Raw genomic sequence first — 144,179 nt, 5'->3', positions numbered from 1 at the left:
TTTTTTGGGTTCATGTGTTCTTGATCAGATGCTTTCACGGACTATGAAATCCGGTTACTTGAGTGATTTGTATGTAGGAAGTGCTTTGGTTAGTGCATTTGCAAGATTTGGGTTGCTTGATAATGCTAGGGAAATTTTCGAACAGATGAGCGAGAGAAACGTGGTTTCGGTGAATGGATTGATGGTGGGGTTGGTGAAGCAGAGACGTGGAGAAGAAGCAGTGGAGGTTTTTAGAGAAACAAGAGATTTAATTGGGAGAAATTGTGATTCTTATGTGGTATTGCTTAGTGCTTGTGCTGATTTTGTGGTTCCAAAAGAAGGGAGGAAAAAGGGTAGGGAGATTCATGGGTTTGTAGTCAAGGTTGGTTTGATTGACTACAGGCTAGCAATAAAAAATGGGCTGATTAACATGTATGCAAAGTGTGGTGCTATTGATGATGCTTATAGGGTGTTTAAGCTGATGGGTGTTAAAGATTTGGTTTCTTGGAACTCCATTATATCTGGCCTCGACCAGAATGGGTGTTTTGATGGAGCATTGTCAAGTTATCGTGGAATGAGAAGAAGTGGATTGGTTCCTTCAAATTTTACATTAATTAGTACTTTGAGTTCATGTGCGAGCTTAGGTTTTATTACTCTAGGAAGACTGGCACACTGCGAAGGGATCAAATCGGGTCTTGATTCAGACATTTCGGTTTCCAATTCACTTCTCGCGTTTTATGCAGTGTCAGGGTCTATCACTGATTGCCATAAAGTTTTCAGTTTGATGGATGAGTATGATCGAGTTTCTTGGAATACAATGATTGGGGCTTTAGCTGGTTCAGAGGTGGCAATCATTGAAGCGATAGAGGCTTTCATGGACATGTTGCGAGCTGGGTGGGGCCCGAACAGAGTAACATTCATAAACATTCTTGCCGCATTGTCATCACTTTCATTTCTTGAGTTAGGCCGGCAAGTTCACGCTCTAGTACTAAAATACTGTGTTTCAAGTGATAATGCTGTTGAGAATGCTCTTCTTTCTTGTTATGCAAAGTGTGGAGAGATGGATGAATGTGAGCGTGTCTTTCTTAAGATGTCTGATAGAAGGGACGAAGTATCTTGGAACTCAATGATTTCCGGATATATCCATAACGGATTTTTACCGAAGGCCATGGATTTTCTCTGGTTTATGATGCAAAAGGGACAGAAAATGGATTGCTTCACCTATGCCTCAGTTCTCAGTGCATGTGCCTCCATTGCAGCATTGCAGCGTGGGATGGAACTACATGCCCGTGGAATAAGAGCTTGTTTGGGTTCTGATGTTGTAGTTGAGAGTGCACTTGTTGACATGTATTCCAAATGTGGAAGGATAGACTATGCCTCAACTATTTTTGGGTTGATGCCTTTGAGAAATGAATTTTCATGGAACTCAATGATATCGGGCTATGCTCGACATGGTCATGGTGAATTGGCACTAGAACTGTTTAAAGAGATGGAGCACTTGGATCAAAAACCGGATCATGTAACTTTTGTTGGTGTATTATCAGCTTGTAGCCATGTTGGATTGCTTGACCAAGGTTTCAAGTATTTTGAATCTATGGCCAAGAACTATGGTATAATTCCTAGGATGGAACATTATTCGTGCATGGTTGACCTTCTTGCCCGGGCTGGTGAGCTTGATAAGGTAGAGGAATTCGTTAAAAGAATGCCGATAAAGCCTAATGCTCTTGTATGGAGAACAGTGTTAGGTGCTTGCTCTCGAGCAAATGTTGGTAACATGGAGTTCGGGAAACAAGCTGCGGAGTTGCTTTTGGAATTGGAGCCTCAGAATCCTGTGAATTATGTCCTTATTTCCAACATGTACGCCTCTAAAGGAGGGTGGGAAGATGTGTCAAAAGCTCGGGCTGCAATGAGGGGCGTTTCGGTAAAAAAGGAAGCTGGGTGTAGTTGGGTCACCATGAAGGATGGTGTTCATGTTTTTGTAGCAGGTGACAGATCACACCCAGAGACAGATGAGATATATGCGGAGCTACAAGTGTTGAATCAAAAGATGAGGGATGCCGGCTATGTCCCTCAAACGAAATTTGCACTTTATGATCTGGAAGTGGAGAGCAAGGAAGAACTGCTAAGCTATCACAGTGAGAAACTTGCAGTGGCATTTGTTCTCACTCGTACATCAGGGTTACCTATCCGGATCATGAAGAATCTTCGGATATGTGGTGACTGTCACTCTGCCTTTGGATATATTTCGAAGATTGTTGCACGGCAAATTATCTTGCGGGACTCAAGCAGATTCCATCATTTCAATGATGGGAAGTGTTCATGTCAGAATTACTGGTGACTGGCATATTCATGTAACAGGATATCAAGAACTCGTGTGCAACTCATCGAAGGTCACTTGTCAAACACATCTGACTTTTGATGACTTGGTGTTAATGAGTTGCCAGGAAAAAAGTAAATTCTTATGGAACTAGGAAACAATTTTCCACCAGCGGAAGTGGTAGATTGTGACACCCTAATCCTTCAATATTGGGTGTAAAAGACATACCTATGGCGTATCCATGTCACATATTGGCAACATAGATACAGAAATCAAAGCTGGCTAATTTCTTGAAGATGGTAGTAGAATTTATAAATGGCAAATGAGGTTATCTATGGTGACCGACCTTATCTAAGGACAGCCAATGGGGTAGTGTCTCTATTTTTGTTGTAAATCTGGAAGTTTGAGGATTGAACATAATCCATTTAGAAAAAAAAAAAACTGGTGAACCACATTTTAATATGGTTCTTCCAATGTGAATATAAACCGGATAAAGAGAGGGACAGAACCATGTTAAGTCCTTTTAGAATGATACTGTCCTTTTAGAATTTATGAACAATGAAATTTAGTCTCAAACTATGTGATTGTTGTACTTCCTGTCAAGTTGAAAAGTCGGGCCATTAAAATTTAATATATTTTTTAGGGGAAGCTCCCTATAACAAACTTTATTACTGTGCAGTGGTTTAATCTTAGAATGCTTCTAGCATAAATATGGGTTGCAATGTGCAGTTTAAAATCATCTTTTCTTGCTGTGTCTAGCAGAAAGCTCATTATTCTTCTTTATGTATTTTCTTTTTCTTTGTTCTAATCATGCTAATGTTCCTGCTGCTTTACTTCCGTCATTATAGTTTTACAGCTATACAGTATTTAGTACCTTTATGGGTGAATTTTCTTTGAATATGTCTCCTACTATTATTTCACACCTTATTATTGTAATAGTTTGCATATGGTACTACAAACCCTGTACTGAACTCAAGCCATTTTTTCATGTTTTCCTGGTTTAGAGTTTTTTTTTCCTGTTCTCCACTTATACAAGTTAATGGTTATAGTGTTTTTATGATCACCTTATTTTCTCTCTCCGTTTTTCTTTATAAGCATTAATGAATGCGTTTCCACCTTTTTTTTTTAAATTTCATTACATGTCGGAAGATAAAAGTGTACCACAGAAATCAGATTAGTGGTTCTTTGGATGGGGATAATTGCTTCACTTTCATCTTTTTGTGAAGGTCACTGTTGAGAGAGAGGAATGGAGAAAAAGTGAATGAGTTGGAGTTACATCTCCCCCTCACCATCATATTTATATAATGAAGCTAGGTACAATGACTATACTGCCCTCAGGCTCATTACATACATCTAACACTCCCCCTCAAGCTGGAATGTAGATATTATACATTCCTAGCTTGTTACAAATGTCATTGAGTTTAGCTTTGCTTAAGGGCCTGGGAAACACATCTGCTAGCTGATCTACAGATCGAGTGAAGGCAACATGAACTTCGCCCCTCTGTATCCTCTGGCGAATGAAATGACAGTTGACATCGATATGTTTAGTCCTCTCATGAAACACGTGATTGGTAGCAATGTAAATGGTAGCTTTATTATCACAATAAAGTTGTGCTGGCGATGACATGGAAATCCAATCTTAGATCGGAGAGATCGTAGCCAGAGAAGCTCTCCACTCATGTGTGGCATAGCTCGATACTCTACTTCTACGCTAGACTTAGAAACCACACACTGTTTTTTACTTCGCCATGATACAAGGTTGCCCCCAACAAAGGTACAATAGACTGTGATGGATCTCCTATCTGCTTGAGATCCTGCCCAATCTGCATCACAAAATCCTTCCACTCGAGTATGTTCATGTTTCTTGAACGGGGGGACCTTTCCCTCATGCCCCCTTTAGATAATGAAGGATCTAAACTACTCCCAGTGAGAAGTGCGTGGTGCACTTATAAACTGACTAACCACCCCAACTGCATACGAAATGTCTGGGTGAGTAACAGTGAGGTAGATAAGCTTCCCTACTAGTCGGCGATATCTACCATGATCATCCATCAAGTCCCCTTCTTCTGCCATGGGTTTAGTATTAGGGTCCATAGGTATAGCAGCTGGTCTCATCCATGTGGAACCAGTCTCCTCTAATAAATCTAGGACATATTTCCTCTGCGAGAGAGATAAACTAGCAGAGTATTCAACCTCAATCCCTAGGAAATATCGAAGGCGTCCAAGATCCTTTGTAGCAAATTCTTTGTGTAGGAACACTTTCAACTTCTGTATGGCAGTACTATCACTCCCTGTAATGATGAGATCGTCTACATAAACAATGAGTAGAACATGCCCTGCATCAGAACGACAACTGAACACCGAGTGATCCACAACACACTGTTTCATACCAAATCTCATAATTGCATCACTGAAGCGTCCAAATTATGCTCTTGAGGATTGTTTCAGTCCATATAAGAACTTATGAAGTCTGCAGATTGAGGAGGACATCTCCCCTGAGCAACATACCCAGGAGGTTGCTCCATATACACCTCCCAAGTCAAGTGCCCATGAAGGAAGGCATTCTTGACATCTAGCTGATATAGGGGCAGCCTCGATTGACAGCGAGGTAGATAAAAACTCAAACAGATGGAATTTTAGTCACTGGAGAGAAGGTCTTTGTGTAGTCCAGTCCATCTGCGTGTAGACCTTCGCAACAAGGTGCGTCTTCAGTCGCTCAATGGTCCCATCTGGCAAGTGTTTTATTGTAAATGCCCAGCGACAACCATTGGCCAGAGCTCCAGAAGGAAGAGCAACCAAATCTTAGGTATGATTGGTCTGAAGCGCATCCATTTCAGCATCCATAGCAGCGCGCCAGCCAGGGTGATCAAGTGCTTCCTGAACATTCCTGGGTGAAGAGACAGAAGACAAGGAAGAGACAAGACTGCGAAAACAGGGGGTGAGATGCTCATAAGAAACAACAAAGGAAATATGATGAGCAATCTGACGAGATCTCGTATGAGATGCAATAGGGGAATCAACTGAAATAGCAGGACTAGAAACAATAGGTACTTGAGAGGCAGCAACTGGGATCTCTGTCTGAGAGGAAATTTGCTCGGGCACGGCAGTAGTTGCTGTCCTATTTCGCTCGACGAATGTAGACCTTTTTAGTAGGTTGTGAAGGACACGGTGCTTCTGTTGGAGGAGGACTAGGGTGAGCAACCGGATCTAGAAGGACATGCATGGGAAGAGGAATCGGCGGTGCTGAAATGACATAAGTATCCTCTGGGTAAGGAGGAAAGAATAGCTCCGATTCGAAGAAGGTGACATTAGCTGATACAAACATCCACTCCAACCGTGGACTATAGCAACGATAGCCTTCGTGGGTACGAGAGTATCCAAAAAATACACTTTTTTGCCTTAGGATCCAATTTATCAGTACCTGGAGTGAGATTATGAACAAAACAGACATATCCAAACACTCATAGACACAAAGGAAATGGCTCACCCGTAGGATGAAGAATGGAAAAAGGGGTATAGCCATCCCAAACGGAGGATGGAAGACGGTTAGCCAAGAAACATGCAGTAAGTACGGCATCACTCCAATAAGATTTAGGAACACGCATCTGAAACAACATAGAACGAGTGATGTTAAGAAGGTATCGCAGCTTGCGCTCAGCCACATCGTTTTTTCTGTGAGGTATGTGCGCAGGAAGACTGGTGCACAATACCACGACTGTATAAGAAGTCCTGGAAGTCAGTAGAGAAATATTCCCTAGCGTTGTCGGCAAACATTTGATACTTGTATTGGTTAGCGATTTCAGCGTGAAAAGTATGATCAACATTGACAACCTGAGTGATCCTTAAGCAAATATAACCAAGTAACACAAGAATAATCATTCGCAAACACAACAAAATATCTGTAACCAGAATATGACATAATCCGTGAAGGACCCCATACATTTGAATGTACTAAATCAAATGGACTCATAACAGGACTAAAAACTTTAGAGCGAAAAGACACATGCCGGTGCTTCCCGAGTTCACAAGACTAGCAATCAAAAGACAGAATACAAGAAGACACAACGGACGACTGGCGAGCTTCTGCAGAGAAGGGTGGCCCAAACGACAATGCCACAAGTAAGAATCATGCAAAATATGACGAGGCAGGCTATTGTCTAATCAGTAGAGTCTGTCATGCTCACGGCCCGAGCCAATCGTCCCCCAGTTGAAAGATCCTAAAAGACGCAATAAGATGGAAAGAATGAGACGGAGCAGTTTAAATGTCTTGTAATTTGACTAACAAAAATTAAATTAAAAGGAGATATAGGAACACACAAAACAAAAGATAAAGTAAGCCCAGGGGTGAGAGAGTACCAATACCCGAGATAGGGGTGGACGTCCCATCGGCTAAAGTGATCGAGTGGGAATCAGAGGGAAAAGGACGAAAAGAGCTAAGAGAAGAGGAATTACTTATGAGATGATTGAAAGCCCCATAATCAATGATCCAGGACCTTGAGCTACTAACTAGGGATGCCAGAGAACTACCTGGTTAGGCAAAACCCGCAGTGGTTGGACGGATGCTCATCATCATAGTGAGAGGTGCAATAGCCGAATCAGATGGAACAGAAGTATCAGGTAGACTGGTAGCACTAATGTGGGCCGAGCGAGGCGGTCAAAGCTCAGGATGTAGCTGAAAACAAATATCAATATGGTGGCCCTTTTACTGGTAATGAGCAAGGTTTTAAATTTCGACCGAAATCCGAAATTTTGGGTTTCGGTCGAGAGCGAAACCGAAACAGGGTAAAGTTGAAACGTTACAAAATTTCGATCGAAATTTCGTCATCCCTGAGATTTCAGGCCGAAATTTAAGGAATATCCCTAAAAATCTTAAGGATATTCATTATTTAATATTATCCCAAAATTTCAGCCGAAATTTTGGTAATTTCGCCAAAATTTTGTATGGGATAAAATATTACTTTATTCTATTTCGACGGATTTCGAATGTAATTTCGAAATTTCACCTAAAATTTCAGTTTCGGTGAGGACCGAAACGCATTCCTAAACTGAAATTTAAAACCTTGGTAATGAGTACAAAAGGAGCGACCACGTCCGCGACCAAAGGAGTTACCACCATGGCTCAAATGACTACTGCTATCATAGGCTGCTAGAGCAGAGCCATCAACAGAAACAGCTAGGGGTGCAACTCGGGTCGGGTTCGGTAGTGTTGACGCCAACCCTAACCCAACCTGAGATAGCTTTCTCTCAACCCTAACCTAACCCGAGCCTCAGGTTGAGAATGGTCAACCCTAACCAAACCCGCCTCCAAATCGGGTCGGGTTGAGTCGGTTGGGTTCGGGTTCGGGTTCATATAAGGCCAGATAGAAAAATACAAGAAAAAATAGCATAATCCTAGAAAATCATGAGAAAATTAGAGGACGGAGGTCGCGGTTCGGGTTGGGTTGCCAAGGCCTCAACCCTAACCCAACCCGAAATTAAATCGGGTATGCTTTTCCCAACCCAAGCCAAAATTGGGTTGAACCCGTCGGGTTTGGGTTGAGCCCAACCCAAGTTGCACCCCTCGAAACAGTCGCCGAGGAGTCACCAGGAGAGGACTGCTGAACACGGGAATAGACCTCCGTGAGTGAAGGAATGGATCCATATCTAATAATCTGCTGACGAAGATGGGTGTACTCAGGACCCAAACTCTCAAGATAATGAAGTACATTCATTTGGTTCCTCTAGCGAGCAGCAATAGTAAGATCGGACGTGAGAGGCATAAATACATCACGCTGCTGGCAGAGGGCTACAAACTGACTGTAGTGAAAGGCAGTAGACATATCTCTACGGCAAAAGCATATCCACCCAAAGTACGCAGAATAGATACAGCTGATGTTGGCCAAACCATAATAAAGGAGTGTAATCTGATCCCAGACCTGCTTGGCTATAGGAAGAAGCATCATGGGGCCAACAATATGAGAGGCCATACTATGCTAAAGTAGGGTACGGACGAGGGCATCCTATGTTCCCACTGATCATAGGTAGGGTTCGTAGTACGAGGATTACGACAAATTACGTGGGCCTTGCCACGGGCAACTAGATAAGTCTCAACTGCAGCCTTCCAAGTCACATAGTTTGCCCAATCTAATTTGACAGTGGTCATCCGTGGGAATGACCCATCCACAGAGACAGAAGGAGAATGAGCTGAATAATGTGTCGCACGGACCACTTGGGTCACGTCAGTAGATGGATTCTCAATAATGGGATCCATAATTACAAACGAGAAGGGAAAAGACAACCCCTACTACTACTGGGCTTAGACAACAAAGGTAGACGAAAAGAGGGACAAACTAAATGAGGAAGAACACGCTAAACACGGCTCCGACGAGAAAATACACTGGAATCAAAGCATCAGAAGACGTCCACTGGGAACAACTATGAGCCGCGAACGAGATAAAAGGAAGAAAGAAGTGCAATCTAGTGCATTAAGACAGTAAGCATGATAGAAAAGGTGATTAGGGTTAGGGTTTTCTGTTTGAGGAAGAAGGGTTTTCTGACAGAAAGAGAGAGGTTGGAAGGGAAGAGAGATTGAGGAAGAGAGAGAAAACGAAAGAGATGGGGGGGGGAGAGGCGGGAGAGACCAAGATAGAGAGAGAGAGAGAGAGAGAGAGAGAGAGAGAGAGAGAGAGGGAGGGAGGGGAAGGTGGAGAAGAAGATGGGATGGGCTTCAATGGAGGTTCCTAGGGCACTCAAACCCTGGGGTTTTGATACCATGTTGAGAGAAAGGAATGGAGAAAAGTGAATGAGTTGGAGTTACATCGCCTCCTCACCATCATATTTATATAATGAAAATAGGTACAACGACTATAGTGCCCTCAGGCTTCTTACATTCATCTAACAGTAACCAATGTACTTTCTCTTCATAGGCAGTTTCCTTTCTACTCTTGTTCATAACCTTTGTTTATTCTCAAGCAATTATAGAAGCACATCATCCATGGGTGTATTTGCATCAATGGCAACTTAGAAACCTTCTGCTGGCCTAATAGTAACCATGGATGTATGTGTAGTTTTTATCGGCATGTAGTGTCCTGTGGACAGAATGCTTACCCACTCAATCCTACACTTGAGGACCTTGGATCACCGACCCATTTAATATTACGTGAGTCAATTGCCATGATTCTTGAAAACCATTCCTTCACTTCTTAGCATCTTCCTTGGAACACACCAGAACCCTGATACAGTCATCATCTGTGTGAATTATTTGATTCTATGCAGCCAATTAGGTTACACTTGATGACACCTTATCTTTGAAACAGAATGCATGTCAACATGGTGAAATAGGGGTTTACTAAGACATTTTATTCCTCAAATCATGTCATGAGTTGGGTGATTTCTTGTGCTATGCGGCATGTGACATGAAACTTCTCGTATATTTGTTTGCTTAGAAGTGCTTGTTTGCAATTCTATATGGAGATTGCAGTAAGATACACACAACTCACAATAATACAGATGACTATAGTGCCTTATACACAAAAAAGCAAAATGCATAATAAAAGGGAGGAACTGGTGGAAGTCTACTAGAAAATTGATATGTAAGTAATAGCACATATCCAACCTCAAGTTGGAGAAGGGATATCTTCCATGTCCACCTTACATACTATGTACTTGAATCTGTCACCACGAAAAGCTTGTGCAAAATTTTCAGCAGCCTCATTGGCACTGCAAACAGATGGCGTCACTTTGTTTTCTAATTATGCTTCATGAAAATCAGATTACAGCATTCTGTATAGTATTGTAGCGGTTTCAAAATATAGTCATGATGTTGGTAGAGTAACATCCTCTTTTTAAACTTAACGCAGAGGGCGGAGTATTGGTGGGCTGCAAATTAATGAAGCTTGGGGTTGATATTTCAAGATGAATGTAGAGGTGGCTGTTGGGGATTCATGGGTAAATTCACACAGCAGATGGCCTTAATCAAGAGCAGCATATGGCTCTTTACAAATACCCAATTTATAGACTCTGGTTGGACTTTCCTAATTCTCCTAAAATTCTCTCTTACATAAACTCCTAAATTTTCTCTAAAGAAAATCCTAAAAGATTACATAACTCGTCTAACTTTACTTTTTTTAAATCCTAAACAAATTGAAACTCCTAAAATTTCTCTAACTTCCTAAAATTTCTCTAACTCTCTACTTGGATGACTAAGCCCATCTCTACAATTTAGAGAAGAAAAGAAAATTAATTAGGACTTTTAGAAAGATGAGGATCAACATGGGCTGTTGATCTTCTTGATCTTGCGATCCATCAAGATGCACCTGCATCAAAATTCAAATTGCAATGTTGAGGTTTTCTTTTCGTATGACTATCTTCGATAGCCATATGGGTAATTTTTTGTGGGATAGTGCTCTAATATCATGATTTCTTTATTTTTATTTTTATTGTAAGTCATAGTAAGGAAAGCATCGCCTCCCTCATTGTGGACATCTTTTTCTAAATCATAACAGTGTCGGGATAACTGTTATGCTCCAACGTGTTATGTTTGGAGCTATTCGTCGTAAATCTTGTGAGTTGGGTAACGTGTACCTCTTACTAGCTCCGTATATTTCAAATCTTTTGAATTGCTTGATTCATATCTATAGGATCTGCCTTCTTGTTTCTTTGAAAGGTTTTCATTAATATGTGTTGCATGGACTCTTTGCGCCCCCGGGGGCCAAATCTGTGTCGACATGTTTCTACACTCGTTTCGGACATGGATTCACATGGGATGCATTCGGATCCTTGTCGTAGCCATGTAACAAAGAATCCTCAGATGGGTCAGGAAGAGCACATACTCTTTCCTACTATGTATCATGACTCGTTGGAACTTAATTGAACTGGTTCCTCTGAAGCCCCATATTTAGGAGACTACGCTTGCCTGTGTGAATTGCACAAGTCATTCTGTTCTGGCGGTGGAGAGGTACAGAAGTAAACACTGAGTTAGTATTTAGTTGTGAGAAGCATTGTTGACAAGACTTACTCAGCTCACTGCTTTCACCTACTTCTGGTTACAACTACCACTCTCTTATGAATGGGAGAATATCAAGATATGGTTGTGCTGATAACATTTCCTTTGCTTTTAGGTCCAAGATGGCAGCCTCTTTTGCTGCAAGCAACAGATCTTTATATGACTTCTATGGTAAAAAGTTTATCACGAAAAAGATTGTAAAGGAATGGTCTTACTATCTGATTTGTTTTAAGTCAGTTTTGGATTGGTATGGGGCCTAAGGCCGTGTTTGGAAACCATGAAAATTATTCCATAAAATACTAAGGGGATCAATTGTGTGAGAAGGGCAGGAGTGGAGATGGGGAGAGACAGAGATGAGTGGGCGGGACCGTTGGAGTGGAGAGAAAACATAAAATAACCGTAGAAACTATTTAAATAGGAATTTGCTAGTCAATTTCACCAGTGCTAAATTTACCCCTGCAAGGATAAATTCACCCCCACTTTTACAGCCACAACCGGTACACAAACTCTCTGTTTCTATATGAACCCTTGGTGGGGCCGGACACCTGAATTATTTAGATCTTTGAACAAGGTAGGCCCCACCCACACTTATTCTCACAAGTCACAACAAGCTCTCTCTCTCTCTTCCTCTCTCAACATGAATCCTCAGTGGGACCCAATAATGAATAGTTTATATCTTTGAAGAATGTGGACACTAGAAAAAAGTACATATATTTTCTTTAAATCACTTTTGCTCACTTTTTTCGGAGATCCAAACCATACATTTGTTGCGACCAAACGTACATAGGCCTTGCCCCAAAAACCATCTCCCTAACTCTTTGAACCATAGAGTTTTTTACACGAGATGTTGTCTTGTTAGACTGGAGGGTTAGGATCATCAGATGGAGATGATTTTTGGGGCACAACCTATTTACATTGAGGCCCAATAAATGAACTGTTTGGATCTTCGAACAAAGTGGCCCCAATGAACTTTCTAACCTATATTTTGAAGCCCATCTTGTTGGAAGATCCAAACCATTCAGTTGTTGGGCCCCAATGTTTCTAGATTGTGCCCCCAAAATCATCTCCATTTGATCAAGTTGACACTTTACCAACCAGAGCCGACCAATTGAAGTATTTTGAACTACTTCCTTGGCCCAGAACGACCAAAGGAAGTGGCAGGCGATATGATTAGGGTAAAAATCGACAACCAATGAGAAGCTGACATGTAGCACTTGGAGACTGAAAAGTACTTAAGGCAAAAGGGTAATTTTACCTCTCATAACCTTTCAAAAACTACAAACCGTATTAGAGCATTATTTTGGAAACCTTACCTTTTGGAAATCGTTACAGAATATATACTTGGTGTTGTAAATATTGAAGGAAGAAAATTAATGCCTCAATCGAACGTAATTCGTTCTCTCCATAAGACAGAATTTGCCCCTTATAAATCTGCAAAAGATGATCAGCAAATCAAGAAAATTAATGCCTAAATCGAACGTAAGTCGTTCTATCCTTAAGATAGAATTTGCCCCTTATAAATTTGCAAAAGGTAATCAGCAAATCTGCCTCCGAAGATAATTTAGGCCCAGAAATTAATCTGTTTCAGTTACAAAATTGCAGTTTTGTAATTGAAGCAAGACTACAGAAGTAATAGAGAAGAGAGAACGAATATGAAGAAAGTTCTTTGAATTGAATCTTAGCCCACATATTCATAACCAACAAATAGTCACTTTCTATAGACATGTCTTTTCTAAACATCATCAATGACTAGACATGTCTATTATTTTTTTATTCGAATCAATGCATCTTTACAGAACAGATGTGTCTGTTCACTTTCTACGGACATGTCTTTTTCGAAAGATCATCAATGAATAGACATGTCTATTCGAATCAATGCATTATTTCAAAACATATGTGTTTGTTCATTTGAATAGATGCACCATTTCATAACAGATGTGCCTGTTCATTCGAATAGATGCACCATTTCAGAACAAATGTGATTGTTGGTATAAAATCATGACTATTCACCAAAGATTGCAATGCTTAGGTATAGAATCATGACTGTTCACTAAAGATTGCAACTTTTCATAAATATTGCTTCATGGATTTTGAAAAATTCTAACAATTCCCCCAATTTTTCACAATCCTTCTCTATGCTTTGATATATTATAATATAATTAAGTAAATGTGTCTTTCGACTTCCTCTACGTAGTCTATTTTCCAAGAAGTCAGAAGCCAGAGTAGCCGGAGCTTTGAACTAAGTATTCTTTAATACAACAACAACCTAGTCTATTAGACATATAATATATCTTCCTATAGTTTCAAGAAACCCAACACATTTATGGCCTTGTGTTACATCTTAGGATTTCATAAGTGACTTAGAGGAAAGCTTAACCTCGCAGAAGCGGCCTCACTTCCTTCACGTAAATAGGTGAATCTATAAATATGTGCTTGTATGACCCACATCTATAACCTAGATTCATTAAAAGGTTTATCTTACCCTCTTGTTCTTTCCATACAAGCATGCACTATACTTTGAGATGGCTATGAAAATAAAATCTCCATACTTGTTAGTGCATAACTGGTTAATTTCAAGTGTTTTTCATTGAACTAGTAGACTAGATATTACTCTAGTGTCTAGTTGGGTTCCACTTGAAGGTCACCTATTTTATAAACTTTAAACCCATCTCTCATGAAGTCTTCCATATAATATCCCTACCTAGGCCTTTTGTTAAGGGATCAGCCAAATTTTCTTTTGACTTTACATAGCTTATCGTGACAACCACATGGTTTAGTTGTTCCCTCACGTAGCTATGTCTCAAACTAATATGTCTAGACTTCCCATTATAAACTTTATTGTAAGCACGTAACAATGCTGCTTCATTATCACAAAATATTGATAGAGCAGCCATAGGCTTAGACTATAATAGAATTTTCAACAATAAATCTCTAAGCCATTCAACTTCTTTGATTGCCGTTGCTAAAGCAACAAACTCAGATTCCATTGAAGAATGAGGTATTAAAGTTTGTTTCTTTAATCCCCAAGAAACAACACCTCCTCCCAAAGTGAATATCCATCAACTTGTGGACTTAGTTGAGTCAGAATTTGTTACCCAACTAGCATCTGTATAACCTTCCAAAACTGCGGGATAATTACCATAACAAAGTGAGTAATTCATTGTGCCTTTTAAGTACTTAAGTACTCTAGATACTGCATTCCAATGAATTTCACTTGGATTATGAGTATACCTACTCAAAAGGCCAACTACAAATGCAATATCTGGTTTTGTACATTGCATAACATACATTAAGCTACCTATTACACTTGCATATTCCATTTGTTTAATTGGAGGCTCTTTGTTTGGTGATAACTTGATAGAAGAATCATATGGAGTTGAAACTGCTTTACAATATTCATTATTGAATTTCTTTAACAATTTCTCTATATAATGACTTTGAGTTAAACAAATTAAATTAGAAGTTCTAGTAATTTTGATCCCCAATATTACATTAACTTCCCCCATATCCTTCATATCAAACTTTGATGATAAGAAAGTTTTAGTCTCAGATATTACATTTTCATTAGTACCAAAAATTAACACATCATCAACATATAAACAAATTATAACACCATCCCTTTTATTAAATTTAGAATAAACACACTTGTCAGATTTATTTATTCTAAAACCATTGGAAACAACCACTTGATCAAATCTTTCGTGCCATTGTTTAGGAGCTTGTTTAAGGTCATATAAAGATCTTACAAGTTTACAAACTTTCTTTTCTTGGCCTTTCATAACAAACCCTTCCGGTTGTTCCATATAAACTTCCTCTTATAAATAACCATTTAGAAAAGCTGTTTTAACATCCATTTGATGTATCTTTAACTTATAGATGGATGCTAATGCAAGCATAACTCTAATACTATTAATTCTAGCAACCGGTGCATATGTGTCAAAATAATCAATTCCTTGTTTTTGTCTAAAACCTTTGGCTACAAGCCTTGCTTTGTACTTGTCAATGGATCCGTCGGCTTTACGCTTTTTTTTGAAAATCCATTTACAACCAATCGGTTTACTACAAGGAGGTAAATCCACCAAAATTCAGGTTTTGTTTGTCATAATAGAATCGATTTCATCATTAATTGCTTCTTGCCAAAAAGCAGAATCTCGAGATGTAATAGATTCTCGAAAAGTTAACGGATCTCTATCATTACTATCTATAGAATCTTGCTCAACATTATATATCTTACTAAAAGAACTATTTCCTCTTTTTCCTTCAACATGATACATATGGAAATCTGGACCAAAGTCTTTTTCTTTTCTAGCTCGTTTACTTCTCCTTGGTTCAATCTCTTCATCTATTATGGGACGAGGATGCGGTTCAATTAAGGGTTGATGTTCAAGTTCATTTTTACCTTCATTACTTGAATGTTCTGTTTCCCTTAATTTTGAGAATGAATTTTCAAAGAATTCTGCATCTCTTGATTCCATAATTATATTTTGATTAACAGAATTCGTAGATTCCATAGTAAAAAATCTATATGCTTTGCTATTTTGAGTATAGCCAATGAAGACACATTCAATTGCCCGATTACAAAGTTTTGATTTTTTGGATCAGTGAGGCTAACTAATGCTCTACATCCCCATACTTTGAAATGATCAAGGAAAGGCTGTCTCTTTTTCAAAACTTCATATGGAGACATTTTTGTCTTTTTATGAGGTATACAGTTAAGTACATAACATGCCGTCATTAAAGCTTCACCCCATAAATTCTTTGGCAATCCAGAAGTATTAAGCATAGAATTAACCATTTCTACTAAAGTCCTATTTTTTCTTTCTGCCACACCATATGCTGATGACTATATGGGGCTGTAGTTTGATGTATTATTCCATAAGTTTCACATAAATCATTAAAGAAGATGTATTCTCCACCTCTATTAGATCTAAGAATTTTAATCTTACGATCCAATTGATTTTCAATTTCTGCCTTATAGACTTTAAATTTTTCTAAAGCCTCATCTTTAGTCCTAAGCAAATAAACATGTGTATATTTTGAGCAATCATCTATAAAAGTAATAAAATATCGTTTACCCCCTAGTCAAGTGACCCTCTAATTCACATATATATCATAATGCACCAAATCTAACAATTGTGAATTTCTAGTCACACTTTTAAATGCTTTCTTAGCAATTTTCTATTGAATGCATATATGACACTTTTCTATATCAGAATAATCTAAAGTAGGCAATAAATTTAATTTACTCATGCATTTCATACTTCGATAATTCACATGTCCTAATCTTGAATGCCATAAATTAATTGAAGACACAATATAAACAGAAGATGTGCATTTATTCATTGTGTTTAACTTGTACATGCCATTGGATGCATATCCTTGACCAACATAAAGGCCATCTTTGGACAAGATCATACAATCAGACTCAAACAGGACTTTAAGTCCATGTTTGCTTAAAAGACTAACAGAAATCAAATTCCTTGTTATCAAAGGAACATGATGAACATCATTCAAAGTCAAAGTCTTTCCGGATGTGAGCTTGAGAACCACTTTGCCTTTGCCTATTACCTCTGCAAGTGAAAAATTTCCCATGCATAGATTGTAGTCATCTTTAATAGGTTCATAAGTCTCAAACAAATTCTTGTTCCTTGCAACATGTTTAGTTGCTCCAGAATCTACTCACCAGTCCACATCATCATTGATCATATTCACTTTCGAAATGACCGCAACAATGTCTTCATTTTGCACCAAGTTTGCTTGATTGTTTGCTTCCTTTTCCTTGAGATAAACTCGACATTGTTTCTTGAAATGTCCAATTTTTTCACATTCCAGCAAGCTTTATCACTCTTGGATTTTTTGGATGAAGAATTTGTTGAACCATTTAATTTCCTCTTGTGACCTTTAGGTTGAGATGCATTTTCTATAACAAGAGCCTTTTGGTTATTTTCTTCCAATTCCAGATTATCCAAATTGCGAGAATTTTCTTCAATTTGAAGATATTCTATAAGCTCTTGCATAGTCATTGCATCTCTCGTTTGTTTCAATTCCTTACGGCAATCTTTCCAAGTCATAGGTAACTTAGAAATAATAGTGGATACTTGAAAAGTTTCATCTAAGTTACAGCCCTCAAATATTAATTGATTCATAATGAATTGTAGTTCATGAACTTGGGCCATAGCAGACTTATTGTTTACCATTTTATACTCAAATAATTGACTTACTTAGAACTTTTTGTGGACAGCATCTTCAGACTTGTACTTGTTGTCTAGATCCTCCCAAAGTTGCCTTGTCGTTCCATCAGCGAACTTTGCAGCATATACATCATAGAGATTGTTTGACAGTGCATTCAAAATGTGCCATTTGCATATGAAATCATCTTCACTCCATTTGAGCCTTTTTGCAGTTTCATCAGTTGTCTCTTCTGCCTTCTCTTCGGGTTTATTTTCTATTAGTAGATACGCTAACTTCATACCAGTAAGGAAAAAAGAACAATTTTCCTTTCCAACGTTTGAAAAAGGTTCCATCAAACTTATCTAGGTTGCCAATCTGATTTTGGATTGACGACTTTGCATTAATATCCTCCATTGTCAAATTTATGTCTTAAGATTGTTGTAAATATTGAATAAAGAAAATTAATGCCTAAATCGAACGTAATTCGTTCTCTCTTTAAGACAGAATTTGCCCCTTATAAATCTGCAAAAGGTAATCAATAAATCTACCTCCCAAGATAATTTAGGCCCAGGAATTAATCTGTTTCAGTTACAAAATTACAGTTTTGTAATTGAAGCAAAACCACAGAAGTAATAGAGAAGAGAGAACAAATCTGAAGAAAATTCTTTGAATTGAATCCTAGCCCACATATTTATAACCAACCAATAGTCACTTTCTATAGATATGTCTTTTCTAAACATCATCAATGAATATACATGTTTATTGTCTTTTTATTCGAATCAAAGCATTTTTACAGAACAGATGTGTCTGTTCACTTTCTACAGACATGTCTTTTCCGAAAGATCATCAATGAATATGCATGTCTATTAGAATCAATGCATTATTTCAGAACAGATGTGCCTGTTCATTCAAATAGATGCACCATTTCAAAACAAATGTGATTGTTGGTATAAAATCATGACTATTCACCAAAGATTGCAATGCTTAGGTATAGAATCATGACTGTTCAGTAAAGATTACAACTTTTCAGAAATATTGCTTTATGGATTTTGAAAAATCCTAATACTTGGAAGGAGATATTCAAAGAAACAAGCCTAATCAAGAAAGAGCCCTTGAAAGCAAGTTTAACTCGGCTCTCTAGTCTATAAAAGGGGGACAAAGCTCAAGGTACGCATCTCCTTTTGGAAATTGTTAAAGAATATAAATTTGGAAGGAGTTATTCAAAGAAGGGTTTTTGCTAAGGAGTGTTCTTAGGGCACTTTTTAAGCATTATTTAATTGTGCTTGGGATCTTGAATTTACACTTAATCAAAGGAAAAAAAAATCTCAAAATGTGTGTAAAAGTCTCAAAGTATGTGTAAATTCAAATTTCCAAGGGCAATTAAATGATGCTTAGGGCACCCGTTAGCAAAACCCTTCAAAGAAATAAGCCAAATGAAGGAGCCCTGAAAGCAAGATTTTTAAAGGCTTGTGACTCCGGTCTATAAGAAGGGGACGCATCTCTTTTGGAAAAAGCAAAATCTCATATACAATTTATTCATTCAATATTTCTCTTTTTCAAAGACAAATTTTCACATTTAAATCATGTGTCAGATATACTAATACCCCACCCTATCCATCTAGAAATCGTGGTTAAATTGTTAAAGAAGATACTTAGAAGGAGATACTAAATGGGAGATGATTTTTTCACCCCTGTAGGATTATTCGCCCCCCTTTACACATGAATTGTGGCAGACTTTTAACTCTTTTGGATGTCAAATCACCTGAAACAGGGCGCATAAATTCTACAGGGGGTGAAAAAATCTCGCACTATTAAATAATTAATAAATATCTAGATTTTTGGGTGAAATCCCTTAAATTTCGGAGAAAATTTCGGGAAATTTGTCTAAATAAATCACGGTTTCAGGTATGTGTGATTTCGGTTTCAGTCACTACTGTCGAAATTTAAAGCCATTGTCATCAGTGGGGAAGCAACTCAGGGGCCATTTTTAGGAATTCGGATGAGCTTTTACAATAAAACTGGGTTTATTCCGGTTCATTTTTAGCAAAAAGCCACCCGACCCAAGTTGCACCACACAATCGTAAATTCGCTATAGGGGTGGCTCAGGGAAGAAAAGGGGGGCGATTATATGACTTCTTCCTTTGTGCACCGACTCATGGTCGTTTTTAATGCAAGCGATTAGAAAGGAGACTCTACGAAAGGTTATTTCTATTATTAAAAACTCTGCACTGAGAAGTTATTTCTTTTCTTTCTTTCCCTCCAAGATTTGATTTTCATATTTTCCTCCCTCTTCCTTCCCTCCAAAGCTTGAAAACCCTAGAAAAATTGGGGAGGTGAAATTCCAAACCATTATTCTATCAATTTCTAATCACTTTGTATTTTTTTGTGTATCTCTTCCTGAGATTTTACTATCTTCTCTATCAATTCATTCACCTTACAGAGTTATTCTTCAGGTATTTTCAGGTCTTCGTCTAAGATAATTTTTTTTTTAAATTTTGGGTCTTTATCTCTTCGAGTATGATGATTTAGATGTAAACTCTCTCTCTCTCTCTCTCTCTCTCTCTCTCTCTCTCTCTCTCTCTCTCTCTGTTTTGGGTTAGACTCGTCATGCGGTCTGAAGGGTTTTTGATTCTTGCTTTGGGGTTTGATTCGATGATGATTTTCTATTTTTTCTGAAGAATATGATGATTTAGTTGTGAAAATTCTGCTCGGATCTGATCAAATTTAAATGTAGTTGCTTGAGTGTTGGGAATGTTGCCTTGTTTCCCACGGTTAAGTGGGAAGGTAAAAATAGAAACTAGATTTTTAGGGTTTTTGTAAAACCTAGATATAAATATTCTTATATCTCACGAGAAAGGTGGGTGGCAAGAATGTTGGCTGCAAAAGAGAGGCTTTTCTCTTGAGGTGTGGCTAGGGCTATGGGGAGGGAGAGAAAGAGAGAAGAAGAAGAAGAAGAAAGAGTTCCTCAGGTGGGGTTTTTTTCTTGGGTTCCTCTTGTCTTGGGTTTTTCTCTGGTTATCTCTTGTGTACGATTTTGGTTGAGAAACAAGGAAAGGGTTGTGGGTTTGTGGGTTTTGAGTTAATCCATTGTAATCCTTGTATATTGATTTTTCTCAAAGTGGAAGATTGTATTCTCGTGCATGGAAGTAGGCATCTTGGCTGAACCACGTAAAATCCTTTTCTTATTTTACTTTTTCGTTTATTTGTGCATGATCATATCGGATTTCCCCGGCATTGTGGTTGGATCACGGTTAGAGCGATCATTGGTCGTAGAAAAGATTTTCGAGAAATTTTTGTTCGAGGTGGAGCTCCGCAATGGGGGTGATATGAGATGACACTAAAATCTAGGGGTGCAACTCGGGTCGGGTTGAGGCCAACCCGAACCCGACCCTACCAACCATGTACTCAACCCGAGTTCCAACCCGACCCGACCCGAGGAACCCTTTTTCCCAACCTGAACCGAACCCGACCGAACCCGAGATTTTAAGCTTAAAAAATATAAAAATTATTAAAAATGTAGGGTTGAACTCGGGTCGGGTTGCCCAAGCCCTCAACCCGAACTCAACCCGAACCTGACCCCGACCCGAACTCAACCCAACCCAACCCGACTTTTTCCCGGGTTGAACCCGACCAAGTTGCACCCTAGTAAAATCGGTTTCTACTTAAGATCGACAGGTTTAATGGAAATGTTAGTTTCACCCTTGGTAGATGAGGGTGAAGGTCATCCTTATTCAATGGGGCTTGGGTAAGGCGTTCAAGGGAAATGATGTGAAGCTGGAGAAGATGACGGATACCGAGCGTATGGGATGCTATCGTTTGGACAGGGACACGGTAACTAGTGTTCCTAAGATCTCTACGGCTAGTTGGAAACAGAGTGGTGACGTGCACGCACGTAGGGTCTTTTTCGTAGTTTGTGCAGATGTAGGTCTCCAGGCTGTAGATGATAGTAATGGGGTGACGGTACTTGCGTCAGGGAGGATGGATGGAGATCCGTCGTCAAGGTTGACTGGGTGAGTCAACAGGTTGGCAGCTACACATGTGCATTGGCCGTGTTGATCGAGTCGAGAGGAGTCGAAACTAGGATGATTCAATGGTGTGTAGCTGGTACTTTGGAGGGTCAATGGTGCTTTGCGGCGACAATGGACAGGTGGCTGGGAAACAAGCCAAGGTGGAGATTGTTGGAAATGTTGTCTTGTTTTCGACGGTTAAGTGGGAAGGTAAAAATAGAAATAAGGTTTTTAGGGTTTTTTTTGTAAAACCTAGATATAAATACTCTTATATCTCACAAGAAAGGTGGGAGGCAAGAGTGTTCGCCTCAAAGAGAAGCTTTTCTCTAATGGTGCGGCTAGCGCTTTTGGGAGTGGGAGAATGAGAATGAGAAAGAGAAAGCAAAATAGAGAAGGGAGAGAAAGAGAGGAGAGAGAGAGAGAAAAGAAGATGAAAGGGTTCCTTGGGTGTTTCTCTTGAGTTTTTTGTCGGGTTCATCTTGTCTTGGGTTTTTCTCGGATTATCTCTTGTGTATGATCTTGATTGAGAAGCATGTAAACGGTTGCAGGTTTGTGGGTTTTGGGTTAATCCATTGTAATCCTTGTATATTGTTTATTCTCATAGTGGAAGATCTTGTTCTTGGAACATGTAAGTAGGCATCTTGGCCGAACCACGTAAAATCTTAGTGTTCATCTTGTGGCTTGTTTTCCTATTTTACTTTTTTGTTACTTTATGCACAATCGGATCAGATTTGCCTGGCTGATTTTCTCGACATTAAGGATGTGTCAATGTGTCAACACCCCCCCTCCTTTTGAATGGCAATGTGTCAATCCATTTTATTTTCCTATTTCTACAATTCAAGTACTTACTGGTTGGAAAAAGGGATTTCCGATCTGTAACTTTTGATGGGTCACGTTGGGATTCCAGGGCTTCTTTCCTTATCTTCATTTAATCTTGTTCTTTTTCGGTGTTTTCAGTTGGAAAATGGCATTTGTACGAGAAAACAAACTGTCTTTTTCTTATTTTTCAAAACATCATTGGTATATGCTTCTGTGTCATAACCCGCAATAGTCTACCTTTTTTTCTTCCTTTCATACGACTGTTCAATGTTTTGCCAACGGCAAACTATGTAGAACATGATTGAGTGAGGTTTACAAAATGGGAAAACAAAGGCCAATTGAAGCATTCCCAATTTTGATTGGTTTAAGATTGACTAGCTTCACGCCAATTTGATCAGTTATAACCTAAAGTGTGGTTCTATGGGACACTTTGTTTGTGATTGTGAGTGCCTTCTCGATTTTGTGTTGTTCTCCCATGTTCCAGATCTATGCTTTCCTAAGGGAACTAGCCAAGCCTCTATTATTTGATTCTGTGTTGGTCAGTTGGATTACATTGAGGGAGTCTGACCTGATGGTCCACTCAATGATCCTGTAACTGATGTACTTTGTGCATCTTTGATGTTGGACGGGTTTCCTTGTTTTGGGTCCTGTTAGAATTAATATATATTTTAAGTTTAGTTATTTGATATTTATAGTTGTCCTAATCTCATTTAGATTAGAGATATAGTTTTATTATAGATAGTGTTTCTACTATCCTAATTGGATTAGAGATAGAGTTTGAGTAGGATTCTAGTTTGAAATCTATAAATATGGAGTGTGTATAGAGAATTTTACATCTTTCGTGGATTATTAATACAAATTTCAGTTTTTTTATCTTATTTCCTTGTGGATTCAAGGGTTTCATCGAAGGGAGACGGTGTTCTTCAACAGGTTGAAGAAGGTGATCTCTGCCTTCTTTCCGTACGCTCCCGCTGTGTCAATCTTACAACCATACTCCACGCTCTCATCTTAGTTCCCATATGATCTATTTCCTCCAAGCAGGCCTGGAAAGAAATAAATGCTCACTTGAACTGTTGAAAACATCAATATCTCAAAAACATGGCAACCAACTTGGCAATTATATGTGAAGGTAACATAGAATGTTAGGAACACTATTTCACCCTTGCACCATCCCCTGGTGGCATCGATTTGCTTTCTCATTATAACATAAGGGGAAAATAATGTGTACATTATAAATTGTAAAATGCGTCGACACAGATGCATCACTTACTTCAAATCCTTCTTCATTGGCTTACATAGTCATCGTATCTTTAGTATTTCAAAAGTCACACTTAGGGTCACCTATTTCTTCTAAATTTATTGAAAATATTTAAGGATCCTAATTGTACGACTTACTTTCATGTGAAGGAATGGTCTGTTTTAAATGGCAGTACTTCATAGAAATTCTACTTCTTTTCCATGAATATCCAGCAATTGCATTCTATATTTACTTTCGGCATTGTTTGATTGGTGATATAAAATCACCACATTTCTTAATCTTGGGATTAACTTCTTTATGAAGAGGAATTCTTGGAATGTGTTTTATAAGTTCAATAAAGAGGGTGTTCATCTTTAGTTGGGGCTTTATTCTCAAAGATGAGGTAGTACTCTTTCTCTACTAGAAAAGAGTCTCTCTCCAATGGTTTCCTTTTTCTTCTCTTGCAAGAGCTTAGATCCATTGTCATTGGGTTTACTTTCATGGTGTTTTCCGGGTTGCAAAGACACTGTGAAGAGAGAGTTGAGTTTTTGCTTGGGTTGCAAGAAGGGTTTTGGTGAGGTTTTCACCATTGTTAGAGAGGTAAGGGTTTTCACCCTTGTTTGTAATTTCCCATCCTTAGTTAGTGATTTTTTACTTGTTGGGTTGCCCATGGATGTAGGCAAAGTGCCAAATCACGTAAATCTCTTGTGTCTCTTGATTTCTTGTTGCCTTTCTTTATTTCACAACACACTTGAATTGTTGCACAAACTTGTTTGAGCCTTCTTTGCGGGTTATCGGTGGCTATTTGTTGTTGGTTTGCTTTGAGTAGTTTCCGGTAACCTGATTTCTAACAACGAGTTCTTGCCGCAATGTGGTATCAGGGCATTTGGGTATTGCATTTGAGGTGTTAGTGAAATAGCTTGAGAGAGGCAAAGTTGGAGAAAATGGTGAGTCCTCGGTTTGAGGTGGAGAAGTTTGATGGGAAAAAGAATTTTGAGTAGTGGAAATTGAAAATCCATAACTAATCCAACATGGGCAACATAAAGTGTTTCTTGTTAAAGATAAGAAACCAGGATCATGTCAAGTGATGATTGTGAGGAATTGGATTTGAAAGCAAGATCTACTATTCACTTATGTTTAGTGGATGAAGTTTATTCAATATAGCGGGAGAAAAGATGACCGACAATTTATGGGCAAAGTTGGAAAGTTTGTATCAAAGAAAGTCTCTCACCAATTGGATTTTCTTGAAGATGAAAACATATTCTTTAAGAAGGAAGGAAGGCACAAATATATCTGATCACTTGAATACGTTCAACAATATTATTTTAAAACTTGAAGCATTGGTGTGAAGATGGATGATGAAGATAGTTATGACAACTTGGTCACAACTTTGAGTTATTCCAAGGATGATTCTCTTAACTTAGATGATGTGTGTAATTTATTGCTTGCTGATGCACTCCAGAAAAGGCATCATTGGAGAGTTTGAGAGAATTAGAAAATAAAGTTCTTATGGTATGAGGGTGATCAAGTGAGCATAGTAGCTCATCAAAAGGCACTTCAAGAAGCAAGTCCAAGTACCAATCAAAATCAAGACGTCAATATGACAAAGATCTCTTTTATCTGTTTTTTTCCCAAAATACTACAACCACAACTATACAATTGCCGCAGGTTTTGAGTTTATCTATCCTAATAATAAGTTTTTATATGGAAATAAAAATTATAATTATTTAACCAATTTTTTTTTTGACATGGTATCCTATTTAAATTTTAATATATAACTTGTTATAACCATAGTATAATCTAAAAAAAATTAAAATTTGTGACCTAATTAAAATATTTTGTGACATTTGTGCCCGTACTGATGCAACATATGATGGGGCTATGTGGAGGTGACCTTGGGTAGGTATTGGTGTGATGCAGATTTAAGGCAAGGTTTTAAATTTTGGTTTCTGAATGTGTTTCGGTCCTCACCGAAACCGAAATTTCAGGTGAAATTTCGTTCGAAATGGGATAAAGTAATATTTTATCCTGTACAAAATTTCAGCGAAATTGCTGAACTTTTTGGCCAAAATTTTGGTAATTTCGACTGAAATTTCGGGATAATATTAAATAATGAGTATCCTTCAGATTTTTTAGGGACATTCCTTAAATTTAGGACAAAATTTCGATCAAAATTTTGTAGCGTTTCGACTTCACCTGATTTCGGTTTCGGTCCGAAATTTTGGATTTCGGTCGAAATTTAAAACCTTGATGTGAGGTATGTAGATGTGAAACATGAGTTTGCATTCACTTGCAGAAATATGCCCAAATTTTGAATGTAGTCAGAACACATAGGAGCTGTTCTGTCTTCATTTGCACATAGGACCATGTTCTGCGGCACAGTTCATGTGACACCGAAACAGACCCTCATTCTTTTATTGATTTCCATGATTGAATTCACTAAGTTAACAGGTCAGGGCCTAAATTCATCTGTTTTTTTACCATATTGCTTCGTACCTAGATCTGGTAATCATTTTGAGTAAAGAACCTTGGTAGCATGACGTACTGTTAATGCTTTTTTCATTTTCCTGCACTAGCTTGTACTTGCTACATTGTGCTAAGCGGCAAGTATTCCCAAACATTAAATAAATATCCTGCTATACCTAGTAAAAATGTCATTATTGTGTTTATCTCACAGATACTTTGGCCTATTGGATGCGTTTCATTATATTAAACCATTATCTACTTGATTTTAACAAATTTATTTTGTCATGAAGGGCCACCAACTTCTAACATATCATTAGAGGACTGAGAGGAAGCAACCGGCCTAAGGATCATCATCTAGTCTTTTCTGCAACACTTTCTTTATAAAAGAGTGTGACTAGAGGCGTTATTTGCATCAAAGCTGACTTGTCTATTATGAAAACTGCTAGGAAGCAACAGAAAAGTACAGTTGAAGCAAAAAGCAATGTAAGGAAAAGCATTAGTTGCACAAAAGTCAAAACATCTGCTATGGAAACTGCGAAGCAGCGGCGGAGAACAGGTGAAGTCTTCAAATATGGCCAACTTGAAGAATTATAAAGTAGCTAAACATGTATCAACTAAGTATGCTATTTCCACTTTGCCACCTCAGGCAATTCCTTGGTATTTTCTCTCTAAAATAATCTTACCGATCCATCAAAATGTATTGAATTGACATGTGATACCATTACTCATGGAGCCACAAATGGGTTAATTTATTTGTGATTATGTGAATCTTAAACATGTTTCTTCAAGCTACGTATGGAATTAAAATAGGTGCATGTTGCTAGAGAGATATTCCCGTTGGCATGATTTATTATTTAGTAGATTATTATTCTGAACTTGCTCATTCTTTCTCTTTATGCCAACAATGCACAAAGACCAAATGGTAATGCCACTAAAACTTCTACTCCTTTTATATTTGCCAAGGTTTGTCTGTTTTGCCTTTATGAACTTCAATGCTCTTTAGAAATTCTATACTGCCAATGATATTACAAAAATCATTGATCATTTTGCTTGTTTCAAGCAGTTCAGGCTACAGTTTTCAAGCAACCGTCAAGATTTTCTTTTTTCTTTTGCACATCAAGCAATATGCTCTTATATAATTTATAAAGTTCCACCATTAATATTCGCACATCCACTCTTACCTATCTTCTGTTTCTAAATTTGTTGTTAAATTGGAAATCTAGAAGGCAATATGTCATCTACTACATGCAAGCAACAAGAAAAGCCTGCCATTACTCAGGGTTCATTGGTTGCTGGAGAATCTGAGCGGATCGAAAACACAAAAACCAATAAGAGGGCCAATCAACAGAATATTGATGAGTTACATGATTCGCTCTTCTCCAATGGTAATTTATTTGGAATTAATACATATTGTATTCTTTATTCATTATTTGTATGTTATCTAAATTTGCAACCTTGTTGTTTAGGGACTGGTATTAGTTTAAATGGGAAAGATGGTCTTCCTTTACCCACAGTTCAAGAATTTTCTCCAGAGCTTCACGGTATAGGAACCGATTTCCAGAAAATGGCATCACAAGTGCTTAAACTTGAACCTGCACTAAAACCTTTTGTGAAGCTCAAACTCCAGCTGTTTCCAATAGACGAAGGTACCCGGAAAGGATTGGAGGAGGTACATTAATCAGCTTTAAAGCATTTGAACAATTAAATACTTTATCAGCTAAATTGGAATAAAAATCTAAGGTAATAAATTTTCGTTTACATATCGTAGGATAAACATAATCCACATCTGGAGCTCACACTGAGAGCCCGAAAGAAGATATCCTCAGTGCTGAAACACCTCAATAATAAGTGGGGCAATTCGAGCGTAGCGTCAGGGGATCTCATGCTTTTCCCATACGATATTCAGAAGGAAAATATAGCCAGTTACAGAAGATGGACAATCAAGGACATTCAGACCAGCGCAGCAGATGTCTATGCAATCATTGGAAGTCCCATCATTTTCCGTTTAAGGTTTGTAGCTCCATTCTTTCCTACTTGTTGGCTATGCCACAAATATCGTTCTCGAGAATTTCTCAACAAGGGAAATTCTCATATTAATTTTTTTTATATTTTTTTTGGGTTTCTATTGGAAAAATGATGAGAATAAAGTGGGATTTTTGCTGATTAGTCCCTACTTGCCAAAATAATTGCTTAATAGCCCCTACGAAAAGCATATTATCCAAGCAGTCGTACTTTTAGAAAATTATCGCTAAAAGGTCCCTAAAACTAACATACGTCTATTTTCTCCTTGTAAAATGGCAATTCTACCCCCAACCCCTTTAATCCGTTTTAGTCTATTTTGGTTTCCATTCAAATATTTTCAGAAAATGTTAGGAAATAGGCAAAAATAGGATCTCTTGCAATATTTTTGACAAAAATCTTGTAAAATCCTACAAGGTTGTTAACGTTTTAACCAATTTTGACTTTACCTTTGACATTCTCCCTTCCTCTTCTCCTAAGATTAGAAGCGAAACCCTAGCTCTTATTCCCAAAAGTTTGAAAGGAAAATATATTCCTCAAATTTCTTACTTTATTTACACAAGTAGAAAAGATAACTCCAACGGACCCTATTTAATTTTTTTAGAGGGGTTTTCAATTTATTATGAAATTCATCTAAAGTAACCTAAATCATATCATTTAATTTGCATTGAAATTAGTTAACAACTTGTCGAATGATTTTTTGTTAAAGGATTTTTGTCAAAAATATTGGAAGAGATGCTATTTTCGCCTATTTCCTAATTTATTCTGAAAATATTGGAAGGAAAATCAAAATAGGCTAAAACCGATTAAAAGAGTTGCGTGGTAAAATTGCCATTTTAAAATTTTAAACGGAGAAAATTGACATATCTTAGTTTTAGGGACCTTTTAGCAATTATTTTTTAAAAGTTGGATTAATTGGACAATATGCTTTTCTTAGGGACTATTAAGCAATTATTTTGCCATGTAGGGACTAATCAGAAAAAATCCCAAGTAAAATTATTTGAAAAATATAAATATGTAAAATTTAAGGAAAAAAAATATAAAGCAAAAATATCGGGATAATATCATGATATTTTATGATAAAAATGAAAATATCGCTATATTTTTAAAATCTCAGGATTATTTCAGGATTTTGTCGTTTTATCAAAATGTTGTGATAAAAATGCGATATTTTGAAAATATCGGAGATATTTGTGACAGCTTTTTGGCATTCTAACTTCAAAAAAAGCATATACATGGCAAGAGAGGGCTACTTGGCTTCAATTTCTGACATGGGTCTTTCTTTCAAGGTATGGTTGGTTCTCCAATTTAGAGCCTAGAGCCTATCATGTATCTTCCACATCTCTCAGGCCTGACGATTGTTCACAATCTAAAGACATCCAAAATGGATGGACAGATACGAGGACTGTTGATAGAGAACAGCAACCGTGCCAAGAATATAAGCCGGTCCCTTTCGATGATTCATCAAATCCAATAATGGGCAAGCTCATTCCACTGGATAAAGAAGTTGAAGCTGAGGTGTTTTTCCTCATCGTACTCACCTATTATTGAAAAGGCTCTATGAACTTTGTCGATTGCTTTATATGTACTCTGAACTGTGTTTTCACTTGTTCAGGATAATCTGATAATAGGCAATGGCACTGCATTGCCTTCAGGAGTGTGGGCTGATGGCTTAACTAACATAAGCATTGGGGATCTTTTGATGGAAGTATCCCAAACAGTAGATGCCAACCGCTGTGATCCAATGGCCATTGAGAGTGATACATTTGATGGCGCTATTGCTGCCTTTAAGTTTCAACACCAAGGCTCAGGTTTCTGCACTACAGTGCCTGGTTCATCCATTTGGGATGCCGAAGAAACATGTCATGCATTTCCATTCCAAATGATAGCCTCATCAAGTGGAGAGGTTCCGTCTTCATCTGGAAAGGCTGCTATAGGGGCTTCTACTCAGAATGATAGTTCGAACTCAGCGAGATTGCCTCTTCAAGTAGAGGTTTATTTCCCAATTACTTTGTTATTATCATTGTGATACTGACTAGGAATAGAAGATTCTTCCCAACCCAAGGATTTAAATGACTTTCAGCCAAAATTTAGTAAAAAAAAATTCGGCAGTTTACAAAATTTCGGTGGGAATTTCGGTAATTTCGGCAGTTTCAATGGAAATCTTGTAAATTTCGCCGAAATTCTGTAAAAACCTGATTCAAAGTATTTTCGGTGTCGGTTTAGACTGAAACCGAAATATTTTGGCCGAAATTTACAACTATGCCTCAACCTTCTTTTTCCATCGATTGGAGAAATGGTTATGCATACTCATCAATGTAACTTTTGTAGGCGGGCAACCCGGTTGGGGTTACACAGGAGCATGCTTCTCAAGAAATAGTCCCACCTGATTTGCAGCCTCACACACAAGGTCTAGATAATGTTGCAAGTTGGATGACAGATATACACTGGGTACTGGAACCTCTTCTCAAATTAATGATTTAATAATTATTTTTCAGTGGAAGCTTGGAGTTAGCTAAGCTGACTTTAATTTTTTTTTAATTACCAACAGGGTGATTCATTGGGACCCTTTGATTTGGGCATATCTTCTTCAAGACAACTTATCGGTGGAGACAGTATTAGCCTTAGTAGTTTAATTGCAACCAGCTTAGATGCCTTTGAAAACTGTTCATTTTTTAGCAGTGACAGAAAGGTTCCCCGTTGAAGCTCAGAAGGTCTTGGAGCCTATCAAATCTTGAGGTACATATTGAATCATTCATCATAGTTCACTATTTGCGAACTACCCAAATCAAGAAAAGATGGCCCCAATTTGGACCTCTCTAATTCTTTTTCTTTTAATATGTTTTGCAGCTTTCATCGGCTTAATCAAACTTTAACTTGAAGTATAAATAATTCAAGCAATGATGATCTGCATTCAAATTGCTTTTAAGTGCAACCATGGGGCCTTGGGGAGTAAGCTCAGTTAATGGAATGGTGAAATTCAGCGTTGTCCCTACTATGACATGGATGATGAAACTTTGAGAAAAAAGAGAAATTTGCCCTTTATACACAAAACAATGGGAAAACTATATGCTGGGATTGAGATCCAAGTTAAACTTTTCGCTATTTTGAATTGTTTCCGACACTACAGTTTCAATATCTAGCAAACTATAACTCTTGTTACTTGTTCTGTAAACATACAATATAAAAAAGTGTTAAAATCTTTCAATCCATTTGAAGTGGAAAATGATTTAATTCAAATTCCATCCATGGAAAGGAATCTGCATTTCACTAGTGAACGGATGCCAGAATTTGATTGGTTATTGATTGAAGAAATTTGTGGTGCCTGTGGACATAAAAAAATTTGGCCGTGCAAAATTACAAAATTGCCTCATTTTCTTAAGTGGGCCCTACACCCCTAAAAAGGGGTCAAGATGTAAATGGTCAAGGGCCACCAATTCAAGTACAACCCATTACCGCCAAATTTAAGAAGTAGTGCCGTAGTGGGACCACTCATTATCCTCTCATTTCTCGTGGGGGGGTGTAGAAAAAATGCAAGCAAAGATAGAAAAGCAAAAGGAGAAAGCAAGCAAGGAGAGAAAAGTACGAAAGAAAAAAAAGAAAGATCCAGAGAGAACTACTTCAAGAGATGAAAAGCTCTCCCTCAACAAGACAATCAAGGAAAGCTCTCCCTCAATAAGACAATCAAGAAAAGCTGTCCCTCAACAAAAGCAATTAAATACTTGAGGAGAACTCTCCCATGAAGATCAAGCTACCACAAAAGGCCTTTCACCGGAGGAAATTCACAAATCTTCACAGCTGATAAAGCGCGTAGCCCGGAGTGAAGCTCGAATATTTTCAAACACCGAAGAACGAGAATCATGCTATGAAAGGCCTCGTCTTCACCACTTTGATCTTTAATCAGATGATTCTAGAAAGTTGTACCACTTTTCTCGTAATTGCAAATTTCTCTGTAATTTGTCCTGAGTTTTGTGTTATTGGATTCATGAAATTTGTGTTGACAGCGCCAAAGAGATTTTTCCTTTCATTGAGTAATGCTAAAGCCAAAGATTTTTCAGTCAGACCGTAAAGAGTTGTCACTGGGAATTTTCTCACTAGTGGGGTTTGCAATGGTGGTGCAAGATTCTGTATCTGTTGAGGTTATGTAAAGTAAGAGATGAGGGTGCTTTGCCTGACTTTGGGTTTTCGTTAATAAGGTTCTCTTTGACTAGTTACCAAGAGCAATGACTTATTGATAGTGATACTCACATACTAGTTGGAGAGAGGATGTCCATTGGTAATGAGATGTACTTGGCTCCGACCTTCAATATAAACCCACATGGAAGGTAAGGAATTTATAGTTTGGTTGGCATACCTTGCTCAATTTCAAGACATTGACAACTTTACTCCCTAAACGGATGTTGGCAAACTTGTTTGGGACCTCAAGCCAAAATCAAAACATTCATATGGTAACTTATACACAACCCTTCCAACTGGGGAGGTGCATCACTGCATTCTTGGCTGCCCCAAAACTCACCTAATTTGGGGAGCACTCCAAGAACTGCTGCCCAATACGTTCCCTAGGCCACTGACATGAAAGAGGCAATTTACTTAAAGTGGCCACCTCATTGAATAGGGCTTCAAGGGAGAAAAGGTCTAGAAGCGCTTGCCAGACCGACTATCTGTGGCTTCCACAGGTGCTGGGCAAACCTCTGCTTTGGTGGGTCAAAGTTGAAGATCTCAAACCCGAGAAGCATCCACTTGGAATTTTGGTCGAGCCAAGAATTTAGGAAGCCACAATAGGGGAAGCTCTCCTAGCTTGGACTAAGTATCCATTCAAGGCCTTGCGATACAACTTCATTGGGATAGGTTCATAAGAGAGTTTCAGCTCTCAACCTCTTGTCCAATTGCCTTGGCGTGTTGCTTCCTTAACATGATGGTCTTTTTGCCTTAGAGGGCTTGTGCACTAGTTTGACTACCCAAGAGACTTGGGCAGTAAGCATGCAGTAGGTTGTGTTGTGTCTGTATGGTGTCAATGTGCGTGCCAAAAGGTATAGTGGATTTCCAAAATTCAATTGAAGGGGTAATCACCCCAGGGATTGGATTTCAAGCGACTGATCAGAAGAAGAGGGGAGAAGAAGAGGGGAACACCACTTCTTCCTTGGGCTCTTAATGCCTTTTGAAACAAAGATTTTAACTAAATTGCCAAAAGCAAGTTTAAATGCCAATGCACACAGGAATGCAAATGACAATGGTGAAGCGGACAACCGTTCAGTAAATTTGCAACAGAAAAGCACAAACAAGCACGATGCAATGGATATAGAACGGAAATTAAAAAGAAATGCTCACTAGTGAAGTTGAATCCATTCCTTCTAGATTTCACGTTCTTGGGTAAAATTCCAATTAAGGAAAAGTAAAAGTCAATGTGGAAAAGTAAAGATAAATTATTACATGTTTTGTGTTGGTTATGAGACCCTTTCTTTGGATGCAACCATGTCTTTATATAAATTCCTATAGTAACAGTTCATAACTGCTCCTGGCCTTTTGGAGGAAACTTGTCATAACTATCAACTTCCAATTTTGAATTTTAAATCCGTTAAGAATGACTAATGTCATCTCTGATCTCAGGAAAAATGACCATTGGTGGACTACTGTTATAATCCTAATATATAAATAAATAATGAATCATTTGGTCTAACTAGACTGATCAGAATTTGAAAAACGGGTGTACATAACCCCTACATTCCTTCGATAGATGAAAGAAAATCGATGGAATGTCTCTTAATTAACATATTAGTTGCTCCGACGCATGAAATAGTACTTAAAAAATATTTTTCCCTTTTCAAGTATTGTGCCAACTCCTTGAACACATTAATTCATCACTTAAATAAGAAGTATCTCTGAAGACTGAACTTATTTTACCTGTGTGTGTATCTGTCATCCTTATTTTCAAAATCCGACTACCAAAAGGCTCCAAAAGGGTATCATACTTTGTCCTAATTTTGGCGCCATTCTTTAAACATGGGTCACTCTAAGGTATAACATGTCTCAACAAGAGTTTCAAGTACGTTTGGGACATTGAAAAATGATGGTAATCATTCCATTCCTTAATTAGATGTTTCCCGAGTCATCTTCATAACTTCTTCATTTCGTCATTCTTAGTCCTTCATGGTGACTCTCTCTGGCTTTCTGCAACTCCAATCACCCTGGTTCGAAAACAGATAAATCGGATATTTGTCGTTCTCGTTCTACTTGAATCCTTTCAATGTCTCATATCTACATCTCTCTGCCTCAATGGCATCATCTCCAATAATCAAACCTCCCAAATCATAATCTTTGAAATCTTGGACAATCAAATCCCCTCGAATTGGAGCGTAAAGACCGTGAATGCCCATCTTGGAAAGTTAATTGTAAAATTAATCACGTCAGAGGGCCTTAGTGAAAATATCGGAACTGAGAAGGAACATAGGCTGTGGAAAGAATGCCAGACTGTAGTCGTTCTCGGACAATATGAGAATCGATATCAATGTGTTTGGTGCATTCATGAAAGATTGGGTCAGAAGAAATGCGAAGAGCTGCTTGATTGTCACAATACAACCGCATGGGAGACGAATGAATGACACCAAGGTCTTGAAGAAGTGTTTTAGGCCATACTAACTCGCAAGTGGCAGAGACCATAGATCGTCATTCAACCTCAGCATAGGATCTCGAGACAGTAGTCTGCTTCTTGAATTTTCAAGATATGGGGAGTCACCAAGAAATGTAAGATAACTTGCGGTCGATCAACGGGTGGTTGGACAGGCATCACAATCGGAATTAGAAAAGGTTGATAGTTGCAAGGAACTTTTTGCAGAAAACAATATACCTTTCCCTGGAGAAGATTTGAGATATCTAAGTTTACATGTGGCTGGCTTCATATGAGGTTTCATTGGATTTTGCATGAATTGACTCTATTGACAGAAAAGGTATTATAAGGACGCAGAATGTTTAGGTATATAAGACGTCCAATAACCAGACGATATGAGGATGGGTCGGCCAAAAGCTCTCTGGTATCCGAACTGAGGTGAATATTTTGTTCCATGGGAAATGATGCAGGTTTAGTGCGTGTTTGGCGTACCGTTTAAAACACCGTTTGGCGTTTGAAACACCGTTTTGGAGCCAAATTAACGGCTATTTGGGAGTGCTTGGGTGCGCAGCCACCGTCTGAAAAGTCGTTTGAAACACCGTTTTAAACCCTCAAAACGGCGTTTTGCAAATGGAGGGAGAGAGGTCCGTTTGCAAAACGCCATTTTGAATGGAGTTTTTGGGCTGTGGGTTTTTACGTATTTGCCTCACCAAAACCCATTTTTACACCCTTTTTTTCCCCCTAACCCCCCCCCCCCTCTCTCTCTCTCTCTCCAACTTCCCTAAAACCCTCTCATCTCTCTCTCTCTCTCTCTCTCTCTCTACAACTTCCCTAACCCTCTCAATTATGTCTCTCTCTCTCTCTCTCTCTCTCTGCAACTTCCCTAAACTCTTAAATTTTTTTTTTGTGAACAATAGTATAACTATTTATGGTAATGATGTTTAATTTTAATTGTGTTTGAATGAGATCCTAATGACTGGCAATGATGTTTAATTTTAATTGTGTTTGAATGAGATCCTAATGACTTTTTAATATTGGGCCTAATGAGAGAGTAGTTGAGTTACATTGAGGCCAACCAAATAATGCCCTTTTTGGTCATTTTACCACTAAAACTCCGTTTTGGGGCATTTGCAACCAAACACACAATACCTCCGTTTGCCTTTTAAAATGCCGTTTTGATTTGGCCAACCAAACATGAAAACGCTGTTTTGAACTAATACGCCGTTTCAAACGCTATTTCAAACGGTACGCCAAACACACCCTTAGATCCAAGTAGGCCAGCTTCAACAAGAATATCTAAGGTATATTTGCGCTGGTTGATGAAGATGCCTTCATTATTACGTGCAACTTCTATGCCGAGAAAGTATTTAATTCTGCATGTACATCCTTGACTTGAAACTGAGAATGCAGAAAGGAAATTATGCTCTCTATGGATGAACGAGCATTGCCTGTGATATTAATGTCATTAGCATAGACTAGAATGGCAGTATATCTATTGCCTGTAGACTTGGTGAAGAGAGAGTAATCGTTAAGGGGTTGACAAAAACTTGTAGCTTTAAGCAAGGTTTTAAATTTTGGTTTCGGAGTGCGTCTCAGTCCTCACTGAAACCGAAAATCAAAATTTTGGACGAAATCTATCGAAATCAAATAACCTAATATTTTATTCTGTCCAAAATTTTGGCGAAATTACTGAAATTTTGGTAATTTTCGGCAGAAATTTCAGGATAATATTAAATACATAGTAAAAAAAAATAGATTTTTTGCTGATATCCCTTAAATTTTGGCCCGAAATTTCAAAATTTCAACCAACGTTTCAATTTCACCCAATTTCGATTTCGTTCTCCACCGAAACCCGAAATTTTGGATTTCAGTGAGGACCGAAACCGAAACATACCGAAACCAAAATTCCCGAAATTTACCAAATTTCGTTCGAAATTTAGGGAATTTCGTCGAAATTTAGGGAATTTCGTCGAAATTTGTAATAAAATAATAATTTTTTATCCCGTTAAAGAATTTCGAATGAAATTACCGTAATTTTGGTCGAAATTTCGTCCCAAAAAACCAGTGTTTCATGCACTAATACCAAATTTCACCCGAAATTTCGGATTTCGGATTTCGGTTTCGGATAAGTCCGAAATCTTAGCCGAGACCGAAATTTAAAACCATGGCTTTAAGGGCCGGGGATAAAGTATGGAGCCAATTGCGGGAAGCTTGTTTGAGTCCATAAAGGGATTTACGAAGTCGATATACTTGGGTCTCCCCCTCGGCTAAATCCGGGAGGTCACTTCATATAGACTTCCACTTATAAATCTCCATGTAGGATGGCATTGTTGACATCTAATTGATGTAGACACGAACCAGGAATGGCTGCTATTGTAAGAATGCAATACATTGCTACCAATTTAGCAGCCGGGGCAAAGGTATCAGTATAGTCCAATCCTTCTTGTTGGGTATATCCCTTCGCCACCAATCGTGCTTATAACGATCAATTGTGCCATCTGCTTTGCGTTTGATCTTGTAAACCAATATGCACCCAATTGGAGTTTTGCCAGGTGGAAGTGGTTGTAAAACCAAGTATGGTTATGCTCTAAGGCTTTGATTTCGGCTTCCATGGAATCGTGCCATTGGGGAAGCTTGACTTTCTCAGTAAAAGTGGTAGGCTCATCTTCTGAAGAGATGGTCGAAAGAAAGGCTAAATGAGAAGGAGAAAATTTAGAATAAGAAAATGATTAGAGACGGGGTAGCAAATACCTGTCGAAGCCACGGCCTAAGGATGGTGGAGTAGATATAATCCTAAAGGTGGGAAGGTTGAGTGTGAGGATATGAGGAATGATGTGGGGGTGGCGGAGGTGGGGGTGAAGGTGGAGTTGGTGATGATGCATGTGGTGATGGACCAGGGCTAGTGTGTGGTGTAGCGGATGGAAGATGGGACAATGTGGTTTCCAGTGTGATCGTGGACTTTGCAGTGGTCACAGTAATGGTGGTTGCGTCGCCGCCAAATAGTTCCACCTGGAGTTTGATTGTACCGTGGTCGAGGAGCGCTTGAAGCAAAGTTACACGGTCGGTTAGCAGCCATGGCCATCACGTCTTGAGTCAGGGAAGCAACGTGGAGTTCTCGCCGTTGCTCTTCTTGTAACAACAGGTAATAAGTTCTATTAATATCAGGTAAGGGATCCATGATCAATATTGGAGAATGGGTCCCCGCTAAACTAAATGAAAGCCACATTAGAAACCGATACACACATTCATGTTGTTAGGCATTGCTGAGGGCATGTTACTGTGGGCAATCAGGGACAAAGTTATACGTACGATGAGAGCTCATCCCATAGGATCTTCAAACTCGTGTAGTATGCGGTCAGGGACTGCGTTCCTTGTTGAAAAGTGGCAATAGCCCGTTTGAGGTGGAAGATCCTGGGTGCATTCCTTCGAGAAAACCGTTCTTCCAATTCTTTCCAAACGGATTGCGCTGTGTCCATGTAGATCACACTATCCACCAATGTTCGCGTTACAACACTGAGAATCCATGATAAGACCATGAAGTTGCATCTTTCCCAAGCCTAGACATCAGAGACTGGAAAACTAGGTTTGGGTATGGAACCATCTACAAACCCCATTTTAGTTTTTGCATAGAGTGCCATTCTCATGGCACGACGCCAAGCATGATAGTTATCACCATTCAAAGGTATCGAGACAAGTATTGTACCCGAATTATCTGAAGAATGCAGGTACTATGGGGAAGATGGATCGATGGGTGTGAAGGTTCCAATAGTGATAACATTAGTGACACTAGCTAGAATGTTGCCTTGTTGGTTGACAGCAGAGACAAACGAATCAATAGCCATGAGAGTGGGGTAGATGAATGATTCAATGAGTAGGAAGACAACCAAAGAATTAGATGTTAACACCGACAAAAGAATACGACGGAGGCACAAGCTGACGTATGAGACTACTGGAATGAGAGAGAGAGATGAAAAACAGTTTTCTAAAACTGTGACCAACAACGTGAGAGGAGGAACCATAGGTACTTGTAGATCTGATACCATGAAAAATATTTCCTTTCACTGGAAAATTCAAATATTTATATAGAAAGTCATAGGAAATGGATTTGCATTATTGTTGTTTTAGGATACAAATCTACAATACAATCAACTAATATGGAAAATTGGCCTTAGACAGCCAATCAACGTAATGTAAGGTTACTAATGTAGGAAATATCTTCTCTTAGTCCATAGTAATCCAACAAATATGGAATCTTCTCTGTCAGCCCATTTAGTAACCTTACATATTTAGGAACATATGCCATTTCGGTTGAATGAAAAAATTATACGTCTAGCTCAACATCCACGAGTAAATCACGTTTCATGACACTCGTAAAAGACACACACACACACTAGCATTCTCCGCCCATGCCATGCATGGGTGTAAAATATTGGGTCTGAATCGTCAAAACATGGATAGTGGGCCCCACCCTACATAGTGGTTGGGTGGAGATTGTGGGACCCACCATATCAAAACATTGTGTAATTCCATTTCTCATCCTAGGAATGGATTTGAGTGGAGTGGGCCCACTCATGGCTGCAAAATAGTGCGACCTACCATATCAAATCTGGCCCAAATGCGTGAGTTGTAAAAACACTCCAACATAGGAAAAGAATTGTTAAATAATTTTAGCTTAGGCTCTGGTCACTTCTTTTCCTTGGTGCAAAACAACCTTTTTTTCCCTGACAAGACCTTGACAAGACAAAATTTCTATGTTCACTTCTTTTTCAGGGAAAAATATTATCAGATGTGGAATTTCTTATTTAAAAGTTGAAAATGACATGGAAATTGACTTTTTCCCTGTTACTCGAGATTTGGTTTCCGATTAAATATATCGGAAAGAGGCTTTCCAAGGAAAACGAAACATTTTCCTTGATAGTTTCCTTGGATTCATTTTCCTTCTGCCATGTCACCTGGAAAGGAAAGGAAAACGAAATCCTTTCCTTTCCTTTCCGGGGAAAAGAAGTGAACAGAGCCTTAAAGAAAACTAAAAAAGCCTACAAAATCTCTAAAGAAATCTGCCAAATCTAGCTCTCTTTTTCTTTCAATTACTTACCAATTTAGTAGAGAGAGACGCACTATTTAGATGCTGCAATTTTTTTCTTTTGACAACACTAAAAAAAGCCTACAGAATCTCCAATGAAATCTACCAAAATCTCTCTCCCTCTCTTTCTCTCTCCCCAAATTAGTAGGATATCTCTCCGATATCCACAAAACTGATTTGGTATAAAAAATAAATGGTAGGGGTGTCAATGGACCCAGACGGTCCGATGGACAGTCCGAATCCGAACCTGAATAAACAGGATCTGGGCACATGAGAAGGATCCATGGACATATTATGGATCCTCTTCGTAAGATCCGAAAAATTTCGGATTGTGATCTAGACATGGCAAAAAAATCCGTTGATAGTGACGATCCGAAATCCTTTTAGTAAAATACCCTCAAAACATTTCTTATACTAATACTTAAAGGAGGAGTATTTTCATAAAAATGAACTAAATATTACTTAGCTTACAACTTTCCACTTCCCCCCTTTTCCAGGTATCTTTTTCTATTCGATTACTGTTTCTTCCTGTAAACTTCCCACTCACCTTCAACAAGGATTAGTTACTCAAAAGTTTTATCGTCGCGCACCTTCGAATAATGGAGTTCTTTTCAACAATAAATCCTATTCTTCATCAAAATCATGGGTTATTATTAGATATAGTGACTAATTCTTTTTTGAATTGAGGAAGTTTTGGAGTTCATTTCAAATGAAGAAGGCTGCGATTTTTTGTTGTTTTGTAAGTATGAACTACTAGGACACTCCGATGGACGGTCCGATTTGAAATGGATCGTGACCAGGACACAAGAAGTAGGATCCGAAGAACACTCTGAATCCAATCCGACCGATAAGGGATTTGAATGGATCGTGACAAAGACATAGGTGGATCCGATCCGAAGTGGATTCGTTGACACCCCTAATAAATGGTAGAGGCAAAATTGACCAAATTGACAAAATCAAATTAATAGCATGAAATTCGAAATTTGGTATAGGGCGGCAAAGTCAAATTGATAGCCAAATTAACAGGTTATATGGGTAATCGTGTGCGTGAAATTTGGTTTTGTGGGGATCAAAATTAATAAAGGGACCAAATTAATTCGGGCAATTTCAATTTTGTAGTGGGTGGCAAGTGATTTTGCGGGGAAAAATATTTTCCAATAAAAGCTTTTCCAGGAAAAAAAGGCTAATGACAATGGGAAAAAAATGCTTAGTGTGTGTGTGTGTGTATATATATATATATATATATATATATAGAGAGAGAGAGAGAGAGAGAGAGAGAGATGTGCTTTAATTTACTGGTCCCTTTGTTATTTGCCCTCTTTTTTGCAAGAGAGCTGATTTTTTAAGAATGATTGTTTATTTTATTTTTTTTGGAAGGATAGAGGGGGAAAGAGTCATTGGAAGGAGAGGATTGGAAATTTATTCAAAAGAAGCCTCCTTGAGAATCAAACACTAACGTGGTGATAGACACTTATTTGTTAATTGGGATTTGCTAGCTTCCATCACAGTAGGCATTTCATGGAGCGTCTGTTGCATGATATAGCAGCCACCTGAGCAGCCACATAGGCTCAGATTTTGTCATATTCATTTAATTCATATGAGGTGGCTGCCTTCTTATTCAACAGATGCTCCGTGAAATGCCTGATGAACGCTTGCAAATCCCTTGATAATTAATACTCTCTAATACCTTAAATAAAATCCGACCCCCAATTATAAGAATTATTATTGCCCACTATGTCTATATTCCTCGCACCTATAAGCACATGCACTCATTCACACTAATATGGGAGCATTTTGCATAGTGTCATGTGCGTTTCAAATGACTAAAATACCCCCACACCCTGGACAGAAGCTTGTACTCCAAGAGTCCAACGTTAATGGCATAAATACCGGAGATTTAATATTGATGGGTGCGAGCAAAGTCCACTATTTTTTAGAAAGCACGGTATAGCCCACTTCTTAGATGATCCAAACCATTTGATGGGCAGTGACTTAAATAGGTTGTACCATCTCCATAGGATTAACTTAACCCCTCGATCAGTAGAGGTTTCTATAATGTACTCAGAGGGTTAGGATCATCCCATTAAGATGATTCACAGGGTACAACCTATTTACGTTGTGGCCCATCAAATGAACGGTTTGGATCATCGTAGGAAGTGGACCCACTACATTTTCTGAAAAGTAATGGACCCCATAGGCACACATCATGATGCAAACCCGTATAGTCCTTTTCCAAAAGCTAATGTACCGCTTACAACATAGGATGATCCAAACCGGCCATTTGATGGGCCGCAACGTAAAAAGGTTGTGCCCCCCAAAAAACACTCCAGTGGGATGATCCTCCTATGATCTATAGGGGAACTGCATATTATGGAAACCTCTATTGATTAGAGGGTTGGGATCATCCTATGGAAATTATTTTTGGGGCACACCGTATTTATATGGCGGCACATCAAATGGACAGTTTGGAGTCCTGCAGACTAAGAGTGGAGCCTGGGAGTGTAACCTAACAGATCCCCATATGCGACATGACATGGGATGGGTTACGGTTCGGGTTTACCCGACCTGACCCGCATTGACCTAACCCAAAAATAACTTGGGTCGGTTTTAGAAATCATTGGGTGTTGAGTTGGGTTGGGTTTAAAGATAAAAAAATCCAAAACCCAACCCGACTCATATAGATGTACAATGACTTCCTTATATATTCCTTGAGTAGCATGGCAATTTTTTTTTGGGTGATGATATTTCCACCTCAAGTACATATTTGCCCCCCTTTTAACGTGATTTGAGGTCAAAAAGCGTTAAAGTTGTCCATTGTTCACGTTATAAAGGGGTGAAAATATCATCATCGCCCTTTTTTTCTAATATATTGATATAATTGTTTTCATTGAGGTGGTCGTATTTGTGATGTGAAAAAATAGTTTCCTTAAATTAATGCACTACTTGATGAAACAAATTTTGAGATTTCGCTAAAAAAAATAAACCCTGATCGCGAAACTATCTCAGGTAGGGTCGGGTTTTGAATATCGGGTTATCTCAAAAAAAAAAATTAGACCCGACCCGAGATAATTTCTTGATTAGTGTGGAAAACCCGACCCACTCCCACCTGAACCGAGTTACAACCCTAGGAAGGGTACTTTTGCTATTTTATGGGGAAAAAAAACAGCTGAAAATCAGGTGAAAGATTGCTAATGTGTTATGACTCTGTTTGTTCGGTCCCCAACTTTGGTTTCCATTTCATTATTCAATCTTCCTAAATAGGACAAGAAAACATCACAACCATTGATTGATATTTGCACTAACCCATCTCGTCTTTTACTATTTAAAGAGCTGTAAAGGTTATTACAGTTCCCAAAAAGCTATTACAAGACAATTTAAAATAGAAAAGACAAGCAAGTTTTGTGCAATTATTAAAACATGGTTGTTCTGATATCATTTCCCTTCCAAATTTGTATACCCTTTTTAGTCTATCGTACGCATGAACGTATAGTGCGCACCTCCTGGCCGCTACAGTCTCTTTTATTTTCAGCTCCTTCGAGGAACAGCCTCTTTGATATTTATATACGCTATCAAAATCTTTTTTTTCCATCTTTTGCAAGTGGCATTTTCAATCGCCAAAACCCATTCTAAAGGTACACGTATTTTGGATTATTCTCTTCTAGAATTTTATAAAAAAATCCTTCTTTGCATGAGACCAGACCAGGTTTTGCAATGACATCCGTATGATTTTGGTCTGTTTTTATTTTTGTTTCATTTATGTTTGTGAGATTATATCTTTTTATTGATGTTGATGATGATTTAGATGAATCTGTTGGTGGGTTTTGATCTTTACTGATTCTATTGTTTTGGGTTTTTTATTTGATATTCATCAGACATGGGTTTCATATTTGATCTATTTTTTGTCTTGTTTTTGTTGTTTTATTTGTTTATTTGATTGATAAGTTTTGCTTTCTGCATGATCAGATTATTGGGTTGTTGCTGAATCGACTTGGGTTTGATTGTTTCTAGTTTTAAGTTTTTTAATATAAGGGATTTTTCTTTATAAATATTTGATTTGTGGGTAACATTCATATGGAAAGTGAATAGAATTTTGCTTTGATTTGTCGTGATTTTATAGCATCAGCCTATGTAGAGATTGTTTTTGGAGATGGGTTTTGGAGATGTTCTGTTAGATCATCTTGCATGACTCCATAGAATGAAAATAAATTTCCATAAACACTCTTGATGGTTATGAATTTTAAAGATTGTTTTTCTGTTGAATCCTAAGCATGCAACTTATGTCGATTTATTCAAAAATTTTGGGGGAATTTACATAAATACTCTTGATGGTAATGAATGTTAGAGATTGTTTTTTTATTGAATCCTAAACGTGCTTCTCATGTTGAATTTTTTAAAATTATTGGGGTTTGGTGCAGAAGAAAGTTAATGAGAGGTTGATCATTGCATGGATGAAGGATGCCTGATCTGCGAAGTGGAGTTCGCCAGCCTCAGTTGAGATCAAAACAAGTTGCGGATATTCAGCCAAACCCAATCGTGGCTTCGATCAGAAAAACTAGGACTGGTGTTGGTAGGGGGAATTCTGTCAAGGAGGTTTGTGGTGCTTCAAGGGGAAGGGGAGCGGGTAGAGGCCGAGGGCTTCGAACGATGAACCGAAACAAGCAATGCAAGGTTTTGGGTGCTCCTGTTGGAACTGGGGCATATGCTGATTTGGAAGCAGGAGTGAGAGAGGTGGTTGCCATTCGTGATGAGGCGAATGTGGAACGGGCCCCAGAAAAATTGGTTGTTGCTGAGGAGGAAGGAAGCTCCAGTCCGATTCCTGAGAGGGTATAAAATTTCTTCACCTTCTGTTACGACTTGTGTTCTATGGGAATTTCAAATGCTTAACTATTACAGTCTTTGGAACTATATTTTTTCCTATCATCAAATTAGTTCTTTCCTTGTTATGATATCCAGTCTTTTACCAAAAAGGTAAAAAGAAAAAAGAAGCCATGTTTAACCATCCTATATCTCGTAGATCAGCCTTCGTACGTAATAAATGTTCATATTCTCAATTTGCTTTATTACACCGAATTTTCAGAAACTTCTATTGAAAATATGCATGAATTTATTATTTCTACGTACTTCTGGAATAGAGATACTATATGCGTATCTCACCATCTATGCATGTCTGATTCTTTGGGTTTCTGGCTTTTTGAAACCATTTGGGCCATATGCTTGCCATGCCATGTTTCCACATATCCTGGTAATAGCACATGCATACCACGACACTTTCTAGTTAGTAACTGTGCTAAAACCAAATTTGACAGCACTATATAGTCTTAAAAAATGAATCTTAGTCATTGGTAATCGTTATAGGATTAAGGGGTTTACCCTTGTTTATTTTTATTTGAGTTGAATTCATAATTGTCCGAATTGCGTAATCCCCAATTATTGACATTGGTAACTAATCCAAAGCGATTTGATTATAATTCAATTTGCAATGATCAGAAGTGTACTCAATGGGTCTGCAGAATTTTTTTGCCTTATCAGGTCTTGGATTACCAAACTTAGTATTCCAATTTATTTTATCTAGTCGAATTCATAAATGTTTGAATTGCGTAATCCCCAATTACTGACATTGGTAACCAACCGAAAGCAATTTGATTATATTCTATGATTTGGCTGACACTTTGAATTTATTGTTGAAATCCGTGTCGTGTCCACACGTGCCGACTCTTTTCGACATTTCTAAATATCTGCTAGAAGTGACGGTAACTTGATGCATATATACGTGTATGGGTGTGTCACTATTTCTAAATATTTAGGGGTTTCCATGCCAGACACCCCATATCTGGGTCGAAATTCGGCACACAAATCTATATCCACAAATCAAGATTATATATACTTTCTATTTTAGCCGTGTCCCCGTTTCTAAATTTTGGGGGTTTGCCGTGTCCGACACTCCGTGTCCGTGTCCACACATGACACTCATGTCTTTGTCCACACATGACACTCGTGTCCGTGTCCACAAATCATAGAATTATATTTCAATTCATGATGATCATAAATGTACTCAGTGGTCTGCAGATTTTTTTCCTTATCTGGTCTTGGATTACCGAACTTATTATTTTGATCTGTGTCTTGATGGGAAGCCTGTTTCATGCAGGTAAAGGTAGGCAATTCTCCTGTTTATAAAATTGAAAGGAAATTGGGTAAAGGTGGCTTTGGGCAAGTTTATGTTGGGAAAAGGGTGAGTGGTGGCACAGGAAGGGCAGGGCCAGATGCCGTTGAGGTAACATGATTTTTTATTGTTGTTTTGGGTTTAGGAGGCTGTCTAAGACTTCTGAAACCGTTAACTATGGTATCTTATCTTTCTTTCCAAGGTTGCTTTGAAGTTTGAGCATTGCAATAGTAAGGGATGCAGTTATGGTCCTCCTTATGAGTGGCAAGTTTACAAGTAAGCTAATTTATCATTTTCCAGTTATTTTTCATTCTGATACAAGGTTGGTCCACTCACTCTTATTTCTAATTCCTATCTCTTTTCCGTTTTAAAGCACTCTTAATGGTTGTTATGGACTTCCTTTGGTCCATCACAAGGGCCGCCATGGAGATTACTACATTTTGGTGAGTTTTGTTTTCTAGTTGTTAAATGTATTTTTGTATCTTGATTAGTTAGGTCACAGACCTTAAAACTGATTATATTGTTATGTCCTCACTGTAAATGATAATGATTTCTAGGTCATGGATATGCTTGGTCCAAGTCTTTGGGATGTTTGGAACTCTCACAATCAGATGTATGAAAATATCTATTTTTTCTATTTTTTCCTCCCTTTTTGCTTCCATTTTTTTTTTCATCATTTCAGATTCACTACTTTTTCCTTACAGGTTGTCTGAAGAGATGGTTTCCTGCATAGCAGTGGAGGCAATATCAATACTAGAGAAGCTTCACTTGAAAGGGTATTCCCTCACTATTAGTTGTCATACTATTTATGACTTTTTGGTGGGTATTTCATTCTCTTACCATTATTTTGATGCAAAATCTATTTGGTTGCCCCAGTTTTGTGCATGGAGACGTAAAGCCAGAGAATTTTCTCCTTGGTCAGCCAGGAACCGCTGATGAAAGGAAGCTTTATTTAGTAGATCTCGGTTTGGGTATGCTATCTCATTGAGATTATCTCCAGATTTCATAGCATCGGATATTCTTTCTTTAGTTCTTGGCAAAACTATGTTTTAAATGGCGTTTTTCTGAAAAAAAAAACGCATTTTATTGTTGTGCCATTTATTAATCAGTTAAAACTTTCCATTGTAAAAAATCTGTATTTTTGTGGAAAACGTTTTAAACATGTTTTAAATGCGTTTTAGACGTATTCAATGCATTTTTTTCCAACTTTCCAACTTTACCCCCCCTTTATTTTGTAAATGACAAAATTTTAAGGGAGATGATAAATTCGCACCCCATGTAGGATGATTCACACCCCTTTAATGTGAATTGATGTAAAAAATCATCAAAAAAGCGTCAAACTTTGATGCTTTTTGACGGCAATTCACGTTATAGGGGTGTGAATCATCCTACAGGGAGTGCGAATTTGTCATCACCCAATTCTAAACACATTTTTTTTTGTGTTTTTCCGTTTGTTTATTACGTTTTTTTTTTAACCAATACCGTATTAAACTCGAATTTTCCCATCCCGTTTTATTGCCAAATCACGTGACAGAGTGAAAAGAAATAGAGTTGTTTTTTTTTATGACACAGATAGGGTATATCCACCCCATTTTAGGGCGGGACTAATCCCTATCGATGCACACAATCACTCGTAAACCATGTAAAAGAAATAGAGTTTGTAAATGCTTTGTTTATGAGAATTTCTTGTAATCATATTTCAAATGATACATACTGACTTTGATTAATCCCATAACAACTTCTATTTCTGTAATGTATGCGTCTGACTTTTAATGCTCTGTTTCAGCATCTAAATGGAAAGATGCTTCATCAGGTCTTCATGTTGATTATGACCAAAGGCCTGATGTTTTCAGGTTCGTACATAATTTTCTGAGTTGAATCTTGACTGGTCAACCTATGCCATAGTTTTAAAACTCCCCCGTGTCATTGTGGACTCCCCCAAGTCGACTCCCTTTTACCTTTGCCGTCACGTTCTGCGTTTTGCCGTACAGAGTCAATAAAAAATCCTTTCTCTCCCAAATTATGACAACATCAACCGAGTTCTCAGCCACGTCAACCGAGTACTCGACCGCGTTGTGTCGAGTCGACTGGGATTTTCTTCGGCTGCGTTCTGCGCCGCATCTGCGTTTTTAAACACTGGCTTATGCACTTCACTAAGAAACTAAATTTGACAGGGGAACAGTAAGATATGCCAGCGTACATGCTCACTTAGGTAGAACAGGAAGCAGAAGGGATGACCTTGAATCATTGGCATACACCCTGATATTCCTCCTCAAAGGAAAGCTACCCTGGCAAGGATTTGTGGTAATTGCATTTCCACTAGTGTTTTTTTTTTTTTTTTCTGCTTCTTTAACTAATGTTAGGTTTCTGAAACTGCAGGGAGAGAACAAAGGTTTTCTTGTTTGTAAGAAGAAGATGGGAACTTCTCCAGAGATGCTTTGTTGCTTCTGCCCTTCCCCATTTCAACAATTTCTTGAGCTGGTGACAAATATGAAATTTGACGAAGAACCCAATTATTTGAAACTAATTTCCCTTTTTGAAGGCGGCATTGGACACAATGAATTATTGAGGCCTATCAGAACTGATGGGGCTCTAAAGGTAGGTCATTGCTCTCTACTGTGTGCTTGTTTTGGCATGATGGCAGGGGCAGATAGTCTAATTTCTTTGGTGATTAAAATTGTATAACCATTAGATTCTACTACATAACTACTCGGGAGGTAAATTTCTGTGGGTTTTAACTTCATTGATTAACACATCCTGTGCTATTTAGGTGGGACAAAAAAGGGGAAGGTTGCTTGTTGAACTGGAAAGTGATGGACAACCTAGGAAGAAAGTTCGACTAGGGACTCCAGCTACACAGTGGATCTCAGTTTATAGTGCGCACTCACTCATGAAGCAAAGGTAAACAAGGGATCCAAGATACAGAATTTCTTACGATTAATGTTTTTGTTTTATCCTATCAACTTGTTGGCTGCTTATATTAAAAAATTATCTTGAATTTATGTTAAAGATAAAGTTATGTGCATAGATGGCCTTGCAACCAAAGTATAGATGTTTGTAACTTCGTTATGCATGGGTAATTGTGCTGTTTTATTCTTTCATTCCAAATATTTTAGTTTGCTTGAGAATTTTCTTGGCCAATGGCCAACCCTATCATAACCACTTGAAATCTCTCTTTGATGATTGTCCGTAAATATTTGCAATCTTTTTGGACTTTTAATTGACCCTTCTGATCTGTTTTACCTACCAATTATGGTTCACATTATGTACCTGTTCTATTTTCGAGGGAGATAATCATATTGACTGTGGGAAATATGTCTTACACTATGGTCGTGGTTGCAATAACTGAGATTATGTTCTTTAAGCCCACCTTCTGAACCTAGTCGTTCCCAAGATCTAATAATTTGCCTCCTCCCGCCAAAAAAGAACCCCTAATTTTCTGAAAGTTTAATACTTTTGAAATACACTGACATGGATATGAATAGAAAACCACTAATGTTTCTTTCTCTGGTTTTTGGATCTTATTTATAATGTACTTGTGTATTTTTGATGCATTTCTGTTCATTTTTTTTGTTCCAGTGCATATCTATTCATTTATAGATATTTTATATACTAAATTTTTTATTAACTAATATTTAATAATATGTATGGAACATAGTCCTTGGTATGGGTATCAGAGCTGTCTTGGACACATCAAAATCTGAGATGTACCGGTGATATGCTTCAGACATTTAGGTACAATGATAAAAAAAAAATCCCATAAAATCTGAAATTATTAGTTACAAACATAGTTACCAGGTATGGAAACAAATTGAAGAAGTGAAATATGAAAGACAAACAGGAAATGCGGCGGGAAAAATAAAAGGGAAACAATAAACTGGAAAAATGATTGGAAAGCGTATTGAGAAACACCATTGGAAATACATTAGAAACATTTGGGCAGCACGAGAGAAATATACCGGAAACATATAGGAAATGCGAGGGAATGAAGGAAAACCGGGGGGGCGTCAATTCACAATGGTTGGTTTTGTTTTGTTTTTAATCTAAACATTCCATTTATAGGAAACTTGTTTTGCAAGACATAAATTGAGTTTCCTATACATTTGGAAACATGTTTTCCTAAAATTTAAAATGGTTTCACATATGTTTCCCTAACGTTTCACGTACATTCTATATACATTTCGTACCATTTCACATATGTTTCTGTAACGTTTCACTCACGTTTCCATAACATTTTACATACATTTCCGTAAGGTTTCCCTTATTTGTGAAGGGCATTTTGTTCTCATTTTAGCAAAAATACATTTCCAACCCCAAGGATGATTTTCGAACAACTATGGTTACAATTAAGAGTAACTACTAACAAATATATTCTGTAAGTTCCATAACAAACTTCTAATTATGTTAATATATAATACCTCAATGTAATATTTTCGAAAATATCAGAGATATTTGTGACTATGGTTTAGACTTTAGATTTACCTCATTGAGATAAAGAAAATTGAAGCCATTAAAAAAAAGATAAAGAAAATTGAATGGATAGATTTCAGGCTATCACACCACTGTACCAAGGGAATCACTCCACCGAGCAATCAAGAAATCACTTCAAGATCTTAAAGAAGAAATATCATTAAAACATAGAAGCTTTTGGTTTCTTTTCCTTCAATTGTTTTCTATAAAAGAATGGTCAAAGGCCTACATTATATACAGGTCTGTGAGGGGTTCTAAAGAATTCCAGACCCCTTACCTGAGCAACAAATTTCTCCACCAAGACAGTTATGCCCACATTGTAGCAGTTCCTTCAAACTTCATAAAAATGGGGCCTACACCCTTAGTACATGAAATTCCAAGCTCCTCCGTTTTAAAAATTTCATGGGATTTGGAGTGGATCATGGTTCACTTGCAGTCGTAAAATCCCATTACTTAAAACATGTTTAAAAGGGCTTCTAACTCCCACATGGGGCCCTTTTCTTTGTTGTAACTTCACACCGAGACCTGATGTTGACTGCTTTGACCTGGGTATCATTGAAATGACCGTTTTGCCCTTCATTTCCTCTACAAATGCATACTTTGAGGATTTATTTCCTTTATGACAGTATATTTTGAGGAATTGATCCCTAACAACCCTGCATGTATAGTAATCAATGATCTACTAGTGGGGGCTAAAATGGTGGGCCCAATGACCAAAACTCACAGAGCACATTGTAATAAGTCGTATACATGGTTTTAAATTTCGACCGAAATCCGAAATTTCGGATTTCGGTGGAGACCGACACCGAAATCGCTGTTACCCGAAATGGTATTTTATTTCGGCCGAAATTTCGGTCGAAATTACCGAAATTTTATATCAAATAAAATACTCTTTTTCTTGTTTCGCCGGATTTCGGTTTTTGGTGGGGTCCGAAACCAGTATCGAAACCGAAATTTAAAACCATGGTCGTATACTAATGGCCAAAAACAAATGGACCGCACATGCCTAGATGGTTCCCAACATTTCTTTCCAAATGGAAAGGAAATCTGCGTGAGTTGTTAGTTGGAAATGTTTAGGATGAAAAATTGGTGTTTTCCTTTCCAAAGGGAAAGTGGTAAAAACTTGGATAAAGTTTTCCTTCCCACCTCTTTCTTGCCAAAAAAGAGATGATAAATTTGATGAGTTAATGTTACAAGAACTCAACAGTCCTAACTCAAGGACGAGTTCTTACGATATCTGGGGACTGATGTAGTCAATAATTGAAGCAAATCATGCTTCATATCAGCATCAAAGGGGGGCTCTAGCTTCATGAGATGAGAGGACGAATATATCAAAATGAGGACTTTCTCTAGACCTTAATGATGTGATGTCCACAAGATGTCATTTTGATGTTCGCATAAGTTTTTTGGTATCTAGTATTCTTTACTTCCCAGATTTTTCCGTTGCACTAGTTTCTTTGACCAAAGGTTAATGAACGAGAGAGAGAGAGAGAGAGAGAGAGAGAGAGAGAGAGAGAGAGAGAGAGAGAGAGAGAGAGAGAGAGATTGGAGGAGCAAAAGGAATGGGATTGGGACCAAATCTAGGGTTTAAAACGCTTTAGGAATCACTATCAAGGGTGTTGAAACTAGAATGGTTGAAATTGGTCCAAAATTAGAGTTTCAAACCCCCAAATTCAAGAAAGAGGAAAATTGGGGTTTACGAAGAGAAGTATAAGAAATATAAAAGATAAAAGAAGGATAATAAGAGAGAAACATGATCTTACTTAGGATAGGGATATATACTCGGGCATCACACCATTAGTTGCCAAGGAATCACTCCAAGCTTGGATCTAGGGCATTACACCCACGATCAATAGAGGAGGAAATCACTTCCACTTGCACAAGGCTTCAATTCTTTTGTTCTTTTCAACAGTCCTTTGGGTTGGGTTCCTCTTCATGACTTCTACACCGGGATATCCACAGTTACGGGCATTCTCATGCTTCCGATTAGCACCATTCTCCAATTTTTATAATCGTGGTTCAACATTTTGTTATCGGGTGATCACATTTTCTAGCTTAGCATTGATTCTGGCTAGGATCTGAACCCATTTAGCATCCAAATTCCTGGAGACTACCAGACAAGTTTTATAGGTAATAATTGCATGTCTGGTGACATGGCACCAATGTTTCCTCCTTATACTTTCCATGCCAAAATTCTCAAAAAAGGAGAAATTTGGCAAGTAGAATCTCTCTCTCTCTCTCTTCTTTTTCCACATTGGTAATGACTACTTATACCACTAATCTACACGGTAAATATCTGCATCCGAACAGAGCCTAAATGGAGTCCTAAAATGGCTCGCAAGCTACACTAAACCAACGAAAACAAACCTACATCTCTGATGCCAAAGATGGTGTGCCGTGGGATCTGCAATGGATATGTGTTCTGGGGTTTGGATCCATCCTGAGTAAAACGAGAGAATTCATCATCGATCCAAATAGTGTTAATGGCTTGCTACCGGTGCCTGCCTCTTTCTGTTGATACACTTGAAATCGGGATGGATGTTGTCATCAACTCTCCCTGGCTTGGAGAAACTCGCCTCCACTGAGGTAAATTCTAGTATCTCTCATACAAATCTGAGCTGAATTGTTGAAGCTCATCTGAAGTAATCCAACTGCACTTTGCCTCTGGTTGCCCACACCACTTCACCAAGAATTTTCGATAGCCTCCGGCATGGGTAGTGACAATTTGCTCTTCTAATATGTGCTCTGCTTTTTCTCCCTTCGTGGGGAATGGGAGTAGAGGAGGTAAAAAAGATATGGGCAAAGGTGGCAAAGGAGCGGGCAGGCTTGACTTGGCTGTGACCATAGATTGAACCTGTAGTTGAAGGATTCAGTTGAGAAGTGGTATAGTTTGAGCAAGCGATTTGGAAGGTACAACAAAATCTAGTGTGGTGTGCAAAAGTTTTGTAATGAAATGGGAATAAAATCTATGGGTTTTCTATGCTGGTGTCTTTTGACTATCTCAAAAGCACCCCAACCTGTAGACCGGTTGAATAAACTATTGTAAGTGACCTCAGCCATAAGATGGACCTGACCCCAACTAGAAGATCACCCACGAGAGACCTCATAAGATCCCCAAGACTTCGATTTGGCCATATGTCTGGATGGAATGTTGACGAAAACTGTAGTTTGGTGCCTAACATCTGCCACCATTTCTTCCAAAAATAATCTGTGAATTTGACATCTTTATCCTATGTAAAGTTACATGGTATATTACCTTTGGTGGGAAGAGAAGAGAGAGATACGAAAGAGATAGAGGGTGAGAGAGAGAACCAGTCGAGAGAGAGAATAGGCGTGCGTGTGGGAGAGAAAAATTAGTTCTCTCTCTCACGCACGACTAATATATATAATGTTATATGCCCATTACGCCCTTACACATGCGTATTTATTCTACACTCCCCCTCAAGCTGGAATGTATATATCATACATTCCAAGCTTGTTACAAGAATCTTTCAGTTTTGCTGATCCCAAGTTCACCTTTCTGAATCCGATTACGAATGAAGTGACAATCTACTTAAATATGTTTGGTGCGTTCATGGAACGCAGGCTTTGTCGCAATATGGATTGCGGACTTATTATCACAGTATAACTGTGCTGGAGACATTGATGAGAATCCAATCTCTGGTAAGAATGAGCGAATCCAGATCAGTTCACCACCCGCGTAAGACACAGCGTGATATTCCGCCTCTGCACTTGACTTGGAGACAACGTCTTGCTTTTTGCTTCTTCATGACACCAAATTTCTTCCTACAAATGTGCAATATCTAGTGGTTGACCTTCTGTCTACAAGTGATCCTGCCCGGTCTGCATCACTGAATCCTTCTACTTTCTCATGACCATGTTTTTTGAAACACAAACCTTTCCCCGGTGTACCCTTCAAATACCTGATAATCTGAACAACAACAACCCAATGGGAAGTGCGTGGAGAGCTCATACAACGACTAACCATACCAACTGCAAACACTATGTCTGGACGAGTAACAATTCAATATATCAGTTTGCTAACTAGTCTTCTGTACCTACTAAGATCATTCACCAACTCCCGTTGATCCAGAAGAAGTTTAACGTTGGACTAGCTGCAGGTTTTACTCCCATTGAACCTGTTTCTTCTAAAATGTCGAACACATACTTCCTCTGTGATAAGGAAAGACCATAGCGAGAATATGCTACTTCAATACCAAGAAAATACCTTGAGAGACCCAAATCTTTAGTAGAGAATTCTTTTTGAAGAAAGGACTTGGATCTCTGAATACCAGATTTATCATCTCCTGTTATTACAATATCATCAACATACACTATCAGAAGGACATGCCTAGCAGTGGACTTGTGACTGAAGATCGAATGATCAACAACGCACTGTTTCATCCCAAAACGTAAGACAACAACACTAAAAATTCCAAACTACGCTTGAGGTGATTGCTTCAGACCATAAAAGGCTTTATGAAGACGGCATACTGAGGAGCACATCACCCCCCTGAGCAACATACCTAGGAGGTTGCTCCATATAAACCTCCTTAGATAAATCACCGTGTAAGAAGGCATTTTTAACATCGAGCTGATATAGAGGCCAACCACGATTAACTGCGAGAGAGATCAGGATACGAACGGAGGGGATCTTTGCCACGGGGGAAAATGTATCCTGATAACCGACACCAAAACTCTGGCGGGCCTTTAGGTGTTCAATTGTTCCATCTGGAAAATACTTAATAGCAAATACCCAACGACATCCGACTGTCCTGGCTCGAGATGGAAGAGGAACCAACTGCCGCGTTTGATTGGAGTGAAGCGCAGTCATTTCAGCGTCCATGGCTGCGCGCCATCCAAGATGACTAAGAGCATCTGCAACCGACTTAGGTAGAGTAACCTACAACAAGCTCAAAACAAACGAGTGAAAATTTTGGTGAAAGATGCTCATAAGAAACAAACGATGAAATGGGGTGAGCAGAAGTACGGGATCTAGTACGTGTCATAATGGGAGAATTAGAAACACACGTTTGATTGGAGTGAGGCGCAGCCATTTCAGCGTCCATGGCTGTGTGCCATCCAGGATGACTAAGAGCATCTGCAACCGACTTAGGTAGAGTAACCGACAACAAGCTCGAAACAAACGAGCGAAACTTTGATGAAAGATGCTCATAAGAAACAAACGATGAAATGGGGTGAGCAGAAGTATGAGATCTAGTATGTGTCATAATGGGAGAATTAGAAATAAGAGAATCATAATTACCTGAATGAGGGTCGTCCGACTGTGGAGAAGAATCAACTGGTTGAGATGATGCCTCGGTGGTAGGGTAAACAACCTGCCTAGGTCCCCGAAGGTATGTCAGTGGCGCAAATTCACTATTAACGCTGTGGGTTCTATGGGAACGTTTGGAGTTGGGAGAAGTGCTGACAGAGGAGGGCTAACCAGAACATGTAACGATGGAGTGGGTATGTCTGCCGACAAGGGTGGAGGATTGGAATGAAACGGCCTGTCCTCAAAGAATGTGACATATGCAGAGATAAACAGTTTCCGCAGACGCAGACTATAACACCTGTAACCTTTTTGGTTACGTGAGTATCCCAAAAAGATACACTTCTCCGATCTAGGATCTAGCTTGTCCAGACCGGGACCAAATTTCTGAACGAAACAGATACACTAAAAAACACGAGGTAACAATGGAAATGGATTACCAACAGGGTAGAGAATAGAAAACGATGTTTCACTAGACAGAACCGACGATGGGAGACGATTTCCGAGGAAGCATGCTGTGAGTGCAGCATCTCCCCAATATATTTTAGGTACTTTCATTTGAAACATTAGCTTGCGAGTCATATCAAGCAAGTATCGAAGCTTCCTCTCAGTAATTCCATTTTGCTGCGACGTATAGGAACAAGACGATTGATGAATTATACCATGAGATTCAAGGAAAGAATTAAAACCATTAGCCACAGAAAAATACTCCTTAGCATTATCAGTACGCAAACAACTAATAGAGCACTGAAACTGATTAACCACCTCAAAATAAAATTTTCGAAAGGCATTAAACACTTTAGATCTAACTTTAAGCAAATACAACCAAGTAGTACGTGAATAATCATCCACAAAAATGATAAAATATCTAAAGCCATGTAATGAAGGAGTCCTAGAGGGGCCCCATACATCAGAGTGAACAAGTTCAAAAGGTCTTGAGACACGATTACTAACACGAGGTGGGAAAAACACACGATGGTGTTTCCCCAACTCACGAGACTCACAATGAAAAGAGGGAATATGACTAGACAGAAAAGATGATTTCCTATGCTTATCAATACGTGGGTGACCCATACGACAGTGCCATTGATAGGCATCCATAGAGGTACGAAGAGCAACACCAGCAGCTACATTATCTAGGTAGTAGAGGCCATCAATCTCACGGCTCGAGCCAATCCTCGTCCCAGTCTTCAGATCCTGAAAGATACAATAAGTTGGGAAAAATGAAACAAAACAATTAAGAGACTTAGTTAATCGACTAACAGATAACAAACTAACAGGAAAAGATGGGACAGAAAGAACAGAGGATTAATGAAGGCCCATCGATGTGGTGACTACACCAACCCCAGAGACAGGGGATGTAGTCCCATCAGCTAAAGTAACAAAACTAGGCCCCTCAGATGAAAAGGACTGGAAAGAAATAAGTAGGGTAGGATTACCAATCATATGGTGAGATGCTCCAGAATCAATGAGCCATGATCCAGAAGAAGAACCAGACAAAAAACAGGATGGACTACCTTGTTGGGCAAACGTGGCAAACAATTGTTTTCTTTTGTCTCATAGACGGACGAGATCATCATATTCTGCATGAGAGACGACTAGAGTGTCAGAGGTCACAGATGGAGAATGAGTGGATGAAGAACTCTGATAAATAGCAGCGAAGGTATTCACAGGTCTATACGGACAAAGCTCAGGATGCAAATCATAACAATAATCAATGCTGTGGCCGTCCATACAGCAATGAGGGCAATAGCGGGACCCACGTCCCCTTCCTTCACCATCGCGGTCTCCCCCTGACTCACTACGTCCACCACCACGACCACTACCCTTGCGACCTCGGCCAACACGGCCACCTCCCGGCTATGGTCACCTCCAACATATGTGACATGAGCAGAACCATCAACTATCGAGTCAGGATGCCGCGTCACCCGCATACGTTGAACCCTCAAAAAAACATCCGCCAGGGTGGGAATGGGTGGGGAACTCACAATCTGTTGTCGGACTTGAAGATAGTCAGGCCCCAACGAGTCAAGAAAACGGACAACATGCAACTCCTCCTGTCTTTTCTTGAGAATGACTTGATCAATTGTAAACGGCTGCAATAGATCAAGTTCCTGACAGAGTGCGAGATAATTCATGTAGTGGCCACTCCTTGACTTGTCTCCCATTTGAAGGCTAAACCATTCTAATAAATGATCACAATTACGCGTAAGATTATCTGCCCTAGAACATATTGTGGCCGTTTGCTCCCAAACCTCCTTCGACGACTGAAGATACATCAAGGAGGCGGCTATAGGGGGTTTCCATTCAACCCCAGAGAAATGATCTAACAACGGCATCATCTTCGCGCCACTGATCATACTCCTGACCAGTAGTAGCTGGCGGTACACGTTCTAGAAAACAGATTTTCCTACGCCCAAGGACATAAGTATATACAACCATCTTCCATGGTGGATAATTCGTCCCATCTAACCCGATGGACGTCATCTGCAGGGGGGTTCCACATGCGATTAACTTGATTGGCTCGTAGAAATCGAAGAACGGGCCTCGTCAAGTCGGGGGGCAGCAGTTTGGTAGGAGGTTTGATCCTCAGAAGCCATAACAAAAGCACTACCAATCACCAAAAAACAACAACCAACACCTTAGGGAATAAATCAAATCCCACAACTACTACAAGTACCACAACGAACAATCAATTGTATCAAGTCACCAAAGAAAACATCTAGGAACCACCAAAATCCAAATGCGACAGAATCAGCAAAATCCATATGCGAACGATGATAACCCATAAAAGAAACCAACAACACACCAACCAGCAAAATCCATATGCGACAGAATCAGCAATAACATAAACGACGAGAAGGGAACAACTCACATTACGAGAGGATAGGGTTAGGATTTGGGTGAAGGGCTCCGGAAAGTGTATAGGTTGGAATAGAGGGTGCGGTTAGGGTTTTGGGTGTGAAGAGGAGGTGCAGCTAGGGTTTGGGTTTTGAATAGGGGTTGCAGCTAGGGTTTTGTGTGCTGGGGAGGTGCGGCTAGGGTTCTGGGGAGGTGCGGCTAGGGTTTTAGCCACCTCGGTTTAGGCGGTTGGGCGGGGAGGGGTAATAGGAGGTATGAATGGGAAGTTGTGAGGTAAGATGAATGATGGTTAGGTTGTAGGTAGAAAAACCAAAAAACAAAACTTCAGTCAAGAAAAAGAGGCTATTAGGGTTAGGGTTTAGGGAAAGAAGAAGGAGAACGTACCTTTCTTCACCCATGGCTATGATACCATGTAAAGTTACATGGTATATTAACTTTGGTGGGAAGAGAGAGAGGTACGAAAGAGATAGAGGGTCAGAGAGAGAACCAATCGAGAGAGAGAATAGGTGTGCGTGTGGGAGAGAAAATTAGTTCTCTCCCTCACGCACGACTATATATATATATATATATATATATATATATATATATATATATATATATATATATATATATATATATATATAGGTGTGCGTGTGTATATATATATATTATGTTATATGCCCAATATGCCCTTACACATATGTGTGTATTTATTCAACATCCTAGACCATGGTCTTGGGCAGTTCATATAATCAAACCACCTCTAAAGAAAAGTTTTAAGGTGTGAGGCATAGTAAGTTTTCAAACTAGGACTTGAATTGGCCATTTTGGTGAAACGCTCAACAACTACACAGATGGAGTTCTGACCATGCAAAGTCCTAGGAAGGCCCAGAAGGAAGTCAATACTCACGTCTTGCTACAGTGCTTATGGCACATGTTGAAGAGTATATGAGCCGTTGTTTTGTTTACTCTGTTTGGTTACTTGGCAAGTGCAACATTGACCAATAATTCTGCCCATATCTCATTTGAGACTAGGCCCGTAGAATCGACCTTCTATCATGGTAAGTATCTCGTCTCTACCACCAGCATGAAGCTCTCACACAATAAAGTCTTTATGGGAGGAACTAGGAAGACACAATCTGCTAACCCTAAACAAGAATCTATCTCGAATCAATAGTCAGATCCCACATCGGGATGGCCCTAGTCAAGGAAGAATATAACTCTCTAAAGTCATAACAATACACATATTCAACCTTTATTCTTTCAAATCCAACCACTTCTATACTCATGGATTCTATAAGTGCATACATACAGCTCAATGCATCAGCAGGCTTATTCTCAACGCGAGCTTGGTATTTGAGAACACAGGTATATTCTTGAAGAAATGCAGCCCACTTCACGTGGCCAGGGCTTAATTTCTTCTCTGAGTTGAGGCACCGACCTAATGATTGGAGTATAGCACAAACTCCTGCGGTAGTAAGTAATGTCTCCAATAATGTAAAGCCTGAACTGCCACATAATATTATTTATCGTACGTGAAGTATCATTACTTGGTTTCATTCAATTTCTCTCTAAAGAAAGCTGTGGGGTGACCCTCTTGGCTTAGAATACGACCTATGCCAACTCTTTAGGCATCACGTACCACCTCAAAGACTTTGTAAAGTCAGGGAGACGGAGTTGTACTGGGTCTTCGATCATTCTTGTTTTTATTTCTTGGAAGGTTCTTGCAGTAGCCTTGGCCCACTTGTATTCTCCCTCACTGATGCAGTCGGTAATGGGGGTCATAATGGAGCTATAACCCCGAATAAAGCATCTATAAAATGTGGCTAAACCATGAAAGTAATCGTTCATACTTTTTCGGGAACACTTCTTAGGAACATTTATGCCACTTAGGAACACTGCTTTAAGTTGGCAGATAATTTCTCCTTATTTTCTGTACATCATTTATGCTTGCTGGTTTAGGCAACTAGGTAATCGCACATACTTCTTCGGGAACACTTATTAGGAACACTTAGGGTACTTGGGAACACTGCTTTAGGTTGGCATATAATTTCTCCTTCACAAGAACATCAAAGACTTCTCTCAAGTGTGTCCTGTGTTTGATCCTAGTGTGGCTGTATACCTCAATGTCTTCAAAATATACCGCCAGAAATCTCCCTATGATTGACATTAACACCTGTCATGATTCTTATAGAAGTGCTAAGTGCATTGGCCAAACCAAAGGGCATGATCCCCCCCACTCATACAAACCATCCTTTGTTTTAAATGCATTTTTTCAATCGTCCTCAATACGAATGTTGATTTGATTGTACCCGTTCTGATACCAAACTGATGTAAAACAACCTAAGAGTGTGGGGGGCGGGGGTATTGGATAAGCAAAGGTAATGAGAGTGACCTGAGGACCAGATCTGGGGTTCAAAGGGTGTTGGAACTAGCATGGTTGAAATTGATCCAAAATTAAGGTTTCAATCCCAAAAATTTTAAGAACGAGGAAAATTAGGGTTTGAGAAGAGAACTAGAAGAAAAAGAGAAGCTAAAAACAGGATAATAAAGAGAGAAATATGATCTTATTTAAGATATTGATAGATACTATGGCATCACATTGTTAGTTTCCAAGGAATCACTCCATGGTTGGATCTAGGGCGTCACATCCCTGATCAAGAAGGGAAGAAATCACTTCCACTTGCACGAGGCTTCAATTATTTTTCTCATTCCATCTCCTTTGGGTTGGGTTCCTCCTTATAACTCCTACATTGGGAGATCCACCATTAGTAGCATTATCATGCTTCCCAAGGTTAGCACGAATCTCCAACATCCCTAATTTTGCTTCAACATTTTGTTGGCGGGTGATCACATTTTCTAGCTTTGCATTGAAACTAGCTAGGATCTAAACCCATTGTTGTTGGTTCAGGGGTCCGAATGGTGATCCCATGGGATAGTGAGTTCCACTACGGATGGGCATACAAATGGGGAACTAAATGGAGTCCTAAAATGGGCAGCTAGCTACATTAAACCTGGGAAAACAAACCGACAGCTCCGATACCAAAGAAAGTGTGCTGCATGATCTGTGATAGATCTCTACTCTTGGTTTTGGATCCATCCCAAACAAAGCTAGTGAATCCATCATCAATGCAAATAGTGATAATAGCTGGCAACCTCGGTCTGCGCTGGTAAACTCAAAATCATGGCTGGATGCCCTCATCATAGGTTGCTTGTTCGGGAAAAAGGTATCTTTGCATAACAATGAACATATGCCATGGATATTCTCAAGGATATTGAATTTTTTGGGTTTAAGCCAATTGAAGTCCCAACGGTGATGAAACATAAGTTCTAGTATCCTCATATTCCTCTCCCAACCCCCCTCCGGCGCTCGCTCCCAATCTCCCTCTGGCTACCAAAAAAAAGAGAAGAAATAATGAAATGAACCATAAGATCTAGAATGAAGATCATCTCAGCAATCCTCATTTGTACCTGAATCTAGTGAGTTAGTTTATCTATCTTACCACCGCTTGGCTTGAACTTACTACTTCGTGGGAGTGGTGTGACCATTTATGCACTCTAATTGTTGCATATAGTGAATGGGTACCTCATCCTTTTTAGTTTTTTATATTCTAACTTGGTTGGATCACCCAGTCATCGGAGGTCAATTGAAACGTAAGAATCAATCAATGGTTGCAAAGTCAAAAGTAGAAGTTGAGTATAGGATGGTGGTTCATACTAGTCATAAGTTGATCTGGCTAAAGAGGGTGCTTAGTGAAATCACAGTTACTTTGCTTTTTGTAAGAAGAATTTTGTTATAATCAAGCAATTATTCACATCTCATTAAACCCTATGCTGTATAAGAAGACGAAATACATTTAAGTGCATTTCTTATGAAATAAGGTTGCCAATAAGTTGATATATCTTCTGAAATAAGGTTGGCAATAAGTTGATATCTCATGTCAACTAAGAGCCATCTTGAATATTTATTTACAAGTATTTCCAAAAGGTCAACATCAAGTTACTTTGGATAGAGTGCGCATCTCTGATATCTATGTATCCGCTTTAGTAGAATGTTAGAAGTTAATAGGGGATATACAAATGTAATTGTAGGGTATAATTTCTTTTAATTGTTACTATTCATTTATTCCACTTAACAATTGGAACTGGAGAATTTTTTAAATTTTCTAATTAGTAATTTGCTCCCCAAATTGCATGCTGTTATGCCTTCTAATTCAGTGTTTTAATATCCAGGAGGATTCTTCCAATTGAGTAAATTATCCGCAAAAACATGGGATGGGATGAAATTACTAGGAAATCAGTCACCTCAATCGGTCTTCGAAATTGCTTCTGCCTTTGAAATTTGATCCTCCAATCTGCCTTAATAAGGGTAGAAAACAAATTTTCATCTTCATCCTCATGATCTATGATACGTAGATATAGACATAGAAGCATGAAGCGTGTGCGGGGCCGGGCGTGGGAGCGGGGGCGAGTAAGCATGGGGTCTAGAAGAGTGAAAGGTTGGGAGCACCATGGGAGCGTTTATATAACCTTCTTCATTTTGTGTCCTCTTTCCTTGTGCCTTCTGAAGATGCCTTTGTGCTTGCTCCAATTAAGTACTTTGAAGAGTTGGAGGAGTTTGATGCAAGGAAGTTGCTGATGGTGGGACTGATGGAGTAATAAGAGCACGTGATGTGGAGAGAATGGCATCATCAGTAAGATTTGACAAAGTCATTGGTCGCTCCTTCCTAAAGAGCGCCAAATCGCGGTTCTGGAGCAGAAGCGGCACCCATGCGGCACGATTTCTATTTCTAAGGATACAGATACAAACACAAACACAAGAAAAGAATAGAGATACGAATCGACAGTTACCAAAATCTAGGACTTGGATACGGATACGAGTGTCCCATGGCATGAGATAAGACACAAGACATGTATAAATATAATATCATAAAACTTAACTAGATTTAACATAGAAGATGAAACTACTAGTAAATTTAAAAAAATTTCTATAGGATTTACATGTTCAAAATTATGATTGGAAATATATGACACCAACAAGAAAAAATTATTATAGTTAATTCAAATAGAGTGACATATTTTTCGAACATTATAGCTATTTTGACCAACACAAACATCCATGAAGTATCTTAGTATCCGAGTAAGGGTTGTACTTTGAGCCTACACAAGTGTCCAGATATTATAGTTCATGACGCTTTCCAGGAGGCTGATCTTCATGTGTCTGATGAGGTTCTTGAGCTGTTCACTATGTTGCATTAGTTCGTCAGAGTCGGAATCCGACACGGGTACCGAGTGTCAGATTCAACAAACCTCAAACAGACAGATTCGTGGATTTGCCTAAATATTTTGATCGGTTTTTAGATTTTAAATTTTTGCATAATATTATGGTTATAACAAGTAATATATTGAAGATTTTAAAAGGGTAGGTAAATATATTGTTATATTATCATTTAAAAACTTACTAGTACGATGGATAAAACTCAAAATATGCTGTAATTATAAAGTCGTCGTAGTAGTATTAAGAAAAAAAATAGATAAAAGAGAACTAGAAGTGTTGCAGGGAATCCTGAAGTATTGGAATCCAACACATATCTGAAATGGGTACTTCACCCATTCAGAAGAACCCATATAGTATGGGTTGTTCCCTAGTTTCCATTGTTGTTAGTGTTTCTTTGTCGGGTTGCTCCAAGTGGATTTCAACTACCGAGCCTCCACTTCCATCTTGTCATGGGCACTGGTAATAAAGTCCTGCATTAGTCGAACTACTCTCTGGACTCAATCTATCAATACCTTATTCCTATGTGCTGATTCAAACTTCCATTGTTTTCTCATTCCTTCCAGCTATATGATCTTCACTAAGTTTCAATGAACTTTGGCTTACCTCGTGGCAATCAGGACTTGCTCGGACACAATAATTGATGCAGGAAAAATCAAATAACAAGAGGCAATTGCTATACTGGAAGTAACCCAAACAAGTAATTGTGGATAAAAGGCTAAGGACTAGAATCTCTAATTGAAATTGGGGCAGCAATAGATCTTAGGCTCATAAAATTTTATGGAACAGCCAGAATTCCACCAACAAGAGACTTAACTAGAAATGAAGCCCCACCCCAGATCCTAACCAATCACCACCCTTGATCATGTAAAATTCCTAAACAATTGTATAAAGAAAGTCCTAACAGGCTCCTGGCTTTCTAGAATTGAAAGCTGAAGTTCCTGGCCTTGTTTGAATGTATGGTTTTATATCATCATAGACAAAAAAAATTCAACCTTGACCAACTCAGAAATTTAGAAAATACCTTAAATATCCTTTTTTAATGATAATGCCAAAAATATCCATAAAATGAATAGAAACACATTCATCTCATTCTTGAGTGTGGGGTCCACCAAATGACATTGCATGACATCATGTTGATGTTACCTAATGGGGTGATTTCGACCTTTTTTCTGCTGGTTCTCTTACTCTTCTCCTTGTTGCTTTGAGCATCTTGAGAAATCACTTTGTTCACAAGTGATGGTTTTTTCAACCATTGCAGATATCATTACAATGTTTCAGACGCGAGACTTCACGAGCACATTGACAAAGGAAGGGTAGATGGTTTGTACATCAGCTCTATAGCTTCATCATCAAATCTATGGGCTGTCATTATGGATGCAGGGACTGGATTCTCTGCTCAGGTTTATGAACACTCGGCTTTTCTCCTACGCAAGGTTGGTAATGCAGAAATGTTCTCCATTTAGCTTTTGCAATTTCACTAGTCTAAATTGTTTCTGAGCTTATTTATTCTTTTTTGATTCAATTCAGGACTGGATTTTGGAGCAGTGGGATAGGAATTACTATATCAGTTCCGTAGCTGGTGCGGCCAATGGCAATTCGTTGGTTGTAATGTCCAAGGGTTAGTCAAACTCGAAAACTTTTATCAATAAGTTGAGGCTTTGATTATTTAAATAGTTGCAATTACCTCAATCTATTAAAATCTTTTAGAAAAGTTAAAAACAGGTAAGAACTTTTACGAAACAAGTGATTGATAGTGAGCACATCTAGATATGATCTATGCAAGATTCTGTCTCTCCCCAAAGAAGCGCTGCTTAAACATGCTGTTGAAAATGTAGGCTTCGAGACTACATATTTTAACAAATGAAAACATTAAGCTTTCATCATTAGTCAAAGGACTCATAACAAGTAGAAAATAGGAATAGGATTTGTAGATTTAGATAGGTTTGTAGACTTTAGATCCCATGAAGTGTGATAAATAAGAAGTGGTAAAATGGTCTCATGAGCATCAATGGATGTTTTTCACAGTTATGAATTCTTTTGACTTGAGATTTGTTGTCAGCATGCATCTCCTAGTGACCAAAGTTTGTTCTTCTGTTGTGCAAACCCTACCTTTTTATAGGTGGACCTCTATAGCTGGTAGAATTAAAAAAATGATTATGTAGAAGATATTTGAATAATTAACAGATCCAGATCTACAAGCAGATAATCAAGGAAGAGTAGTTTTTTAACATAGATTGGTCCATAACTTCTAGTAAATAAATGTTTGTTTTTGTATCAGAATTAGTTTTATGTAGTTCATTCATTTTAGAAAGGTATTACCTTTAATTTACTCTGAGAAAATGTGGAAAAAACATCACCATAAATATAGGTGGCCTCAAATAATATATGTTAGAATAAGCTTATGTAGCCTAAGGGCATTATAGTCTTTTCATATTCTTTTCATAATAAATATATATGTGTGTGTTAGGGCAAGGAGGCTAACACACAATATTCATTCTCAAATCTCTCTGTTAACATGGTATCAGAGCCCTAGGGTTTCTCGATGCCCTAGGGACCTCCATTGAAGACCTCCTGTCTTCCTCCATTGAAGCTCATGCCCATGCCCTAACTTCTTCTTCTTTTTTCTCTTTCTTCCTCCATCTTTACTGGTTGCCCCCTCTGCGCGCCCCCCATGGAAACCCAACTTTCCATGTTTGCCCCCTGCGCGCCCCCCTGGAAAACCCTACTCTTCACTGTTTGCCCCCCCTGCGCGTTCTTCCTTCTTCTTTTGTAACATCTTTCCCCATCTTCTTTGACCTATAAGGATAGTGTTCTTCTCTTCTAGCCGTCGGGTGTTCATGCCCTAAATCTTCCCGTTACATTTCTCACATTTTTTGGTCGCGGCTCCGCTTTGTTACATTTTTCTTTACTTCCTATTTGATGACTTAAGCTTTGTCTCTATGTTTTGTTGTAGTTCCACAAGTATGAGGCTTCGTGCTTGTTTTTTTGGGGTCCTTCCGGCGGATGTTTGTGGTTTTTCCTTCTGATTGTTTATTTTTCGTGGTGATTTGCTTGCCTATATTTGGCTGCCCTTTTCTGTGGTTGTCTGTGATTGTTGTGGTGTGTCTTGTCTGGTCTGCTTCACCCACATCCCATTTGAGTTTTGGTGTGGCCTTGCCATCAGCTTCTTCCTCCGGTTCATTTCCGGTGTCGATGACCTCTATGACATCCATTAAATTGGATGGTGCTAATTACCCTGCCTGGAGTCGTTCTGTTCACCTCTATTTGCGAGGTCAGGGCAAGTTATGTTTCATCACGACGGATCCTCCGGATCCTAAAGATGCTGGGTATGATAAGTGGAGTCAGGAGGATGCCCAGCTTCAGTCTCTTCTCTATCAGAGTATGGAACCAAAGATTGCGAGCCACATGCTATTTCTGGATACATCACGGGCAGTCTGGTTGCGTGCTGAGACACTCTATTCCGGCAGCAACAATCTTATGCGGATTACTGATGTTTACAGTGACTTCTTTCGTATCTCGCGTGGAGATAAGACTGTTGCTGAGTACTATTCGGATTTTGTTGGTCTTTGTGAGCAGATTGATATTTATCATCCCCCATCCACCGACCTTAAGGTCTTGGCTCAACAGAAGAATGAGCTCCGTACTACTTGGTTTTTGGATGGCTTAGGGCCTGAGTTTGTCCCTCTTCGGCAGCAGATCCTTGGGTTAGGCATGCTCCCATCTGTGGATGAGATCTTTTCTCGCGTTCAACGCGCTCTACGTCTCGATCCGGCTATCTTTGTTGCTAGTGACTAGTCCGCCTTTGCTGCCCAGTCTGGTTCCTTTCGGGGCACTCGTACTAGGGGTCGTGGTCGCAGTCGTCGCGGACAGGGCCGTGGCTTTGGCCGAGATTCAGGGGAGGCCGTACTTATGGGGGTCGTGGCTCACGTTATTGCAGTCATTGTGACATGGAGGGTCACACTATTGATTTCTGTTACGATCTCCATCCCGAGCTGCGTCCAGCTCGAGCCGCCCACTTCGCTTCTGAGACTCCTGCTGCACCTACTCCTGCTCCCTCAGACACCATGCTCGTCTCTCGGACTGAGTATGAGTCACTTTTGCACCTACAGGAGAAAGGGAAACAACTGGCTGCTCAACTTGCCACAGAAGGTAGCAACCCGTCTTGCTCCCTTAGCTACTCCGCTTCCCGGCTTATTGATTCTGGTGCCTCTCATCATATGACCGGTAACAGTACACTTCTTAGTTCCTTTACTTCTCGTGCTCCTACTAAGATGGTCACCTTGGCCAATGGGACTCGATGTCCTATTTCAGGCACTGGGACTGTTACAGCCACATCCCACTTATCCTTATCATCTGTACTCTGTGTTCCTACTTTTCCCTGCAATCTTCTTTCTGTTAGTCAGCTTACTAATCGCTTTAATTGTTCAGTAACATTCTTTCCGTCTTATTGTGTTTTTCAGAACCTTGCGACTAGGAAGACGATTGGCTTGGGGCATGAGACAGATGGCCTATACTACCTGGATGATGGTATCACTCCCACGGCGTTTAGTACCTCAGTAGATTCCTTTATGTGGCACTGCCGGCTCTGTCATCCTTCTCCTGAGTGTCTGTAGCGTTCTTCTGTTGTTTCTAGTGTTATTAGTCCTTTTCATTGTGAGTCCTGTCAGTATGGAAAACACCATCGTGTTTCCTACCCGTCTCGTTCTGTTAGTCGTGTCAGTAGTCCTTTTGAGTTAGTGCATTCTGATGTTTGGGGTCCATGTCGTACTCCTTCTATGTTTGGTGGTAAGTACTTTGTTTTTTTTGTTGATGATTTTTCCAAGATGACCATGGTTTATATAATAAAGGATCGTTCTGAGGTGTTTCTACATTTTGTTTATTTTATGCTGAAATTACAAATCAATACTCATGTTCCCTTAAATGTTTACGTACTGATAATGCCCGTGAGTATTTTTCTGATCGGCACGGTTTTCAGGAGTTTCTTTCTAGTCGTGGAATTATTCATCAGTCGTCTTGTGCCCACACTTCACAACAGAATGGTGTTGCCGAGCGAAAAATACGGTATCTTGTAGATATAGCTCGCACCATTCTGTATCAGATGCATGTTCCCAAATCTTTTTGGGCTGGTGCTATGCTTACAGCCTGCTTTCTGGTTAATCGTCTACCATCTTCAGTTCTTAGCAATCGGTCCCCTTTTTCAGTGTTACACCCTTCTGGGGATCCGTTTTCGTTACCTCCCAAGGTGTTTGGGTGTGTTTGCTTTGTTCAGGATCTCACCCCAGGACTTGATAAATTGGCCCCAAGGGCAATCAAGTGTGTTTTCCTGGGTTATTCACGAACCCAGAAGGGTTATCGATGCTACAGTCCTCAGCTTCGCCGCAAATTTAGCAGTGCTGATGTCTCATTTTTTTAGAATACTCCCTACTTTCCTGCTTCCTCTTCTTTACCGGTATCTCCTCCTCCGTTGCCATTGCCGGTTCCGGTTCCCAGTTTGTCACCGGATCCGGTTCAGCGTCCCTTCCAGGTATATACTCGCAAGCGTTTTACTACTTCAGTTGAGCCTTCATGCCCTGCTATCTCTTCTCAGCAAGCGGGTCCTTTACCCTCATCCTCTGATGATGCTACTCAGGTTGATGAATCTCTTGATGCCCCCATTGTGAGCCGTACTCGTTCTCGTACCACTCATCACCCTATTTCTAATGCGGTAAGTTATGCTCGGTTATCTCCTTCGTATACCGCATTTATATCATCTTTGTCATCGGTTTCTATTCCCCGCTCTGCTCAAGAGGCTATGCTTGATTCAGGATGGCGAGCAGCTATGGAGGCTGAGATGGATGCTTTGGCCAAAAACCAGACATGGCAGTTGGCTTCCCTTCCTCCTGGTGCTCAGGTAGTCGGATGTAAGTGGGTGTTCACCGTCAAATACCTACCTGATGGCTCTGTTGAGAGGTTAAAAGCCCGTCTTGTTGCCAAGTGCTTTACTCAGACTTATGGGATTGATTATGTTGAGACATTCTCTCCAGTGGCAAAGATTCCATCCATCCGTGTATTGATTTCTTTGGCCGTGAATCAGTCTTGGCCACTATATCAGTTGGATATCAAGAATGTGTTCCTCCATGGTGATTTGCAGGAGGAGGTGTATATAGAGCAACCACCAGGGTTTGCTGCTCAGGGGAGTTGCAGCATACCGTCTATAAGCTTAGAAAGGCGATTTATGGTCTTAAACAGTCTCCCCGTGCTTGGTTTGAGAGATTCAATGAGGCCATCCTACGATTTGGTATGAAACAATGTGCTGTAGACCATTCTGTGTTCAGCTCTCGAAGCAAGGATGGTTTGATTCTCCTGGTTGTATATGTTGATGATATTGTTATTCCAGGGAATGACAAAGCAGGAATACAACGCCTCAAAGATTTACTTCAGAATGAATTCAGCACAAAAGACCTTGGTGTTCTGAGATACTTCTTAGGCATTGAAGTGACACATTTACAAAAGGGGCTATCTTTGTCCCAAAGGAAGTATGCTCTTGATATTTTGGAAGAAACAGGTCTTCTGGGGGCAAAACCTGCACAGACTCCTATGAATCCGAATGTCAAGCTTTCATCTGATCAGGGAGTGCCACTAGAAGATCCTGGTCGATACAGACGGTTAGTAGGGCGGTTGATCTATCTCACAGTCACTCGTCCGGACATTGCATATGTTGTTGGTGTGGTTAGCCAGTATATGAGTGCGCCTCGGACATCACATTGGTCAGCTGTGATTCAGATAGTGAAGTATCTGAAGAAAGCTCCCGGGAAAGGTCTTCTCTTCAGGAAGCATAACCATTTGAGGATTGAGGGATACTCTGATGCAGACTGGGCCGAATCTCCTGCTGATCGGCGATCTACTAATGGCTATTGTACCTTCATAGGTGGAAATCTAGTATCTTGGAAGAGTAAGAAGCAGGACGTTGTGTCACGATCCAGTGCAAAAGCAGAATACAGGGTCATGGCTTACACAAGCTGTGAATTAATTTGGCTACGGTCGTTTATGTCAGATATTGGATTCTCATACTCCTCACCTGCATCCCTCTACTGTGACAACAAGTCAGCCATTCACATAGCTATGAATCCAGTATTTCACGAACGAACTAAGCATATAGAAGTGGATTGTCGCTTTATTTGTCACAGGATTCAGATAGGCAAAATTCAAACCGAGTTCACTCGAACGAATGATCAGATTGCAGACATGTTTACCAAGCCATTGAATGGAGTTCGATTGAGTGATTTATGTAACAAGCTGGGCATGTATGACATTCATACTCCAGCTTGAGGGGGAGTGTTAGAATAAGCTTATGTAGCCTAAGGGCATTATATTCTTTTCATAATAAATATATATGTGTGTGTTAGGGCAAGGAGGCTAACACACAATATTCATTCTCAAATCTCTCTGTTAACAATATATGATGCAGTAGTTCATTAATGGATCAAAATCCATTGTCATTAGAAATTAGTATTGTTTTAGGTATATAGTTTTGCAGCTTAGTTTTTCAAATGTTAATATCAGTACCTATTGTCAATCTAAACCGCTGTTAAGTCTACTTCTCATCATGGTTTTAAATTTCGGCCGAAACGTTTCGTTTCGGCCGAAATATTTCGATTTCGGTGAAAAACGAAACGAAATTCACAGTGAGTCGGAAAAGTACCAAACTTCACCGAAACATTTCAGAAATTTCGGCCGAAACGTTTCGTTTCGGTAAAATTTTGGTGAAATTTGGGAAATTTCAGTGAAACGTTTCGGAAATTTCGGTGAAACGTTTCGGTGAAGTACAAAATTTCGGTGAAATGTTTCGGAAATTTCCGAAATTTCACCAAAATTTCACCGAAATTTTTACAAGATTTCGTCTGAAATTTCGTACCGAAACCGAAACCGAGATTTAAAACCTTGCTTCTCATCATTCATGAAGAGTAAAGAGTATGATGTACATGTAAAGAGTATAATGTACACAATAAATTCCATGCTTCATGAAGAGTAAAGTGATAAACTGTCTCAAATCATACATATTATATACTATGATATAGTCATAATATATGAATTATGAAATTCGCTATCATTTTTTAAAAATGAATTATGAAGCATGAAATATTTATTGTATGCTACTTAGTTCATAACTCTATTCTACACGGGGTAACAAAGAGCTAAGTCAAAGTTGTCACTGTGTCCTCCTCTATGAGGGTTAATGGGTGATAGCCATGTGGAAAAAATTTATGAAAGAAATGTATGGAAACATATGCAAATGATGGATATTTAAGATGAAATTTCAGGAAATGCTAGAAGAACAAATACACACTAAAAAACCATAACATAAGTAAGAATACCATGATAATGTTTTAATAATATCACAAGGTGCAGTCCCAATGGCAGATGGGTGGCTGTTTAAGAATACAACTATGTGTTAGGCCAAGGTGATGATGGCAACCCAAGAGCCCCGGGTTGGGGGGATTGGGTTTTAGAAGATCTTTGTCCTTTTAAAACTTAATTGGCAAATTCAAGCAAAAGAACAATTTAAACAATAAGCACAAGATAAAAATCAAGATGCACAAATGAAAATAGAGAACAAAGAGAGAAAATAGTGCACCGGGAGATTTTTATTGTGCTTCAGTCCAAGACCCCGGACCCACATCCACTCCACTAAGAACCCTTGACCGCTTCACTAAGACCCTATCTTCTTAAAGGTGAAGATCAAACCAATACAACGAGGTGGCTCCTCGCCTCACCACTTGCCGACGAAGATGGCTTCGCGTCTCCCAACACTCGCCTTCAGAGATGGCTCTGTGTCTCCAAACACTTTCCAAATACAATATAAAGAAAATGAAAAATATAAGAACCTCTCTCAAGGTATATAGCACACTAATCTCGCAACAATAGTTCACTGTCAAGGATGTCCAAGTTCAAATCCTATATCCAATCCCTTAATTCATGTGCAAATGAAGGCCCAAGAGGGTATTTCACTCCAATATGTGTCAAAGCATGTTTCATGAGTGTTTCTTAGTGTTTAAGAGGAGTATGGATCTTTAAATAGCCAAGGGAGATCAAAACTAGCTGGTATGGGGCTCCCAACGGCTAGTACGGAGGCTACTCACGGAGCTCCTTGCTAGTTGTTAAGGCTATTTTAATTTCAGAGAGAACCATCTATGGAGCTCTGTGAGGACCCCCGGAGTTCCGTGGAGACCCGCGAAGCTCCATGAAGGTCAATTCCAGCATTGTTTTGACAGATTTGTGCTCGTTCTTTTTATGGCCTTTCACACTGCACTTGTCTTTATGAAATAGGATCCAATATGGGTCCAAATGACTTAGGACACCACAATGGTCATCTACCTTTAGTTCCATTTATCAAATTTGATCTTAAAACTCTTTTTAGTCCCCCTTTAAGTGCCTTTAGGTGCAATTCACCGAGGGATCAGATTTTACAATCTAAACTGAGGAAATTTGGTTTTTGCTCTTCCAATTAGCCTTCTTCTTCAAGTCTTCTTCTTCCTTCCATGGATCTTCTCTTCGTGATTGCCTTAGCCTTGATCCATGCTTCCCTTGACTTTGGTACTTTGCTAGAACCTAAACACTTGAGCAGCAAACTTAATCAGTACTATTTAATCACTTGTGTTTGGAATCATCAAAACAAGATAGAAGATTGCCAAAGGTTGAACCATTGGGCTTACATGGTTTCAAATCAAATCACAACCGGTGGTTGTTGTACGAGGCAAACGACATTTTTCCCTTTTTACCTTGTTTATATTTTGTTTGACAATTAATTACCTCTCTCTGCAACTCATTTATCTCCACCTTATTCATTGCACCTTCGACCGCCACTTCAACTTAAAAGAAGAAGAGGGAGAAGAGGAAGGGGAGGAGGAAGGAAAAAGAAGAATCAACGCTAGAAAAAATAAACACATTATCAAAAGATTGGGTCGTGTCAAAAGATCAGGTCAACATGCAAAAGATATGGTTGACTTGTAAAAAAATTAGGTCTAGTGGCAAAATAATTGGCCCGAACAGATTTTCCTTGTTCTACCCAATTTGTTTTGCCAGTTGGCACAATCTTTTGACAGGTTGACCCGAATTTTCGTGAGTCGACACAATCTTTTGACTGTTCTACTAGATTTTTTTGCGAGTCAACCCCAATTTTTTTTGAATTGACCCAATCTTTTGACAGGTCGACCCGATATTTTTGCGAGTTGACCCGATTTTTTTGTGAACCTGATCTATCGATGGGTTGACTTCTCAAAAAATTTGGCCGACTGGCAAAAAATGGGTCAACTCGAAAAAACAATCGGGTTGCCCCATCGAAAGATTGGGTCGACATGCAAAACAATGTGGTCGGTCCGTTAAAATATCCAGTCGACATGCAAAAGAATTGGGTCGACGCGCAAAATCACGATTTTCCCTGTTTGACCAGATTTTTTTGCAAGTCATTTCAATCCCTTGATGGGTTAAACTGATTTTTTTGCTATTCGACATCTTTTGCAAATGTGTTTATGTTTTTCATTTTGTCTGACACAGATTCTTCTTTTCTCTTGCTCTTCTTTTACTTCTTCTTCTGAGTTGAAGCAGCCATTTACAGTGTAAAAAATAAGGCGGTACATAAAAAAACAGAAAAAAATTGAGGAGGATAAGAAGAGGAAAACGGTCTTTCGGACCGGTCGGTGTCCCTCCATCGTCAATAGAGTTGAAACTACCATACATCCGTCAATTCAGACTCTTTTTGTAATTACTTTGTCTTTTTCCCATATTTGTATTTAATACACACAATGTTTTGAAAATCGGAATCAAATCATAAGTATTGTAATAGGGATTGAATCGTATCAGATCATAAATTGTAAGATTCATTCTTATATATATATATGAGGCTGTGTACATCTAGCCCTCCCCAGACCCCGCAATGGCGGGAGCCTCGTGCACTGGGCCGCCCTCATATATATATATATATATAAACTATTAAAAAATCACAAAGAAATCAGAGAATAATAAAATCACAAAGAAACATCCAGGATTAGTTATTCAATATTATTATACGAATTCTTTGCTAACAAACTTGTCAATTAGTAATCATTTATATCTCATCGAAACCCATGCATGTTAGATAATAATCTTAAAAATAATAAAGGAGACAAGATCATTATGATTTTCAAGTCTCAAACATCAAATGAGAAATATCAATTATAAAAAAAATGGTTAAGTCATCGAGGTTGTCCTCATTATAGCCGTCTCCCGGCTCGATGTAAGTAAGACCCTCATACACATGCACTGTGCTTGACTGGTTCATACAGGTTCGATTCATTTGAACTTCTTATCCTCCTCTTTCTTTGTCTTCTTAATTCCCACGATAGGGTTTTTGAAGGCTTCTTCTAATGCAAAAGGAAAAAGGTGGTCTTTCGTAAGAAAATCTTAAACAGAACTTAATTAAGATAAATCACATGAATCATATAAATCGTACGATTTGCGATCAAATCGTAAGATTCATTCGATAATCGCAAGTGTCATTCAAACCTCATACCCAATGCCATCGCTACAACCACCTCCACCATCACTAGCATCACTGTCATCATCACCACCTCCGTCTTTGTCATCTGTCATTTATGACTACTACCTCTCAGATCCTTCAGCTCTAATACTACACCTACATTGCCAATATTGTCTGCCTCATCACTGTCATCATCACCCCCTCCGTCTTTGTCATCTGCCATTTATGACTACTACCTCTCAGACCCTTCATCTCTAATACTACACCTACATTGCCAATATTGTCTGCCTCTATTCTTTTCAAAATTTACTTGTACTCTTGGTTGAAGGTATCATATTCATTTTCTACTGGCCATGGACCCAGCTCATCATTTTCTTCATAGATATAATATAAATGATTTGGATCAAAGTATTATCTTCATTTAATTTCTCATATATGATAAACACGTTTTGTAATGCGTGTATGCAACCTTCTTAACTTACCTAGGTGAGACACTTGTTACAGGAGCTTCACACATTGTTTTGTCTCAACTATAGTTCCATTAAAATGTCACAGACCCTAGTGTTTCATGGTATGACCAAACATATTGAGATTGATTTTCACTTCATTTGTGAGAAGGGAAAAATAAAGAGGTAATACTGACACACATCCCATATAAAGATCAAATAGCATACATATTCACTAAAGTGCCGACAACAGAACAACATTCGCATTTTATTGACAAGCTGAAGATATTTAGAGGAACACACCATCTTGCTGCATTCTCTAGCAGCTCTGGAAGCTTCCAGCTTCTGCCGGGTATTTCTCTTTCTAGCCCCACTCAATGGTGGGAGCAAACCGAAGGTTAGAGATTTCATTATTTGTCGTTAACGGTCTATAGGCCATTTTAAATGACATTGATGTACGAGCGATGTGTTGAGTGAATTTCATTACATTGAATAGAAGACTCACATGAATTGTGTGGTCTCTCCCATCTCTCTTCACATCTTCTTATTCTACTTCGTCTTCTTCGACTTCACATTTTTAATCTCGTGGGGATGTTTTGCTAAAAGGAAAAAACCCAAAAGTATCAAGAGAAGTCGAAAATATCACATGATTCTTTCTAGCAGATTTTATTTTTTGCTCAAACAAAGTAATGGTAGATTTTTGGTTACTCTTTTATTTCCCCAAGAAAAATAAGTTGTAAGAAAATGATTTAATGGATCCAAAATTTTTAACTTTAAAGATAAAAGGGATTGTCATTTAAAAACAAAAAATTGGGTAGTTTTCATTTGAATTTAAAAATGGATACTATGTTTGTTCACATATTTCTATCAATCATTCTTTGAAATATAACATATTTTATGCCTTTTAAACCTTATTTTCTTGCTTAGGAAAATCCAAGAAAGAGTAACTTAGAATTCTTGTTGAGAAAATCCCAGAATTGTGATTTTTGTTATGCTCACAGCATAGCTCTGCATGCCCTATTTGTAGCTTTGCATCTTTTTGTATGACTGGACTTTATATCTGCATTTTCAATACAAAGCCTAGAATTATTTTATTCGTATTTTTCCATCTTCAGTAAATGTTTCTCTTCTTCCAAAAAAAGGAAAAAGAAGGCCCGCTTGTATCACCATGGATATTCCTAGGGGCCTTCAAGGTCATGTATAGGGAATGCCGAGTTACCCTTGGTTCTTAATTGTTAAATTAGAAAAGATTAAATAGCGCCATCTCCAACGGCTTAAGCTTTTGGAGTAATTGGTTGTTTCACATGATATCAAAGCAAAGGTCTTGAGTTCAAACTTCCTTGATTTTAAAAATCCACATGTAAGGGCCAACCCAAAAAGAGGGGCCACATGTGCCATGTGTAGGCCAACCCTAAAAAGAGGGGCCACGCGTGAGGGGGAGTGTTAAAGTAAAAAAGAGTAAATAACGCCATCTCCAATGGCTTAAGCTTTTGGAGTAATTGGTTGTTTCACATTAATGAAGCAATTTGTTACCACATCACCTCAGTTTTCTTGTTGAATGTTTCTTTTCAGTGCACTACATTTAGTGAGATACTTCATTAATAGAAATTTATATTTATTATACAAAGACAATTGGGGATGTCAGTTGATGTACACACTAGAATTATTTTAGTTTTGTAGTAACTCTAAACAGGGTGCAAATATCTACAGATTCCTAAGATTCATTTTCTATGTTGAAAAAGTAAACAAAGTCCCACAAAAGGTTTTCTATATCCTATTGTCTCCCACGTCCCATTACTTTCAAACCAAATTGCACCTAGCTTCTCAGGGGCTCTTTTGTGCACTTTAGCCCGGGTACCTTTCGGATATTAAGATTTTCTGTACGACAATGTGAAGATGTCACCGTCATATTGTTTATGTTTGATTCACATCGATATCATCATTTTATAGGTTCATTATTTGCTATTATTTCTTAACCTTTAAAACATTCTCAAACTATTTTTTTTGCAGTCTCCTTATGTTTATGACTTATAAGGTCTTGTTGTGACTGTACAGGAACACCCTTTAGTCAACAATCATATAAAGTCAGTGATATATTTCCTTTCAAATGGATCAATAAGAAGTGGAAAGAGGGTTTTTTTGTTACCTGCATGACCACGGCAGGTAGCAAATGGTGTGTTGTCATGTCACGAAATGCCGGTTATTCCCATCAGGTATATGCTCAACAATCTTCGCTTCCAAAATAAAAAATTCAAGAAGTCATTTGTAGTTTGAGAAAAATTGAAGAGGTCACTTGTAATTTGATTTTGCTTCTGGTTCAGGTTGTTGAGCTTGATTTCCTCTATCCAAGTGAAGGGATTCACAGACGTTGGGAGAAAGGATACCGGGTTACATCAATTGCTGCAAATACAGATCAAGCTGCTTTCATACTAAGTGCACCCAAGAGGAAATTGTCAGATGTGACGCAAGAAACATTGCGCACATCTAACTTTCCTAGTAACCATGTTAAGGTATGCTGGGTTGTTTTGCTGAAAAGCTCATTGAAGAGTTGTGTCATGCACAATGTCACAAATATCTCCGACATTTTCAAAATATCGTGATTTTATAATGACATTTTGGTAAAACGACAAAATCCCAAAATAATCCCAAGATTTTAAAAAATATAGTGATATTTTCATTTTAATCATTAACCGAGATATTTTTTGCGATATTTTCTATTTTTTTTTAAATGTATATTTTTAAATCATTTTATTTTAGCGTTTTTCCTCGATATAAACCCGAAAAATAATATATATCCCGAGATTTTCCCTTGCCGAGAAATTCATGAGAACGACATTTGTGACTTAGGTCGCAGTTCATGTCAAAGATACGCTGAGATTGTCAATCCCCTCCCCCTCTTTCATTTGCAACCTCTACCTTTAACCTAGTATTTTGAAACTCTGAAGATCTCAGGAAAGTGGTGGAAACTACTTGCTTTAGTCACAATTGCTGAAACCATCAAATACTTCAGTGGTTGAACAAATTTTTACCTGAAACCAGAAATTAACCTTGTGATTTTCGAACAATTCTTCAAGGGTATTTTCGTAGGTTATTGAATGTTGTATGTTTTCATGTAAGCAAGTGGTTGGGCGTTTTTTTTTTTTTGAGATGGGAAATTCCTTCTATGTTTCCCTTCAGTGATCACAACCCTGCACCATATCTCTTTTTTATACTAAGCAGAGTTGAGTATGAAAGTTTGGTTCATAGATTGTGCAATGCATGATTTACTTTTCGAATTTTGCAGGATAAATGGTCCAAGAATCTCTACATTTCTTCCATTTGCTATGGGAGAACAGTATCTTGATGCCTTGATTTACAGAGGAAACTTATACAAATACTATTTAAAGCAGGTTTTGTAGTCCTGTTGACAAGTATCCTGTTCTTTGGTTGTTTTACTAAAAGCCCATCCATTTTAAAATGACGGATGACGGCATATCCCTCAAACAAGTTATACTTAAAATATAATTATTATAGTTCTTTGTTTGTAATAGTGTCAAGTTGTATGTTTCTCTACATGTTATACAAGATAAGAGAACAGAGGGGAGACAAGTCGTGGGAGGACAAGTGTTCTTCTCATTAGAATCTAATTCATGTTTACAGTATATGATATACTTGTAAAGGCAAAGACAAATACTTTTAATGAAGGGAAACAACAAACTCTTTTTTTTTTGGGGTGTATGTTGGCATATTTTTATCACTCCCCCTCAAGGTAATTTGTTTTTTGCTGTAGGTGATATATTGCAGTGCTCCAACCATACTTTGATAGGTAAGAAGATCTTTGGCTTTTCTACCTTCTCTACCACTTGCTTTCTTGTGGTCGATGGAGCCAGCTGATCTATAGTTGATCATCAGACACTCTTAAGAAAATCAGTACCAAACTTTTTTTGTTCATATTCTTGCCTCCTTTTATCTCTACACCTAGGCAGTAAAATTTTTCTCAAGAGATCTTTAATATCTAAGTTCTCTTTTAGACCATCTTTATGCTTTTGAATCTCAAGATTATCATTTCTAGTGACTACAATATCATCAAAACAAAACCAGAGTTATACCAGATGATGTGTGTCTGACGAATAGTGAGTTATCTGACATACTTATTTTGTGGAGGGAAATGATATATCTGCCCCCTTTTTTTAACTAGACATGGTCAGCTCCAGTCCATGACTGCAGAGGGGCTGATGTACTTTGTGGGAAGGATTCAACGGGCCTGATTGCCAAGTACACTGGTGCTGGCTGTCCCATGTAAAGAAAAGGGGCGAGTTTATCATTTCCCTTTTGTAGCCCCTTGTCGCAAGAGTTTAAGCAAGTATGAAACATAATTTTCTCTTTTTCCGACTTCAAATCCGTTAGGTTGTATTCAGTCACGTTTGCCTGTTCCAATTGAACACTTCCCATATTTGATTATGATCAAAAGGAGGTTTTCACCACAGACGGCTCCTCATTCAATTCTTTTGAAGTAATTGGATCCTTTTCCTCGTTTGAGAATCTTAAAAAGAAGTTTTGTCTATTCTGTCCAAAAACAAGTGGGGAAACATTTCAAGCCACTGTTTTAGGTCTTTGAGCGCGCATGATCCAATCCCAATCGGGGATCATGATGAAACTTGAACTACAAACAAATTCTTCGAGCCCTCTGTTCAATCAAGTGCCCTTACGTTTGGGGCTTTACGGTCCCTTCGTGTTGACAAGGTAACAAGCTCGATCTGGATCCGAAATGGACTATTGATCTTGATCTATTGGTGTCCGGCCCTCTTCCCCGATCTCCTACTCCTACGAATCAAACATCTCTGGGCAATATGATATTTCGGAGGAAACATGTTTGATGCTTGGAGGTTCGTAGAAATATGATTTGTCGTAGGAAACATGGTGTGAGATTAAAATCTTTTGTGACTGTTGAGTTTTTTAATAATCCATCCACGAGCAATTCATATAGAAGAAAAGGGAAGAAGAAGAGAGAACGAACAAAGGATAGGAAGGAGAGAATTGGTGGAAGGTTGTGGAGTCATAAATCCAATCCCTCAAGTTGGAGCATAGATATCATCCATGTGCCTGCATCTGGAACACATACTACTATGTAAACTTGTACACTGATACAACGAAGTCCATGGTAGCACTTCACACCAAGATTGCATAAAATCCACACAAAGTAGATGTATGTCGATAACATTCAGTACAAAGACTGCACGACATCCCACAAGAAGACTACACTGTAGTCCATACAAAGGTGCAATAGTCCTAATGAAAGGACAACAACCTAAACAAAGACTACATAGTCCACAAAAAAGCTATACTAAGGCTATACATAGCCCACAGTGGCTACACAATAGCAAGGCCTTAAGTTTTGGTTCCGGTCACCACGTGAACGAAAATGTTTTGATTTCGGTTGGAAATTTTGGTAAAAATCCTGCAAAATCACAAACACAGTTGGAATCACATGAAAATAATTGAATTTTAGGATGAAACTTCAAAAGTGCTAGAATAAGCACAAATACATAATTAGAAACTGTCACACAAGCAAGACAACCATCCATAGAAATTTAACAACATCGAACACCTTGTAATACATAATGAAATCAGAATTTAATACATATCACATTTCACATATAATTCATATATATATGAGAGAGAGAGAGAGAGAGAGAGAGAGAGAGAGAGAGAGAGAGAGAGAGAGAGAGAGAGAGAGAGAGAGCGTTTCCTACACATATGTGTAGATAAGTTATCTACACACTAGCTTAAAATACAGTGGGGGCCACATTATTTGGGCGATCCAAACCATTCATTTTTAAGGCCCTCACATAGATAGGGTGTCCACAAAAAATCAGATCCATAGGATCATCCTAACCATTCGACTGTGGAGGCAAAAAATGGACTAATTTATGAAGGTTTAAAGACATCCATTTTACCTCCAAAAATCGTAGGGTTAGGATGATCCTATGGATCTGATTTTTTGTCGACACCCTATCTATGTGAGGGCCTTTAAAATGGATGGCTTGGATCACCCAAACAATGTGGGCCCCCACTGTATTTTAAGCTAGTGTGTAGAGAACTCTCTACACATATGTGTAGGAACCTTCTCTACACATGTGTAGGAACCGTTTTCTCATATGTATGAGAGAACGTTTCCTACACATATGTGTAGATAAGTTATCTACACACTAGCTTAAAATACAGTGGGGGCCACATTATTTGGGTGATCCAAACCATTCATTTTGAAGGCCCTCACATAGATAGGGTGTCCACAAAAAATCAGATCCATAGGATCATCCTAACCATTTGAACTGTGGAAGCAAAAAATGGACTAATTTGTGAAGGTTTAAAGACATCCATTTTTTTTTTTTGCAAAAATCCCTTTTTTGGGTAATTTGTGGGAATGAACCACTGGGATATGGAGCTGGGGAATAGGTGCATAGTGACTTTTATGGGCTTCTTTTAATTATGTACTCTGCATCCTCTGGCCACCCGTCTTAGTTTATAAAGGCTTTGTTGTGTTGAGTAGAGTAGTTTATAAAGATTAGAAATAAATACACCATAGGGTTGACTAGGAAATAGAAAGGGGCAAATGTATCATTTCCCTTCCTGAGGGACTGGACCACTGGGATGTTGAGAAATAATACCCACCTATAAAGAATGTGTAATGTGGGTTAAGATGATCTTTTCAATAAGGTTGCAACTGGGGTCGGGCGGGTCGGGTTTTCCCGAACCCTACCCTACACTAGAAACTCTCTCGGGTCAGGTTGGTTTTTTTTTTTTTTAAAAGCTCAAGATTACCAAACCCGACCCTACCTAGATAGTTTCTCGGACCGGGTCGGGTTGGCTTTTCCTACATTCTTGAAACATGCACCATAATTTATGTTCCAATGGTTGAATTTATGGTCCATGAACTAATCCAATGATTGAACTTATATGTTTGGAACACATCTCGGTAAACTTTTTTTTTTTTTCTCCTAAGACCTCCCAAATATGATAAAAAATCAACACTTGTAGAGGTGTGTATGTACATAACCACATTAAAATGGTGTTTAATCTTGGAAAATGATATCCTCCCCTAAACGGATAAAATCATCCCCCAACCCTTAACGATTTCTGTGAGAATGGTTCACTGCTTGAGGATAAATTCACCCCCTTAAACATTTTCGTTTGCCTTTAAAACTTAACAAATAACGTTAGAGGGGGGAAATATCAGTCCCCTTAATCTTTGGTATTAAATCTATCGCATTAAGAATCAATAGCTGGGAAATCATTGTTGTTGTATTGACTAGTAATGGTTAATTTACACGATAATCTTGATGGAAGTGAAAGGCACAAAGATTGGAGTTGCAATTGAGTGAGGCGGGTCAGGTTTTCTAGAACCCTACCCTATCCTAGAAGAAATATCGGGTTGGGCCCGTTTTATTTTTTCAAAAACCTAAGATTCCTAAACCCGGCCCATGGTTTTTTCGGGTTGGGTTGATATGGGCCGGACCCAAGTTGCAACCCTACTTTTCAGTGTCGGTGAGACACGTGGGAGATTTTATTTCAGACACACATTCTCCCGTGGTAAGAGATGTTTAGACCAGGCAAAAAAAAAGTGAGATTTGTGATTTGTGATTTGTGATTTGTGCGTATCCACTGAAAAATTCTTAAAAGCACGTGAACTTGGCAAAAAAACGTGGAAAAAATGTGGGTTTCGGAACACTAATACGCTTTGACTCTGCTGCGGTTGGAGAAGAGAAAACGCCATGGCTATCGATCTCTGCTATTTACAATCCATGTATGTAGATCTCTCTCTCTCCTTATCTTATGTATCTCTCTTTGTTTCTTTTACTTGTGAGGGTAAACTGTAATACATATGTTTCTGTTTTTAATTTTTATTCCAAGATCTGTTAGCTAATGATGTGAATTTATTAATGGGTGTGGTTATTTTTGAAACGGGTAACTGAGAAAAATGCTTAATCCATTAAAATTCACATGTTTTTCTTGTTGTTTTGAAATTTCCATTTTGTATTGGGGAGGATTTTGTTTGACAGAATTAGTTTGTCACAATGAAGAAATTTGAATTGCATTGTGTAATCATATAATTCTATAACAATCCCGTACTGTTGTCCAAGAAGCTCACACTGGGGCATGTGGTGGACATGTCAATAGCCATGCCTTAGCACATAACCTCTTTCAAGCTCTTTCGAACTGAGTACTATTGGCCTACTATAACCATGGTTTTAAATTTCAGCCGAAATAATTTCTGATTTTGGTTTAGACCGAAACTGAAATTTGGCGAAATATAAAGTACAGGGTTTAATTTCGGAAATTTCAGCCGAAATTTTGAGAAATTGATTTTTTTTTAATATAGAAATATTCCGAAATTTCGTAAATAATTAAATAATTAAATAATAATTTTTAATTATTAATTATTTTGAGATTTTGGCCGAAATTTCAGTTCCGGCCAAGGCCGGCCAAGGCCGAAATGGATGCTGAAACCAAAATTTAAAACCATGACTATAACTAAAGATTGTCATGAATTTGTTAAACACTGTCCTGCTTGTCAATATCACTCATCTCATCCATGCTCCTGTGGATAGCCTATAGGGGTGGACATGGTTCGGGGTGGTTCGGTTTTGGGGTAAACCCAGAACCGAACCAATACCCAAAATCGAACCAAGCCCTATTGGTTCCCAACATTGGGAACCGAACCGAACCATGGAACCCTGAAACCGAACCGAACCAGAACCGATCTTGGATATCGATTAACTGATTGACTCTACGGAATGCTAGACTGAGAAAGGGAAGGCCTAAGAAGCACGGGTACTCTCCGGAGGCCCACGTACCCGTGTTGGGTGCTTATCGGCTGCGGGTGCTCTTGGGTACTCTTTGGGTGCGTATTGGGTACGCACCCGGGTTTGTGTACGTATCAGGTGCGCACCCGGTTCAAATTAAATTGAAAATTACAGATTTACAATAGAGGGGCGTCCCAATTAACAAAAGGGGAGGTGGGGGTTGAATATATCAAAAATAAAAAAATAAAAAAATAATAATATATATATATATATATATATATATATATATATATATCCCGTAATTAAAAACCTAACAACTTAGAAGTAATATTAGATTTTGGTGAAGTAATATTAGATTTTGGTGATGTAATTGTTATTTGATTGTTCTCCAGTTAAATTGTTTGAATTCTTTAACAAAATATTAAATTTTTTTATAATATATAATAAAATATAAAAATATATTATATTCAGCGTACCCTCAACGTACCCATATCCTATTTTTTTTTTTAAAATCACGTACCCGCACCTCGTACCCGCATCCGTACTTCATTGGGGAAGGCTACTAGACTTATATAGGAAAGGAAGACCTATTTCTAAAGGTATCGATATTCGTGGACGTGGACGGATTGCCTGCCAATCTCTTATGGCTTCGCTGGGTTTACCCAACTTTTTTATTTAATTTTTTCAGCCCACCGTCTCCCCTTTCTTTCAAATTCAGCCCCCCTCTTCTCTTATTTTTAATGGAAATAAAAAAATACTATTAGTTTTAACACTCCCTTTCAGTGAAAGTGCTTCTGCGAAGAAGGCTAGCAAAGTTCTGGGTCCCAGGACCCCACACCCAGAACCGAACCGAAAACCAACGGTTCCAAAATTTTGGAACCATAACCGGACCACATATTTTCAGAACCGAACCAAACCAAATAGGTCGGTTCGGTTCGGTTCTTTGGGTTGGACCCGAAGCAAGTACACCCCTAATAGCCTACACATTCTAACTACATCTTGGAAGGATTTTGTTTGATAGAATTAGTGTGTCACATCGAAGAAATTTGAGGAGCATTGTGCTTTTTTATACTTGCTGGAAATCCTTGTGTAATCATATAATTCTAGAAGATATTGCCCCCCCATCCGCACCCCACTTGATTTAGTGTCAAGGTTGAATGATCCATTTTGCTCAATATGCTATTTGGTTAGTATTGGGTGTTGACTTCGGTTTATCGTATTTTATAGGTCACATTTTTTTGAGTGGTTCTCTATAGGTCAGTTTGATTTGATATCCATTATTGGTGCCTAATCCACAATTGCTGATATGCTCAAATCTGCTGTTTTTTACATACAAAGAAAGAACACTTGTCAAAAGGCAAGTTAGTTAGGAAACTAATTTTAATGCTAGTACTAAAGAATCAGGAGGGCAAGACAAGGGGTGTCATTAGTAACACTGAGTCTCATGATTTTATGTTATATAGCTCCTCTTGTTGTTGTCAAATCTACTGGAAAGTGGCTTTGCTTTTGGGGATCAGTTGATTCTTCCTTCCAAGAAAACAATTGCATCGAGTGTGGTGCTGTTGTCTAATATTTTATAAAGCAACAACCTTCATGTGGCAGTTATATAGTTAACTACTTAAAATTGTCAAAGTCTGATAATATGTTCAAAGAGTCTAGAAATATGCAATTAACTTATTACTGTTCTGCAACATGTATTTTAGACAATGCATATATACTCTCATTGGCTTCAAAACCACATCTATTCTGGGAACCTGCATTAGATGAGATCCTCAAAGCTTTCTTTAGCTAATAAAGTTAATAGATAACAATCTCTTTCTCCTTGAGTGTTTAGAGTTTAGACTCTTTACTTGACAGTCTCCTCGAGTGATATTTAGTGCAACAATGTCATTCCAGAAAAACCTACTCAATTAAAACAAACCCAGCTTCCCTAGCAAGCCACCATCAGTTTAGATTTAGTAGCCAAACAAGCGGTGTTGACATCATCTCTCAGTTGCTCCCGTAGTGCGAGTCTTGCCACCTACATTGGGTGTTCCATCCTTAAACAAGTCTGAAATACAAGGTGACAATCCAAGAGGGGGGGGGGGGGGGGTTGTGAATTGGCTAATTAAAAATTTGGGGCTTAATTAAGTGGATTATTAAAATCAATTTACCCATTAAGCCTTAACAAGTCTAACCCTTTATCAATCAATAAATATAATGTAGGATAGGGATTAGATATGACTTTATGCTTATATACTCTAGGCACAAGTTTTATAGTGGTTCGGTCACAACTTGACCTACTCCACTCTTCCAAGTTTTCCTTCTTGGGATCTCCACTAAACCAATAAGATTCTTCAACGGGCGAATCTCAAAGCCATACACCAACTTCTCCTTCAAAGGGATCACATCCTTTTCGCGCAAAGCCTTGCGAGGGCACCTCCCTCTTACAATGATTCACCTTTCTTAACGGGCCGAATCGGAGACCCTCACAAACAAATGAAGAAATAAAAATAAGAACTCTCTTTGCCTCTTAGATAGGCTGATTACAACTTTGAAAGCTCACAAACACTCCAAGGAAGATAAAATGTAAAGCCTATGGAGTACCTCTTGATAGAATGTACAAATACAAGTTCAAAGAGGTTTTAACCTTTCATATAAAGTTTAGGTTCGAGAAGATGGGATTTAATCTTGCCAAAAGGTTGTTTAGAAATGTTTGGATAGTGTATATATAGCCCACAAGGAAATATGATCGTTTGGGGGTAAAACTGTAAAATACAGGGTTGAAAAAGTCAACCTGTGCAAGCCCTAACATATCTATTTTCATCTCGCGGCGGTTGACCGAGGCACAGCGGTCGCCCTCAAATCGGGCTCTCAGTTTGAATTTCAAATTTCGTACCGGCGTGGTCAACCGGCCCTAGGGCGGTCGCTCGGCGAGGGCTACTTGTTTGAAATTTCGGCTCAAAAACACTATCGCGGTCGATCGGACCTATGGCAATCGTCCGCCAAGCCCAACCTGGATTGATTTCTGGATTTTCAGAAAACATATCCACGGTCGCCCGGATTACCCCGGTCGACTGGCCTGATAAATTTTGAGATCCCCTGGACTTCCAGGTAGCATCATGCGGTCGCCCGGCATAGCCCGGTCAACCGGCCCTGAGTAAAATTCCATTTTTAACTTTAAATTCCAGAGGCTTTGGTCTTGGGCTTAAGTCCTAGGTTTTCAAACACATATTTGGGTGTGTGTATGGTTTTCAAAGATATAAAAACTTAGGTATGAAAATAATTTTGAAAACCTTTTGAAGGTGCATTTAAACATAAAATTAAGAGGATTCCAAATACATTCTAAAAATAAGAACCTTAAATCTTCTTGGAATGTCTTTGCTCTTTGCACTTCCTTGGACTTCTTTAGCTTGAATGAACATCTTGAACTTTGTCTTGGCTCTTGTGACTTGTCCTCCAATCTTCAATGCATGTTGAGGTACATGAGGTGTCGCCATGATATGTTCAATTCTAAGCTCCTTCTTGACACTTGCTGGGGAACTTGTGGGATCTTCATGTTGAGCTTCTTGACTTGATCATCACTAAATGGTGATGACTCCAATGTAGGTGCAAGCTCTTTGTTCCTTGCTTTCTTGATCCACAAGCTATGTGTTGAGTTGAGTTGTGTAATGGCGATTATGGCATGAAATTCTTGTGTATATCACAACACCTCAAGGCAACACATTAGTCCATAAAAGCTAATCAATTTAGTTTGCTAGCATCAAAACAAGAAGGTAAGGTGAATGATTAACCCATGGAAATCCTTGGGCTTACAAAGTCATATTCCCGGTTATGACAAATTTTCAGGACCTAGATCCCATGAAATCATGTAGTTCCTGATATGCTCTATTCTGGAGTAGATGAGTTCGATCTAATCTGAAAAAAAAAATCTTTGGTAAATTAGATTCGAAAGATTTGAGTTTATTTTCATGAGGAATGTTTGATATTTCATCTGGTTGGAAAGAAGTGAATGTGAAAATTGATATTTTATTTTTGGATGACAGAGTAAAGTTTGAAGGAAAATTCAAGATTGATATCTTCCTAGTTGCCATTCAAAAACCAAAAAAAAAATGAATCTTCCTAGTTATGCTTGATTGATGCAACCTTGAGATATTGGCAACATCATTAAACTTTTTTGAAGATGGTTGATTATCATAAATTGAGAGGTGATGCATGGAGAAATTAGCTTACACTAACACATATGGGTTTCAAAAGAGAACTTGCGAGTGTTGGACTACTTTTAAGTCGAAGATAAATTCGAAGGTGAGATTTCTCCAAACGAGGAACTAATGCTAGCAAAGTTCATGAACAGGTCTGCAAGTCAAAATAGATGATTCAAGAGAAGTTCACGAACTAATGCAATCAAAGTTCATGAACTGGCATCCAAAAGTAGGCCCAAAGTTGACAAAAATACCACATCTCAATAGTGGGCCATACAGAGCTCTATTTTTCATGAAAATTTGCAAGCCGAGTCATTATGATTTATCATGATTTTGTTTTCTTAAACTTTGGGTGAAGTTTAACTAGGTTTAGGGGAAGTAGGTTTTGGTGGGCCCTATTGAAAAGAAAAAGTGAACAGTGAATTTTAGTTTCTTGCGATGCCATGCATTCTCCAATGCTAAAGTTCCGCATTTAGATTTAGCTTAGAATGTAGCATGGTAATTTCAGACATCACACCTTTTTTTCTACTTGCTTCTTGCTATACTTTGTTGCATATGACACTGAAATTCTATTCTGTTTTTCTGGATCCGGCATCAATGTTGATATTTTCAGTCTCTTTTTTAACAGCAGATTTTGTTTTGGTTGTGGTTTTAGGTATCTTGATTCGTGCACGAGGAAAGATGTTTTACCCAATCCTTCCATTTTGTCAGGTTTCTACAAGGTTGTTATTTATGACATGGATCATTTTTTCAATTGACTACCTCTTTTCAGTGGTAATTATTTATTTCCTTGTTACTCAGGCTAAGCTTCGAAAATCACGCCATGAACTATGTAGTCTGGAGATCTTTCTTGACCAGTTGAGGGATGTCGATTTTCACCCTCTCCTTGATGTATTCTCTGCAATTGATTCATCTGAAATTGATGCGGTTGACATGCTTCACGAGTCATCTCGTGTCCTTTTTAATGGAGAACATGTTGCATCTCTAATCCGTGCTGTCAGTCAGAAGCTTCGTGTTGTTGACCTTCAGGATTTATCATGTGGGAAAAGCTTTTTTCGGTATGTAGCAATGATTTCCAGTCATTATATGTATGCTGTCCTTTTTTACCCTAAGCTGAAAATAATTCCCTTCCCCCGAATTTTTTTGAAATGGCAGTTGTAGTCAATGTTTTGAAAATCGGAATTGAATCGTAAATCGTAATAGGGGTCGAATCGTATCGGATCGTAAATCGTAAGATTCATTCATATATATATATATATATATATATATATATAATAAATTATAAACAAATTAAAGAATATAAAAATAGCCAAATTTTCATTTTTCATCCAAATTCATTATTTCAAATAGAAACTACTATGATTAGCCATTCAATATCGCAATATGAATTGTTTGCTAACATACTGGAGTAACTGGACACATACTAATCATCTATTTCTCATCCAAACCCATGCATATTGGATAATAATCTTAAAAATTGAAAAAGACACAAGATCATATCAATCCTCAACATCTCAAACATCAAATGAAAAATATCAGTCATTTATGAAAGATTTAAATGAAAGAGACACAGGGTTCAGTCCTCAGTGGATGAAATCACCTTTTTGTCTCTCTATTCGTTTTTTGATTAATTTCAAAGACATTTATCCAACACTAGCTCCCACTTAATGAAATCTAAAATGGGTCATGACAGAAAACTCTTTTGAATGCAGTATTTAGCGACTTAGATTTTTTTTTTTGAAAGGTTACTTTTTGGCCATTTCATAATTTTCATTTATGAATTAAGAAATACTTTGCAGATTGGGGATTTACAGTAAAAAATTCCTTTTATTAAAAAGGGATCTGCTTCTGTTATTCATTCCATATAATCGTTGCATGTTTGAATTTTATTTTTTATATTATTTTATTCAAGTCCGTTACATCATTTAAAGGGGTTTATTTAATTCCATAATAGATTCTTATATGTCGAAATGAATCTCAGCCCACACAGTTAATAGCGTGAGACTGTGAGCCATTCTCCAACTTTTTTTTTGAATGGTGGCCATTCTCCAACTTTCAATTCAATCAAAAAGAAATTTTGCGGCCATAAGGCCAAAACTAGAGCAGAAGGTCTACATAAAATTAGATGAGGGTATCATCATAGAAGCAACTATCCCCAATCCCTACTACTTGTTAGTCAAATATCACTTGACTATGTATCCGGTCGATCTCTGCAGAACCTTATGCAACTGTAGAATAGCAAAGATCTTATGAAATCTGAGACAGTCCTCAATTATATCTTCTTTTGCTATCTTATTTTGTCAGATACCATTAATAACCAACCACTTAGCATCTTTCTTACTTTTTACTGTTTCAACAGCTTAACCAACTTATTTTTCGATTAGTTTTCCTTCACTATCCTGTCTATGGTATCTTCTGATTTTTTGTATGTCAAAATGCTATGACTTCCTCTTGATATATCTGGATTTTTCTTCTTCCCTCAATTACTAAATCTTTTATTCCAAGCTATTATTCAAAAAAAAAAAAAAAAAAAAAAATCTTTTCATTCATACTTATGTAATTCGAGTATTTTTTGTTAAAGCTTTTTCCAGAGTTAATTCTACACATTTTGACTTTGTATCATACATATCTTTCTAATTTTACATCTTGCTTTACTTGGTAGGGTTTGTTGGTAAACAAAAAATAAAATAAAATTGGAGAAATCTGTGAGAATTATGGCGGCTTTTTTTTAATCTATTTGATCACTCCTTTCTCATTAACTTATGTTTCCATTGTAGGGATCTTTCACAGAGAGGCTTCATGTGCCAGGTCTTAAACTTGCGGTCCTCCCACATCCGAAAGCTTAACATGACTGGAAATTTTTTGCAGCTACAGACTCTTAATTTGGATTTCAGTAGTTCACTTACTGGTTTCCAGGAAGGTTGTTTTAGTTGCATGCCTAATCTGATGCGACTCTCTCTGTGTGAAACAAGAATCTCAAATCTCTGGACAACAAGTGCCGCATTATCAAAACTCCCTTCTTTACAGGAACTCCGTTTTCAGAATTGTCTGTGTTGCAACAACACAGGACCGTGTCCCACATCATCTTGTGAAAAATCAAATTCATTTGCATACAGGGAAACTGGTTTCGGTCTGTTGTATCCACCTGGTGGGCCACCATCTTCCTTGAGAGATGATTTTATATTTCAAAATATTCAGTACTCGGGCACAGAAGAGACGTTCAATGAGCTGTTTTCTACTGCAATGCTATTGGATAATCTTGAGGTGCTTCAAAGTACAACTGACGAATCATCAGATGAAAGTGAACTAGATTTTTCAAGTCATCACCAAGTAGCTGGTAATTGGGTTGAAATATTATCTAATACTATTCCTGAGTTGACTGGACAGGATGATCCAGAAAATTTGGTAAACACATTTGGGCCCACAATTTCATTCAGTACAAATTCGCCAATCCTAATGCCCTTTCAGTTTCCTGAGGAAGTTAGTATTTCCAAAATTGACAGTCCACGAATTCCACACGATACACATGAGAGTACTCTATTTGATGATTTGAATAGCACAGTATCAACTGGTGATGAAGAAGGGTGCTCGACAAATGACCTCAATGTCAGGCCCACCGTGGCGTCGTCAGATGGTTGTAGAAAAACCTACATTTCTTATCATCCTTCTCCCATTTGCTTTGAGAAACATTATAGAGAATATATGATAGCTTTGTTGCCCCATTTGAAAGTATTAGATAACTTGCTTGTCCAAAATGCGGACAGAGAAAAGGCAAAGATTATATTTTCGCAGCATTATGAGTATCTACCTCACAACATACAATGCAAAGAGAGTGTTGTTAGTATTTTGCGTAAACGTGAAATTGGAACAAGTACGGGGTTGCAGAAGCCTCCGAAACTAAAACAGTCGACGTACTCCTCTGTAAAGAGTCAGTATTCCTTTTCTAGGTCATTATCTGCTGCCAAAGTTGGTTCTTCTCCATGGCCTCTCCTATATCCCGTATCTAAAGCACGAAGCAATTCAGGGGAATACATTAAGAGGTTTCGACCACGACAGTTCGAATATCATCCATCTGACCCTAGTCTCATGGTTTTTGGAACGTTGGACGGAGAATTGGTCGTTATCAACCATGAAAGTGGGAAACTTGTTGGTTATCTCCAATCTGTAGGAGCATTGCACAGCGTATTAGGACTCTGTTGGCTTAAAAAGTATCCGTCCAAGGTATGCAATTTCTACTGGGAAATATGTATTTTGTGTCTTATTTTAAGTCATAGGACTTGGTCGGGTGCTAGAGAGATTCAAGATTTTATCTGTACTTTATCTATGTAAGTTCATACATTAATTATCCTTTCTTAATAGTGGCAGGGCACATTCCAAGAACTCTATTGTTAATGTCAAGCAACCAATTTCTCCAAAAGCTTAAGCTATTGTAGAAGGCGTTATTTAATCTTTTATACTTTAACCCTCCCCCTCACGTGTGTCACCACTTTTTAGGGCCTACACGTTGCACATGTTGCGCCTTTTGGATTGGCCATTGCATGCAGATTTTTAATACCAAGGAGTTTTGAACAAGGTTGCCAGAGCGGAAAGCGAAGGGGGAAGCAGAGGCTCTCACGAAGGTGGGAAGCGGGAAGCATGAAGGGTTGAAGAATTTTTTTTAATATTTAAATATTTAATTTTTTTTTAAAAATAAGAAATTATTAAAAATATATAAGAAATAATTATATGAACCAAATATTAAAAAAACACTTTTTATTAAAAGATCCAACATTTACTTAAAGGAAAATCATTATCAAGGAATGCCCATGTTGACTAGTGCATTGACCAGTGCTTGACAGGATGAAAAAATTTTAGAAACCAAATTATGAGATTTTTTTACCGGAGTTTTGAGATTTAATAATGTTTGGACATGATAGAATTTATGAATTTTTAAAATTGGAAAAATAACCCATCGTTTGGAAGTTAAGATTTTGACCTGACCCGTTTTTTTTTTGAATTTTGTACTAGAACTGGAAAGGTGACTCTTTTTCCTTTTAGATTTGGGTGTTGAAACTATTTTTAATAGATTCAAGGAAAAATTATTAAAAAAATGCAAAGTTTTGTCTAAATTGTGAATAAAGGGTAGTGATTTGAAAATTATAAAAAAGGTGGTCAGGTAAGAGAAGATGGCTTTTAGGACAAATATACCCCTCCTACCTCTTTTTTCCCTCCACCTTTTTCACCTATCCCTATACACTTATTACCTTCTCACCTGCCACCTTCTTCTTCCTCAAGGCTTTTCTAACGTGAAAAACTCCATGAGAGGGTTTTGAAGGTTGCCATTTACCTACCACCTTCTTCTTCCTCAAGGCTTCATGGAAGGTTTTTGAAGCTTGCCATTGCCATTGTAGTTTTGGAAAAAAACTCCATTGCCAACGTTTCCAAGCTCCATTACCATTGTAGTGTTAAAAAAAAAACTCAATTTGCAATGTGATAAAGCTCCATTGCCATTGTAGTTTTGGAAAGAAGCCCATTGCCAATGTCATATAGCTTCATTGCCATTGTAGTTTGGAAAAAAATCTACATTGCTTATTTGGGTGATAAACATAGCTTCAGTTAGGTTTAACATCTTCTCTTCATGTTTTCATGTTTTTTGTGCTTTGGTTTTTTTCACCCTATTTATGAGACTCTTTGTTTGGTTGCCATGTTTATCTTGACCTATCTTTATCTCTCTATATGTGTACAATCATGTTTGGTTACATGTTAGAACCTAGTGGTTCCGGGGTATAAAATGTGGTTCTGTAGTGGTTCTGGGGTAGAAAATGTGGTTCCCTAGTGGTTCCGAGGTATAAAATGTGATTCCGTAGTGGTTCCGGGGTATAAAATGTGGTTCCGTAGTAGTTCCGGGGTATAAAATGTGGTTCCCCAGTGGTTCCGGGGTATAAAATGTGGTTCCCTAGTTCCGAGGTATAAAATGTGGTTCACTAGTGGTTGTTGTGTATAAAATGTGGTTCCCTAGTGGTTCCGGGGTATAAAATGTGGTTCCCTAGTGGTTCTGAGGTATAAAATGTGGGTTCCTAGTGGTTCCGGGGTATAAAATGTGATTCCCTAGTGGTTCCGGGGTATAAAATATGATTCCCTAGTGGTTCCAAGGTATAAAATGTGGTTCCTTAGTGGTTCCGAGGTGTGAAATGTGGTTCCCTAGTGGTTCCGGGGTATAAAATGTGATTCCCTAGTAGTTCCGGGGTATAAAATGTGGTTCTCTAGTGGTTCCGGAGTATAAAATGTGGTTCCCTAGTAGTTCCGGGGTATAAAATGTGGTTCCCTAGTGGTTCCGGGGTAGAAAATGTGGTTCCCTAGTGGTTCCGGGGTAGAAAATGTGGTTCCGTAGTAGTTCCGGGGTAGAAAATGTGGTTTCGTAGTGGTTGCAGGGTAGAAAATGTGGTTCCCTAGTGGTTCAGAAGTAGAAAATGTGGTTCCCTACTGGTTCCGAGGTATAAAATGTGGTTCCGTAGTAGTTCCGGGGTATAAAATGTGGTTCCCTAGTGGTTCTGGGTATAAAATGTGGTTCCCTAGTGGTTCCGGCGTATAAAATGTGGTTCGGTAGTAGTTCCGGGGTATAAAATGTGCTTCCCTAGTGGTTCCGGTGAATAAAATGTGGTTCGGTAGTGGTTCCGGGGTATAAAATGTGGTTCCCTAGTGGTTCCGAGGTATAAAATGTGGTTCCTTATTGGTTCCGAGGTAGAAATGTGGTTCCCTAGTGGTTCTGAGGTATTAAATGTGGTTCCGTAATGGTTCCGGGGTGTAAAATGTGGTTCCGTAGTGGTTCCGGGGTATAAAATGTGGTTCCGTAGTGGTTTCGGGGTAGAAAATGTGGTTCCGTAGTGGTTCCGGGGTATAAAATATGGTTCCCTAGTGCTTCTAGGGTATAAAATATGGTTCCCTAGTGGTTCCGAGGTAGAAAATGTGGTTCCCTAGTGGTTCCGGGGTAGAAAATGTGGTTCCCTAGTGGTTCCGGGGTATAAAATATGATTCCCTAGTGGTTCCGAGGTATAAAATGTGGTTCCCTAGTGGTTCCGAGGTATAAAATGTGGTTCCTTATTGGTTCCGAGGTAGAAATGTGGTTCCCTAGTGGTTCTGTGGTATTAACTGTGGTTCCGTAATGGTTCCGGGGTCTAAAATGTGGTTCCGCAGTGGTTCCAGGGTATAAAATGTGGTTCCCTAGTGGTTTCGGGGTAGAAAATGTGGTTCCCTAGTGGTTCCGGGGTATAAAATAAGGTTCCCTAGTGGTTCTAGGGTAGAAAATGTGGTTCTCTAGTGGTCCGGGGTAGAAAATGTGGTTCCCTAGTGGTTCCGGGTTATAAAATGTGATTTTCTAGTGGTTCCGAGGTATAAAATGTGGTTCCTTAGTGGTTCCGATGTATAAAATATGGTTCCCTAGTGGTTCCGAGGTATAAAATGTGGTTCCCTAGTGGTTCCGGAGTAGAAAATGCGGTCCCTTGTGGTTCCAAGGTATAAAATGTGGTTCCCTAGTGGTTCCGGGGTATAAAATGTGGTTCCCTAGTGGTTCCAGGGTAGAAAATGTGGTTCCATAGTGGTTCTGAGGCATAAAATGTGGTTCGCTAGTGGTTCGAGGGTATAAAATGTGGTTCCCTTGTGGTTCCGAGGTATAAAATGTGGTTCTGTAATGGTTCCGGGGTATAAAATGTGGTTCCGTAGTGGTTCCGGCGTATAAAATGTGGTTCCGTAGTGGTTCCGGGGTAGAAAATGTGGTTCCCTGATGGTTCCGAGGTATAAAATGTGGTTCCCTAGTGGTTCCGGGGTATAAAATGTGGTTCCCTAGTTGTTCCGAGGTATAAAATGTGGTTCTCTAGTGGTTCTGAGGTATAAAATGTGGTTCCCTAATGGTTCCGGGGTATAAAATGTGATTCCCTAGTTGTTCCGTGGTATAAAATGTGGTTCCCTAGTGGTTCCGGGGTATAAGATGTGATTCCCTAGTGGTTCCGGGGTATAAAATGTGGTTCTCTAGTAGTTCCGGGGTATAAAATGTGGTTCCCTAGTGGTTTTGAGGTATAAAATGTGTTTCTCTAGTGGTTCCGGGGTATAAAATGTGGTTACTTAGTGGTTCTGAGGTATAAAATGTGTTTCCCTAGTGGTTTTGGGGTAGAAAATGTGGTTCCCTAGTGGTTCCGGGGTATAAAATGTGGTTCCCTAGTGGTTCCGGGGTAGAAAATGTGGTTCCCTAGTGGTTCCGGGGTAGAAAATGTGGTTCCCATGCCGGGCCTGTACGGGCTGGGTCACCCGGATTTTTGCCGTATTTTTAAGATGTTTTTGGGAAATGTTATCGCAACTACCGTATTTTTATGAGGACACTCCTCACTTTATTAAAAGTACGGTATGACCCGCACGATAGGACGATCCAAACCGTCCATTAGATGGGCCACAGCCTAAATAGGTTGTGCCCCAAAAAGCATTTTCATAGGTTGATCCTAACCCTCTGATCAGAATGTTAGAGGGTGGGTCCTAACCCTCTATAAATCAGAGGGTTATGATCAACCTATGGAAATGATTTTTGGGACACAACCTATTTAGCCTGTGGCCCATCTAATGGACGCTTTGGATCATCCTATTGGGGGGCCATACTGTACTTTTAATTAAGTGAGGAGTGCCCTCATCAAAATACAGTAGTGAGGATAACATTTTCCTGTTTTTTTGTATAGGAATTTGCTAGCCACCTTCGCCGAGGCCACTTCTCGGCTTGTGGCGCATCCTTTGATGCAAAGATTGGCAGAAGTAATATGGGTGCAAAGGTGGCTAGCAAAAATATAATTGCAAAAAATAGTAATCATTACGGATTTGGATTTGTGGCTGAAGTGCTAAAGTTTTAAATGAAAAATTACGAAAAAATGGAAGCAAAGTAGTAAAATTATGAAAAAAATACCAAAAGGATGCACTAACATATGACAATTACCGAACTACAAAGTCCGACTGTCTTCCGTCGGAAGTCCGAACAAACCTTCGGACTTCCGAATAGAACCAGTATTTTGGTTACGTATACTGGCTTCCATTCGGAAGTCCAAAGTTTTGTTCGGACTTCCGACGGAAGCCAGTAGAATAAGGATAATTCCAAAGATTTTTATTTTCAAATTTAGTAATAATTCCAAGGATAATAGGGATATACATTGTGATCTTAGTGTCATGCAGGCAACCATAAATTGAAGCTTGATTTTGATGTTTTAGAATCCAAAAATGCAAAGAAAATAGATTTATCTTGAAAATGGGGAAAACAACAAAATTCAATTTTAAGCTCAAAATTCATTTTCTTTGCATTTTGTAACACTGCTTCGATAAGTTTATCATGGATAAACCCTCATGAATACCAAAGCTTGTTGTAAATGGCAACCTTCAAAACCCTTCCATGGAGTTTGCCACGTTAGAAAAGTCTTGAGGAAGAAGGTGGTAGGTGAGAAGGTAATAAGTGCATAGAGATAGGTGCAAAAAGGTGAAGAGAAAAAAGAGGTAGGAGGGGTATATTTGTCCTAAAAGCCATCTTCTCTCACCTGACAACACCTTTTTTATAAATTTCAAATCACTACCCTTTATTCACAATTTAGACAAAACTTTGCATTTTTTTAATAATTTTCCCTAGATTCAAATGGGGGCTATTCCCTTATCTACAAGTAAAACTTAAGTAAATGGACATTAAAAATAGTAGGAAGAGAAGAGGATGACAAGGAGGGTAGATAGGAAACACTCTTCCCATAGAGTGGGATATGCGTTTCCCATAGAGTGGGAATTGCATTTCCCACGTTTCCGAAACGGGATTCCCAAAAATTGGGGAATCGAGAAGATTCCCGTTTCCAATTTGATTTTTGGGGAATCGAGATTCTCCATTCTGAGTAGAGATTCCTGCTTCCCTTGTTTTGAATCCAAGACCTTTGCTCTGATACCATGTCAAACAACAAATTACTCCAAAAGCTTAAGATATTGGAGAAGGCGTTATTTAATCTTTTATACTTTAACAGTTAAATTTAAAATATCTACCCATATGGGTCTGTCTCTTTGGCTTAAAGTCATGGGTATGCTCCCCATTGATGCGAGTTCAAATCCCCCTGTCTTACCCGATGCACGTGGTTTCCAGGTGATTGCGCGCATCCGTAGGGAATAGTCCGACCCTAAAAAAATTGGGTGGGGATACCCTATGTCATAATTTTTTTTTAAAATATCTGTTTTATATGTGCTTTGGTGCCATCATAATATGGTAATTTCTGATCAAATTCTCATTTTAATGTTGAACATCAGCTCATTGCTGGCTCCGACAATGGTTCATTGCAATTGTATAATATATGTCAAATGGCGTCAACAGTTCCTGATAGATATTGCAGTACAGATGCAGCTATGTTTATGTTTGATGAATTTGAGCACTTGACATCTGTTCACGTCAATTCGACTGATGAGCTGTTTCTTGCAAGTGGATACTCAAAACATGTAGCTTTGTACGACATAGGAAGTGGAAGGTGCTTAAATGTTTTCAAAGACCTGCATAGAGAGCATATAAATGTTGTGAAATTTGCTCATCACTCCCCCTCCATATTTGCTACTTCATCATTTGACCAAGAAGTCAAGATGTGGGACTTAAGGCAGGGGCCATCCCGACCTTGTTATGCAGCTTCCAGCTTGAGAGGAAATGTGATGGTGTGCTTTTCTCCCGATGACTACTACTTGCTCTCGTCAGCTGTTGACAATGAGGTATTTCTGTAAACAGCATCAAGTCATACATGTATCGTATGCATGGTTTTAAATTTCGGCTAAACGGCCGGGACTGACACTGAAAGTACCCGGTTTCGGTGTCAGTCTGGGATTTCACCGAAATTCTGAAATTTTGGTCATTTGTTTTCCAGAATTTAATATATTGGCCGAAATTTCAATTGCGGCCAAGGCTGAAACCAAAACTGAAACTGAATTTTCAATCCTTGCTCGTATGAGAATTTTTATGCAGATGCTTAACGGATAATGATGCAGGTTAAGCAACTCTTGGCTGTGGACGGAAGGCTCCACATGAAATTCAACATTGCTTCAACAGGCAGTGCTCAGAATTATACACGATCGTATTACATGAATGGAAGGGATTATATTATCAGTGGGAGTTGTGAGGAAAATGTTGTTCGTATTTGTTGTGCTCAAACTGGAAGGCGGCTTCGGGATATTTCTTTGGAGGTGATTTGACCCTTCAATGCAGATTCTTTCTTTTGTTTCATGTCCAAAGTAACTTCTCAGATTTTACATTTAATGAGTCTTACTTAATTTGCATGAGAATGGTGTTTGATTTGTAATTGCATACCAGTTTAGGGCATTAGTGCCAGTGATTCTTGTAGAAGTCTCTTTGCGAAACAATTTTGATAACTGTTCTTTGTGCATGATTTTCATATTCCTATATGAAGGATTCTTCAGATAGTTTCCTGTTCTTTAAAATGGTCACGCATGGGTTTTTAATCACAGGGATTATCACAATCTGGATGTTAGTAACAATTGCAGTATTGTCATATGCATGTTTTCTTTTAAGATGATGTAATAAATTACAAGTTAATAAATTGTTTATATTGGCGCTACAACAATAACTCATACATTTAGTAGGATGGTAGTGCTGGGAAGACCATTTCCTGGGCATCCTGGATGTGGGCCATACCACCATTGCAGTCTGACCCACATGTGGGGTTGGGGGTTGGCTGCCCTGACCCTAGTTCTCTAGGATCCTCATGTTGTTTACCATCCTTTAATTGCTTACGCATCTGATGTGTAGAACTTAGAATATTGGGTCACCTCTTCACAAAGGCACCTCAACTAATTTACAACACACACACACACACACACACACACACACACACACACACTATATATATCAAGGTTGCCAGGGCGGGAATCGAAAGCGGGATTCGAAAGCGGGAATTGAAGGCTCCTGGGATGGTTGGAAGCGGGAATCGTGGGTTTGCCAGAGAGTCGACGGAGATTCGCCGGGATTCGTCAGGGAATCACCGGGGAATCGCCGGAGATTCGCCCTGAGTCGCTGGGGAGTTGGGATTCGCTGGGGAATCGCCTGGGAATCAGGGTTCCTATAAAGTGGGAATCGGGGTTTCCATAAATTGGGAACGAGGCTCCCAAAATTGGGAATCGGGGTTCTGACGGAATCAATTCGGGATTCCCCAGAATCGGGGAATCGAATCGAATCACGATTCCGATTTGCAAGTTGGGGAATCGCGAATCCCCACCCTCAGGTACGAATCCTGCTTCCCTGCTATATATATATATATATATATATATATATATATATATATATATATATATAGCGACCCAATTTTCATAACTGGGTCGCTACGAGCAAGAACCTGATAAAACCACAAATTTTTTTTTCTTTTTTTTTTTGAAACCATCACATGAATATTAAATAAACCATAAACTCTTATTCCAATAGCATAAAATGTTTCACTACAAATAATTTAACTAAAAATCCCAAGTAACCCATCTAATCAAGGTCCCAAATAAACTAATCAAATCCACTTAAGAAAACATTAAAATAACCAAAGGCATCGATGCAAAGTATCGTCTCCTTTATTTATTTGCTCCTTTATTTCTCCTACGCTTCTAGACATCCTCCTTTGCAAACGCTCCTACGCTTAAGTCTCCTAATCCTGAGGAGAAAATGTGGGTCAACAGCAGGTCGATAGTAAACGAAGCAAGTATAAAATTTCAAGTCGAACAACAGTTCAAGATCAATATTTTAATGAGCTGAAAAATAAAATAAGTTAAACAATTACAATTTTTCCATAACAATGATTTATAAAAATTTCTACAAAATAAACAAGAGAAACCGATTTAGAGAGGACAAAATATAAATGCAACTTGAATAAAAAGCAAAAGACAATATAAGTGAGTAGTATTCGATTCAACACTTAATCGTTACGACTTCTTAACCCAAGGCACTCCAGCTCCCAACTAGCTTGTTGCCTTTGCCGACACGGTCGGCTCCGCGTGGTCTTATTACGGTAGATCATACCGCCTAGGGACTCGTAGTCTCACATAAGAGGTCATCAACGAGGGGTTGCGCGGTTCTCCCAAGTTGTATACACTTAAATTTTCTTTTTCCTTATTTTCGGGGATGACCCAATGGTCTCCCATCACCCTTCCCCATTTCCTCTTTGAATAGTTTTCTACATCGTTATTTTATTTTCAAACTGTTTCGTGTTATTGAAATAGCAACCATTTCAGTATTTATCAATTACATTCCCAACATATGATGCAGAAAATTACAATTCATTAAACAGAATACAATTTAGTAAGGAACTACAACTAAAATACCTCACCATCTCTATTGCAAGAATTGAAAATCTATACCAACAAAGTTTAGCTATCACCTGCCTTAATGATATGAGAATGAAGAAAAGAGATGCGAGTCTCACTGATGGGGCAGAGGAAGTCAACCTGTAAGTGACACCACCCAATCTCTAAGCTTTTATTTTGTTAAAAGTGTCTACTAAATCCATAATTTTCCAATTCTATCAAGTGTCTCAAATCTGGACTGATTTTTTTTTATACTCCAAGTACACATACTCGATCACCCAAATCAGGACCCTTTTTGTGATTAAAAACATACACTCACATGTCCAGAATATGAACTGTTTTTGTGTCCTTAAATGGGTATCCAACAGTCGTAAACCTGGACTGATTTATGTCCCAAATTGGGGTACACAAAGAACTCATCTTTGGACTATTACATGCTCCACTAGGATGCCTTAATACCCCAATTAATATGCATAAAACTGCTGAAATTAGAACCATACGAAAATTTCATTTTGGGTAACTATATACACCTAAATCTATAGAAGTTAAAATCCCCCCCCCCCCCCCACACACACACACACACATATGGGATTGACACGAAGTGAAAAGTACTGTTGAAATTCACATGTAGCTACATATGTGTGTGTGTGTGTGTGTGTGTGTGTGTGTATATATACATTTTTATATATGAAAATAAATGCCACATGAATGGTACTGTTGGAACATCTCTACTTACATACACCCAAATATGCATATATATTTTCATATGTATGGAGTTCAAATCAAAAGAATAGTACTGTTAAAACCAACTTATAGAAGAATCACCTATAAGGAACCTTTTGTATCATATTGTTGTGTAATAGAATTGCATACAAAATCCATCAAAAAAATATATTTGTTTGACAATACCAATATATAGAAATCAACCATCCAATCTTAAAAAACTGACAAAGAGGATCTAAATAACCATACAAATATATAATATTACCAATCACTTTTAAAAGAAAACTTATTCTGAAACTAGATTTTTGACATAAAAGCCACAGGATTCAAATCACTCGAAACCTAAAGTTCTGTGCGAAAATTACTAATTAAAATTATGTCAATGTAATTAAGAGCATCGGATTTGTCGAATAATATATAGGCCAAATATACATCACAAGAAAATTCATTGAATAATTCTTATTCGAAAGTTTTGAAAGACAATAAAAATATATATTAAGATTTAAACATAACTCTGTTAAAAAAATACAATTGTTCGCAAAACGTATGCGAAAAACCCAAAAATCACTTCTTAGATCATTTAAAAGGGTTGGTATATTAATGCTTTAATAAGGACTACGAATAAAAAGAAAAGAATCTAAGATCGCGGTTTGAATTTCTTTATCTTAAAATTGAAAGAACAAGGAAGTGGCAATTACTTACTTGTGAGCGATGAAAACTTGAAGATCAACCGAAGAATCACAAACAAGGTACGAATCCCCACCCTTCTTCCTTTTCTTCCTTCTTTTCTTTCTCTCTCCTTTTTTTTTCCACGCTCTCTCTCTCTTGGGCGTCCAAAAATCTGGACGTGGGAGAGAGAGCCCAACAATACAAATTTTTTTGTGTTTTGTTTGGGTTCCCAAACTTGATAAATTAAAAACCCCTAAAATCCCTCACTTATTATAATCTCTACCAATTACTTAGCCTCAAAGTAACCTTACCTCTTTCCTTTATTATTAATAAGAGATCAATAGGATTTTATTAAATCTAATGGGGCCCACAAATTGACGCCCAAAAGAGGGGAGGAGAGAAAATTTGTGCGCACGCCTCCCTTTTTGGGAGTTGTGCACAATTTGGATTTTCCAAAATTTTAGTATAATTTCCTTATTTTTATTAGGTTACTTAAATACTACTTCCTAATTTAAAGTGGCCTTACTAAATCTCTTGGATTTTTATCTTTCTTTTTATTTATTTCTTTTTTTTTGTAAAGATGATAAGATCTACTCCAAGATGGGTCCACTATTGGGCGAGAGAGGGAGGAAAGAAATATTGTCGTATCCTCGCTATTTTTTTTTGGGGAAGATGGGAACACACCCAATTTTGTAGGGGTTAGGTGAATACGATTAAAAATTTAGAGGTTCTAAAATGTTTATTCTCTCTAACTTTCACTAGCCCCAAAATACCCCTTAAGCCTCCCTTTAAGAAATAAAACACTCAAGGTTAGATTAGGCATAACAATTTTTATAACTTTTGTGATATTAATAACAAGTTTTTATAAAAATAAAATAAAGTTTTCGGGTGTTACAATATATATATATATATATATATATATATATATGTGTGTGTGTGTGTGTGTGTGTGTGTGTGCGCGCGCGTATTGTTAATGACACCGATAAAACTTTGGCAATTTTCCACTCCGTCATTTTGCCTTAATTTGATTTCCTATTACTTCTTTACATATAGGAGAATCTGACATGGATGTTATACCCAATTGTGGCAGCTATATGGACATAGAGGGCTCCGCAAGATTCAAAATCCAAGTAATGACTAGCATTATTCATCTTTGATTGTGCCTGATGCTTGATGGTTTAGGTTTTAGTGTGTTGGAATATGTAACATGCCTAAGGGCATAATCGACTTTGTACCCTTTTATTACTTTAGTATAAATACATGAGTAAGGGGGCGATCTCTCCAACTTATTCATTTTTCTCTCTAACTATTGCTCTCAACATGGTATCAGAGCCCTAGGGTTAGCGTGCCCCAGGGACCTCTATTGAAGACCTCCTATCTTCTCCATCTCCGCGCTGCCGCCACTCGCCTCCATGCCGGGTTAGCGTGCCCCAGGGACCTCTATTGAAGACCTCCTATCTTCTCCATCTCCGCGCTGCCGCCACTCGCCTCCATGCCCTAGATCTCTCTCTTTCTAAATCTAGCCCTAACGTTACCCCTCAACCTACATCTAACACCGGCCTTCAACCTAGTGCTTTGATGTATTAAATTCTCACTTTGCGATTATCATTTTCTCTCTTCTTCGTGGCTCCACCTTTGTGCTTTATGGATTCCGTCTGGCAGTGTGACTTCGAGGTATACCCTCATTGGAGCCGTATGTAGTTTCCTCGGCTTGCCTTAGTTTGCCTCTACTATCTTTTCTTGTTGTTTGCTGTGCACTGCCGTTGTCTGGGTAGTCTTTTTTTTTTTTGGTTGTTTGTCCTTATGGATCCTGTTATTGAGAATCCATCAACAGGAGTGGTTCCTGTAGTCAGTCCGACACCCTTGTTAGCTTCCTCGTCTTCTATCTCTGTGGATGGTTCCTTCTCATAGATGACTACTGTTAAGTTAGATGGGGCAAACTATGTTACTTGGAAAAGTTAGATGGGGGCAAACTATGTTACTTGGAAGACCGTCGTCGAAACGTATCTTGTTGCTCGTGGAAAAGCCCACATTATCCGTCATGATCCCCCTCCTAAAACCGATTCCACATTTGATCGGTGGGAGCAGGAGGACACTCTCGTCCGTACCCTACTTTGGCTCCTCACATTTCTGGTTCTCTGATCCTGCTCCCTACCGCCAAGCAGATCTTGGATAAGATTACTCTCATTTACTCTGGTGTAGCCAACATTAGCCGTATCTGCTCCAACTATTCTGAGTGGATACGTCTTCGGCGTGGTGATCTCTCTCCTGCCACTCACTACAACCAGTTTGTGGCCTTATGTCAGTAGCTTGATATCTTTATGCCCCTCAAGACAGATCTCACCGTTGCTCCTCGCCAGAGAGACCAGATTCGTGTTGTTCAATACCTAGAGTTTGGGTCTGGAATACGCACATCTCCGCCAGTAGATTATTGGATCTGGCTCTATTCCCTCACTCCCAAAGGTTTTCTCCAGGGTTCAACAGTGCTCACTCGGTGATTCCTTGTCCTCCATTCCTATTGATGGCTCAAGCTCTAGCAGCCTACGATCGTAGTAGTCGTCCCAATCGTGGTGGTGCCCCCTTTAGTCGTGGTCGTAGCTGTGGTGGTGGTCGCGTTGGTGATGGCCGTGGCAGGTAGTTTTGCACTCATTGTCAGTGCGAGGGGCATGACATTGACATTTGCTACACTCTTCATCCCGAGCTTTGTCATGCATGCTCGATGCACCTGGGAGCTATTGCTCCTTCTGAGATCCCTCCGCCCTCTGCCTCTTCTACTGTGCCACCTGATGGCACATATACGTTATCCCGTGCTGTCTATGAGGAGTTCCAACGGCTTCGTCTCAGTGCTCGCTCACCTACTGCAAGTTTTGCACAGCCAGGTAGTTCACCCATTACCCTCCTTTCTATCCCTAAGTCTTGGATTATTGATTCTAGAGCCTCAAACCACATGACTGGTAACTCTTCTCAGCTCATATCTTTTAGGTCTTTTCCATCTGCATCTCAGTCCATCACCCTTGCTGATGGGTCCACCACTCCCATCACCGGTGTTGGCACTATCTGCCCTCATCTTAGTCTCACTTTATCATATGTTTTATGTGTTCCTAGATCCCCGTTTAGCTTGCTTTCAATTAGTCAAATTACTAAAACCCTCCATTGCTCTGTCTCATTTTACCCTTCTTATTGTCTTTTTCAGGATCTCTCGTCTGGGAAGATAATTGGAACGGGTCGTGAGGTGGATGGACTCTATAGTCTTGACTGTTGGCCGCCTACTGTTTTACATAGTTTTTTTTATGCATTTCAGTGGCACTGTTGCCTCGGACACCCTTCACTTCAGCAGCTATAGCAGACACGTTTGGTTCCAGGCCCATTTCTTCTTTTCAGTGCGAGTCGTGTGAACTCAGGAAGCACCATCATGTGTCATTTCCTTCCCGGGTCATTAGTAGGGTGTCTAGTCTGTTCGAGTTAGTTCATTCTGATGTATGGGGACCATCTAGGGTCACGTTTAGTATTAGTTTTAAGTACTTTATTGTCTTTATTGATGACTTTTCTCGCATGACATGGGTATATTTACTTAAAGATCGTTCTGAAGTGTTCTTTGCTTTTAGCACATTTCATTCTGAAATTAAAAATTAATATAATTGCAAAATTAAATGCCTTTGTACTGATAATGCTAGGGAATATTTTTTTGGCTCGCATGGCTTTTAGGACCATCTCTCTAGCCATGGCATTCTCCATTAGTCCTCTTGTGCATACACTTCCCAATAGAACGGTGTCGTTGAGAGGAAACTTTGTTATTTGCTTGAGGTAGCCCCTACTCTACTTTTTCAGATCCATGTGCCTAAAATTTACTGGAGTGATGCCGTCCTCACTGCCTGTTTCTTAGACAATCACCTCCCTTCGTCCGTTCTTACTGGTGCCTCGTCCTTTGCGGTTTTGAACCCGGGGCAGAATCCCTTTCCTCTCACACCTTGTGTTTTTGGTTGCGTCTGCTTTGTTCATCACCTAGGTCCAAGCCGTGATAAACTTGATCCTCGCTCCGAACGTTGTATCCTTCTGGGGTACTCCTGTACGCATAAGGGGTATCGTTGCTACAGTCCTCGCCTGCGCCGCTGGTTTGTGTCCGCTGATATTACGTTCTTTGAGTCTGAGGCATTCTTTTCTTCGGGATTAAAGCCATGTACTTCTCTTCTAGACTCTGAGTTCTCTATTCCACTATCGGTACTGCCGAATTCTGTTGTCATACAACCTGCCTCTACACTACTTTCAGTTATAGATCCTCCCTCTCTTGTCCCTTCGGCGCAACCACTTAATCCAAAAACTACACAACAGTATCAACAACGCAAGCACAAAGATGGATCCACGCCACCAGATCTCGAATTGCCTCTTCTTAGATGGTGATCCCAGTCCCTAATTCTCAAGTATCATCTCTCCCATCCTCAGTTGTAGTTTCAGATTCCCCTATTGCATCTCGTACACGTTCCCACTCTACTGCGCATCCTATCTCAAATTTTGTTTCCTATGATAATCTCACCCATGTCTTCAAAAGTTTTGTGTCTTCTTTGTCCTCTATGTCTTTATCGCAGTTTGTGGCTGAGGCTCTTGTATATCCTGGCTGGCGTGAGGCCATGAACCTCGAAATGGGAGCTCTTCATAGCAATGAGACATGGGATCTGGTTCCTCTACCATTTGGTGCTCATCATGTTGGTTGTAGGTGGGTATTCTCTATTAAAATGTCTGCCTGATGGTACTGTGATGGTACTGTTGAGTGCTTAAAGGCATGATTGGTGGCGAAAGGATACACTCAGACTTTCGGCGTTGATTATACTGAAACTTTCAACCCAGTTACAAAGATCCCATCTGTTCGGGTTCTACTTTCTCTAGCTGTGAATCATGGGTGGGCTCTGCATCAGTTGGATGTGAAAAATGCGTTTCATGGAGACCTCACTGAGGAGGTGTATATGGAGCAACCACCAGGGTATGTTGCTCATATGGAGATGTCCTCCTATGTGTGTCACGTGCGCAAGTCACTTTATGGGCTCAAGCAATCTCCACGAGCGTGGTTTGGGAGGTTCAGCGAGGCAGTCATGCGTTTTGGAATAAAACAATGTGCAGTAGACCACTCAGTCTTCAATCATCACTCTTCAACTGGGTGCATTTTGGTGATAGTGTATGTTGATGACATCATCATCACAGGTAGTGATTCACGAGGCATACATCAATTAAAAGTCTTCTTGCAAAAGGAATTCCCCACCAAGGATTTGGGTCATCTCAGGTACTTTCTTGGGATAGAGGTAGCTTGTTTTTCCAGAGATTTGTCTCTATCACAACGAAAGTATGTTTTGGATTTGTCAGAAGAGACAGGCAATCTTGGGGTTTAACCAACTTCTGTACCCATGGATCCTAATGTGAAGCTTGTTCCAGAAGAAGGTGATTTGTTGGAAGACCCTGGCAGATACGAAAGGCTGGTCGGTAAGCTCATATATCTTACAGTTACTCATCCAGACATATCATATGATGTAGGAGTAGTCAGTCAGTATATGGGCTCTCCACGTACTTTTCACTGGGCTACAGTAGTCCAAATCCTTAAGTACTTGAAAGGGGCTCCAGGAAAGGGTTTGTTGTTTAAAAGACATGATCATATGAAGATTGAAAGCTTCTCTGATGCAGATTGGGCTGGATCTCCCACAGATAGGAGATCAACCACTGGGTACTGTACATTTGTTGGGGGTAACTTAGTGTCTCGGAGAAGCAAGAAGCAAGATGTCATAGCTAAGTCCAGTGCAGAAGCGGAATACAGAGCTATGATACACACAATGACACAAGCACCGAACTCATTTGGCTGCGCTCACTTCTATCTAAGATTGGTTTTGTTTCATCTTCTCCATCACAGCTGTACTGTGACAACAAAGCTGCAATACACATCGCTACCAATCCAGTCTTCCATGAGCGCACCAAACACATTGAAGTGGATTGTCATTTTATTTGTCAGAGAATCCAGAAGGGAGAGATATGCACTGTATTTACTCAATCAGTGGATTAGTTAGTCGATATGTTTACAAAGTCTTTAAACATGGCCAAATTGAGTGATGCATGTAACAAGCTAGGAATGTATGTTACATACATTCCAGCTTGAGCGGGAGTGTTGGAATTTGTAACATGCCTAAGAGCATAATCAACTTTGTACCCTTTTATTACTTTAGTATAAATACATGAGTAAGGAGGAGATCTCTCCGACTTATTCATTTTTCTCTCTAACTCTTTCTCTCAACATAGTGAATGAAGAAGAAATGGAGAAGATAGAGTGGAGAAGAAAAGAGGAAATGTGGTGTGAAGAATATAGTGAGAGAATGAGACTCCTTTGCCTTATTAACATACATTTTGGGGTCGCAAGTTCGATCCCAGCTTACCTACCAAAAAAAACATACATTATTACAGTGACCAAACTGCCCTTAATGAGGGCAAACAATAAAGAAAACAATATACACTTACACGACTAACTATTGACTGTAACTGCCCTTAATGAGGGCAAAACAATAAAGAAAACAAAATATACACTTACATGACTAACTATTTTCATACTAAATGTACATAGGACATAATACATCACATTACAACACTCTCCTTCAAGTTGGGCCTTATAGATTTGACATGCCCACCTTGTACTATTTTGAAAAAGAGTAAGCACTGCAACCTTAGTAGAGACATCAGCCACTTGATACAACGAGGGAACATAAGAAAGAGCTGAGGTCCATCACGAATCAAATCTTTTTCCTGATAAAGTGAACATCAACTTGAATTTCTTTCATTCGCACATGAAGATTTGCATTAGAAGCAATGTGGATAGCAGATTGGTTATCACTATGAATAGGCATTGGACCCCATTATGAGAACCCAACTCAAAGATTAGGGAATGAATCCATAGAAGCTCACATGCACCTTATGATGTGGCCCAATATTCTGCCTCAAGACTAGAGTGAGAAACCATTGATTGTTTCTTTCTCTTCCACGTAACTAAGTTTCCCCATTGGAAGGTGCAGTATCCTGATATGGAGCATCTGTCAGTGGCAAGTTTGACCCCATCCACATCCAAATATGCAGAGATATTTAATTGACGATGATGGCGACACACAAGTCCTCGTCCAGGTCTGGACTTCATGAAGCGAAGGATGCAATGTACTGCAACATGGTGAGGACAACGAAGGTGATACTGTCCAAGTAATCTTCAAGTAATTTTTTTTTTGAAAATTGACATTTATTATTCCAAAAATACAGTAGAAGTAGTTTGCATATCCGTTATATGCTACCATCCCCATTCCTCATTACATTACCCAATAGCCTACTCGTGTCGAATCCAACAAAAAGTGCCATATTTGTGGGCCCCACCAAGTCATGATATGTGTCTGCCATGCCACACAGACTTCTCTACCTCATCCAGCTGGCGATTTCCATTTTCAAAAATCCCTCTATAAGACCTAGAGCTATTGTGCGCCCCTAACCGTGCACGACAGCTATCTTCACCACTTGATCTCCGGCGGCCTCTACCTCGCACCACCGCCAAGCTCCGGCGGACCCCCATTAAATCCGACACCAAATCTGTTTCTTCCACCCCCCTTTACATTGTTATATTTAGCAACCCAAGGCCTACCACGACGTCCTCATTCAGCATCCCACCGGTCTCTCACGGCCTCCCCTGGCCTCCACATTCGGCAACCCATAGGCCTCCAACTCCGTCCTCCGGCCAAAAGTCAAAGGTTCTGAGTCATAGCTTTGGACCAAACCGGACCTCCAGCCAGATCCAGCCTCCAGCCAAATCCGGCCTCCTCCTGACGTCTTCCGGGCAGATTCAGCCTCCCAAATGCCTCCCGACGGCCAGATCCGGCCTCCACCAGCCAGAATCGGCCTCCTCGACGATGTTCTGGTTCTTACTATGTTTTCCCCTAAAAAAAAACTCTGAATCCGGCGACCTCCATTACCACTGGCCACCAAGCCCTAACCTCAGGCCACCAAGCCCCTCCATTAAAACCGCACAATCATCTCCATTTCCGTCCACTGGAATCCGATCACCCCCCCCTTAACCACTGGACGGCCCAACCTCCACCTAAACCCAGATCTATTCAAGGAGGATCTATTAGGGTTTAAAGCTAAAAAAGTTTCAAGGAGGGTGTCTAGAAAAACAGAGAAAGAAAGAAGTGAGGGAAGATCCGACATTTGGCCGTAGAACAGTGACCTTCGCAAGCTACGGTCTCCATAGCTGCCGCCACAACCCTCTTTTCAAGTAGATAACGAGGGGCATGCATGAACTGACTAACCATGCTAACAACGAAGGTGATATTTGGCCAAGTAATCTTCAAGTAGATCAGATGACCTACGAGACGTTGGTACTCACGAGGATTAGAAAGTAGCTTCCCCCTGACTAGCATTGAGAAAGAACTTTAGATATTTGGGAGAACGAGAGGGTTTGCACCTCAACATTTTTGTATCCTTCAAGGGATCAAGGGCATACTTTCACGAAGGATGAAATATCCCTTTGATGGGACGAGCAATCTCAAGACCAGAGAGAACATTATGCTGCTTAAGTGTTTTAGTTCAAAAATCCGACCAAGCTCCCTTTCATATGGTTGATAAAGATTGGATCCTCCCAATGAGAATAATATCATCAACATAAACTAAGAGGATCATCCTGCCAGTTGTGCCCGTGAGTAAATACAGTGTGGTCAGATTGACACTGGCAAAAGCCCATGTTATGTATCATCACTTTGTTGAAACAGTGAAACCATATTTTTTGTGATTTCTTCAAACCATAGATAGCCTTATGAAGGCCACACACACCTTCTCATCCCCCCTGAACCAGAGAGCTAGGTGGAAGAGTCATATACACGAAGTTATCCTCTTCGGAGAAAATCAGATAGGTTGGTGTCGCTTAGTTTGCCCCTTGGGTTTGCCTTTTGTGCTTCATGTTCCACTCTTCTTTTTATTAATATATCTGGTCGGGGTCCTGCCTAATCCTGGCTTACCTATCAAAAAAAGAAGTCATATACACCTCTTCTGTGAGATTCCCATGCAAGAAGGCATTCTTCACATCAACCTAGTGAAGTGGCCAACACTGGCTGGCAACGATCAAAAGAAGGATCCAAACTAAGGAAAATGTGATCACGGGAGCAAAAGAGGCATTGTTATCAAGAGCATACGTCTGAGTAAAGCCCCGAGCAACAAGAATCCCATGAGTGAGGTGCAAGCACATCTAGTAGAGTGGGCATATGATAAAGAAAAAGGTACAGAGATAATAAAAGGAACAGGAAAAGGCACCAAGATAATAAAAGGAATAGGTAAATAATACGCAACCCGAGGTAGATCAGATGTAGGCACAAGATATGAAGTGTCCTCATGGAAAGTAACATCCATAATGGTGTAAAAATGGGGGTAATGAGGATCAAAGCATCTATAGCCATCAGAAGAGGTAGAGCATCCAACAAAAATACAGCGGATGGCAATATTATCAAGTTTATGCCTAGCAGGAATAAGGTCCTGAACAAAACACGCACTCAAAGGCATGATGCTTAATCAGAAAGCAAGAACCTAAGGATGTAGGTCCTAAACAAAACACCTACTATAGGATACATTATCGGGTGTGGTTAATTAGATATCATATTGTAAGGAGAGACAGAGACCAAAAAGATTTAGGAAAATGCATACCACATAATGGAGAACGAGTAGCACCTATAAGACGCCGATTCTTGCGCTCATCCACCCCATTTTATAGGGTGTGTGGGAACGTAAACTGAAATTCGTAAGAAATTTATTTTTAACCTAAGGATTGTGAAATTACCAGTTACTCCAAAAGCTTAAGCTGTTGGAGAAGGCGTTGTTTAATCTTTTATACTTTAACACTCCCCCTCTTTTTAAGGTTAGCCTACACATGGCACATGTGGATTTTTGGTATCAAGGATGTTGGAACGCAGGACCTTTGGCTCTGATGCCATGTTATTGTGGAAGGAAGAGCGACGTATAAGATGGAGTCTCCTTGGAGATCTCCCATTTAATATCATTTTTTTTTTGAAAGATGACATATTTCATTGATACTATGAAAATTACAATGGGGACCAGGAGTCCCAGCCTGCATTACATAGAATCAACTAAAAAAGTCCAAGGCGTACCCTGGACCAGGAAGGCTAAATAAAAACAACAGAAATCGAGACCCTTTGTTCAAGCACCACACCCATTTAATATCATATATACATGAAATATATACTCAACTTAGGGTTACATGTACAAGGACTATATTATCCTTCAACAAGGATAAAACAGCTCTCGCAGACATGGAAATGCTAGTTTCTCTTTGGAAGATACCAGGGTCTCCTCTCTGAATTTTAGCTTCTCTTATTGCCTGTTGAAAGCTTTTTGAGAAGTAAAATTCAGTGAGCAAACTATAAAATAAAAAGTGTCAATATCTATACATGTATAAAACAACTATCTCATATCAAAAGTTGTTTAAATATTGGGCAAAGAACTGCAGTCATTTTTGTTTATCAAGAAATCAAAAGGTTGGAGACTGCTCGGAAGCATGCAATCCCTGCCTTCTCCTCCATGTAATTGCAATCACCAAAAAAGAAAAAGAACAAAGTCGAGAATGATGTAGGAGGAGAGTATACTAATGAAGATAGGACGATGTTTTTCGGCCATGATGAGCATTTTTCCTGAAAACCAAACCCTCTCTCTTCTTTTCAACACCAAAAAACAAAGTAGCTCAGTCATCGTAGAAGCTTTACTTTTTTATGATTTATGTAGTTGTTATAAAACAGTCCTTTGCAGTTTCAGGCCATTTAGCTTTGAGCTTTGTGAGTTATAAAAAACTCGCTGAGTGTATACATGTCTAGAACTTGATGGGTCCCAAACCAAGTTGAATCTCTGAAAAGGTTTGATCCTATTCATGGGGATTCTGTAAATATCCCATTCCAAAAATCGAAAGTTCGAAACAATTGGGACTTTTTCGGAGACATAAGGAAGCTCTTAGAACTAAAGAAAATGAGAAACAACAGGAAGATAGCAACAAAAGTCCTAATCTGCCAAGAGAATCTTCAATCAGATGCACAAAACAAAACAAAAAATTGTTGAAAAGGATTACGCGGAATCAGACATTAAAAAAAGGAGAAAGAAAGGAAAATACAAGAGCAACAAAGAAGCATAACTAGAGTAGTGAGGTCACTCTATCAGCCTTAGTGGATTGGCGAAGTGGGCAACCTAACCTCTCTGAACAAGCCGAATCAGCATCGAGATACAAGACCAGCAAGTGTTTCCACCACCTGGAAAGAAGTAGCAGGCATGTAAGCAATACAAAAGAATGGTTTCGACAGTATGATAGGAGAAGTGCCTCTTTCAATCGGCAAGTTGTAGAACATTGGTAAAAACATTAGTAAAGGTTATGTTGTCTGTCTGTGTGTACTTAGCTCCTCATTGATGCATAAAATCCTTTCAGTTCGACAGGCTACGGTTATGTTGTTCTTCAAAGTTAAAGTTAAGCACTCTTTTATTTTCAAAAGTGAGGTTAACAATTAAAGAAATTTGGTTTTAGTGCAAGTTAACAGCTTCATATATGATCATTTTATGGAACAAAATATGGCTCCACATTAAATTATTGATTTTTCTATGTTAATGAAACTCTTCGAGAAGCATGTCTAAGGAATTTCTTGGAGTTGAGAATCATGTCATGTGGAGACTTTTGCAGGACTAATCATCCAGTTTTTCATTGAACTCATCCATGTGAGTGATTATGATTTATATGATTGATAGGATTTTTTTTTGACATTATTAATTTACATTATCAAAATTGCATTATCGAGGAAACTAAACATTCATGATAGTGTTCATTTATTGTGATGAATCTAATTTTAATCATTAATGGATTAGAGCTTCCTTTTCAGGGAAGGGGATCGAGAAGTTCTATGTTCGTGCAGTCTTTGAGGGGTGATCCATTTAGGGTAAGGCTTTTGTTCTAATATAGAATATTGACCAAGTGTTAGCATTATTAAGTCCAAGAAACAATTATCTTGAGTTTTGTAACTCTTATTATGGCTGGCCTTCATTATGCAGAAGTAATGTTTTGTCTTTCTTATCCTTTTCACATCTTTCATATCCTGTTGCATATCTTTCATATCCTTTTGCATGTCTCTCTCTCTTCCTAAACCGTTTACAAAATGCATGTTCAGTACCATTGGATAAAGAAAGGCATTTCTCCCCAAGTTATAGATTTAAATATGACTCCTCATGCTATGTAACTATTAATAAAGAAAAGTCTTTCTATTGAATGATACTTGAATTAGTATGCTCATGAGAAAATAACTTCGTTACCGTTAAAAAAAAAATGAGAAAATAACTTTGCTGCTCTTTTGGCATGTCTAGTTGCTACCACTGTTGTAAATTTCCATTGAAACCAACATGAAATGACCGAAATGTTTTTGTTTCTATCATTTGGATATGTTTTTATATGTTTCCGTAATTTTGCAAATTTTCTATTAAAATATCCAACCAGAACTGAAATATTTCTGTTTCCATGATGACCGAAACTGAAACAAAAACCGAAACTGAAATTTAAAACCTTAGTTGATACATAGAAGTAGAATATTGGTGCGACGAAGGATATCTCAGTTTTTTCTTGTACTTTTATGTATAGATCATTGCCCACATTATTGACATCTCCCTCTTTTCTTATTAGGTTTTCTTCTCTCCCATCACTTCAATTTTCTTTTGAAAGATGACATTAATATTCATAAATCATACTTATAAGTGCATGAGAAAGGGACCCGGAGTCCCCCATGATTAGAGCAAGCTTTAATGTCAATAAAAAGAAACTTTAACCAGGTCAGGAAAGTATTGTATATCCTATTTCCTTATCATTCATTAACAAAAGATTCACACAACTCCATTGCAATCCCCACTAGGGATCTTGAGTACTTCTCCATCTTAAAAACTTATCCATTCTAAACCTGTCCCAGATGATCCACTGCCCTCCCATTTCACCCGAATTCCTTCAATTTTCTTCCGGTACAGTACCAAGAGGCTTCCTTCAGTAGAGGCAAGAAAATAAGAGGGTCGAAAATCATCAGGCAACTACTTCATTTCGTTCATATGTCTTGCTCTTCAGGACAAGGAAGAAAATACATCCCAAGCAGCAAAGAACTTGATTCCTCAAGCCTACGTTGATGTTCTTTTGTATCTTCCAATAAGCACTTATGTTGAAGAAAAAATTGTCGGGACCCTACCTCTAATGACATCTCCCACTTTAAAGATTCCTTATGCTGAGATATATCCTTACTCTAGCTCAACTCTACGCCTCTACCACAAGCTTTCAAACAGAGATTTCTGCACCCAAACTTCTCGACAATCTTCAAAATCCTTCAAGAACTTTACACTAAAAAACTATTGAACCGAAGTGGATAATCAAGGACACCAAAAGCCTACCCAAAAAGAGAAAAAAATATACAAAAGCGAGATGAAAGGGAAATTTCTAGGCATTAGGTCCCAGAGACCCATTCTTTCCCTGTCCCTGAATCTTATTGTTTCCTTTTACCTCCTCACTTTTGTCCTTTGGTGAATGGTCACCTGACCCTCTATCGAAGACATCCCCTAGCGCCAAGAAGTTGTCCATCTCCTCCCCTACACTGGCATCTTCCTCTACTTGATAAGACAGCGGTTCCTCTTGGGGAGATAACCGTTGCCTTTCTCTCGCTCTTTGCACAGACTCCCACTTTAGCCTCATTTTCGCTCTTTCTTTTGCAAGGGCTTTTTGAAAATAGGGGAGTTTGTATTTCGAAACACTTTTTTTTTTATATTTCTTGTACCTGCTACGGTGAAGAATTCCTCTATATTTTTTGTGGTCTCTGCCTTGAACTGTTTCCAGTCTCTCTTTAAAATCTCCATTTCCAGTTCTTTTGGTGTCGGGGGCCCTTCGTATGGCCTTTTTTCTTTGACCTTTGGTGGTTTTTTTTGTTCACGTCAGATGGCTCCTCCCGTTCTATCTTCCTTTCTCCTTTCCTATCTTCCTCATTTCCTTTTCCTGAAGAATTAGGGTTTTCCATTAGGTCTTGAGAGGATGAAGGTACTTCTTTTTCTTGTTCTTTCCTGCTTTGAAGCGACTCAGAAGCTTTCTTTTAAATAGTGATAACCCTCCTTTAAAAGCCTGAAGCGTCAGGAGATTGAAATGATGATTACTTCTCTTGGATTTGTCGCTTCTCCTCGAGACGGAACCTTCTCTATTACGGTACCTCTTCGAGTTCCATACTAAAGGACCACTATGTCCCCACGAGTGACTCTTGCCCTTCTTGGCCCAATAAGCTTTGTCACTTGACTTTTCGAGGCGCTCATTAGATTTTCTCGAGCCTTTAAAAAATCTAGTAGATATTTCTTTACCTTTCCTTGAAACTTGCCTTGTGGCCTTCAGATGAGTGCTATCTGTGCTAGCCATTATTGCACTCTGGGAATCCGTACAGGTGGATTTTCCTTCCTTTTCTACTTTTTTCTTTCTTTGACCTTGCATGCGCCATTCTGAGTATTGCACATCGGTCTGGGACCACCTGTTCGACTCAAATTCAAAAATTTTCCTTAACTGCTCTTTTTTCTCCCTTTAGCCTTCCCTTGGAAAAGATTTTCCTTTGCTTTCTCTGGTTGGGTTGCTCTTTAGATGTGACGTGTTGCTGATCTTGCCTTCCACCTCTTGAGATGCACTAGGAGATCCTTCCTTGATGGATAGCATTTCACCAGAAGGCATCTCTTCTTCTACCTCTTCAGTATGTATTCGGAAACTGCTTGAACTAGCTTTGAGGCGAATAAAAGGAATATGATATTTCCATTCTTTGGATAAAACCTTAGCTGAGGCATATCTCATACAATGGTCATGACTACCTGTCAATTGAACTTCGATTACTTGCCCATAGTGCTTCCCTAAGGCCTCAATTGTTGATGAGGACCATAAATGGAGCTGAATATCATGGAATCTAGCTTTCACTGAAGAGGTTATCGATGGATTCCAATGTTTTAGAGAGGAAAGGAGATCACCAAAGGCCCCTATTCCTTGTTGGAGAAGCCAAGGGATTCAGAGTCAAAACTGAAGAGGACTAGTTGTGGCCCAATCAAGAAAGGTTTTGGTAGTTGGGGCATATTCTAGAGACTTTTGTCTTTTGCCCATATCTCGTCCGGACTCCATTTACCGTTAATCGTCGATCCCACCAAACATTTTTTCAGGGCCAAAGGTCGCTATTCGATCTGCTTGATTGGTATGCTTATCTCCAGCAAGCCATTGCAAGGTCTAGTCTAAGGGGGTGAATTTGCAGTACCTCCTAAGAGATTCCTTCCTTGCACTCCCTCCTTGGGCCAAGTCCAACACCTCCGACTCCCAAAATTCCTATATCCACAGCCAGAGCATTTCCAATCCGACAGATGGGTAGCATTGATGGTCCTACTACCCCCCCCCCCCCCCCCCCTCGATTCTGCCTCTTTTCTCGAGATTTTCTTACCATCTCGAGGAAGAGACTTCCTTGCATTCCTTACTAACAAGGACTGATACCACAGGGGAAAGGGCAGCTCTGTTGAGCTTTTGGGCCATGGTCTTAACCATAAGCGTAGAGCTTCTCTGGAGAAGAAACCCATCCGACAAGTTTTTCTGGCCACACCCCTCTAGATTGGCACACTCGATTTGTTATAATTCTTAACGTGGTGAGAGCGATTCTGTTCCCCATCACTTCAATTCATCAAAGACTAAGAGCTTTTACGGTAAATAAGCGGGTTTGAACATAGGATCTGCTAATGCTGCCAATCAAAGTTCTACCAGTATCATTCTATTCATTAATCTCCATCTTTCTCTTTACCTTTCAAATCCCTAATACGAGTTTCATTTTTCTTTGATCAAATATCATTTTTATTTCCTTTTCAAAACCTTAGTGTTTTTTCATTCTCGTCTTTTGTTTTCTCTTATTTTCATCCCTTTGAAAATATAGCTCATTTAATATTCCTACTAAGTTTCTCACTTCATCTGCCCCGCCAACCACACACCTCCCCCCCCCCCCCCCTCTTCTTCTCCACCTCTCTCAAATTTTCAGCTGGAAGTCTTATTTTTCTATGCTTTGTTTACATGCAACTAACATAAATAGGAGACTGATAGGAAGTCACAACTTAGAGGTCCGATGGAGTTTATATTGAGTTGGCTATGCTAGTATAAGTTACTCAAACTGCCTTACATAAGCGAATCTTCTCTTGTTTATTCCAATCCTGAAACCCTGTGTTTCACTACTCATCCCCTTCTTCATTGTCATAATGAATTTTCTTCATCTATCTCACATAGTACAACCTCTCTCCTTTCTTTCTTTCTCTACTTCTGTTTTTATTATCTACTCATCCTTTTCTCTCTTATCTGTTTGATTCTAATGTCAACTCCATCTTCTATTACTTCGTTCAATTCAAGGTCGATCTCTTTCTTCTACCTAAACCCGTAAGCATCAAACTTTCTCACAATAATTTTCTATAGGAAGGTTAGATTCTTCCTATTGCTAGGAGACTAAGGATCTTAGATAATCTTGGCGGTTCCTCATTTCCACCTCCATAATATTTTAAAGTACAGTTGAAGGAAAAGATATGAAACTCACATGAGAGAAAAATCTATAATTCAAGACATGGATGGCCAAGGATCAATGTATCATTGCTTGGATCATCTGCACTTGTTCTTTTGAGAAAGTTGCCCATGTCATTGATATTCTCCGGTCTCTCTATCTTGACATGCCTTCTAGTTATTGCCTCCATTCTTTTAAGAAAGTTGCCCACGTCGTTGATACGCCCCCTAATCTTTACATGCCTTCTGCTGGTTATCTTTGTAAGTCTTTAATCAATAGTTAGAAACTAGAATGATGTATCTGCATCTTGAATTGCAGAACTGCTTGAAGGATTCTACATGTTGGAGATGAAAACAAGGTTTTTATGTCCATGAAAAGACATTTTCCCTTTTCTATATATTCTAAGTTTCGATCGCTACTTCCACAACACGGACACTTCCTCTTTCCATTAAGTAACAACCTTTTACTATTAACTCTTCATTTATTATAAACTCTTTATTTAGCTCTTCTTTTTTTTGGAAAGATGACATAGTTCATTGATATTGGAAAAGCATTGGGGACCAGGAGTCCGGTCCTGAATTACAAAATACCAATGAGACTGGACTGGGCATACCCAGAACCAGACAAGTGAGACCTGGCAAAACAATTTCAAGGATAAAGCCATTTTACATTTTCCTGTACCATGCCCTTGGCAGTCTTCACTATGGTATATCCAAAAACAACTCTCTATAAGTCAGTCCTTTATACAAGTCAACTCCCATTACTTTTGTTAACACCCATATCAACAATACATCAAAATCATCGTAAGGCCAGAGACAAATGTGCCCAAAAAACCTCCTTATCCATCTAAACGAGCAAAGACCAAAGACCAAAGAAAGCAATGTCAAGCCCCTCTAATTCCTCACAGAAATCCTACTCAGCACCATCCTCCTGAAGACATAATTTGATGAATTCTTCAAATCCAGAATTGGGCCTGTCACTTCAGAGAAAAACACCTCGTCATCCAACATTAAGAGTGAAAGCTCCTTGTCCGATGAAGCCTGCATCTCTGAGGCTTTCTTCCTAGCAATCATAGCCTCTAAATTACTCATCACCCTCTTCTTAACCTTCTCCCACCAAAGGCGCCGGGAAGTCAGTTCTTCCTTCAAAAGCTTGAGGAATAAGGGGTGCTTGTGCAGAGGCGAATGCGATTCTTTAAGTGTCCGTTTGTCGGTGAGAATAAAATGCGCTTCTCGCATCCCATTAGCTTCCTCCTTGAATGCTTTCCATTGCTGTTTTAAGAGGTCCCTGGTGATTTCTTTTGGAGTAGGATAGCGTGTTGAAGCATATTCCTCTAGATATTCCATCCTTTTTAAGACTTTTAGGGAAATTTCCATTTCTAGCAAGTCCACAGGCAGTTTCCTCTTTCTACTGGTAGAAGAAGAAGACGGGCTAGAGGAAGGAGAAGGCAAAGGTTTATTTAGCTCTTCTTTAACTAATATTTGTTGTTTTATCTCTTCCCCTAAACCTAAAACCCTAAACAAACTCTTATTCCAATAATATATGGGGAATGATATTCGCCCCCCCCCCCCCCCCCCCCTCTCTGATGGGTAAAATCCCCCCCTTTAATGTTATTCGTTAAGTTTTAAAGGCAAAGAAAAACGTTAAAGGGGGTGAATTTATCCTGAAGCAGTTAACCATTCTCACAGAAACCGTAAAAGAGGGGGGGAGGATATCATTTCCCTAATGCCCTAACTCTCTAATCATAAAAATATATACTTTATGTTTTAGCTATGTCACCATTTCTAGATTTTGGAAGGGTTGTGGTGTATGACACTCCGTGTCCGTGTCGACACGCGACACTCGTATATGTATCCACAAATCATAGTTTCTTTATGATGATCTACACAGTTTTTTATAGAGCAACCTCGTGGGCATGGTTCTTAGGGGAGGGTGCATCAAGCAATGTATGTAAGTTAAGAAAGGCAATATATGGTCTCAAACAATCTCCTAGTGCTTGGTTTGAGCAGTTTAGTTCTATCATCACCGAATATGGTTTTCGTCGTGGTTGTATGGATCACTCTGTATTTGTAGGAGACAAGACAATCATGTGATTCTAGCTGTATGGAAAAGCTAGGTTTGGTTTGTTCTACATATTTCTGAAGTCCTTCCCTTGATGCAAACATTATAATTGAAATGCTAATGACTATCAACCCTGTCTCTTACATGAATACCAAACATTTGAAGTTTGTCATATCATTTTTTATTTCTTCTTTTGGGATTGATTTTCTTATGATTCTCCCGAACTAGAAGACATAATGGATTTGTTTACCAAAGCTATGACTTGTGCAGGAATGAATTGTTAGTTAGTAAAGTTATCTTCCTCCAATTTTCCAAGATCTGACTAATTTTGCTCCTATCCGTTTTATGTGCTCAGTATTAGTTCTCAACTGGATTATATTTTCTTTCCTTTCATTGAAGAATGTTTTTCACTCTCATCTGCAATTTGTTATATTTTGTTCCATGATTTTTGTGAGGGTGTTCCCAAGCATAAAAATTGTAGATCAGCAAAAGTACAATTTGATTAAATTTTCTCATAGACTCTGCAAATTTATGGTAATTGCTAACCAAAGTCTGCAATTGTGTGAAGTCAAATTCAACGGTTCTAACTTTATGAAAAAAGAAAAGGAAAAGGAAAAGGAAGAAAACATGAGTTTATAGTTGCCCGTACCAACAGCTTATAAAGTACTTTAAGCACATGTGATTAATTTTATTGATTTATTCATTTATAGTCTTGGCCAGACTGACTGCTGACAAAGTATGTTAAGAACACGTGATTAGTTTAATTGATCTACTCATTTATTGCACTGCTCTTGGGAAGTATTTAGTATTGCTTGGATGATTAATACTTTCCATGTAAATAGTCTTACTCAAAATTTTGTTTCTGTTATGAACACAGGATTTCCATATGAGTGTCCTAGCAGCATATCTTCGCCCTAGTTCAAAATCTGAAATCATAAAGGTATCATATGTCAAATGTTCCTTGGAATTGTTATCCATTTGAACACTCATGATAGCTAAATTCTTGGTTATTCTTCTGCAGGTCAACTTGTTGTCTTCTGGTGATTATACCCAAGAGAACTCTAATAGCCAACACTGTCATCCTTTGTATGGTATGGGCGGCTAAGTTATTTTAGACATATCTACTTGTATATAGGTGTCTTATATATTTTCTGTGCAAATATTCAAAAGAAAATTGAACTGTTCATATAGGTTGCCATATCTGTTGTGCTGGGTTAGTGGTGTTATTTAATTAATATTGACCACCAAATCCCATTCGCAAGCTGCTGTTGTCCTATATGTACTATTGATAGAGTAATTATTGGTTCGTCCATATTGTCATGGCAATAGCTTGTTTATGGAGGATATTTATCATTAATCACATCACTTCATGTTTGTTATTTATGATAAAGTTCATTCTTTTAGCTGTTCAAATATGACTCGATTTGGACCATAGTTGCCAGTACAGAAAGCTAAACAGGAAGCAAATAAAAAAGTGAGGGCTTGTAGGAAGGAGTAAGCGGGAAGCATTAAGGGTTGGGGAAGCGTCTAGGGAAAAAAAAAATACAGTAATGCATGCATATTTCGGGAAAAAAAATAGAAAAGGAAAAAATAAAGACAGTAGGCACGCATATTTCAGAAAAAAAAAAACCGAAGGAAAAAAAAAAAAAGCAGTACTGCATGCATGTTTCAAAATAACTGAAAAGAAAAACTAAAACTAAAAATTACATTTTCTTCCTTTCTGTTCTTCTTCCTTGTTCCTTCTCCCGTCGTCCTTCTTCTCCTTCTTGCCATTGGCCTTCTGCATGCATATTTTAAAAAAAAACAATAAAAGGGAAAAAAAATAAAAATAAGGATGAGTAGTATATTTTAGAAATAAAAAATAAATAAATGAACAAATAAAATAAAAAATTACATTTGCTTCTTAATGGTCTTCTTCTTTTTCTTCTTTCGACCATTGGTTGACTGCTTGCTAAAAGATTTTAGAAAAAAAAAATGGAAAAATAAAAATTAGATATTACCTTTCTTCTTTCTTCTTTTATTTTTAGAAATCCTATCTTGTACCTCTTTACCCAACTAGTTTGGGACAAAGGCTTAGTTGAGTTGAGTTGAGTTGAGCTATCTTGTGTGAACCGAGTAAAGAAGAGATTTTGTATTGTGAATCTTGTACCTCTCTATTCATGAGCTAGATGTATTTATAGATATTACAAAGGTATAATACGTCAGTAATGCCGCGTAGATCATCACCAGTAATAACCATATCATCAACATATAAAAGTAAAATGACGAGTCCACGAGGTGATCTTTGGATGAACATAGCAGAATCATATGCACTTTGAGAAAAACCATGGTGGAGAATGGCAGTACGAAATTTCTCAAACCAGGAGCGAGGGGCTTGTTTGAGACCATACAAGGCACGGCGAAGTTTGCAAACTTGTCGAGACTTGTGTGAAAGACCAGGAGGAGGCTTCATGTATACTTCTTCATGAAGATCATCATTTAGGAATGCATTCTTAACATCCATTTGATGCAGCGACCAGTGTCGAGTAGAGGCAACGACAATAAGTGATCGTACAGTCGTCATACGAGCAACAGGGGCAAATGTCTCCTCGTAGTCAATTCCGTACTCTTGGGTGAACCCTTTAGCAACAAGGCGAGCTTTGTACCTTTCAATAGATCCATCGGATTTGGTTTTGATCTTATAAACCCATTTACATCCTACAACAGACTTTCCAGGAGGAAGATCTACAAGATCCCAAGTATTAGTATTTTGTAAGGCTGTAAGCTCTTCTATCATAGCTTGCTGCCACTTTGGGTCAGAGGCAGCCTCTCGGTAAGATTGAGGCTCGTAGAGGGACAAAATAATAGATAAAAAACAATGATGTCTTCCATGAACGCACCAAACACATTGAAGTTGACTGTTTTTTTTTTTTCTTTAAAGGGGACAGATCGGATTCAGCAAAGTAGCAGAAAAAGAACAGATAGCTACAATAGCAACAATCAATGGAGCAACACCGTTGAATGCCAGAGGAAAGTACGATGGATCGAGCCTGGCTCTGATACCATGTGAACCGAGTAAAGAAGAGATTTTGTATTGTGAATCTTGTACCTCTCTATTCATGAGCTAGATGTATTTATAGATATTACAAAGGTATAATCCCTTGACTAAGGGAATACAAAAAGGAAAATGATCTCCTAAACAAGCAATGATCTATACATAGTATGTACAAAACAAAGCAACAAGATATTCATAGAATGTGTAGGCTGTAGTTGACATTGCTCAACAAGGCAGGAAGCCATACAAAGAATGTATGGTTGTAGTTGCCGTTAACATCTTGTACCTCTTTTTCTTCTTTTTTTCGTCTTCTATCTTTTATCCCTCTCTTTCATATTTTGTTTGCTTCTTCGACCACTTTCATACAGGTAGAAAGGTTGTTGTCATGAGAAAGGATAGAGAGCATACAAGGAAAGAAATTGAGTGAAATTGGGCAAAACAATCTTAATAAGATATGTTTAAGGCTTTTTCTTAATTACATGACCATACTAAGATAAATTTATTTTCAAAAACGTTAATTAGTATTTTTCATAAATAACTGAAATTTGATATATATATTTATATTTATACATTATGTGTGATTTGTAATTTCAATTTAGGTAACTTGTTTTTTCAAATTTGCAACTTTCACTTTTGTAAGGTGCAATTTGTTCTTGGTAAACGTTATTCTCAAAATAGGATATGCAATTCCCTGGTGACGGATATGTACCAATGTTACATGGAATGTGGTTCGTTCCGTATGTAGTACGGGACAGGTATGGGGTACAATAGTAGCCTGGCAAGCGGCACGATGAGGGTAGGCTAAGTTGGTTCGCTATTTGGGTGTCGCAGGTCAGTTTGGAGCATTAATCCGGTTCGCTTTTGTTCTTTCTCTCTAGTTTAATGTTATACAAAGAGTTGCTGAAGCATTGTTAGGCCTTATCTTAAATATGACGGTCAAGCATATCAACCAGTGGCTGCTGATAGTTTTTGGAAAAGGTAATCACATTTGATAGTTGTTTAAAAAGAGATTAAAACTTGTGGTGCCAATATTAGTTTTGAGTATTATACTCTGGAAATGTGCTTCCTCGAAAGTGCATTTCCCACTTTCTAGGGAGGGCATTCCTGGTAACTTTGGAAGGGACAACAAAACTAGGGGAGTGATAAATCGACCCCCGTATATCTTAAATCGCCCCGTGTCTTTCTCTCTCCTATTAAATCTAACCCAGAGGAGAGAGAAAGACACATAGGGGTTCAATTTATGATATTTGGGGGTCGATTTATCACTGCCCCAAAACTAATAGATACAAAATAGCTTATGTAGTGAGTGTGGTGAACTTCTTGAGTCATAGATGCCTCGCCAATACATCTTATGCTTTGGAAACAGTGATGCATGTTGTGCTTTGGAAACTCGATTCCTTGGAAGTGTGCTTCCCCCTTCGAGAGGCGTTTCCGATCACTTTAGAAGGGAAATCAAAATTAATAGATGCAAAATAGCTTTCGTTGTGCGTGTGGTGTGAATACTAAAAAATGACAAGACTAGACCCTAACTAACAAGTGGCCAATGGAAAAAAGAAAAGAAAAGAAAAGAAACTTACACTAATGAGCCAGGACTAATGTAAAGAGTGCAAAGGAATGCTCCTCATCAGTGAGTCATAGACGCCTCACAGATGCATGTTATGCTTTGAAAACAAACTTGATTATCTAGATTCTCTGGAAGTCTACTAGAGGCATTTTTGCCCTGTTTTGATAATGAAACGAACTCACCTTGTCTTTTGTTATTTATCAGCTATCAAAAGCTATATCACAATTTCCAAAAAACTCTCAACAGCCAATTAAAAAAGAAAGACAAGGTGAGTTTGTGTCAATATCAAAACATGCTAGTGCAAATATCAGTAGCCAATAGCTTCAAGTCAAGTCAGCCTATCAACGAGGACATAGTCTGAGTTCCATCTTTCCTAACCTAACAAGAGATAAATAAGGTTGTTGAGCTGTTGTCAGCGAGCATATTTGAGTTGTTATTCGTACAAATTCAACAATAATTACGGGGTCCTCATACTTGAATACCAATTCCAATTTTTAATGCTTCTTCACGAATTCGGATGGGAAGTTGGGAACCTCGCTTTATTGCGTTTTCCATCCTTCCTGTACGGAAAGGGAAATGAAATCTAGCGCTCCACTTGCTTGTCGTGCAGTAGCCAAGGTGTTTCGATAAACAAGCGCTCCACTTGTTTGTCGTGTAGTATTTAAGGGATTTCAGAGGGTATTACGGTTCTCAAAAAGCTCTTTAAATACTACACGACAGACAAGTGGAGCGCATGTTTATAGAAACACTTGGCGCAAATATCATTTCCCATATGGAAAATGCAAAAGCTAAAAGTATGATGGTGGTCAAATTGTGAAGGGTTTTTACTTGACCAACAAGCTAGGAAATCACGTGCCAACGAAAATGTTAGGTACTTACCAATAGGCCAAAAACTCCAGAGCTGATGGAACGTGTTAGGCAAGGCCATTTAAACATGTCTTATATTAGGCCGAGTTCCACCTGGTCCCATACCTAAGCAAGCCCCCAGTTAGGACAGTAACATTCCACCACTCTTCCGTATTCGCCGTCCTCGGTGGCCCACTCTGTGACGGCTTTCACTCTGGCATTTTACCCAGGTAGCCCTCTCCACAGGTCACCCCTTCCGTGATGGCCCACTCTGTGACAACTTTACTCTAGCGGCTTTCACTTTGGCTTTTTTGTTTTTAACCAAGTAGCCCTTTCCAGATAGTCCTCTCCACAGTTCACCCCTTCAATGACTCGAAACGGGACGTGATACCAAATGTTAGGCACCTTACAAATATGCCAAAAGTTCCAGAGCTAATGGAATGTTAGGCAAGGTCCTTTAAACATGTCCCATACTAGGCTGGGTCCCACCCAATCTCATATCTAAGCGGCCCCCACTCAAGTCCATAATAGAAAACAATGTATATATTTACTGATATGCCACTACCATATTTTCATAAACCTTTACGCGCGCGCGCGCGCGGGGGGGGGGGGGGGGGGGGTATTTTATCCATTTAGGGGGGGGGGGGGGGGGGGATATCATCTCCAAAATTAAATGCCTCATAAGTTCATCTTTTCTAATGCATGGGCCCACCAACTTAGCACTAGGCAATCCTCACTTACTAAAGTCATTTTACTTGCATCCAATTTTCACCGTACACGTGGAACATGTCTACAACTGCATAATAATTTCATGACCTACCACATTAATATTCAAGACAGCTCAAAAATTCACAGAGGTTCGAAACTTCCTTCTCGTAATGAGGAACCTTTAATATTCGGTTGATCTGAACCGTCCGTGTGTCACAGAACTTATATTCGATCTCCAATATCCAAAATTCACACCAATAAAACATCATTCTTTCGTGCCACATGACAATCACCAAATATTGTATATTCGTATTGTTTGACGAGAATTATTTAGAAACTTAGGTAGACACCTGAAATTTTATTAATCATAAGAAATTAAATGTACAAGAGGGAATTAAATATACAAGAGGAGGATATGTCCCATCTCACTGCACTTCACAAATTAGTTTATTTTTTGCCTCCACAGTTCGAATGGTTAGGATGATCCTATGGATCTAATTTTTTGTGGACACCCTATCTATGTGAGGGCCTTAAAAATGAATGGTTTGGATCACCCAAATAATGTGGCTCCCACTGTATTTTAAGCTAGTGTGTAGATAACTTATCTACACATGTGTGTATGAACCGTTTTCTCATATATATATATATATATATATATATATATATATATATATATATAAGGGATAAGGGATAACTACAATACGTGCATGTTAGGGATACCTAGGAGATCCCATCTCACTGCACTTTGAGTATGAGTTTGCAGCCTTGTGGATACCTTCTGGGGAAAAAACCATATTTCCTGCTCTTAAAAGCTATTTGCAGAAAAAGTAAAATTTGAAAGGAGAGTTCCAAATGTTTATCCTTGCAAATACATTTTATATCTTTAAATTTACAAATGAAGAGGATATTTCCCAGGCTTTGGAATCTACATCAAGCTCTTTTGGAGGGAGACCTCTCCTTCTTCAAAGATGGATCCTAGTGTGCTCTGAAACTCACAACAATTCCAATCTGGGTCAGATTCCCACGTCTTTTTTTTTTTTTTTTTGAAAAGGAAGGTTCCTAGGTCTTCATCTGAAGTTCTAGACAAAAAAAGACTAAGCAAACTGGTGATTGCCATTGGGCGCCCTCAAGGCTTTTCTACACCATAATCTATGTTGAGGTAGATGCTGGAAAAGAGCTCTCAAACATCATTCACATCGAGACCCCAACCGACCGAAAAAACATATGGTTGAGTATAAATGGCGACCATATGCATGTAAGTCCCAAGATTTCAACCATGTCACTGTTAGATGCCCATTGGCCCCACAAGACCCTGAAAAAAAAGAAATACAAGAAGGAATGGGTTAGGAAAGCAAATGATACTACCTCTCTGAACAAGGGAAGGAGCCCAATCTGAAAGAATAGATTCATCATGAGAATCATGGATTCCAAAAGCTCAGAGCAAGGTAATATCACTTTGGCAAACACAGTTAGTGTACTGGATAGCCCCGAGATAGAAGACAACGATATAGAAGAGGCAAAACAGTATTGCTCTGAAACAGAGGAAACATAGGAAGTTAAGTAAGAAGAAACTGAAAACCAGGAATTTTAACCTCTAAAAAAAGACATTATATGAATCAAGAAATTCATCTCAATGAATTGCTTGCGGAAAGGAAAAGCAAACTCACCAATCCCACCAAAATGAAGCATGACAGGAGGTGAATAGAAAGAACCACCAGAATTTACAGAAGAGCCAGAGAGCTAGGAAGTTGAGCAAGAGGATGACAGACGCCTTAGATTATTAGTGGTTCTTGAGATACTTTATGCTTCTACTTTTCCTTAGATATTGCTTCTAAAGATGCGTCTTTTCTTTTTTCTCTTGGTCTGTATCCCTATTCTTGTGATAGGATTAGCGTTTTGTATGCTGACTATAATATCCTTCGCATTCTAATAAACCGGTAGGGTTCCCTGCCAAACCCCAGCTTACCTATAAAAAGAAAAAGGTAGTCAAAAGTCATAACTAGAGGAGAGGTGTGGCTCTGGGAAGAAAAGGGGGTGGATATATATCTTCTCCATATGGGATTTGCTAGCACCCATCGGTAAAGGCATTTCGTGGATGGTCTATTACATGTGACGGCAGCCACTTGTGAATGAAAACAAAATCTGCTGTAAGTGAGCATGTGTGGCTGCTTTCACATGCAACAGAACATCAGCCAAATGCCTTTTGGGATGGACGCTAGCAAATCCCTCACAATACTCATCTTTCATTATTCTGGTGTCAATTGGCATGTGGTATTGCCATACGAAAGGCTTTCAAACTAAAATAAGCACTCCTTTCCAAATTTTATTCACCCAAGGAAGATGTTACTGTGCCTCCACACCCCATCTGAGACATCTGATGGTTAATATCATTTGATTGGTGCAAATTCTTACTTTTACAGTGAGGTCTGGAAATCGAATCGGGGCAGTTTCAATCTTTTTGCACCCAACAGCTGTCTTCTGTTAATAAAATCAAGAGAGCCACCTACCCCTCGTAGAACGTTTCTCGAAGCATTCCTCTTTCAATTATGAAGTAATAAAGGAAGAGATTTTATGTGGTGAGTGCGTGTAAAGAGTCAAGTATTTTTGCAAAATGTACAGTGGGCCCACTTCACAGGATGATCTAAACCGCTCATAAATTGACTGTACCCGGTAAATCATCTTCATGTGATGATCCTAAGACTTCGATCTACTCTCCACTGTCCTCTCTGAAAATATATACCTGTCTGAAAATACCGTACTTTATATATGGTGTAAGCCTGTATATTCCAATATTTTTCAAAAACGTACTGTATGAATAGGATGATCCAAACCGTCCAATTGATAACCTACAAAATAAATAGGCTGTTGTTCAAAAATCATTTTCATAGGTTGATCCAACGTTCCAATCTATAGAGGTTTCCATAGTTTGCAGTTCCTCTATAGATTGGAGGAATAGTATGATTTCATGAAAATGATTTTTTGGGCGGGATTTGCCGAGGACCATCCGAGAAGGCATTTCGCATATGGTTTGTCGCATGTCAGAGCAGCTACTGAGGCTCATTTTTCAGCAGATTTTGTCATCATTCACAAGGTGGCTGGTCTAACACTGCGAAATGCCTTTTGCGATGGTCCTGACAAATCCCTTTTTTGGCACAACCTAATGATATTTTAGGCATAATCGATACACTTCGTACCCCAACAAATAGACCGGTTTGGATCATCCTATGGTGTAGCCTGTATAATACTTTCTGAAAAATACTGGACTATACACGCTTACAGTACCATATAAAAAACCTTATAAAAGAAAGGGAAAGATACTCTCATCTTCCTACAAACATCTGAACCATTGTGGGCCCCACCATTGGAGAGCCATCTCAGGCCCACACGGTTTTATGGGCCCCACACCTGCTTTCCACCGCAGACCCACCGACTACACTCACTTTACCCTCTATAAATACCAACTCTCAACAATCTTTCCACTCCACTGACTTCATTGCTTTCCTCGTTTCTCACCTTAAACCCATATCTTTCCCTTTATTTCTGTCTAAAAAGATGACAAAGCTTTCCACCACCTTGGTATTTTTAATGCTTATTCTAAGCTTATCTTACCTTGAAGCAACCATGGCAGATTCGGGTAAGGATCTAACACAAAAACCCACCTCTTAAATTTCTTTTTTTGGTTTACTTACAAGTTACAACATATTTGATTGATTTTACAAGTGGGTTTTGTTCTTTTAGTTGGTGTTGATTCAGGCTTTTGTGCTTCAAAGTGCAATAAGAGGTGCTCAAAAGCTAGTGTGGTAGATCGTTGCGTCAAGTACTGTGGGATCTGCTGTGGAGAATGCAAGTGTGTTCCTTCAGGGACTTATGGGAACAAGAATGAGTGCCCTTGTTACAGAGACAAGCTCAATAACAAGGGCAAGCCAAAGTGCCCTTAAGAAATGCACTGTCTGCTTATATTATTTATAAACTTCCTACTTGATATGATAATTTATATATGTAGAAGAAGAGATTTGGGTCTTGGAATAAGTGTGTGTGTGTGTGTGTGTGTGTGTGAGAGAGAGAGAGAGAGAGAGAGAGAGAGAGAGAGAGAGCTGTATCACCTTTGCCTAGCTAGTGTTGTATGATATGTAGTCATTGGATTCTGTGTGGCATGAGAAAGTTTCACTTTTTACTTACTGGTCTTGTATGTGTAACATGCTGTTATCACCTTTGCCTTTGTATGATGTAGTCATTGGATTGTGTGTGGCATGAGAAAATTTCACTTTTTACTTACTGGTCTTGTATGTGTAACATTTTTCTTGTTTAAATTAAGGGTGCAAGAGCTAATGGAAACCATGAAATGTTATGTACCTAACTAACAGGACAAAAGCTGAAGAGCTCATGGAACGCCATTGTCTAGGCCAAGCCTATCCCATACAAGCTGGGTCCTACCTAGTCCCATACAAGGCTAGGTCCCCACTAACGACCTTAACTTAAAATCAAGATAAATTTAGAGGGGCGGGATAGGGTTCTGGTCGGCTCTTCTATGATTCAACCTAAATAAAACTTAAATTAAATCTGGTTAGTTTTTTCCAACCCTAACCCAACCAAACCTGAAGACGTGCCAACCCAACCCTAGCTAGAATCGGGTTGAGCCTGTCGGTTTTGGGGGCCAGACACACCCATAGTTAGCAAAACATGATTGGGCAAAAATTCAAGTTTAATACGGTATTGGTTAAAATGACGTAGTAAAAAAATAGAAACACAAGAAAATGAGTTTAAAATTTTGTCATTTACAAAATACGGTGGCTGTAAAATTGAAAAGTTGGGCAAAAAATGCGTTTTAAATGTTTTTTAAATGTTTTAAAAACGTTGACCTAAAAAAATGAGGCTTTAAACGGAGTATTAAAAGGCACACCAGTTAAACGCGCGTTTAAAATGGAGTTTTGCTAACTATGGTCGCATGGTCACACCCCAACATTAAATGGTATTAATATTTCTACCCGTTCTCTGGCATTTCCTTTTTTTATTGGACAGTGATAGATTCCCCTTGCGTCTTTGTCTCTCCTCCGGATTAGAGTGAGAAAGTGGAGGCAGAAAGGCACATGGGGTCGATTAAGATACTAGGGAGTCGATTAATCACTCCCCTTTTAATTTTCTAAACAAAAGAGGTGAAAATGCTGGCAAGGTAGTGGAAATATCACATCTGAGGCTTATGATTATGCAAAAGGTAAAGGCCAAGGTGGTAGGAAAGTTTTTAGCGTACTGTTTGAATTGCAAACGGGGGACATCCCACGTGAAGTGGCAGTCAAATATTAATATTTCTCGTACTGATAGGGCCACGCGCCAGAGGAATCAGATGTGGAATAACTTTCATATTTGTTACAAAACTTTCCTAAAATGGGCCCACCTCATATTTGTTCAGACCTGGCAAACGGGCGGGCCGGGCAACCCGGCCCCCCGTACGGGTCTGGTTCAAACGGGCCGGGTCATTTGACCTGGAAAATTTCACGGGTCACTAAGCTTGGGCCCTCACCCGGCCCGTACGGCCGGGTCGACCCGCGGGTCACTGGATTTTTGACATATTTTTTAAGATTTTTTTTGTTTGTACAGAGATTTGCTAGTCACCTTCGCCAACCATTTATGTTGACTCTTTGAGAGATTTGTCTTATTGACGTGGTGTAAAATGTAAAGATTGGCATAACTACGATTTGTGAAAAGGTGGCTAGCAATAAATAATAATCATGGGGCACTAAGTTTTAAATCAGAAATTACGGGAAAATGGTAGCAAAGTAGAAATATTACTAAAAAACCGAAAGATGTTCTAAAATATGACAATTACGGAAAATGCTATATAGAAAAAGTACAAAAATTACGGAAAAAAGGCTAAAAGGTGCCAAAATAAAACCTTTTGCACTTCTCTACGGGCACCTGCGGGTCCACCCTGCCCGACCCAGTTTTGAGGGGCCGGGTGGGCCCGCGGATCCGGGTCACTTTTTGCCTGGTCTATATTTGTTACAAAACTTTCATGTTAGTCTCTCTCTCTCTCTCTCTCTCTCACAATGGTACTTAGGACCTTAGGGCTGCAACTTGGGCCTAGTTGGGTCGGGTTAGGTTGGATTAGTGTTAAGGTTTTTGGTCCTCTGATTGGGCTAGGGTTAACCCTAACCCAACCTGTCTTTAAATATCTCAACCCTAATTCAACCCTATTTTTCAAATTGGATTGGGTGGGTCACGAATTGGGTTCAGGTTTTTCGAGGTAAAAGGTAGAAACCAATACCCAAAAAAGAGATCATAGCCCTAAGATTTTGAAATCGTGATAAAATTTGGGGGACAAAGACCGGTTCGAATTTGGTGGGACAGCCCAAGGCCTCAACTCAAAATTAAATATGGTTAGCTCCCCATAGATGCGAGTTCGAGTCCATCGGAGTTACCTGATGCACATGGTTTACGAGTGACTATTGCATGCATCCGTAGGGATTAGTCCTACCCTAAAATAGGGTGGGGATACCCTATGTCATAAAAAAAATGGTTGGCTTTTCCTAACCCTTACTTAACCCAACTTGAGGAAATGCCAACTCAACCTGTGTCAAAATCGGGTTGAACTCATCAGTTTCGAGTCGATTGTGGCCTAGAGAGTGTCGAACTCGAGGAAATGCCAACTCAACTTGTGTCAAAATTGGGTTGAACTCGTCGGGTTTGAGTCGACTCTGGCGTAGAGAGTGTCTGTCTTGTAACGACCCGATTTCCGTCGTGTCGCTACGAGCAAAAGAAAGTAAAAATCATGGAAATATTTTTTTTTTTTTATACAAGCATCAACGACGATCCCGATAGAATCTTATTACAACTTAAAAATGATACATGACGTAAGACGTCAAAATGCAAGGACTCCAGGAACGAACTCTCTGATCACACAGTCCCTTATCCCATGGTTCCTTCATTTGCAAATGCTCCGCCATCTAATGCCTCAACCCCTGTGGTGGAGGAATCAACGTCAAAGCAGGGTCATCCAAAGACCGAGCAAAGTAAAAGAGACAATAATAACAGTGCATACAATAAAATCCACATTTCAATAATGTCTAGAATAAAGATTACAATGCCCATGGCAATATAAATCAAAGGAGTGACAATAATTTCAATGTATGCTATGTATGCATGTATGCAACAATTTTATAAAATGAGACAGCACATTCCCCAGGTACATCCGGCTTTTCCCCCATTTATTTTTCTGTCAGTTCTTTTCTGACTTTTTCATTTTCTTTTATTTTTTTCTGCCGGTGTCCTTGCCGCACGGCTAACCACTACCCCTGTCTGAAGGTAGTGACGTTATGGACTTGGATTACGGTCTCGCATTTGCCGAGCCGGGGATACTATCCCTCGGGGATACTTTCCCTTTTTGGTTGGTTTGCCAACGAAAGGCAGTACACGCTTCTCGCGTTGGCCTTTGGACCTTAGGTCCCAGGATGATTCCACCACACCCTTATGTTCCCCTTCACTCTCCCCCATGTATGCAACATGTATGCAATTACTTACCTTTGCCTTTCTTCCTGCATTCATTTCAATTCATTTGATTCCAGCATTCATTTCAATTCATTTGATTCCAGGCAAGCGAGTATAAATTCACTAAGCAGGTATTTATCAGGCAATTTATAAGCAGAGCTACATTGCATAGACAATTATATTGAATACCATTACAAGACAAGGTCTAGCTGTCACCTGCCTTTTCTTATAGTCGCAGTAGGACGAGATGGCTCCTGTAGGCAAATAAGTGAAATAGGTCAACTTATTTTAGTCTAGGTCCTTTTAATATCACACAGACAACACTTGTCCTTTCTGTGTCCATTTATGTCCTAAAATAAGGTTCCCTGTGTTCACTATTCATGTGGGCCCCACATGCTACTATTCATGTGGGCCCCATCATGTCACTATTTATGTGGGCCCTGCATGTCACTATTTATGTGGGCCCCATCATGTCACTATTTATGTGGGCCCCATCATGTCACTATTCATTTCACCATAAGTTGATAAAGTTTACTTTACGGTTACTATGCTAGTATTTCACCGTTAAGTATATAGGTGGTAGAACCAACCATTACTTTATCCATATATGTGGTAAAACCAACCATTACTTCAAATAAAATATAGGTAGGTGGTAGAACCAACCATGAAAGAGATCATTAAATAATTTAGGTGGTAGAACCAACCATTGAAAGAGATCATTGCTTTCAAATAATTTTAGGTGGTAGAACCAACCATGAAAGAGAGACTATTATAAAAGACTTACTTGGTAGTGGATTTTCTTTTTTCCTTCTTCTCTCTCTCTTCCTCTTTCTCTTTCTTCTCTTCTCTTCCTCTCTCTCTCTCTCTCTCTTCTCTTCTCTTCTCTTCTCTTCTCCTTTTCTTCTCCTCCTCCTCTATTTATAGACATTTTTTTGCATAGTACTTTTTGCATAGTAAAGACTATTTACTATTTTAAATTATTATTTCTGTCGGTCAATAGTATTTTTGCATAGTACTTTTGCATAGTAAAAACTATTTACTATTTTAAATTATTATTTTCGTCGGTTAACAGTATTTTGCATAGTTAATAATATTTTTTTATTATTAATTTTGTCGGTCAATAGTATTTTTGCATTTTTTTATTATTATTTTCGTCGGTGCGATGATATTTTCGTTTCCACTAGGGATGGGTCCCGCTGGTGGTAGGACCCGCTGGTCGTGGGGCCCGCTTGTGTGGGACCTACTTGTGTGAGACCTACTTGTGTGGGGCCCGCTGATGTGGGGCCCGCTGATGTGGGACCTGCGGGTGTGGGGCCCGCTGATGTGGGACCTACTGATGGTGGGACTCGTTTGTAAATAGTACTCGGTGGGTCCTACTGTGAATAATACTTTTAAATAGTGTATCTCAATAGTGAACTTGCATAGTATTTCTGCATAGTAATCTCGCATAGTGACTATTGTGAATAGTGACTATTGGAAATTTTTAACATATATATATATCTATTCCGTTTTTGTTGACATCTGGGGCGGTGGCTTAGTGGTAGGAAGCCGTTCAATCTTAGCTTAGACTTGGGTTCGAATCGTGTACGCCCCATTATGCCAGATGTCCTCATGCCCGATTAACTTGGGGAAAATGAGTAATGGCCGATGATTACCCACCTATGAGGCCATTTTTATATATATATATATATATATATATATATATCTATTTTACCGGTTCTTACATTCTACCCCCCTTAAAAAAATTTCGTCCCCGAAATTCCTCTCTATCACTAAGTAACTAAAGGCGTACCTCCAAATAATTCTGGAAAATTTTTCTGTATATCGGATTCTCGCTCCCAAGTAGTCTCATCGACGCCATGGTGACGCCAAAGTACTCTGACAAGGGGAATCGACTTGTTCCGCAAAACTCTGTCCTTGCGCTCCAGAATGCGCACAGGTCCTTCCGAAAAGGACCAATCACCCTGAAGCTCCACCTCGTCCTCTTCTAGCACGTGAGAAGGGTCGGGATGATATAGACGAAGCATGGATACATGAAATACATTATGCATCTGATCAAGGTTTGGAGGTAATTCCAACTCATAAGCTCGAGATCCAATTTGCTTAGAGATGCGATAAGGCCCGATGTAACGAGGGCTCAACTTACCTTTCCTGCCGAACCGCATAACTGCTTTGAAAGGCGAGATTTTAACAAAAACCATATCTCCTTCAGCGAACTCGAGCTCTCTACGCCGCTGATCGGCATAGCTCTTCTGCCTACTCTGAGCTGCCTTTAACCTTTCCCTGATCAAGGTTACTTTCTCAGAAGTTTCTTCCACCAATTTCGGCCCAAGCAACTGCCTTTCACCAACTTCAACCCAACACAATGGTGATCTACAAGCACGACCATAAAGAGCCTCGAAGGGAGCCATCTGAATACTTTGCTGATAACTGTTATTATAAGCAAATTCGACTAGGGGCAAATGACGCTCCCAGTCTCCCCCAAAATCGAGAATACAGGCTCTCAATAGGTCCTCCACAATCTGGTTAACCCTCTCGGTCTGACCATCCGTTTGAGGATGATAGGCAGTGCTAAAATTTAGCTTTGACCCCAAAGCTTCATGCAACCCATGCCAAAACCTAGAAGTGAATCTGGTGTCCCTGTCAGATACTATAGAAGCAGGTACTCCATGCAATCTGATAATTTGAGCCACATACACCTCAGCCAACTTATTCAAAGTCCAAGTCTTTTTCATGGCAATAAAATGTGCAGATTTGGTGAGACGATCAACAATTACCCAGATGCTAAGGGTTCTCCTTCTCCATTAAATTCAGAGGGATGGTAGTCCCTGAACTGTCTATGGACTTGAGTGGTATCCTCATGATATCTTGGCTCCTGACGAGTCCCAACTCCCAATGCTCGCTGCAATGGCCTGAAGAGCTGCTTGATTTGCCTCTTGATTTGTCCTGAGGATTTCAGCCAGTAATTGTAGGCCATCTTGATTCTGATTCTGAGTTGGGCCCTGGGTATTGTTGTCAGGCGCAGGAGCTTGGTTAGTATTGCCATTACTACCAGTTTGCTTCCTTCTTGAATACATCTATAAGATACAAGAATACATGGAATGAGGAGAAAACTATGGGTCAGAACGAAATCTCTTTATTTCACAACTAAATTTCGAGGTACCATGAAGTCTCTAATCAATTGTTTACTTACTAAGGTTTTTAGGGTAGTTCTCCTATCTCGTTCGAATTCTCGGTTGACCTTAAAGGTGTGACATATCATATGTCACCTATTACCTATCTAACCCAAATTAACGACTCAACCCACAAGCACCAGATTTTCCGTAAACCCGGGAATGGGGGTCTACAACATATAATCCAGGAACTTTCTCTCTCCGCTTCCGATGTGGGACTATTACAATCCACCCCCTTTACAGGGCCCAACGTCCGCGTTGGCAGATCGTACTAGAGGAGGTACGGCTCTGATACCACAACTGTAACGACCCGATTTCCGTCGTGTCGCTACGAGCAAAAGAAAGTAAAAATCATGGAAATATTTTTTTTTTTTTATACAAGCATCAACGACGATCCCGATAGAATCTTATTACAACTTAAAAATGATACATGACGTAAGACGTCAAAATGCAAGGACTCCAGGAACGAACTCTCTGATCACACAGTCCCTTATCCCATGGTTCCTTCATTTGCAAATGCTCCGCCATCTAATGCCTCAACCCCTGTGGTGGAGGAATCAACGTCAAAGCAGGGTCATCCAAAGACCGAGCAAAGTAAAAGAGACAATAATAACAGTGCATACAATAAAATCCACATTTCAATAATGTCTAGAATAAAGATTACAATGCCCATGGCAATATAAATCAAAGGAGTGACAATAATTTCAATGTATGCTATGTATGCATGTATGCAACAATTTTATAAAATGAGACAGCACATTCCCCAGGTACATCCGGCTTTTCCCCCATTTATTTTTCTGTCAGTTCTTTTCTGACTTTTTCATTTTCTTTTATTTTTTTCTGCCGGTGTCCTTGCCGCACGGCTAACCACTACCCCTGTCTGAAGGTAGTGACGTTATGGACTTGGATTACGGTCTCGCATTTGCCGAGCCGGGGATACTATCCCTCGGGGATACTTTCCCTTTTTGGTTGGTTTGCCAACGAAAGGCAGTACACGCTTCTCGCGTTGGCCTTTGGACCTTAGGTCCCAGGATGATTCCACCACACCCTTATGTTCCCCTTCACTCTCCCCCATGTATGCAACATGTATGCAATTACTTACCTTTGCCTTTCTTCCTGCATTCATTTCAATTCATTTGATTCCAGCATTCATTTCAATTCATTTGATTCCAGGCAAGCGAGTATAAATTCACTAAGCAGGTATTTATCAGGCAATTTATAAGCAGAGCTACATTGCATAGACAATTATATTGAATACCATTACAAGACAAGGTCTAGCTGTCACCTGCCTTTTCTTATAGTCGCAGTAGGACGAGATGGCTCCTGTAGGCAAATAAGTGAAATAGGTCAACTTATTTTAGTCTAGGTCCTTTTAATATCACACAGACAACACTTGTCCTTTCTGTGTCCATTTATGTCCTAAAATAAGGTTCCCTGTGTTCACTATTCATGTGGGCCCCACATGCTACTATTCATGTGGGCCCCATCATGTCACTATTTATGTGGGCCCTGCATGTCACTATTTATGTGGGCCCCATCATGTCACTATTTATGTGGGCCCCATCATGTCACTATTCATTTCACCATAAGTTGATAAAGTTTACTTTACGGTTACTATGCTAGTATTTCACCGTTAAGTATATAGGTGGTAGAACCAACCATTACTTTATCCATATATGTGGTAAAACCAACCATTACTTCAAATAAAATATAGGTAGGTGGTAGAACCAACCATGAAAGAGATCATTAAATAATTTAGGTGGTAGAACCAACCATTGAAAGAGATCATTGCTTTCAAATAATTTTAGGTGGTAGAACCAACCATGAAAGAGAGACTATTATAAAAGACTTACTTGGTAGTGGATTTTCTTTTTTCCTTCTTCTCTCTCTCTTCCTCTTTCTCTTTCTTCTCTTCTCTTCCTCTCTCTCTCTCTCTCTCTTCTCTTCTCTTCTCTTCTCTTCTCTTCTCCTTTTCTTCTCCTCCTCCTCTATTTATAGACATTTTTTTGCATAGTACTTTTTGCATAGTAAAGACTATTTACTATTTTAAATTATTATTTCTGTCGGTCAATAGTATTTTTGCATAGTACTTTTGCATAGTAAAAACTATTTACTATTTTAAATTATTATTTTCGTCGGTTAACAGTATTTTGCATAGTTAATAATATTTTTTTATTATTAATTTTGTCGGTCAATAGTATTTTTGCATTTTTTTATTATTATTTTCGTCGGTGCGATGATATTTTCGTTTCCACTAGGGATGGGTCCCGCTGGTGGTAGGACCCGCTGGTCGTGGGGCCCGCTTGTGTGGGACCTACTTGTGTGAGACCTACTTGTGTGGGGCCCGCTGATGTGGGGCCCGCTGATGTGGGACCTGCGGGTGTGGGGCCCGCTGATGTGGGACCTACTGATGGTGGGACTCGTTTGTAAATAGTACTCGGTGGGTCCTACTGTGAATAATACTTTTAAATAGTGTATCTCAATAGTGAACTTGCATAGTATTTCTGCATAGTAATCTCGCATAGTGACTATTGTGAATAGTGACTATTGGAAATTTTTAACATATATATATATCTATTCCGTTTTTGTTGACATCTGGGGCGGTGGCTTAGTGGTAGGAAGCCGTTCAATCTTAGCTTAGACTTGGGTTCGAATCGTGTACGCCCCATTATGCCAGATGTCCTCATGCCCGATTAACTTGGGGAAAATGAGTAATGGCCGATGATTACCCACCTATGAGGCCATTTTTATATATATATATATATATATATATATATATATCTATTTTACCGGTTCTTACATGTCTAGAACAAGGTTAGAAGCTGAAGAGTTAGATAAGAGAGTAACGATAGCATACTCACGTTCTTGTCTTGTATTATAATGGCCAACAAACTATGTTACACAATACAAAGCACTAAAATTATAGATGGGAGAGACCGGAGAGTGATGATAGGCAGCATACTCACGTTCTTGTATTGTGTATTGTTTCATAATGGCCAACCAACTATGTTACAAAATGGCCAACAAACTATGTTACAAAATACAAATCACCAAAATTAGAGTGGGTGGAGGGTCACCTGCTGTTAGGTCTAAAATTGGTAACAGGTTATGGTAGGGCCGGAAGGGCTGATCTGGCACGCCACAGCTGAAGGGCTAGTGGAGTCCTGCGCTGCACAAGGGCACAGACAAGAAGACAAAGGGTCAGAAGACCAACCCGGAGTGTTGCTCCGGACGGGCGCTTCGACACTCAAGTCAGTATGAGCAGGAGTGCAGAGCAATGTCAGAGCAGAAAGCTTAGGGTTTTTAGTTTCAGATCCCTCACCTTAGCACAAGTGAAGGCTATTTATAGTGATTCTGAGCCACCTGTCCAGGACAGGTGGTAGTTCTGAGCCACCTGTCCAGGACAGGTGGTGGCCTCTGTATGGACCAGGTCTCATACCTAGGAGGGGCAGGTGGAAGTCCCTGATTGGTCCAGGTGTCACACCTAGCAGGGACAGGTGTTGGCTTTGCAGCGGTCCCTGTGAGGGCCACGTGTCAACAGCCAATTGGTTGCGGAGTTCGGACCTCATCAGTGCTGAGTTCGGACCCCATCAGTTGCCCCCCTGGTTCTCCGAGTCGTGACAGCGGCTAGGGGAAGCAAAAAGAGGGTTAAAACAGCATCTGGCCGGCCTTAAGGCCTTTGGACAGCTGAGGCCGGCCTCAGGCAGGGGCCAGAAAAAACCGCGGTGGCCAGGGGCCTCTGGGCGGCCTGGTCCGGCCTTGAAACTTGGCCTGAAGGAGCACGGCCGGGCAGGAGCCCCTGTGCAATCCAGTCCGGCCGAAATTTGAACCAGAAGTCTGGCCGGCCAAACCTCCTGGGCGTCGTGGCCGGGCAGATCTCCTGGACGGGGCGGCTAGATCGGACAGGTCCTCTGTCGCCTAGTGAGTGCGCCGTATCCTGTCCGGCTCCGGGTAAGGCGCTGGACGGCCAGGCCGGGCAGGTCCTTTGGCGTGTAGCGAACGCGTCATATCCTGTCCGGCTAGGCCTTCTGGGCGACCCGGCCGGACAGGTGTTTTGTCGCTTAGCAATTGCGCCATATCCTGTCCGGCTAAGGCGCTGGACGGCCAGGCCGGGCAGGTGTTTTGGCGTTTAGCGAACGCGTCATATCCTGTCCGGCGAGGGCTAAGGCGCTGGGCGGCCAGGCCGGACAGGTGTTTTGGCGTTTAGCGAACGCGTCATATCCTGTCCGGCTAGGGCTAAGGCGCTGGACGGCCAGGTCTTTTGTCGCGTAGCGATTGCGCCATATCCTGTCCGGCTTCGGCTAAGGCGTTGGACGGCCAGGCCAGACAGATCTTTTGTCTTCTAGCGAACGCGTCATATCCTGTCCGGCTAAGCCTTCTGGGCGGCTAGGCCGGGCAGGTCTTTTGTCTTCTAGCGAACGCGTCATATCCTGTCCGGCCAAGCCTTCTGGGCGGCTAGGCCGGGCAGGTCTTTTGTCACATAGCGATTGCGCCATATCCTGTCCGGCTTCGGCTAAGGCGTTGGACGGCCAGGCCGGACAGATCTTTTGTCTTCTAGCGAACGCGTCATATCCTGTCCGGCTAAGCCTTCTGGGCGGCTAGGCCGGGCAGGTCTTTTGTCGAGTAGCGATTGCACCATATCCTGTCCGGCTTCGGCTAAGGCGTTGGACGGCCAGGCCGGACAGATCTTTTGTCTTCTAGCGAACGCGTCATATCCTGTCCGGCTAAGCCTTCTGGGCGGCTAGGCCGGGCAGGTCTTTTGTCGCGTAGCGATTGCGCCATATCATGTCCGGCTTCAGCTAAGGCGTTGGACGGCCAGGCCGGACAGATCTTTTGTCTTCTGGCATCATCACTTTGCACTTTGGAACTTGTACCTCGCATTTAATGCGGACGGTGCATTTAATGCGGTAGGTGACGTGGCGCACTCCGGCTGGTGGGAAAATGGCGGGATTTTTCCCGCTCTTCCAAGCCTATATATACCTGAGTTTTTACTCCTCATTTTTTCACTTTTCACATTCTCCTCTCCTTCTCTGCTGCTCGGCTAGTCAAATTTTTGCCCGCCTGGGATCAGTGAGTCCGGAGATCTTCAGTCAGCACCTCAGTTCGGTAATTTCTTTTAGCTTTTCTTTTCTTCTCTTTTAATGTCTAGCACTAGTTCCGAGTCGGACTCCGGCTCAAAGGAGTCCGGTTCGACTAGTAGTACTTGGTCCGGGGCGTCGGAGAGGACGAGGCCGGCCTCTCCTGCGGAGGCCGGTGTTGAGGACGAGGAGATAATAATCGTAGTAGACGAGGAGAGCGGAGAGGAAGAGATTGTGGACTTAGACACAATCCCGGTCCGTGGGGACGGACCGCACCGGGTAGAAACCAGCGACGACGAAGAACACGTTGAAGTTCCTCGCT

The 144,179-nt window shown here is 39.3% G+C and overlaps 5 protein-coding genes across 9 annotated transcripts in view; all 5 read left to right on the top strand.

Moving 5' to 3' along the window:
- The window catches only part of MEF7 (Tetratricopeptide repeat (TPR)-like superfamily protein), a 4,186-nt gene extending 1,222 nt beyond the window's left edge, over positions 1 to 2,964 (top strand). The window contains exon 1 of the mRNA XM_077377295.1: positions 1 to 2,964. This exon is cut by the window's left edge and continues 1,222 nt beyond it. Coding sequence (XP_077233410.1) covers positions 1 to 2,317 — 2,317 coding nt within the window. The 3' untranslated portion in view covers positions 2,318 to 2,964.
- Positions 2,965 to 19,764: 16,800 nt separating this feature from the next.
- On the top strand, positions 19,765 to 31,160 carry LOC143875691 (TSL-kinase interacting protein 1-like). Its single transcript, XM_077377294.1, has 10 exons — positions 19,765 to 19,783; positions 26,426 to 26,535; positions 27,203 to 27,364; positions 27,446 to 27,648; positions 27,748 to 27,989; positions 29,288 to 29,516; positions 29,614 to 29,991; positions 30,330 to 30,449; positions 30,550 to 30,737; positions 30,849 to 31,160. Exons 2-9 carry the CDS (start codon positions 26,505 to 26,507, stop codon positions 30,700 to 30,702), a joined length of 1,518 nt encoding a protein of 505 aa, XP_077233409.1. The 5' UTR covers positions 19,765 to 19,783; positions 26,426 to 26,504; the 3' UTR covers positions 30,703 to 30,737; positions 30,849 to 31,160.
- Positions 31,161 to 43,163: 12,003 nt separating this feature from the next.
- LOC143876007 (casein kinase 1-like protein HD16) lies at positions 43,164 to 79,354 on the top strand. 2 transcript variants are annotated; one of them, XM_077377608.1, is made up of 17 exons: positions 43,164 to 43,317; positions 44,101 to 44,509; positions 45,831 to 45,956; positions 46,048 to 46,121; positions 46,219 to 46,288; positions 46,403 to 46,458; positions 46,550 to 46,621; positions 46,722 to 46,816; positions 47,632 to 47,698; positions 48,020 to 48,149; positions 48,225 to 48,443; positions 48,616 to 48,746; positions 64,965 to 65,139; positions 65,234 to 65,324; positions 77,702 to 77,859; positions 77,968 to 78,156; positions 78,930 to 79,354. In XM_077377608.1, the coding sequence occupies exons 2-17, from the start codon at positions 44,141 to 44,143 to the stop codon at positions 78,987 to 78,989; spliced, it is 2,082 nt and encodes a 693-aa protein (XP_077233723.1). In that variant the 5' UTR covers positions 43,164 to 43,317; positions 44,101 to 44,140; the 3' UTR covers positions 78,990 to 79,354. The 2 variants fall into 2 exon arrangements, with proteins under 2 accessions (XP_077233723.1, XP_077233724.1); XM_077377609.1 differs by lacking the exon at positions 43,164 to 43,317 and adding an exon at positions 43,321 to 43,416.
- Positions 79,355 to 83,246: 3,892 nt separating this feature from the next.
- Positions 83,247 to 125,291, top strand: LOC143876006 (transducin family protein / WD-40 repeat family protein). Of its 2 annotated transcripts, none has more exons than XM_077377606.1 (10): positions 83,247 to 83,429; positions 89,266 to 89,332; positions 89,412 to 89,668; positions 91,388 to 92,831; positions 98,892 to 99,338; positions 99,612 to 99,806; positions 115,235 to 115,291; positions 122,850 to 122,912; positions 122,994 to 123,063; positions 124,893 to 125,291. In XM_077377606.1, the coding sequence occupies exons 1-10, from the start codon at positions 83,398 to 83,400 to the stop codon at positions 124,916 to 124,918; spliced, it is 2,658 nt and encodes an 885-aa protein (XP_077233721.1). In that variant the 5' UTR covers positions 83,247 to 83,397; the 3' UTR covers positions 124,919 to 125,291. The 2 variants fall into 2 exon arrangements, with proteins under 2 accessions (XP_077233721.1, XP_077233722.1); XM_077377607.1 differs by having other exon boundaries at positions 83,255 to 83,429; positions 89,266 to 89,321.
- Positions 125,292 to 131,596: 6,305 nt separating this feature from the next.
- Positions 131,597 to 132,302, top strand: LOC143875690 (peamaclein-like). Of its 3 annotated transcripts, none has more exons than XM_077377290.1 (2): positions 131,597 to 131,758; positions 131,845 to 132,302. In XM_077377290.1, exons 1-2 carry the CDS (start codon positions 131,677 to 131,679, stop codon positions 132,060 to 132,062), a joined length of 300 nt encoding a protein of 99 aa, XP_077233405.1. In that variant the 5' UTR covers positions 131,597 to 131,676; the 3' UTR covers positions 132,063 to 132,302. The 3 variants fall into 3 exon arrangements, with proteins under 3 accessions (XP_077233405.1, XP_077233407.1, XP_077233408.1); XM_077377292.1 differs by having other exon boundaries at positions 131,598 to 131,758; positions 131,863 to 132,302; XM_077377293.1 differs by having other exon boundaries at positions 131,599 to 131,758; positions 131,878 to 132,302.
- The last annotated feature ends 11,877 nt before the right edge of the window (positions 132,303 to 144,179 follow it).

Source organism: Tasmannia lanceolata, unplaced genomic scaffold (assembly GCF_043159265.1).
Source record: "Tasmannia lanceolata isolate RefF3 unplaced genomic scaffold, GAP_Taslan_0.1 ptg000004l, whole genome shotgun sequence".
NCBI lineage: Eukaryota > Viridiplantae > Streptophyta > Magnoliopsida > Canellales > Winteraceae > Tasmannia > Tasmannia lanceolata.
This window is presented reverse-complemented; position numbering and strand designations above follow the sequence as displayed.

Excerpts from the sequence above, each read along its gene's own strand:
- LOC143876006 (XM_077377606.1), top strand. The coding sequence starts at position 83,398 with ATGGCTATCGATCTCTGCTATTTACAATCCAT. Across the intron at positions 83,430-89,265 it reads CTCTGCTATTTACAATCCAT|GTATCTTGATTCGTGCACGA; the intron begins GTATGTAGATCT and ends TTGTGGTTTTAG. Across the intron at positions 122,913-122,993 it reads CAAAATCTGAAATCATAAAG|GTCAACTTGTTGTCTTCTGG; the intron begins GTATCATATGTC and ends ATTCTTCTGCAG.
- LOC143875691 (XM_077377294.1), top strand. The coding sequence starts at position 26,505 with ATGGAAACTGCGAAGCAGCGGCGGAGAACAG. Across the intron at positions 29,517-29,613 it reads ATAAAGAAGTTGAAGCTGAG|GATAATCTGATAATAGGCAA; the intron begins GTGTTTTTCCTC and ends TCACTTGTTCAG. Across the intron at positions 29,992-30,329 it reads GATTGCCTCTTCAAGTAGAG|GCGGGCAACCCGGTTGGGGT; the intron begins GTTTATTTCCCA and ends TAACTTTTGTAG.
- LOC143876007 (XM_077377608.1), top strand. The coding sequence starts at position 44,141 with ATGCCTGATCTGCGAAGTGGAGTTCGCCAGCCTCAGTTGAGATCAAAA. Across the intron at positions 46,622-46,721 it reads GAGAAGCTTCACTTGAAAGG|TTTTGTGCATGGAGACGTAA; the intron begins GTATTCCCTCAC and ends TGGTTGCCCCAG. Across the intron at positions 78,157-78,929 it reads TTCCTAGTAACCATGTTAAG|GATAAATGGTCCAAGAATCT; the intron begins GTATGCTGGGTT and ends CGAATTTTGCAG.
- LOC143875690 (XM_077377290.1), top strand. The coding sequence starts at position 131,677 with ATGACAAAGCTTTCCACCACCTTGGTATTTTTAATGCTTATTCTAAGC. Across the intron at positions 131,759-131,844 it reads AGCAACCATGGCAGATTCGG|TGGGTTTTGTTCTTTTAGTT; the intron begins GTAAGGATCTAA and ends TGATTTTACAAG.